The 121,896-nt window shown below is 43.8% G+C and overlaps 2 protein-coding genes across 8 annotated transcripts in view; one reads left to right on the top strand and one right to left on the bottom strand.

The window, feature by feature from the left end:
• Positions 1 to 613: 613 nt before the first annotated feature.
• Rnaseh2b (ribonuclease H2 subunit B) lies at positions 614 to 63,396 on the bottom strand. 7 transcript variants are annotated; one of them, XM_048422220.3, is made up of 11 exons: positions 63,273 to 63,396; positions 47,950 to 48,021; positions 46,000 to 46,107; positions 44,772 to 44,848; positions 41,684 to 41,798; positions 34,991 to 35,055; positions 34,116 to 34,221; positions 32,950 to 33,031; positions 31,254 to 31,296; positions 17,079 to 17,159; positions 14,650 to 15,265 (listed from the first exon to the last, which is right to left on the bottom strand). In XM_048422220.3, the coding sequence occupies exons 1-11, from the start codon at positions 63,331 to 63,333 to the stop codon at positions 15,152 to 15,154; spliced, it is 924 nt and encodes a 307-aa protein (XP_048278177.1). In that variant the 5' UTR covers positions 63,334 to 63,396; the 3' UTR covers positions 14,650 to 15,151. The 7 variants fall into 7 exon arrangements, 6 of the variants coding, with proteins under 6 accessions (XP_048278179.3, XP_048278177.1, XP_048278178.1 ...); XR_007229513.3 differs by lacking the exon at positions 14,650 to 15,265 and adding an exon at positions 25,864 to 29,925 and having other exon boundaries at positions 17,079 to 25,416; XM_087912174.1 differs by lacking the exon at positions 14,650 to 15,265 and adding an exon at positions 29,163 to 29,925 and having other exon boundaries at positions 17,079 to 25,416.
• A 47,764-nt stretch (positions 63,397 to 111,160) lies between these two features.
• Dleu7 (deleted in lymphocytic leukemia 7) overlaps positions 111,161 to 121,896 on the top strand; it is an 11,695-nt gene continuing 959 nt past the window's right edge. The window contains exon 1 of the mRNA XM_085698629.2: positions 111,161 to 112,042. Coding sequence (XP_085554755.1) covers positions 111,620 to 112,042 — 423 coding nt within the window. The 5' untranslated portion in view covers positions 111,161 to 111,619. The remainder of the gene's footprint in view (positions 112,043 to 121,896) is intronic.

The following is a 121,896-nucleotide window of genomic DNA, read 5'->3' as shown; positions in this document are numbered from 1 at the left end:
CTTCCTTATCTTAGTCAGTGTTCTATTGCTGTAAAGAGACACAATGACCACAATAACTCTTACAAAAGAAGCATTTAACTGGGAGCTTGCTTACAGCTTCAGAGGTCTAGCCCATTATCATCATGGTGGGGAGCATGGAGACACACAAGCAGACATGGTGCTGGAGAAGGAGCTGAGAACTACATACAGATCCACAGGCAGGAGAGAGAGAGAGACAGAGAGAGAGAGAGAGAGAGAGAGAGAGAGAGAGAGAGAATGATACTGAGCCTGGCATAGAGTTTTGAAACCTCAAAGTCCAACCCCAGTGATATACTTCCTCCAACAAGACCTTCTAATCCTATCAAAGAGTTCTATTCCCTGGTGACTAAGCATTCAGATACATGAATCTATGCGGGCCATAGTCATTTAAACCACCACACTTATGTTCCCATGTCCATAACCCAACAATGCTGCAACAGTTGAAGTGACCGCCATTGTAAAGCCTAAAAATGCTGTGCAAATCTGTAATTCTGGGCTAGTCTCTCTCCAGGGCACTAGCTCAGTTGAGTTACCTAGTCCATCTTAGTTGGGGTTTCTTAGTTGGGGTGTAAAGAGACACCATGACCATGGCAACTCTTATAAAGGAAAACATTTAATGGGGTGGCTTACAGTTAAGAGGTTTAGTCCATTCTTGTCATGGTAGGGCATGGCAGAGTGCAGGAAGACTTGGTGCTGGAGCTAAGAATCCTACATCTTGATCAGCAGGCAACAGGAAGTGAACTGAGACACTAGGCATGACTTGAGCATATGAGACTGCTTATCTCAACAGTGACACATTTCCTCCAACAAGACCACATCTTCTCTAATAAGGCCACACCTCTGAATAGTACCACTCTCTTTGGTGGGCATTTTCTTTCAAACCACCACATGGTCTAATGAACCAAATTCTTCTCCCAGTGCAGCTTGGTCTCTTAAGGGCCTGATTTCCCATAGCATCAGTGATATCAGAGTTTCATACATTTTCTGTAGTATAACAAATCCTACAAACTATGAGAGCAAGTGCAATATAAATTAGGATTATATAATTTTATTTGCTTTCAGGAGTGGTCCAGATCACTTCAAAACCGCTAATGGTGTAGAGTATGCCTCCTGACTCACCAGCATGGAATTCCTGGAGAAAGTCAGCAGTGGCTCTGGAAGATGAGTTCCTGAGGCAGTTCAGTTGCTGTCTGCTGGGAACTGACTGGCAGCAAAGATGAACGTTATTTCCTGGTCTCTCCTGGGCTGGGTGTGTTTCCCTAGTCTGCTCTGTAGACAGGCGCAGTGGCTCTCAGCATAACTGTGACGTGCCCTGGGATACCCAAGATTCCTTCTAAAGCCCTGAGAACACTTCAGAACAAAATTAACCCCAGTCTCCATCTTCATGTTGGCACAATTTAAGCCAATGCTACATTCTTGACTGAGGAAGAGGGTCAAGGAATCACACCCAGGGCCTCTTGAGACTTTAACAAGTTGCAGGACTAGAAGATCAGCTTTTTGGTTTCTGATAGCATTTTCTGGGTATACACGTGATTGGAAAGCACAAAACAATGAAGTATGTGTCACATGGCCCAAGTAACTTACTAAATGAAACGTGTGAAAATAAAAATTCTGAGAGAGACTTTTCAAGGAACCAAAGCCATGAGCAAACCAACAGAAATTTTGAGCTGTTTTGATATGAGTTATACGTGTTTATGTAGAACATTTCCAAAGAGGGGAGGAGAGGGAGAAATAACACTAGACTTTCACTATAAAATTTAAAATAATTTCTCTCTAAAAATTTTCCTTCCAATTTAGATACCCTCCTCAATTACTTTTATTCTATTAAAAGTCTCACATGGACTGAGAAGTTGGCTTGGTGAGTAAATGGCTTGCCACTCAAGTCCAGGACTTAAATTTGTGTCCCTAGAATCCCTGTAAAAGCTGGGCACATCCGGTAAGTATATGGAAACCAGAAGATAGACAGGAGACTCTCTAGAAGGTTGGAACCAGCCAGTGTGGCCTACACAGCAATTCACAGGTACTAGCATTCATACCTGCAAAAGAGTGTACACACAGACACACTAACATAGATTCACCCCTGCCATGATACAAAGCAAGAAAAGAAGGGGCCAGCCACCCAGCCAGACATGAAATAAGAAGGAAAGAAAAGATACACAGAAACAGAGAAAGGTAGAAGCCCAGAGGCAAAAAGAAGATGGGATAATTTAAGTTAAGAAAAGCTGGAGAGAAACAAGTCAAGCTAAGGACAGGCATTCATAAGTAAGAAAACAGCTCTGTGTGTTTATTTGGGATCTGGGTGGCGGGCCCTCCAAAGAGCCAAAGAACAAAATAAAACAACAGACAACAGAAAGTCTTCATCTGTCCCCTCTCACTCATCCTTTGTTGAACAACAAGTTCACGGCCAACACCATGGGATGTTTCCATCACAAGCCATAGGTTCTCTGCCCTTGGGCAAGTGGACCATGCAACCAAGGCACAGCTTCTCCTGGTGGCAGTGGGCATGGAAGGGAAGAGCTAGCCTGAGGTGTCAAGCTCCAGATCTGTTGTTCCACTTTAGTTTACCCGAGAGATTTTTCTGAAGGATTACAAAATAGGATTTGGTTCTTAGAAAAAGTGCTGATGTGAATTGTCCGAAATTAACTGGGCAAATAGCAACTCTAGAGCTGCTGGCTAGAGGACAACAGCATCTAGATGCTGATTACTAGACAGGGACCTGTATAGAAAGAAGGCTATTGTCATCCAGGTTTCTGGGTAGCACCAGCAGGGGGTGGGGCCTGCTCTTGCTCTAGCTGACCTTTTGTGAGAATGTACATGAATTTCTTGCATAAAAAAAATCAGGTGAAACTGTGACAATTTAGATAGGGTCACCATGAAGTGTTAGGCCTTTAAAGTTCAGAGACCAGTGGGATGTGAATTTGAGGCACAACCAAGAATGGATTCCTAGGGATGTCTTTTACATCATCAGTGTCCAGTGATATGTGAAAAAATAAGAAAGCGAGAGGGGAGGAAGCTACAGAGAAAGAGGGTAACATTTGGCTTGGTAGGTAGAGCTTGTGGTAGAAACAATCATACCAATAGGCTAGTCACCAGTTTGGCCAGCATCACACTTCTCGGACCGTGGGGACTACCTGGAAGGCTCTCATGATAAGTGTTATTCTCCTGGGGAACTGAATTCCCCAGGAGGCCCCTATGCACAGGCGCAGAGTGAAGCGTGGTCCGCCTGACTCAAAAGACTTCATTTCCCAAAAATCACTAGCACCCACAATCCAACAGGGACGCAGAACGCAGTGTCAGATGCACGTGCACGCTGGATTGGTCTTTAAAAAGGCAGAACCGCGGTACCCCCTCCTCTTTTTCCCCCTTCCTGCTCCCAGCCTGCATCGTCCTCATGCCCCTTTCCTATAATAAAGCTACACGTGGGTTTGTTTGTACCTCGTGGTCTATTTCGTATTCCGCAGAAAGAACAACAATAAGTCTTCAGAGGAAAGAGAAGAGTAGTATCCCTGAGCTGGGGTCTTAACAGGAATAATGTAGATGGAACTTTCTGTTCCACCTGATTCTGTAGTCGTTCAGTCCCAAAGAAACACACAGAGGTTTACATTACTTATCAACTTTTTGTCTCATTAGCTCAGGCTTATTATTACTAAACTTTTACAACTTAAATTAACCCATAATTCTTGTTTATATTTAGTCATGTGGCTTGGCACATTTTTCAGTGAGGCATTCTCATCTTGCTTCCTCTGCATCTGGCTGGTGACTGACTCTCTGCCTTTCCTTTTCCCAGAATTCTCTTAGTCTGGTTGCCCCTCCTATACTTCCTGTCTGACTACTGGCCAATTAGTGTTTTATTAAACTAGTACAAGTGACAAATCTTTACAGTGTACAAAAGCACTATCCTACAGCAGAATGATTTGCTCAAGGACACAGAGCTAACTACAATAGTATGTTACTGGTGGCAGGTGCCTTGAGCCGAAATAAGCACTGATCTCCCTCTGCAGTGCTTGGGAATCTAAAAGATAGGAAAGGTTAGATTTTTAAGCCATCACGATGTGTGGAACAAAGTGACACCACAACAACCTGGCTCAAAAGGATCATGTCTGGAGCAGCCCCTCCTACTTCTAGGTTTGCATACTGACTTTTGATTTCTAAAGCAGGATCATATGCATCCCAGGCTGGCCTTTAACTCCGTGTGCAGCTGCAAGTCATCTTGAAATTCCCAATTCTCCTGTCTTCACCTCCCCAGTGGGGGGATTACAGGATTAAGTGATGTGATATTGTGGAATATTAATTTAAGGTATGTTACATTCGTTTATGTTGTGGAATGTTTGTTTAATGATTCAAAGACATGTTACATTTGTTTGATTAAATAAAATGAATCCTTGTCAGTAACTAGCTGACAGGAAGTGGTAGGAGGAACCATGTATAGCTAGGCTTCTTAAGTCGGGGCTGAGCAGAAGGATGGCCATGTTTTGGGGGAGCCACACGCTAGGAGAGAAAGTTAGCTACATGGTGTTTGTGCTCTCTGTGCAAGCAGAATTTCACCTCAACCTTTGAATCCTGAGTTCTATATAGAGATAGGGATCTAGGTAAAGTTCCCTTTAGTGGCCATGATAGAGCTGGTGCCTGAGGGAACAGAATTCCTGCCTGGCTATTTCCAGGGTGGCCCAACAGCTACCGATAGCTATGTAGTTGCAACTGGTGATTAGGACAGCAGTTGCTTAATGGGCAGCTACCGAGTTTAAAGAAACACAACACTGTAGGTATCAAATCCAGAGCCTCCTGCACGCTAGGCAGGCAGTCTTCAGACTGCGCTACATCCCGAGCCTTCCACATTAATTTTTGTAGAGTTGGACTTGGAGAGACATTCACTTCTCAGCCATCAAGGCACTGACAGTCTCTCAAGGTTCAGGGTCGTTTCTATGTTGAGAAGAAGGCAAAGGAAATGAGACTGCTGGCGAATGGGATTCAGCTTGGCTGAGGGAGTCAGCACTCAGGATTATTCCCTGAAGAGGTTGGAGGTGATGTGGGAACACGGGAGGTCAGCTGAGCAGCAGCCAGCTGGCCCTGCTGTGTGCCCAGTGGAAGAGTCACTTGGACTTCAGACAATTCTGCCCCAGACCTCCCGCTGCCTCCTTAGAAGAGCAGGGCTGGGCATTCTCCAGAATTCTCCACGAAATGCCTTTTGGGCATTCATTTCCCTCTCTCTCTCTCTCTCTCTCTCTCTCTCTCTCTCTCTCTCTCTCTCTCTTGGCTCTCACAGTAAATCTTTGGAAAAGAGGTCATGTTTAACTCTAAGAAGGTATAAAATGCACAGATTTGGGCATCATTATTGCATTAGCAGCTGCCAAGTTGGTACGAAATAAAGAAGTATTCAAACAGTTGACACTTGGTTCGCCAGAGTCAGTAGTGGGAACTCCTGTGCTTACGTCAACCACGCAGGCGCTCCCAAAAGAGGGAAGCCAGCAAGGTCAGGTGGGAGGAATGTTCTTGCTTGCTCTTCTGGACATTTTGAAGTCTGAGGCCCTAGCCTGGAAAGATACACGCTCTTCTGCAGACTGGACTGGGGCAGAAGGTGAGATCCACACTCTGGGGTAGCTTGCACTCCGGCGTAGAACAAACAGGCACGGCTGACTGAAGGAACACCATGTTCATCACTGGTCCTTGGACAGACACCTCGTCGCGTGGTTTTCCTGAAGCTGCAGAACGCTCTTCAAAGTGCAGAAAGCATCTTAGCTCTTTGGGGCATCTGAAGTTGCACAGGAAGCAGCTAAGCCTGGCGTGTGGCTGTGTCACTTGTCACTTGCCCCTCTTTCGTCTTTGTGTTGGCATCTAGTGAGGAGAGGAAAAGGTCACTGAGAGCCCATGCACCATCTACAGAATAGAAGAGGTTGGCTGGAGGCTTAGATTCCCTAGAAGTAACGGCGGTGTGTTCTCTTGGACATCCCCCCCAGCTTGGCCATCTCCTTGGGATAGAACCAATTGACTATGAAGATATTCTCCCTCCAATGGCCACTGCAAAAGAATGTTTAAAATACAATACAGTGTTCCTATTGCTAACAGAATGGATATCATCACATGGGAAAAGAAGTGAAAGAAAACACAAGAAATACATGCAAACATGATTCTAAGAAGAATAATTCCTACGTGATTTCAGCTTTGCTTTCCTTCCCCCCTTTCCCTTAAAACAAATGTTTTTCAAGCTGAGCCTTACATAAATCTGGATGTCCAGCCAAATAGAGAGGCACAGACTTGCAGGGAGAAGTAGCGGTCACTGATGTCCCTGGGAATGTAGCTGTCCATCAGTGACAGCTGGAAACTGGCCCCTCACTGAGTGTAAGACTACCAGCGATTTATCACGTAGTTATGTTACAAACGACCTCGCAAAAGCTGATTTCCACGCCCCAGTGTGGATATGACACGAAGGTAGCAAAGCCTTCCTTCACTTCTCCCCTCCCCAGAACTCTGTCCAATCCCCACTTGGCTTTTTCCATAGTCCCCCACCACCTGAGGCTATCTGCCTGCCCACCCTGAAGTGGAAACTTCTCCAGAGCATTTTTTTTTGTCTGCGACATTGTCGGCTTCGTATCTGTTACCTAGAACCATATTTTGACACACAGTACATACTCAGACCATGTTCTTAAGAAATAAGAGAATCTAAGCTTCTTCCTTAGTTTCTTTTGCAAAAACTATCAACATTATTTTCATTTTATATGCACCCTAGGAAGATCACTTTAATGTCTATGAAGAGCTCTGATTCCTCTGTAATCTCATTTAATACCTCCTGCCCTCTCAAATAGCCTTGATTAACAAAATAACATTTATTAACAAAGTACAGTAAATCCTAGGAAGCGGACAGTGAGCATATCTGCTACACAGAAGCTTTATAGTCCTGCTTAGGGCTGCTCAGGGCAAACTGACCTGCAGAACTTATTAAGAACAAAATTAGAAGATGAAGCAGAATAGGTTTAATTTTCCCTTATTTTCTACTATTACACATTTGTAACGTTATTCTAAGAAACTACGTTAGGCTAAATGGCCACCGTGTAGCTATTTCCTCTGAACTGAAACGTCTTTCTGGAGGGCAGTTTATTAAGCCTCAGGAAGTAAACAAAACTCACAAACTCAGGGAGTTCCTAAGCCTTAGAAGATTCACAAGGCAACGGAAAGTTACAGACACTGTAACAACTACTGGGGGGGAGGGGCCGCATTTGTCCAGAATGCAGCTGTTTTGAGTGGTCACTCTTGTTCCGCCTTTGAGTCATCCATGTTCCTGGAAAGGCTCCCCCACTCACAGTTCTGTAAGTAGCCCCCCTCCCCAACTCACTGCTTCACCAGGCTGTACATGAGTGAAATCATCTTTAGCTTGTTGGTAGAGTCCTATCTAGGGTAAGCTGATGTTTGTCCATATCTCAGGAAAGGCCACAAAACAATGGCTGTGCTGGTTTGATCTTATTTATTTATATTCTTCTGCCAATTTGATGCAAGCTAGGGTTATCTGGGAAGAAGAAACCTCAATTGAGAAAATGACTCCGTCAGACTGGTCAGTAGGCAAGCCTGTGGGGGAATTCTCTTGATTAATGATTGATGTGGGAAAACCCAGCCCACCGAAGCTTGTGCAGCCCTTGGGAAAATGGTCCTGGGGTGTATGGGGAAGCAGGCTGAGCAAGCCATGGAGTGCGAGACAGTAACCACTTGTGGTCTTTGATTTTGAATTCCTGCCCTGACTTCTTTTTACGATGGACTGTAAGCTATAGGATGAAAAAACTTTCTTCAAGTTGCTCTTGGTCACGTTGTTCATCACAGCAATAGAGAACCAACTAGTACAATGGCTATAAGCTATGCAGACAGAATGGCATAAGAACCTTGAAGGAACCAAAAGAAAGAGGCCCAAGCTTGCATTTCAAAAAAGGATGCTATCTTGGCCCTGCTACAGACAGTCTGTATCCCCTCACTTCGGGCACCTATAACACAGGGGCAGTCTTAATGATTAATTAAGCAATGATATTTAATTGCTATGGAAACTGTTGAGTCCTACTAAACATAGCTAGGAAACCTTTGGTCCAGTCTGAGAGCTGCAAAGGGAACAGAAACCTGAGGTGTGTGTAAATCTCAGGACATAAGAAGGTATGAAAATGGGATCTTTCCAATTATTCAGACTAATCAGGTCTTCCAAGCGCATAGGGAATGTCCTTCTGCTGTCTCCTGGCCCTGCACTCTGCTTTCAGAAGACTTTGTAACGGGGTGCGCTTGCACTGGAATTTTAGGTTAGTGCTGGGGGAAGAGATGTTTGGGAGAAAAATATATGATATAAGATGTCTAATCAAGCTGGGCCATCTTAACATATAGAGGAAGTTAGTCAATCCTCAAGTTGTAAGAAGGGGCTATTTTTTTTTTTTTTGTACTGGGTGAGCAGGCGGTTTCTGAGATACAGCAGCAGGTGGGGGGAGGGGTGTTGAGTGTGGTAGAGAGTCTGGAGTCCGAGGCCCTGCCCCTTTCAACTGTAAAATGGGAGAAATAACGGTGATTCCCAGACTGCACTGCAGCAAACTGCACAACAGACATGGATGGTAAAGAACAGTTTCCCTGGACACTAGCCTTATACCCATGGAGGAGAATTTCCTGGTGAGTGGATGGCCCCAGGATAAACCTCAAAAGATGAATGTGGTGGCACACACCTACAATCCCAGAATCCAGGAAGTGGAGCCAGGACAATGGGTTCAAGGCTAGTCTTGGCTACAAGGTCAGTTTGAGGACAGCCTGAGCTTATATAAGATCCTGCCTCAAACAACAAAGATAAACAAGAAGATGAAAGAGCTGGAGGAAATTTGATTTGGGATAAGACTTGGTTGCTACCAAGTTCCTGTCCTTTAACACTCTCTCTTTCATGTGCGTAGCATCTTGCTGCTGCATGCGCCCTGCCTAGGACTCTGTAAGACTGAGAACTGAATGGTACACAGCTCCTGCTGCTGAGAGCTGGCCTCCACAGGGCAAGAGAAGTGACTGTCATTGAGGCAAGACAGAAAGACAGGAAACACAACAGCAAAATGAGAAAGGAAAAGAGCCATCCCCCTCTGGATCCTGTTTGAGCCTCTCGTTGGTTGCCAAGTCAAGAATTTTACCACAGTTAGAGGCAACACCAACAAAACCACGGGAAGACTACCTCCATAGGGGCAACATTCCTTTCTCTGAAGGATTTTGCAAACAAGAATGCTCAGGCAGCCACACACCATGGTGAAGGCCTTGGCACTCTGAAGATATTTGTAAAGTTTACGTTCTATCCAAGTGTTAAGTTTTGAAAAAAATCATGAATAAAATTGCGAACCATATTTACTGACAAAAGAGGTACCTGGGCTTCTCTGTGACTCGTATGTAGTAAGAATTCCTCTCATATATATATTTTTTTATTTTCACAGCACTCGTTTCTCTGTAAACCTGCACAATTCACCCTCTAAACTTAGTTTGTGACTTAGATTCCCAGCACCCACATAGAAACCTGGGCATGGTGGCCAATCAACCTTAAAGTCTCCTTCCCCAAAGGAAAAACATTTCTAAATTAAAAATGAACATAGCAAAACACTTTTGTCTAATCTTTTGAAACACAAGGATTGCATCATTTGAGTCCTGCAAGTCAAGACATCACCCACCAACCCCCTATCCGTCCCCCAACACACACTGCTGAGATCCTCACGTCTTTCTTGCTGTCAACACCTACACTTAAATCTAAGTATATTTGTATTTTCCTTAACAACCCTGAAGTTTGTTTCACACTAATTTTTCCTGCAACTCTTTTCATCAGTCCACGTTTGTCCCCTGGCTGCATCTGCATACAGGCTTCTGGAAACAACTCCCCACGCTTCGAGACTGAGCTATTCCTCCTGCTGCAGCGAAGATCATCTACCTAGCTCCTATGGCAACTTGTCCTGCAACTCTAGTTGTTATAGGGATTAAATGAGCTATTACATGCCCAGCACCTAAACCAGCATCAGATACAAAAGCTCTCCAGTGCCTGATATGATTGATGTTCATAGCTCTAGGGATGACCACATGAGAAGATGGAATAGTAGCAGACTCGCGGGGCATCTCAAAAAGTGAAGAGCGTTCTGCAAAACTAACCAAGCGTTATTCTCAACTGGTTCAACGCCAAGGGCCTTGAAAGATAAAAGAAACACTAAGGGAATCCTGAAAATTAGAAAATGCCTATTAGGGAACCTCACACAGTGCAGGATCATGAATAGATTCTGGAACAGAAAATATTAGAAAGGTAAAACTCCCATAAGGTCACTGATTAACAGAGCAATAATGTTATAAATAGCCTGGTTTTGATTACTTCAGTATGGCTATGCAAAGGGTTAGCATTGGGGAACACAGGGATAAGAGTACACATACACTTCCTTACTATTTTTGCATTTTCCCTATGAATCAAAGGGAAAAAAGGCTGAGATATAGCTCAGTGATAGAGCACTTGCCTAGCATGCTCAAGGACCCAGGTTTAATTTCTACCACTGTAAAAAGTTAGGACAAGCATAACAGGTCTGCAAACTAAAGAGAAAACCAGAAGCCAGGCCAGAAATGACAAAGGCAGTGGAGGTAGCAGACAAGGATGTTCAAAGTATTGTGACTATAACATAAGAAACACAGCAGAAATGGGAAGAGACAAAACCCAAAGGATGCCTAGAGATGGCAATTTTCTATTAATGGAAAATAGCATTAATAGAGATTAATGGAGGGCGGAGTGCTACAAACCAGAGTACGGTTAAAGCCACAGCGGAGCTGTCAGAACAGAAAACGAATGAAAAGAAAACAGGGCTCAGTCAGCTGTGGGTGCCATCCCTGGGCAGTGGCCCTGGGTTCTATAAGAAAGCAAACCAAGCAAGCCAGAGGAACAAGGCAGTGAGCAGCACCACTCCAGCCTCTGCTTTAGTTCCTGCATCCAGGTTCCTTCCCTGCCACCCCTGGATGCCTGGAAATGTAAGCTAGATAAAACCTTTCCTCCCCAAGTTGCTTTTTGGTGCGGGAGAATTATCTGTATTCTGTCAATCATGTATTTTAATAAAACACTGATTGGTCAGGCAGGAAGTATAGGTGGGTCAAACAGACAGAAGTAGAGACGGGGCGATGAGAACAGGAGAATGCTGGAAAGGAGGAAGCCCATTCCTCACACTCCTGCCCAGACTCCGAAGAAGCAACATGTGATCTGCCCCACTGTAAAAAGTACTGAGCCACATGGCTAACATAGAACAGAATAATGGGTTAATATGTTACAAGAGCTAATAAGTCGCCTGAGCTAATGGGCCGATCAGTTTATATCTAATGCAGACTCTTTGTGTGATTTCTTTGGGGCTTGCCAGCTGTGGGTACCAGGCGGGACAGAAACCCCAACAAGCCGGCCCCCTCATGTTATAGCTTTTGGTCATGATGTCTTTATTATAGCAATAGAAAGTGAACTAAGACTGGCCAGTTTTATATGATTATATGGAAGGAAAACTACAGGCTGGTATCCCTCATGAACAGGACCATAAAAATCTGTAAAAATAGATTAGAAAGATCCAGTACTGTATTTGTAAGAATAAAATTAAATAATAATAATAAAAAGAGGAGCAGAAGGAGGGAGAACATGAACAAGGAAGTCAGGACCGTGAGGGGTGAGCTCACCCACTGATACAAGGGGACTGATCTAATGAGAGCTCACCAAGGCCAGCTGGACTGGGACTGAACGAGCATGTGATCAAACCAGATTCTCTGAATGTGGCTGACACGGGGACTGTCTGAGAAGCCATTGATAATGGCTCTGGGACTTGTTTCTTCTGCATATACTGGATTTTTGGGATCCAGTCTGTTTGGATACTTACCTTCCTAGACCTGGAGGGAGGGGGGGAGGAACTTGAAATTCCCACAGGGCAGGAAATCCTGAATGCTCTTAGGACTGGAGAGGGAGGAGGAGAGGGAGTGGGGGGAGTGGGAGGGTATTGGGAGGAAGGGCGGAAGTGGAAACTTTTATAAATTAATAAAAAAAAGAAAAATAAATAAAAAAAAGAAAATAAGAAACACAATCAAATCAGGGTTATCTTAGGAATGCAAACAGGCCTTAACCCCTTCAATCACCATAACTCTAATATTTAAATAGTTTTGTTAAAAGAATTTTATGATCCTCCCAATAGATAGAAAAATTATTTGGTAAAATTTAACATTTGTTAGCATTTCAAGATATGTTAAGAACTTGAAGCACTATGAATAGAAAAAAAATGCTTCAGCCTATTGAAGGAATCCAAAGACATCACACATCAATGGGTACTGACTTAGAAAGATTGATACAAGTATGTTTGGAAGTGTGTAAACAAACACTATACAGATTGAATCACTTCCTAGATTTGTACACTGAATAGCAACCTCCCATACACCTAGATGATAGTTTCTAGATTACACTCTCTAGTTCCTGGGGGAAAGCCTGACTCAGATGATGCAGGCAAAGTACAAGAACCTGCCCTACCTAACTGGAGAAAGAAGAAACAACAATAGCAGCACACTTAATAGATACAAAAGTGGAACCAGAGGTTGCCAGTGAGATACCTACGGTGCAAGCATGAGGACCCAAGTTCAGATTGCCGGAGTCCATGGGAAAAGTCAGGTACAGACACACATCTGCAATCCTAGCATTGGAGGTGGGAAGGGGGCATCAGGTGGGCAGTGGAGCTCACTGTTCAGCCAGCTCAACCGTACCGATGAGCTCTAAGTGTAGTGGGAGTCCTGGTTTAAGAGCGTAAGGCACAGATGGACAGAGAAGGATACCTGATGCCACCTTAAGGCATCCACACACCCACAGACATGTGCAGCATGTATGCACACCCACAAACAGATTAAACACACACACACACACATACACACACACAATACTGGAGCAAGCGTTAAGGGTCTCTCCCTAGCCCTTCTGGAACAAATGAGCATCAACTCATAAAAACTCATTGGACAGACAGGAAAATCTACAGATTTTCCCAATATAAATTCTTAGATGAACAAATGGAAAAGGTAAAGTTCTTTAAAGAAAGTAAATACAGAAGATCTGAGTTTAAAAAAAGAAAAACAATAGTAGGTCCTAAAATGAGTATTTGTGACATTATATGGGGAATAGATGCGTATAAAGTCAGGGAATATTTACCTGCAACTTATTAATGACCATGGTAGTTGATAATAATTTACAGTAGACAGCTTTTGGCTATCACCCCAAGTGACCGAGGAAAAAGAACAATTTTCTATATGATGGTAATTAGGTAATAAATGTGAAAGTGTTCAACATCCTTTTTAATCAAGAAAATGTCAGTTAAAACCGTTCCAAGGGCTGCGGTGATGGCTCGGTGAGTCAAGCACTTGAGTTCAGATTCCTAGAACTGCCGTGATGCCAGGAACAGCAGCAGATTCCTATAACCCAGCGCTCTACCAACAAGGTGGGACAGGAGATCCACCCCCACCACTGGAAGCTTGCCAGCCAGCCAGCCTAATGCACACAGAGTGAACGACAAAGATCCTGCCTCAGTACACAGCCCAGGTTTCCTCTGACTGCCATATGTGTGCTGTGGCACATCTGTGCTTGAACTTAAACACACACACACACAAATTAAAAAAACCTATTATTTAACCTAATAAATAAAAAGCCTTTTATTTAACCTAAGAAACCAAATACACTGCTGGTTAACTATTTTGTGAAGTGTTTTCACAAATACATAGACAAACATATACATACAAATATGTGTGTACATATACATTTTTTCATCAGTAAGCCTACATTTCAAAAGCTATTTTAAAGAATAAAAGATGTAGACAAATATTTACATCTACTATGACACTTCAAGTACCAAAGATTTAGAAAATAAAGAGTTTAAAAATATCTTTTGAAATTTAAATTTGAATTGCATAATTTCCCCCTTCTCATTCCTCTCTCCAACCCCTCCCATGTATCCCTCCTTGTTCTCAAATTCACAACCACTTTTTCTTTAATATCTATACCTACTCCTAAATATATAAATACAATCTGCTCAGTCCATATAATGTTCCCTGCGTGCTTGTTTTCAGGGCTGGACACTTAATATTTAATAACCAAGTGGTGTGCTCTTCCTTGGAAACAGTTTCCCCGACTCTCAGTATCCGCAGTTGTCTGTGGTTCGTTCTCTAGGGCTGAGGCCCCTCTCCTCTTCCACAATGGCATGTCTACTGTTGTTGCCCCATGTGGACCTTGTTTAGGCAGCCATGTTGGTAAGACTTCGTGCGTAAAGCGCCTCCGTCAGTTCTAAAACACACTCTCACAGCAGAATCCTGTTCTTCTGGCTCTTAAAATCTTTCTGCTCCCTTTTCCTGGTGACCCCTGAGCCTTACGTGGAATTGTATAGGAAAATGGTTATTAAATGACTAAATATCTAAAGAATTGAAAATTATAGTGTAGTTTAAATTAAGCATCCATGTATCTATTTTTGGCAGTACTGGAGACTGAACCCAGGACCTCCAGCATGACAGGTAAGTGCCCCATCTCCTACCACCACTGAGCTCCTTCCCAGGCCTTAACAAGCCTGTTTAAGAATACCCAGGAAGCTGGGGAAAGGCTCAGAAAATGACAGTGTGTAAAAAGCAACAAAATTACTATTAGAGTTCTTGAAAATATTTTTTATTCTAAGAAAATTATCTAGCTGTGTTTGCATAATAGAAAGGTGAGAGACTGCAATTTTGGTTTATTTCTATACTTTTTAAAACAAAGAACACGAATTCATACAAACTAAAATATGGCTAATCGTAAGATTTACCAAAATGTCCAGTTTTGTCCATCTCATTTCAGTTGAAGCCACACATGAGGGAGTAGAGAATAGCTGGCTATCACTGACACCTTCTTGAGGAAGCCGCGACTCTGAACTCTGTGCACTTGATGACTTTCCATTATGGCAAACATTCCGGGGGCCCCAGGCAGCAGCTCCCACGATTACTTTCCCATAGTCTGTTAGACACAAAGTCAAACCCCAGCGAGGACTGGCAGGACCTGAGAACCGCTTCTGTTTCTCGGCGGATGGACTAAGGATCAGGGCAACAAGAGGGAAGACAGGACAAGCAGAGGCAAGCTCCGTTCCTGCTTCACCAGATTTTATTCAACACTTCAAATCTTTCCAGCTTTTTTAGTTTTTGCTCCAAAAAAAGCATCAAGACTTTTCATCCCGCTCTTGTCGACTTTAGCCAAAGCCTTCTGAGCTGCAGTCATTTTGCCATTTTTCTGTTAATAAAAACAAGAGAGATTTGCAATATTTGAAAGTTATCATACATACAAATCACACCAGCCTGAGTCTTGCGCAGTGGGGACAGGGGCGGTGGAGTGAAAACAAGGCTGCTACTTGCTCAGGATACAGACTTCTAAAGAAAACCGGCTCCACTCTGAGGAGAGAATGCTCCAGATGGTTCCCACTGGGGACCATTTTGAGGGTGTGTTGGACAATGGCGGCAATGACATCAACAGTCGGGGGAGTCCCAGCCTGTATTCTCCACCCGATGATGAGGAGCTCACAATCTGATTTTGTGTGTGCTCTACAGAAAACCCAGGGCAGTGCTGTCATATTCAAAAGATGGCCTGCAAGGCGGTGTATTCCAGGCTGCAGCCTCGCTGTCCCACTGCGGTGGCAAAAGGGAAATGCTTGCCAAGGAGCTGCCTCTACTTCACTCTGCCCTGGAAACTTCTATTGGTCCCGGCCACTAACTCTCTTCAGTGCCGTGGTGGAGTGTAACCACTGGGAAGTGGATGGCTTTTCCATGGAAGACAAGGCAGAAAGGTTTCCACCAGAGAGACTCACAATGTCCCCACATAGAACACTGAAAGACTGAGATATTTGAGCAAAACTCAAAACTGGAATTTTTTCTGCCCAAGAAATTAAAGTTGAAAAAAAAACCTTAAATGATACATTGCTAAAATCTAAATGGGAGATAACATGTCTTGGGATGGGTGAGCATAAAGTAGGGGGGGGAGAGAAAATCATAAAGAGATACAAATTATATACGAAGCCTCAGGAAAAAACTTTCAACTATTTAAATCAAGCGAAAAGGCTAAAAAGGAGAATTTTCTTTGTGCTCTGGGTGTATCATAAAAAGAGTCACTAGCCTTAACTTAGAATAAACCTCACAGATAGTGGAAAAGCAGTATTGTCACAACACAAAAACAGGCAAGGGTCACAGCTCACAGTCTATGCAAATACAAAGTGCCAGCAAGCAAAGCGGAAAACAGGCATTTCTAGTTAAGGAAATGTCTCATTTGACAAACAAAAACTTCAAAAGTACAAGTAATCCTCGGGGCAGCCTGGTGGCAGGCAGGGGCTGGGAGTCACAGCTTCCTGGGAGCGTTTAGCTGTCTATTTCCATCGCCTGAAAAGTCTGGTGTTCTCTGAGCTCGGTCTTCTAAAGTGAGGGCAATGCAGTGGTCAGAGCAAGGACTAAATAAGAACACCTTCGTTTCATCAAAGCAAGCCAGGCAGTCGCTAACCTGAATGTGCAAACACAGCAACTGGTAAACTCACATGACTACGTGCCAGGGCTAGTGTGGTGAGAGAGGTTTAATGGCGCACACTCTCATAAGGCTAAATGAAAGGGCAGAGCGAAACCTAAGTAAAAAATGCAGCATGTTACCCATGATGCATGTGTAAGATAGAAGCCAGCAAGGAACGCTACTGGGCAGACATCTGCAGTGCATGCTGAATAGTGGAACCTGTTGTTTGTTATTTACTATAATTTCTCAGAACCTTCTTGGCAATGGGGCTGAAAACAATTCCTGGAGAGGTTTGGTTCCCTCTCTTCCACAGCTCTACAAACACACAGCAAAATTCAACCCCTTTCTGTACATCCAAGGCTTTCCTTGGATTTGCAAAATGTTTTATTCTAACATGTTCACTATCTGAACAATTGTGAATGAATTATGACATTTGAAATGCAAGTCAATCATTTTTCCTGGTGAAAAGTGTAAGCCTAGTCAATAGTGCAGGCATCATGGGGAACGTGAAGCCACTGGGCCTGTGCAACGCACCAGGACACCCGGACACACATACCTTGCCAGTCTTCAAGTCTTTAGTGTTAAACTTAGTGTAATCTTCTTTGGCTTCTACAGGTTCATCTGATACCTTTAGTTTCTGCAAGGTTAGAGCAGCGAAGCAGGGTCAGACACCATCCTCCTGCCATCCATCAGAAACAAACACATATACCCTTGGGACCCAGCGGATGCCAACAGGTGCACACTCTACACACTCCTTCACATTTCCCAAGAACTTGGGGCAGGAGGCCACATGGCTCTTCCAGGAAGCAGCCTTGGCGATGGCAGGTCACAAGAGAATAGGTACCAGACTTGGTCCCTCAAGCCTTCAATGACATAAACCCACTGCACACATCAGGCACTGTGGGGCTCCTAGGTCATTCCAGAGTGCAAGGGCAGCTGAGGGGCCGAATAAAAGGCATAGAAGTTGGAGAAAACAATCCTCCTTATGGACCCTGCTGCCAGGGGGGCCACTCCGTGCAGCCCCAGTCTGTGCTAATGCCCACCAATGAGATTCCACCACCAACTCCACACAGCGGGAGTCTTGTCTTTTCTGTTCCATTCAGCTTCCCCATTCATCCACACAAAAACCATGCACAGCAAGCAGCCAGAGAAGAGGAGACCTAAACAAACACTCCAGGTGCTGGCAGAGGATGTGGAGCTCGATCTCAAAACAAACAAAAGCTAAATTAAAATACACTTATTTATTTACTTGTGTGTTTGCTTGGGTATGTGCACGCCACGACACACATGGGAAAGAGAAAAGACAACTTGAAGAACTTGGCTGTCTGCTTTTACTACATAGATTTCAGAGAACTCAGGACTGGCTAGCTAGCATCTTTATCCCTTGAGCCATCCTACTGCCCCTGTCTCGTAACTTCTTTATCTTAAAAAAATGACCTATGTACACATATGTGTGTGTGTGCATGCACGCATGTGCATGTGCATGCTAATCTCAGTCTTCATACACATTCTGTGTCCATTAGGTCCAGTGCAGCTAGGTCACACCTTCACATATTTTCACCATTCACAAGATCCCTGTGCTCCTCATACATATCCTGTATGCGAGACTTCTGTGACCTGGGCTGAGAATTCAGGGGATCATAATGTGGAAAGAAAGTCACACCCCTCTTCTCAGAGAAAGCAGAGCTGAGTGGACGGCTTTGTGCTGCGCAGAGGGCAGACTGCAGGGGGATCACGATGTGGGTTTGCACAGAGGGCTGCGCAGAGGGCAGACTGCAGGGGGATCACAATGTGGGTTTGCACAGACCTTTTTAAGCTCTTCGTGGAACTCCTAGATACATACAAGCCAGCACCAGTGCCCTTGAGAAATGCAGTCGCATTCCCGCATCTTCCTTCACACTCTGTGTTTACTGGACAAAGAACCAGAGTCATTGCTCATGGGCTCCAGGACACAAGATAAAGACACAGGGAAATTCTGAAATTCCTTGCCGTAAGAAGGAGGAAGATTTTCTTGGCCACAGAGCAATCTCTAGCAAGGGAATCAACAGCAAAGGTTGGCTTACTATACAATAATGACCTACCAGCACAAAGTGAGCGGCTAACTATACAATAATGACCTACCAGCACAAAGTGGGCGGATGGACGCCAGGTGTGCATGCCTGCATTCCTGGCACTTAGGAGGCTGAGACAAGTGGACTGCCATGTGGGTCAAGGTCAACCTGGGCTACAAAATGAGTTGCAGTCCAGTTTGAATGACTGAATGAGACTCTGTCTCAAAAGATAAAATGAACAAAAGAATCCACCATGGCATCCAGGTACGTTGCAGAGGGGGGGTCATGAACTGGACAGGCCTTCAGCTAGGAAAGCATGGCTGACATCTGGCAATATGAAGATTGAACATGAAGACAGGAAGGTGTTTGTGCCCCTTCTCTATCACAAGTTATTTCCCATTGACTCAGGGTAGGATGTTCAGGTGCTTGGAGACCTAGCAGAGGTTGCAGAAGCTAGGAACAGGTCAGAGAGGACTCAAGGTTAGTACTGTCCTTGACCAAGGATACTTCTCTTTGGAACAATCTAAGTCAGGGTGATGAGAAGAAAAGGCTTATTGAGTGCTCAGCCTTAAATGGGACATTCAAATTCCTGTAAGGCTCACAGGACACCACCGAAAAGAGGGCAAAAGATGCAAGTGCTAGATCCCAGAGAGGAAGGCCAGGAGCACTGTTACAAGCATGGCGTGACTGTGGCGTGCACAGATGCAGAACCGCTGCACTTAGAAAGGGATGAACAAGACACGGGCAAGAAACATTCAGTCACAGACGGAGATGCCTCGTGGGGCCCAGTCCCCCCTAGACAAACTAGAGGCACCTGTGCCCTCTGAGGAGAAAGGAAGCGATTATCTTCGGGTGATAGAGCAACCGGTGAGTTTCTCAGGTTCCAGAGGACAGCTCCACACCCATGCTCACAGGGGAAGCTCTGGTTGAACCCAGTGGGCCATAAAGCAAAACCAAAATAAACAGACATGAGAGAGTGGGGTAGGAATTGGTGTAAGTGAAAGACTTTGGGACACCTCAGCATTACTGCACCCCCCTTCCTGGGAACCAGGACCCTGGTAACCAACCACGCATGCGCTGGAGCTTGAATACTTTCCATCCCCTTTGTAGTCTTTCCTCAATAGACCCAGACCCCGGAACTGGGGTGAGACGACCTGCAGATGACCTGCAAGTGTTCCTCCTTGTTCAGCCAATCCAGCAACCGCAATAGCATTGAGTTAGCTGACATTAAATGAACTAGTCAAAATAGTTGACAAATGATTTCTGGACTCTCCCTTTTGATTCTGTACTACCCCCCTCGATTCTGTGGTTTTCTCCTTTAAAATAGCCTGTAATATTCTTATAGGCATATTTAAACACTATATTGAATATGCTGCTACAATTCTAATTGGAAATGTCTTAAAACTTAGGATAACAGTGGTGGTGGTGCACACCTTTAATTCCAGCACCCGGGAGACAGAGGCAGATTAATCTCTGTGAGTTCGAGACCTGCCTGGTCTACAAGAGCTAGTTCTAGGACAGGCTCCAAAGCTCCAGAGAAGCCCTGTCTCGAAAAACAAAAACAGAAAAATTAGGATGACAAACAAGTTAATGATTTAAATAAAAGTGGCTGTAAGGTAGGGTTACACAATCAAAAAAAAATAGCCTGTAATAGACAAAGCAGGGGTCCTTCTCCTCTTGAGGCTGAGGGAACCTCTGCCACGGCAGCAAAATAAAAATTCCTCTTGCTATTGCATCAACCGCGGTGAGAGTTTTCTTGAAACACTGATGCACTGTGCGCTGTAGCAGCTGTGTTCTCACTAAGTACCAGAACTGAGACGTCTTAGAGCTCATAGACTGCTTAGGAAACCCAGAGTCACTGTCTGTTTCGGTCTGCATACAGTGCCTGCATCACCCTATAGTCACCATCTGCGTCAGTCTACAGCCAATGCCTGCGTCACCCTACAGTCTCTGCGTCAGTCTACAGTCACTTACTGTATCAGTCTACAGCCAGAGTCTGCATCAGCCTACATCCAGAGTCTGCATCAGTCTACAGTCACCATCTGCTTACAGTCACCATCTGCTTACAGTCACTTTCTGCGTCAGTCTATAGCCACCACCTGCATCAGTCTACAATCAGAGTCTGCATCAGCCTACAGTCGGAGTCTGCATCAGTCAACAATCAGAGTCTGCATCAGCCTACAGTCGGAGTCTGTGTCAGTCAACAATCAGAGTCTGCATCAGTCTACAGTCGGAGTCTGCGTCAGCCTACAGAGTCTGCGTCAGCCTACAGTCATCGTCTGCGTCAGCCTACAGTCAGAGTCTGCATCAGTCAACAGTCGCTGTCTATTTCAGTCTTATTGGTTCAAGCAGTGGTTCTCAACCTGTGGGTCATGACCCCATTTTCACAGAGGTCACCTAAAGCCATCAGTAAACACATATTAACATTACAATTTATAACAGCAGCAAAATTACAGTTATTAAGTAGGAATGAAAACAATTTTATGGTGGGGTCACCACAGTATGAGAAACTGTATTAAAGTGTTTTGCAGCACTAGGAAGATTGAAAAATCACTGGTCTAGAGTTACAGTTGGGCTTTTACAGAAAAAGTGCGGACCTTGGATCTAAATCCAAAATGATAAAAGCATAAATTACTTAATGTTGGAAACTCAAATTAAAAAAATAAAATAGAAAACAGGGATAGAGGAGAAACTAAAAAAATATATTACTCGGTATGCTCAAAACACATTAGGTAGATATATGAAATTCTTGAAGACTGAAAAATTATGTATACATATATAAAAATAAAAGACTAGTGATTCAACAGTTAGTGTCCAGTGGGGCAAAGCAGCAGACAGCCAGGTATGACAGGACATGGCTATAATCCTAGTCATTCATGGAGGTGGAGGACTGTGAGCGAGGTCTAGGCCAACCTGAGCTGTATATAGAGATGCTGCCTCAAAAATAAACAAGTGAAAAAATAAAATGGAAATATTTTAAAAAGAAAGGAGGAAGTATCAGGTGTGGTGGTGCACTCCTTTGTTACCAGCACTTGGGAGGAAGAGGCAGGTAGGCCTCTCTGAGCTTCAGGCTAGTCACAGCTACGAGATCCTGTCTCAAAATAACAACAACAACAACAAAGGAAAGAAAAGGAAGAAATACTTTATTCCAGAAGGTCTCAATGGGGAAAACCAGACTGGAAGGATGTGGGATTCCCCTCTGTATGCTGTGAATATGTTCATTCATGGACCATTGTTTAATAAAGAAGCTGCTTTGGCTCTTTCTGTCTACACTGGAAAAATGAATCAGTAGTTAAGAGCACTGATTGCTCTTGGGAGGATCTTCATTCACTACCCAGCACCCATATGGCAGCTCACACCGTTCTGTAACTCTGGGCTCTGCAGGCAATGAACATATGAAGGCTAAATACTGACATACGAAATAAAAATAAATAAATCTTGTTTTAAAAATGTGAAAACTTGCAAACATGAGTTTAGACTAATTCACGGGTATCCCTGAGTTACCAAGGAACACAGATTTGAGGAGATATACACTTCATCTTTTTTTGAAGAAGAGAAATCTACAAACGTTGTCGAGAGCGCCTACAACCTGTTATGGCAGGGCAATTATTTTTCTCTCTGTCCTCTGTAGCTACTGCTAGAGGTTAACCTAGACTGAAAGTACCTGAGCGGAGCAGACATCTATAGATCTCTGCCCAGGGTTATCCTTCACAGATGTGATACCCTAGACTAGCTGTTCTCAACCTGTGAGTCACGATCCTGTTTGGCGGGGGCGGGGGGGGGTTGACTAACATTGTCACAGAGGTCAAATATCATATAGCCTACATATCAGGCACTTACATTATGATTCATAACAGTAGCCAAGTTATAGCTATAAAATAGCAACTAAAATAGTCTTATGGTTTGGGTCACCAAATGAGGAACTGTATTAAAGAGAGGGTTTCAGCATTAGGAAGGTTGAAAACCAGTTTTAGATAATCAAGGTGTGTCCTTGTTCTCATTCTGGAGTAACACGTAGGGACCTAAGACTTGGCCAGAACTGTGAGGTAGGCTACAGCTGTGACCAGGAGCAGCTAACACCTAGCTTCTTCATCTGGACCTGGGAAATTAGCACAAGCTTTGGAGCAATCAGGGTGGCAATTTTGGGACCATCCCGAAGAAGAAAAGGCGTTCCAAAAAAGCTGGGGGAGATGAATGCTTGCCTGCTAATACGAGAACCAGGAGAACAAAGTGATGTATGCCGTGGCATATGCTTGTAATCCCAGCACTTGGGGGACAGAGACAGGCAGGTCAGCCTGGCCCTAACTGGTGAGCTCTAAGCCAGTAAAAGACAGTAAGAAAACAAGGTGGATGGTGTATCTGAAGCTGTCCCTTAGCTTTCACAGGCATGTGTGTACATGTAGTGTGCATCCACATACATGCACATGTGTGTGCACACACACCCTTATATATGCATGAACACAAACATGCAAAGGGCCACTATTAACAGATGACAATCATATAGAAGTAATCTTTCAAACTCAGAAAAGAGTCCAGGTCATCCTTTTTTCAAAGGAGTTTTTGTGTCACAAAAACCATGCTGTGCCCTTTGTGCCAATGATAATTAAAACTTGGCAACATGACTTTCAGTTACATGTAGTCAATGCAAGATTTCAGCCAGTGTGGCTGCAGACACCTGTAATGTCAATCTTGGAAGGCTAAAGCAGAAGGACTAAGTTCAAAGCCAGTCTGAGCCACACAGTGCAACCCTATCTCAGGGGGCAAAATTTTTAAAATTATTTACCTGTAAAGATTTGTTCTGTTTTTATTCATATGTATGTGTGTATATGCAAAGTTGTGTGCAGGTGCCCACTGAGGCTAAAGAGGACATCAAATACTCTGGAGCCCTGGAGCCAGAGTTATGGGTGGTTGTAGGAACCTATCATGGGTGCTTAGAACCAACTCTGGTTCTCTGGGCAAAAGGAGCTGTTATGGCCGTATCTCGGAATCCCAAAAGAAACCACAAAGTCAGTTTTCTGATATAAATGCAAGAGAATCTTTGTTTAGCAAGCTTAAACTCGGACCACAAACCTCCAGCACACCGACGCAGCGGGTGAAAAGAGAATGCAGCCTGAGTTCAGAAAAAGACAAGCTTTTACAAAGGGAAAATGTCACAAGTAAGGGGTACACGTCTTGTTGTCTTGGGATTGGGTAAAGAGGGTACAGAATAAGAGGATTTCTGAAACCATTGGTCAGTTTTGCAGCGTGAAGTCCTAACAGAGAACCATAGATGACTGACAAGGTACCTGTGAGGGCAGGATGTCTTCAGAGACATCTGGACCTTGTTCATTTTTCTGGTCTCACACCTTAATTGGCTGTCTGTTTTAAATTTCTCTATCACAGCACATTTCTGGAACTGAGGTCAATCCTAGGTCACCAGTTGTCTTAAAAGAAGTCCCATCTTTTAAGATGGAGTATGTGAGGTCACGTTGCACTTAAATCTCAGGGTCTCACATTCCACCCTCTGAAAGGTTCCTGAGTTCCAATCACGGGACTCAAGTTCTGTAGCTTTCCTGGGCTCCTGGAGAGGGACTGATATTGGGTCTACATCATCACCAGCTGAACTGCCCCCGTTTTTCTTTTAAAACACCATACCAATTTGTTTAAGGTGCAAGGCCCAAAAGTGAGTAACATGACTAGAATAAGGAGAAGACCCAGTAGGGTAAAATTAAGGTGGTGAACCAGGGTGATGAATTAAACCAGGACTCAAACCATCCTTGGCTGGCTGGCCTTGCAATTCTTTTCCCATCTAGCCAGTCCTCCCCTAACTTTAGCCATGGATTCCTTTTTAACACTCAAGTGGCCTAGCATTCCTCTCCCAGAGCTGCATACAAATCTCCCGGTTGTAGGAAGATGAAGTCTAAATCTCTCCTATTCTGCACAGCTACTTCAGCTAAGGAGGTTAGAGATTCCTGTAAAAGGGAGAGCGAGATCTCTAGTCCCTCTATGTCCAAGTCAATGGATGCTCGAAGACTAGAGTAATGCTGATTTGGGCTGAATCACATGTAGACTCCAGGGTAACCTTTGCAAAAGTTCCGGGTGAGTGCTGGTCAAGAGTGATTTCCTGTCTCCGTGCTGAGGTCCAAAGAGCTAGGTCCCCAATAGTTACCATATGTTTCCCATCCCCAGTTCATACAGAAAGTCAGTCCCCCATCCACATCTGTAGGACTCAGGACAGTCTCTCTCATCTCCATGACATACACAGATGGGGATGTCCCTCGGGTGTCTCCAAAGAGATGGGTGACCGCAGTCTATTTCCTTTTCACCCACTCCCTTATTCCCAAGGTGGGACAGGGCTTGGGGTTGCCCTGGCCCTGGCATACAGGGAAGACCTGCCCCAGGTCTTGGTCCAGAATATCCCAAGTACCAGCTGCTAAGTCACATTAAGTCTACTTCAAGGTCGGGCTACCAGATGCCTTGCAGGGCCTGTTGAGGCTGCATGTGTCTGATCACCATTTTTAGAAGTGATCACCCATGTTAGTCTCCAGGGTACATGCAGACTCTTTTGTGAGCTGGTGGCGCCACTGCAGTTAGGAGGCAGATGATTGCCGCTGCCAGATCACACACAGCTTGAGGGGATGATTCCTTGAGTCCCTTGACGTTTCCCATCCATTACCCTGATAGTCTTCCTTTAAGGTGAAAGGATCTGTTGGTCTGGCGTGTGAGTAGTGGACCCAAGTGGCAATACTGTGGACCTTGAGTGCAGTCAGTGTGGTCAGCAGAATTACATAGGGTCCTGTCCACTTGAGTTCCAAAGGCTTTGTCCGGTGTCTCTTGACATACACCCAATCTCCTGGCCAGAACCTGTGGGATTGGGGTGGGGGAGGGGGCACCAGATTCATAAAGCACTCTTAACTTAGGTCAGACCTCCTTGTAGGCCCATTGGATTCCCCATACAGTGTCAAGGATTTCATGGCCAGCCAAATCTGCTAACAGGTTTGCCTGGAGATTGGGGGTAATGGGAAGTGATGTACCAAACATAATCTCAAACAGGGTTAGTCCCTTCTGGTAGGAGTAATTTCTAACTCTATATAGGGAAAAGGGAAGGAGAACCACCCCGTCTGTGCCAGTCTCTAAGGTCAATTTAGTTAGGGTCTCTTTTAGCATTCTGTTCATCCTTTTTACTTGTCCTGAGCTCAGGGGTCTGTGTGCACAATGCAGTTTCCAATTGCTCCCCAGGATGGTGACTAAATTCTGATTTACCCCAAATGTGGCCCAATATCTGACAATATCATGGTTGAAAAGTCATACCTGAGCAGGATGTCTTCGAGTAGTTTCTTTGCCACTACCTGAGCTGCTTTATATTTGGTTGCAAAGACTTCAATCTATCCGGAAAGAGTGTCTACGAATACTAGCAGATGCCTGTAACCATACTTGCCAGGTTTTATCTCAGTGAACTCTACTTCCCAGTAGGCCCCAGGCTTCTTATCTCAGTCAAGTCCAGGATTTTTAGGGTTGGCTACGGTGTTGGTGAGTTAACAGGCTTTATAGCTAGTAGCGATGTCAGTAATTTTTTGTTGTATGTCTTTGATTTTTTGATTGTCTAACCAAGTCCTGCATTCTCTGGGTTCCCATATGAGAAGATCGATGAATCCTGTTGAGTAGCTTCTTTCCCAGGTGTTCAGGGAGGATGACTTTACTGTCTGCTGCCCTCTACTATCCATCCAGACACTGCATCATAGGGGTCTTGATCCAGGCTAGATCTTCCTTAGTGTATCCAGGATACTCGGGCCTGGATCTACCAGTACATGTGCAAAGACTACATTAGTATGGAGTACCATCTGCCGGGTGCTTTTGTCTGCCAGGTTGTTTCTGCTGGGGATGGGTCTATCTCCTCTGTGGTGCCCCAGGCAATGGATGATGGCCAGTTTCTTGGGCAACCTTTTTAGAAGGGTCAGAATTTCATCTTTATTTTTGATGCTTTCCCTCTTTGGTTAACAACCCCCCCCCCTTTTGCATACTGCCCCATGCACATGCGACATGATCAAAGTGTACCGGATGTCAGTTTAGATGTTAACCTTTCACACTTCCTCAAGGCAATCAGTTCTGCTAGTTGGCATTGACTCTGCTCATATTGCCTACTCTGTAGTGGTGGCCACTGTCCTCGCATACCTTCGGCCGTCCTGCATGAAGCTGCTGCATGCAGTCTTGTACATTAGGTGTCCTGTAGGTCTGTCCTAAGGCTGTGTGCTTGGGCCAGGATCCTGAACGGTAGTGCAGTGGTGCTTCCAGCTCGGAATCCAGAGCTGAGGGTACCTGGCACCCGGCAAGTTATTCTGGCGGGGTTTAGCAAGAGTTTGATAATGAGTCATTCTGTCACTGTCCAGCCATCGACTGGGTGGCGGGGGTGGTTATGGTGAGGTTTTGTCCCAAGATCAGTTTGTCAAGTGTCCTTGACTAGCTGGACCACAGTTGCTATTTTATGGAGGCAGGGTGGCCATCCAGCTGCCACAGGGTCCAACTTCTTGGACAGGTAGGCTACAGGCTGTTGCCAGAAGCCCAATGTTTAAGGACTCCCTTGGCTATTCCTCTGCTTTCATCTACATACAGATGAAATGGTCTGGTCACATCTGACAGACCCAGTGCTGATGCCAAGAGTAGTCTTTGTTTGAGTTTGTCAAAGGCCAATTGGTGGTCCTTAGTCCAAGTAAAATCCCAGCCCTCCTTGGTGGCTTCATAAAGGGTTTAGCCAGTTCTGCAAAGTCTGGGATCCATGGGTAATAGAAATTTGCAGAGCGAAAGAACTCTTTCACTTGCCTGGCAGTAGTAGGCATAGGGATCTTAAGTACTGTCTCTTTCTGTGTGTCTGAAAGCCATTGTTGTTCTTCCTTTAAGATGTACCACAGGAACATTACCTACGGCATGCAGATTTGGGCTTTCCTGGCCAAGGCATGGTACCTAGGTCTCCCAGAGTTTGTAATAGTCGTTCAGTCCCAATTAGGCAGGTCTCTTGATCTATGGCTGCAATAGTAGGTCACCAACATACTGCAACAAACTGATATCTGCATTCCGTTCCCGGTGCTCACACAGGTCCTCCTTTAGAGCTTCATCGAGGATTCTTTTGAATCCCCGTTGTAGCCTCGTCCATGTCAGCTGGCCAATGATCTCAATCTCTGGGTCATGTCATTCAAAGGCAAAGTACTGTTGGCTTTTGGGGGTATCTTTTAGGTCCAGACCAGTATACTATTGCTGGTCTGGGAGCAATGAGTAAGTTGTATGGGTTAGGCACTGTGGGGTGTATGTCAATTACCCTCTTGTTGACCTCCCACAAGTCCTGGATCATTCTATAATCATTAGTGTGAGACTTCTTGACAGGCAGCAGAGTGTTTTCCAGGCTGACTGCACAGGCCTGAGGACCCCCAAGTCCAGCAACCTCTTGATGTGGGGTGTGATGCCCTTATTGGCCTCAAGAGGCATAGAGTACTGGCAGACCTTGACTGGGTTTGCTCCTGGTTTGGTTTCTACATATACAGGGAAGCAATGCTTAGCCAGCCCATATCCCCTGTCTCGGCCCATGAGGATGGAACTTCTGAAGCCATTTCTCTAGTTGGGGGTAAGGCTCCATGGCTACCAGCTGTAGCCTCTACTCTTCTGCCTGACTACTTGTCACCAAATATGCAAATGGCTTTTCCATCTTCATTAGGCAATTTAGCTCCTTTATCAGAGAAATGTATCTAGGCTTTCATTTTGGTCAGTTAATCACGGGCCTATAAGGGGTACAGGCACTCTGGGATCACCAGGTTCCAAGTCTACCATTCTTTGAGCAGTTCATGAATAAAGTCTGGCACCAGAAGCATCCTGGATCCAAGTCTTTTTGTCTGTTATGGGTCCATCAGTCCTCAGTAACACTGAGTTCTGGGCTCTTCTGTCCACCATAAAGTCAACTGGTTTCCCCTCCACTCTTAGGGTTACCCTGGGCTCGGGGAGGGGGACCCAAACCCTATCTCCTCTAATCGCTGTCCAGGTCTGTTTCCAAACTTTGGTATTTCTCCTTGCTGCCTTCCGAGGGCATGCTTTAACCCAGTGCCCTTCCTCTTTACAGTATGCACACTGATTCTTTCCCACACGGGGCCTTCCTTTATTAGATTTTGGTTTTCTGTCTTCCTCTCCAGCAGTCAGGTGTCGTGAGAGGCTCCCACGCCCCTCCAACTCCTCTGTGGCAGTGCATACTCTAGCAGGCTGTTGGATCTTGTGCTGCTCTTTTTGTCTTTCCTTCGCACTAACCCTATTATCATAGACCTTTTCTGCCACTAGCACTAAGTCTCAGACACTCATTTCTCTACAGCAGTCTAGGCTTAGCAATTTTTCTCTAATGTCTGGAGCTGACTGGAAAATAAAAGTCATCATCATTATAGAAACAACTTCAATGTCCTGGGACTGGGGATCGTAGAGCATATACCTCCTAATGGTCTCCTCGAGGCGCTCCATGAATGCTGCTGGTCTTTCATCTGCTCTCTGTGTTACAGCCCAGATTTTACTCCTATTAGCGTGGGTGGCTGCTCTGAGACCAGCCAATAGAACCTGACGGTAGACCAAGAGGTTCCTCTTACCTTCATATGTATTATAATCCCACTCAGGACGATTTAGGGGAAAGGCTGCATCTATAAGTGGCTCAAGTTTTGTGGGCACTCCTGTGGGGCCGGGAACCAATTTCCGGGCCTCGATCTGTACCAGGTCCCTCTCTTCTGCAGTCAGAAAAATTTTTAATAGCTGCTGGCAGTCATCCCACGTGGGTTGATGATTTATAAATAAACTTTCAAGGAGACCAATAACTTTACTAGGATTTTTCAAGAAAGGTGGACATGAGGCTTTCCAACGATAGAAGTCACTAATGGTGAAGGGCCAGTCACGATTTGGTTGATTCCTATCCTTATCTGGGGCCCCTGCTGCTCGAAGGATCTCTGTGCTAGACTCAGGGTAATCTCCCCTCTGGCTGCGAGTCCCATGAGCTGGTCCCTCTCTCACTGGGACCAGCAGAAGAGGGGCAGGCTGAGTGAGTGGTTGGGCAGGTGGGGCTGTTGCACCACCAGGGGAAAGAATATAGGATGGAGGGGGAAAGATTTCTTCCTCTGTGTTGCCGCTTTGGAGAATTTCTGGCTTAGGAGCAGAAGGAGTGTTAGCAGGCAGCTTCCGTTCTCCTGGCCTCCAGCTCCCAGACTGCTCCTCTGAGACAAGGGTGCTGCGAGTCAGCCAGCGAGGCTGGGACACAGCTTGGACTCCCAGTATGGGTGAGGATGGGAACTTGGCGAGTGTGGTCTGGCGGGGCTGAGATGCATCACGTGGTGAACACTCTGCAGCAGTCAGAAACTTAACCTGTCGAGGTAAGAAAGATTTAACCCAGGAAGGAGGGTTTTGTACCAAGTCACACCAGATCACAATGTAAGGGACGTGATCTGGGCATCCTCCCTGGGGTCTGAAGACAATGCCTTCTATTGCTTCTATGAAGATCAGGTTGAAAGATTCCCTCCTGCGGCTATCCAGTGTTAAGAGTTGGCCATTCTGACCATTAAAAAGTTTAGGCTTCTTAATCAGAACTGAAACTATGAGCACATGCATTTACATCCAAGTAGTGGGTGAGAGGTAGATCCAGAAGAGAAGTTGTCTCTCCCATTGTGTTCACCTCAGTCAAATGCACAAATACAGACAAACTTAAACACTACAGAAAACCAAGGGCACAGAGAAAGAACTTGCCCCAAAGAGACCAAAGACACAGAAAGAAACAGAAAGATGGTTTGTCACTCTGCTGCAGGCATGACTCACCCATGGCAGGGCTCCCAAATACTGTCCAGATAGCATAGGGCTCTCCGGCCTACCAGAAATGAGGTTCCCGTGGAATCATGGAACCCAAAAGTTATGCATGTGTCTCAAAATTTCTAACGAAACCACAAAGCCGATTTCGGTATTGCAATGTAAATTCAAGAGGATCTTTGTTTAGCAAGCTTAAGTTAGGACCACAGTCCAACACAGCGGGTGAGAAGAGAATGCAGCCTGAGTTCAGAAAAAGACAAGCTTTTAAAGGGAGAAGTGCAGCAAGTAAGAGGTACACGTCTTGTTGTCTTGGGATTGGGTAAAGAGGGTACAGAGTAAGAGGATTCCTGAAACCATTGGTCAGTTTTGCGGCGTGAAGTCCTAACAGAGAACCATAGATGACTGACAAGGTACCTGTGAGGGCAGGATGTCTTCAGAGACATCTGGACCTTGTTCACTTTTCTGGTCTCACACCTTAACTAGCTGTCTGTTTTAAATTCTCTATCACAACACATTCCTGGAACTGAGGTCAATCCTAGGTCACCAGTTGTCTTAAAAGAAGTCCCATCTTTTAAGATAGTCTGTGAAGTCACACTGCACTTAAATCTCAGCATATCACAGAGTGAGTACTCAGAGCTGTTGGGTCAGTTCTCTAGCCCTCAGCAGTGCATGTTAATAGAAGCATCTTTGCTAAAATCAACAAGGTTTACACCATTCAGGAAAAATCTACAAACTAAAACAGTCATATAGTACAAAGCTCAAGTCATACTATGTCACGCAAGCATTCAAGACAGTTTTTTCCCCTTTAAAATAGAATAGAAAAGGCTCAAGTGACGGTTAAAAGCACAGTAGTTTTCTAAGTCCCTAAAGGTGTCTTGGTCACAGTTTCTTACCTTTGATGGAGGGTTTGGAACTGAAGCTGGAGGTTCTGGAAGCCTAAGGAAGGTAACAGTGAGAATCATGGTCATGGTATGTCTCATAGACAACAGAGAAGCTGTAGTGAGCCTTATCTGCAGAGACCTGACCTTTACATATCATCCTGCTCACCTCAGTGAGGAAGGCAGCCTCACCGAATGAATGACACCTTACCTCTTATGTCCTGACATAAACATAGCCATGTTTATGCTAAAGACACAGTTAGAACCTGTTTTGTTGAAGTCAGTGGCTTACCTTTCAGCTCCATGACTGCATTTTGGCAGAGGAGCATATTTTTCTTCATAAGTGACAATTTATTTAAATAAATGACATTAATTTAAAAGTAAAAAGTACTGTAACTGTTGGGAAAAGTCACATGAACACTGTTGTCTCTCTATCAAAGAGTAGTTTACTTTGCATTATCTTTCACTCAAAATATTTAAGCCAAAATTCAGTGTAACAGAAAAAAAAGTCAGCACAATTAATGGAAAGGAAACAAAGGCCTCTCTGAAGACGAGCAGCTTGGGAATCCAGAGAACATCAAGCAGAGAGACAGTTGGTAACTGGTCAGGAAACCAGCTTCCGCTACAGCTTCTGAAGTTGGTGTGATGAGCAGCTTTTCCTGTCAACTTGACACAACCTAGAATTACTCAGGAAGAGGGAACCTCAACTGAAGAATCGCCCTGAAGAGGCTGATGGGCCTGTGGGTACGTCTGTGAGGTACTGTCTTGATGGATGAAGGAGGACCCTGCCCACTGTGTGCAGCACCATCCCCAGGAAGTGGGCCCACACTGTATAAAAAAGCTACAAAAGCAAGTTAATATGCAGTATCTCTTATTACTCTGGTTTCTGTTCCAGGCTCCTGCCCAGGTTTCCCTTGAAGATGGACTGTAACTTGTAGGTCAAAATAATCCTTCCCTTCCCCAGGTTGTCCTTGGTTAGTGCTATATCTCAGTAACAGAAAGCAAACTAGAACAGCAGGATCTATGGAATTTGTTGGAAGCAGCAACTATATTATCTCCTATTATACAATAAAGAAGAAAAAGGATTTAAACAGGATCAAAAAAAGCTATTAAGTCATCAGGCATATAAAACTTTAATACCAGCTACTAATATCTTGAAAATTAACAAGAAAACGCCTTTAAGACACATTAAAGATCTTTATAAGGGAAGGCTACAAATAAGGTCATCCTAAAGACCAACCACTCTTGCAGCCCTCCAGGGTTCCAGTCTGCAGTGATCTCAGCACTTAGCACCAGGAAGGCACTTGGTGGTGGAGATCTTATAATTCATTGTGCATGGGGCACACTATAGAACTTGTAATTTTAAAAACTATTACTGTCTCTTTTTACTTCCCATCTCTCTTTTAAAATGACCACAAAGAACCAAATTAACTGCCATAAGGGATAAAAATTTAACACATATTATCCTCTAAAACTGCACAGAGCTATAATTTTAACTCTAAACTTATTTTTACTACAGTCAGTTTCTACCAAATCAAATCCTTCTGCTGAATGTCCATTAAGAATCACTTCCTGTTACACAGTGTGGCACGGCACAGCCCAAGGCTAACATCTCATCATAGCCTGACACTCCTCCATGCCACTGAACCACCCCCTTGCCAGAAGGAGCACGAAGGAGCTTGGGGTCAGACTGGAAATGAAGAACACTTACTTCAAGGACTTAGATAAGTCATCACTTAATTCTTTAGGGATGTACTCAGAGATCAGACCATGGGCATAACGAACATAGTCCTCTGAAACAGAAAATGGAATGAAAGAAAATAATTAGTAATAATTGCAATGGTTTGAGTCAAATTGATCCAAGTTCAAATTCTTGTTCTACATGGGTTTGGAATTTCACTTAAACTCTACTTTCAGTTTCTGCATTGGTAAAACAGGGATACTAAGGCCTACCCATCAGGAAGGAAAAGTACAATGGATGAGATGTAAAATGGGATGCTGCCACAGGCCCGACTGCACAGTGGATGGCCCTAAATACCCCTTTACAAACCAAAAACTCAGGCCAGCTTTCTTAGTTAAGACCCAAATACAAATAAAATCACAAACCAGACCTAACAAGAATTGTTAGAATCTCTTTTTTAATGGCCATTTTATTTTTGCAAGCCTGCTTCAATAAAGAAGCCAATTACTGAACAGGAATGAGTATGCTCACAAACATGGTGACAGAACAGGAAAAACTGAATCAACAGAACGTAGAATCATTAAATTTTTAAATTTCCGGTGTTCAGTGCCAACCACACTCCAGCAGGCTGAGGATGTCGTGTAGAGGCAGAGTCTGCCTAGCATGCTTGAGACTATAGCGTCAGTTCTCAGAAAGGATAGAAGGTAGGAAGGAAAGGAATAATAAGACAGAAATGTAAACCAAAACATTTTTTGCAGAGAATTAATTTTCACTGCTAGAACACCGAGAACTCTCTGAGAAGATGTGAAATACTGGGATCTAAAGAGTGACCTCCCCATGGGGCCCTGAGGCAGGATGAAGGTCAGGCCAAAGGCCAAAGGCCATGTAGTCTAGCTGGGAGCCTCCATCAGCAGTCCTCTGGCTTCATTATTTGCTAGGTAGGAATTTGGCACAGGCTTGCTTCTCATGACATGTCTGGTACACCTGTCATATTACAAACACTTCATAGAGTGTAGCAAGAGTGTTCACAGTCACTATCACCATTAGTATACAATACTGTTCACCAAACAAATGATTCAAGCCACAGTTAGTGACCGGCACCACCTAAGGCTGGAAGCCGGCAGTGTCTGAGCTCAGATGAACAGCTGTCTACATAGGGCAGACAGCAGTTAGTTCTGCGGCAACCCTCTGCTTACCTTCCTTGTCCCTGGAAATCTGACCACCAGAGAAATACGCAGATGACTGTACCCGGGCTCCAACACTGATGTCATTGGCTTTCAATGCTACCACAGTTTGGTTGACCTAGGAGGTAAACACAGGAATGTACTTTCAAGATAACTTTGCAATGCCATGACTCCCCAGATGGCTTTTGATCCACCAGATATCCAGGAAATATTTAAGCACCTAGAACTATCTTTGCCAGCTCTGGTGGTTTGAATAAGAATGACTGCCATAGGCTCATATTTTGAATGCTTAGTCACCAAGGAGTAGAACTCTCTGAAAGCATTAGGAGGTAGGGCCTTGTTGGAGTAGGCGTGGTCTTGTTGGAGGAAGTGACGTTTCAAAAGCCCATGCCAGGCCCTCTTTGCTTCTCTGCTTATGGATCAGTATGAATCTCTCAGCTACTGCTCCAGTGTCATGCTCCTTGCTATGATGATAATGAACTAAATTTCTGAAACTGCAAGCAAGACTCCAATTCAAAAATTCTTCTATAAGAAGAGTTGCCTTCATGTTTCTTCACAGCAACAGAACAGTGACTAAGACACCAGCTGTCGGAAAATGAGTTAACAAGAGGTGGAGCCACAGTACTGAATGATCTTAACACATGGGCTTTCTGAGCCCCGTCGTGGGAGGCGCTGTGAGAATGGAGAGGAAAGACTTTAGAATTAACTTGCCCCTCCCCAGCTATCTGAGCAACATCCAACCACAAGAGCTCCTGGCATTCAGGGGCAGGGCCATGCAATCAAAAGAAAACTAGGTTCTGTTTAACCTGGGATCTCTACAGGCATTTTCCTGGCTATTCAGGATGGTCACGGGTCTGGCCTTATGTCTAGTCTGCAAGGCCACACACCTTTTTCACCAGCCACTTCAAGGTCTTCTCGGAGCTATACTTGTAGTACTTCTTGCTGTTTACTTCTGCGTTGAATTAAAAGAGAAAAGTAAGAACTTCAGTATAATGAATTAAACTAACAGCAGCCATAGACTTATAACACAAACTACATAAATCAGTGACTTCAAGCATTTCAAAACCTGAAACTAGAAACCTGAGAACATACTCGAGGTAGCAAGATAGTAAAATAATAATAATAATAATAATAATAATAATAATAATATAAAATCCAAGCAGAGCTGGGCCCTCAGATGTCAACCACTACTAAGAGAGCAGACAATTAAGAATCTCTCGATTTATACAAACAATTCAGAAGAAAACGTTTTTTAATACACAGTCAACTAACAAGCTAAATAATCTTATTTTTTTCTGAACAATTCATTTACACCAATGTTTTCAATAAAACATGTCCTTTTTCAATAAAAATGGAAATTCCAAGGTTTGGAGTTGGAATCAAAGTAAGGCAGGCAGCTGGGAAATTCACTGCATATATTCAGGGAAGAAACATCTTGGTGTCTACTTCCTGGTGGGATTAGTGAAGCCTAAAGGCACAGATATGTCTGTCTCTTGACGTATTACCAATACAATCACAGCTAGTTCAGAAGGACTTAGATTCATGGTGACCTCAGTTCCACCTCTTGTAAATTAAAGCTGGCTTTACACTGAGTCATTAAACCAGGAGCTCCCATGCACCACCTTCATTATCAGCTGTCTTCTCCCTCCTGCTAGGCCTTCTCTACAGCCCACAGGAGTCATCTTTATGAGCACTGATAAGCCTGTGGCCAGTAGAGACTCCACAGAGGTCACACAGAATGAGACCTCCCCTCCCTCTGGGCCTCGGGAATGGAAACTGCTTCTTCTCTAGGGGTAGTCTGAAATCTCCTCCCCTGTGCAGTATGTGGCTGATAACATGCAAGGCCAGGCACAGCAGGATAGGGAGGGGTCGCCCTACAGTGTCACCTCTGAGGATGGTACTGGAAGCATAAGAAGGACATTCTGTCATGTGTCTAAGAACTCTTGTTCTTTAGGACCAGGACAGCCTGGGCACGTGGCCCACTGCAGTACACGGCTATTAGACTGGAATGCACTCCGCTGGAGGCCCTCCCTTGCCCGACACACAAGTCGGACACGGAGTCTCCAGTCACTCAATGAAGAGACACTGTTTAGTCACTCATTAGAAATTCACTTACTACCTAAGAGTGAGGATTGAAAAAGTGTTCAAGTCTCTCCTGAACGATTCATCTCTGCTGCTTGCTTCTTTAGTCCTGACCTCCAAATTTCCCGGAAGAATGCCTCCACTTTCTAAGCACCTTGAGGTAGGCTCTTCTACCCATCTTAGGTGGAGTCAGACTGAGCTGTCTGTCTGGGTTTACAGATCCGCTGCCATGCAATCACCCTGGGATGTGACATTACTCTCTGAACCTGCTTCCTCCAATACAAAGGAGGGAATAACTCAGGAGATGTGCAAGCACAACAGGAAGTAACACACACAAATTACAATACAGTGTCTGCCACATAAAAATATGGAAGAAAAGGTGGCAAAGACATCTGTAAACACTAACAGCAGGAAATAACAAGCTTTTTACATATAATTCTTCCTTGATGGCCAGAAGAAATCTCAGATGATGATGATATTTTAGCAGTCTTATTTCTCCTTCCTGAGACAGGGTTTCTCTGTGTAGACCAGGCTGGCCTCAACTCACAGAACTCTTCCTGTCTTGGACTCTCGAGTGCTGGGATTAAAGGCATGAGCCAACACAACCAGCTAAGAAGGGAATCTCAATAATAGGAGATTCTCTAGATCAACCACAATGATTAGGGTGGGAAGGCCTGCCCACTGTGGGTGGCACTGTTGCTGAGTTGTGTAAGAGCAGACAAGGCTAGCCGAGGAGCAGCATGCACACAGGCATTGAATGTGCTGCTCTGCTCTTAACCGTGGATGTACCACGGTCCTCTTGCCACTCTGGCTGCTCTGGACGGGAACTGTGAACCAAAATCAACCCTGTCTCCACCCAGCTACTTCTCTCAGGGCATCTTATCACAACTGTATGGGGCAAACTAAAACGTGCCCCGCCCACTAAAGTTCCCCTGCACACCTACAGCTCTAGAGTTCTCACAGCACATCTGCAGTGCTCAGGTGGCCACTGAGCACCAGGAGATTCCTTTCTGCTTTATTTCAGAGCAGTGGTTCTCAACCTTCCTGACGCTGCGACCCTGTAATACCGCCCCTCATGTTGTGATGACCCCCAACTATAAGATTCTTTCACTGCTACCTCCGAACTGTGATTCTGCTACTGCTATGAATCCTAATGTAAACGTCTGATGTGCAGGACACCTGACATGCAACCCCCAAAGGGGCTGTGACCCACAGTTTTGAGAGCTGCTGTTCTAGATCTTCATAGAAATGGGTCGTGCGGAGTGTGTTCGACAGTTTCTGAGAGCCGTCTCCATGCTGCTGTCTGTGGTGTGGTCCTGGTTACAGACTACATTTCTGACCCATCTCAGTCAGCCATTTGTTCCACTTTTGGGCCATTTGAGGACGGTTGCTATTTAAAATAAAACAAAAGAGAGGCTACATCCTCACTCAAATTTTTGCACTGACACACATATGCCTAGAAAAAGAACTAGGCATAGAACTCCTGAGTTGCATAAAGCTGTCAAGTGGTCATACTGTGTCTTTAAAAAACCAAGACTATTTACTAGATGAAATATAAGATACACAGTTTTATACAGGTGGTTCTGTGCCTGAGAAATACTGGAGTTCCTCAAGATCATAGAGATTTTGCCCTTTTTCTTCTAAAAGTTCAATCATTTTTAGTTTTGCATTTAATTCAACAAACTGCTTGGAGTTACTTTTTCTAACAATGTCCATTATTTTCATAGGGCAATTTGATAGACACCCTTCCCACACTGAACTTTCACAGCACATGACTGCATACACAAAGCTGCTCTCTGGAAGTGGCTTTGCAGCTCAACACTGTGCTGACTCCAAGTCGTACTTTCTTGTAGGTGCCTCTGGGTTTTTACTGTCTATGAAGACAGACAATTTTACAGAGATTTTCAATTGCCTGCCCTTTCTTTCTTCCTCATATTATAGAACCTTCTAAGACTTCTGTCAAGATGAAAACAGAGACAGTCTTGTCGGAGCTGGCATAAAGGAGAAGGTGTGTCCACTCTCTTATAATGTTTATGCAAGGAGTGTGTCGCAGACATCTTTGTCAGAGTGAGACAGGTCACTTTAAATCTACTTCATGACTGAACTTTGTCAATTGTTTTCTGTATTCACTGACATGATCACAGTTTTTCTCTTATAATGCACAAACTTGTGAATTATTCTAACTTTCTAAAGCTTACAGACTTTGTATGTCTGAATTTATTTTTTTAAAAAATATTTTATTAGACTTTTCTGTCTGTGAAGGCCAAAGATGTTTAATTTTATTTTTATAACAACTTTTTGTATTGGGGTCAATGACCACTGAGATTTTGGTATTGGGGCCATTTTTGATCTCATAAAATTGTAGTCTCATAAGTTTCCTTTCTCATCTATTTACTGAAAATGTCTACATAAATAGTCTTGCTATGAGTATCATTTATTCCTTAAAGCAAAATATAATTTACCATGAAGCCAGCAAGGCTTTCTGTCCATGAAGCTTTTACATCAGAGTTTGAAGTTAAATATTCCCAGAACAAGATGCTCACTGTATTCTAGAATGTTATATAATAATATAATAATAAAAACGGATAAACCAGAACTAATTTTGAAGTTCATAAAATTTGAAGAGCAAGTTCATTTAAAATGTTTACATAGGACACAGACTACCCATAATTGTGAAAGATCCATGCATGGATCCTGTGCTCCAATTTAATGTGCCAAGTGTAGTACCTACCCCTCATCAAAGAAACTTGTTTTACTGAAAACACGAGACTATCATAGAAAGCCACAACTCATGAAAATGTAGAGAATGACTATGGTGTTGCCATCCTCAATGGAAACATCTACAATATAACCCTGTACCAAAGGTTCAGGGGACATTCTGGAAGAGGGCTGGGAGGACTGAAACTGCAAAATATCTTCTATGTATGACTGCACCCATGAAATCTTAGTATAACATAATTAAACATGACCTGAAAACTGACACCACCAGTTGACATCCCAGCGTGGATAGGGAAATCACACAAAGACCCATAAAGATAGAGCTGCAGGCAGTTAGCATCTGTTCAAAGAGAGAGAATCAGTCCTACTCCAATTCCAAGGCACTAGTCCTCAACACATATACATGAGACCCACCAAACGCCCCAACAAGTTATATGCATTTATGTATACACGTGTGTATATACACACGCACACACACACGCACGCACGCTGTGGGCTAATGTTCTTGTACACTATAAAGATTTGTCACTCGCAATAGTTTAATAAAACACTGATTAGCCAGTAGCCAGACAGGAAGTATAGGTGGGGCAACCAGACTAGGAGAATTCTGGGAAGAGGAAAGGAAGAGACTCAGTCACCAGCCAGATACAGAGGAAGCAAAATGAGAATGCCTCACTGATAAAAGGTACCAAGCCACATGCCTAAACAATGATAAGATTATGGGTTAAGTTGTAAGAGCTAGTCAATAATAAGTCTGGGCTACCTAGGCAGTAGTGGCACACGCCTTTAATCCTAGCACTCGGGAGGCAGAGGCAGGTGGATCTCTGTAAATTTGAGGCCAGCCTGGTCTACAAGAGCTAGTTCCAGGACATGCTTCAAAGCTACAGAGTAAACCCTGTCTCGAATAACCAAAATAATAATGATAATAATAATAATAATAATGTCTGAACTAATAGGCTAAACAGTTTATGTAATTAATATAAGCCTCTGTGTGTTATTTGGGACTGAATGGTTGTGGGACCGGGTGGGACAGAAACTTCAGTATGTGTATGTATGTATGTGTATATATTTGTGTGTATGTATGTATGTATATATATATATATATATATATGTAATAATAACTAAGATGACATAAACCTGAGAGGGAGGGAGGGACACAGAAGGAGTTGGGGGTGCAGAGGGTGGGGTGGAGATAATGTAAATACAGTACTCCTGTACAAAATTTCAAAAAAATCAAAAACACAACAACAACAACAAATCCCTCATGCATGTACATCCTAAACTTAACACTTATGAATTGGTGAGTTAGACAATATATGTATATGGTAAAAGGGTTTATTCCCTTTAGGCACCTGGTGCTTCTAAAACAGGTCTCGAGCATCTGGAAAGACTGAGTTTACAAAATAAAGATTTTTTTAAAAAGTAATTTTATGATTAAATAACATGTTCAGTAATTGGGTAATCAGTGTGCAAACCTGAATCTTCCCCAATGACTTATTGAACAAATCACCTAGGGCACATTTTCATTTCCACCTTCTCAAGGTTTTCCATAACCAAGAAGCTTGCAGAACCCCTGTACCTGCCTGTTAATTGCATGCCCAGCACAGAGCAGCTCTGGCTTGTACTACGACAAAGAGTCTCAGTGGAGCCAAAGTTCATGACCTGCTATTATTCCTTTCCTGTGTCTTCTCCACTTCTCCAGCCTCTCTGCCCAGAAACATGCTGAGACCCTGAGTCAGGAAGTAGATCAGAGCATTTCCCCCTTGGTAATGCAGTCAGGGCACAGAGGACGTGTAAAGGGACCGTAGCCTGATTTCTCATCAGGGAGAGAGCAGTGTAGAAGGTTCTCATGGACCTACTGGACTCAACCTGACCTTTAGCACCACATACGCTGTAACCTACTGATACTCATAGAGACGGGGAATCTCAGTAAATAAATATTGAAGAATAGAACCAAACACTAATTTTTAATAGAGGAATCCAAACTTAAATAAGCAGGCATATTTATCAATCACTTAGGATGACCTGGAAGCCATAAAATGGCTAAAAACCTTGGAGAGAAGTATCTGCTCCCGAAGCCACCCTCACTCCCTCTGGCTCCCTCATATAACAAATCATCTAGGGCACATTTTCATTTCTACTTTCTCAAGGTTTGCCACAACCAAGAAGCTTGCAGAATTCCTTCCCCTGCCTCCTGGGTTAGAATCATGAAATATTATATAGCTATAGGAAGGAAGGTAAGAACCATTCATTATCAGATGCGCTCAAATCCCATCTCTACATTCTTTGTAATGTTGGTCACATTCGTTCTTTGAGCCTCAGGTTATAACAGTGGCAAGAATTACTGTAAAGATTTAGAAAATATAAAGTGAATGTCATGCACTTACGTCTGACAAGTTCTCATAGCCAGGTGAAAATGCAGAACTGGACATTTCCTACAGGTCTTTATGGGAACCATGCCCCAATGGATAGCATACACCCTTGCAGGAGTGAGGCCAGCAGGGTGGATCCACTCTGGTGTACTGTTGGAGGGCTTTCTTTCAGAAGACAAGGCACGAGAGGTCTTCAGGCATCTTTTCCCTCTCCAATGTCAAAAATTTTTGTTTTCAACTTTCTAGTATGTCAAATTTACAGACCACTGTTCATTACAGGAAGGCTCCCTCCATGACTGTGTGGCACCTCAGCTTCTGCAGAATAATCTCTGTCCCTCAGATCTCCCTGCTGAAAACCTCACAGAGTCACATGGCCACAGCCTGCTGCCGAAGGCTTGTGCACCGTACCTTTCTCTTCTGTCACATGCCGAAGTGACTTCTCCAGCTCAGGAAATCTCAGTAACAAGACGCAATCTGGAAACATGCCATCCACGACGACCTGATCCAAGGGCTGATACTTTCCCTGAAAGGAACAACTGGGTCACTCAGGCGGCCAACAGTCCAGTCAGTGAGCTTCTACACCAAAGGAGGAAGGAAAACAGGACCACTCCACAGAAAAGCTTTGTGTTAGCATCTGCGCTCGCCCTTCCACTGAGGGTCTCTAAACTGGGAAAGGTTCAAGGGCCAGCCCTAAGCTTCTCTTGTGAGGACGGCCTTCCAAACATCAAGCTAGCTCCCTCAAGGGCACAGCTGCCGTGTGAGACAGAGATGCTGGGGACTGTCTGAAGATGGCCCAGCTATCCCATAGAAAAAAAGTCAGCTGAAATCAGTTCCAACTGTCACACAGGCCTAGAACAAGCCCAGACAGACCAGACCCAGAATAGATTATCTGCTTCCCTGCCTTCACTCCAGGGCTGAAGAAAACCAAACCAAACCAAACCAAACCAAACCAAACAAAAAGGTCCCTACTTCAAAAAGAAAAATTCCCAAAGTGAATCCATTCCTCCGGGAGCCATCAGCTGAGGCTTCCAAATTAGATGGGAATAAAGGAAAAGGCAACTATGACGTAAGTACAGAGAGGCAGGCAGGCTAAGGCATGCCCAGACAGTCAAGCTGACACAGCTGTCAGGAGCAAGCCACGCCGACGTTTGAAGAGGTCGTTTCTCCTAACTTTCTAATGGCAAGGAAAAGCATGCATATCTGATGAAGACATTCTCCTGATTGGGGAGCCAGGCTTAGGAATGGTTGCCCTGTCTCTCCAGGTCCCACCTCTGCTTCTCTGTTTCTGTGACCAAACTTGTAAAGACAGACGTGTGACTGATCCATTTTCTCTGGTTTTCATGGTGAATCCTCTTGTTTCTTTCACAATACACATGATAACTTGTTCTATTTTTCCATTAGGCTAAAAGAGGCAAGAAATGCCAGAGTGAAATGTTCTTCCATCTGACCTAGGCTCCCCAGGGTTACAGTCTTTGGGCTTCTACTTTAAATGTTTGCCTTCCAGGATCAACCAGCATTTTTATACTTAGTTGCTTTAAATAGTACTGACAAGCATGAAGCCACAGCCAGGATGGAAGTTTTATCATTGCTATTGCATTCTTATTTTCTATGCCACATGTACTTAAAAAAGTAAAATAAAAATCTGTTCTAAATAAGGTTAGTAAGACTTAGTGTTAAAGGCTGTGATTTTAAAAGAACAGGTCAAATTCAAAAATGGGGTCAATATGTTAACAACTAAATAGATATGGCCCCATCTAAACTAGGGAAGAAACACTAGACACCCATGTGCTTATACTTCCAGGATTTAAGAGAAAGGACAGTGGCTCTGGTGAGCATCACTCTGCTTCGTTCTGCATCTGTCACCTTGAGTCTACTACACAGCAGAAGGTCAGGCTTCTTGCTCTTAACAGGAGATGGGGAAGCAGTGCTGGGAACTGAAGCTGTGAGTGCCTTTCTCCCTGTTAATTTACCTTAGAAAACACACTTGTGAACCAACTCAAGTTCTCAAATCCACCCCCAAATCCTCCTGTAGCTTCCTGGCAATAACCAGAACCATCTCTACGACTTAGAGACGTGAGTCCCAATAGCCTTACTGCTGTGTACCCCAATATATTGGTTATCATGGCAGCTTTCAGAAAAGAGCAAAGTGAGTCAACTGAGGGGCAGAACTCCACTAATGTACTGTAAAAGGAGAGAAGCAAGTACCAAGAAAAATAGGAATAAAGTTTTGGGTGAGTTTTACAATTTACAACATCCTAAAATCGATCAACCTACAAAATAAAGTTTTGAAAATTTGGTTTGAAGACCAAATAAAATGAGCCATAATCATTTACTCTATGTGCAAATAAGAGTCTGAGAAACAGAGACTGCCTTAAGCATTTCAAATAACTCACTAAAGTGAGCTCAAGGATTTTGAAACTGATTGATGGACCCTTAAGGGTCCCTAATTCCCCTTTAAGAGGTCCCCAAGCTCAAACCTGTATTCATAATGATTCTAAAAGGCTGCTTGCATTTATATCAGGTTGACATGACGTTGGTAATTGAAACGATGCTGAACAAATCTAGGCCCCTTAGCTGGAGTTAAGGCACCGCCACCAAAATACACTGTATTCTTAGTTTTTAAAATGCCAGTTTCACTTAAGATATCCTTGCTCAGTGGGGCTAGAGAGATGGCTCAGAGGTCAAGAACATTTGCTGACTTTTCAGAGAACCCAGGTTCAGTTCCTAGCACCTATGTGGCAGCTCACAGTTGCCTGTGGCTTCACCTCCCAGAACTGTGATGCTCTCTTCTGCCTCCATGAGTACCGGGCATACACACTGTCCATATGTGCAGCCACTCACACAAACACATAAAAGAAATCTATTTAAAATAAGCAACAACAAAAACAAAAACCCAATGAAACAAACAAAAAGACAGTAATATCATTGCTTAAGCAGTAAAAGCAATGAATTTTCCTTAAATCTTGATCCTGAATGCAAAGTCATTACCACTCTGTGTGATGGAAGTGTGCTTATCCAGTTTCTACTGCTGTAGCTCGAGGCACAGACCTCATCGAGGAAAGCCCAAGAGACAGAGTGCTGAGAGACATTAGTGCTTTTGCTCTGGATACTCAAACCCCAACCATACAGAGCTTCCCCATTGGTGTTTACTAGGCTTAGGCACACTTAAGTTTACCTGATTCTCAGACACTCACATAAGAAGGTAAATCTCCTGGCCAAATTCTTAACATTCCCATCTAAGCACTTAGTGGGAAGTTTCCATTGCTAGGCATTGCTACCACCGAGGTACACAAGAGTGGCAAGATAGGCCATTAAGGTCACAGCTACCTAGTAGCAAACCTGATCACCATTAAGGTGCTGCTTCCTGGGGGAGGTCAGGGTGCTCTGACCCACACTGGTACACATGGGGCCCATACTGTAATGACTGAAGTCATTGTGAAAAGGAGAAGCAGTGTATTCTGCCCCTCCCTGCAGTTACCACAAGTGGGAAGCTCACCTCTTTGCCAGCCTTTATGAGGTAGTGAAGGAGCAGAAACAGAGGATCCATGGGTGTCGCAAAGTGGAGAAGCCCCCCTGCAGATGAAAAAGAACCAAGAGAGGGACATGCTTTACAAGAGCCATGGTTATTTGTCTCTCAGGGCGAGCTGTATGTGAAAGCCCACACTCATTCCTGCCCATTTGGCAGCACATGCAACAGCTTGTGCTTTCCATCAGACCTTGGTTTAAACGCTCCCATCTCCTGGAGTTAGATTCCGCGTGTCTGACTGCCTTTAGAACAAAACAAAACTGTTCTTTAAAAGTCTATGAGAAACAGTGATCGATGAGCCAGACTGTCCAGGCTCAATCATTGCTTCCCTACGTTTTCCAGTCTCCACCCGATGTTCTGCAGCTATCGGCCAATACCAGCTGAGAGTGTGCCACACCAGGAGCTGGAGCTCTCGTGGACTCCCTAAGTATTAGGCACAGCTACAATTGAAGGAGACAGTGTACTTTTTACTTCCTGAGTTACACAAACTACACTGAATTTAAAAAAAATCTTTATGTGTGCGTGTGTTTATGTGTACCTGGATACCGATGCCCATGGTGGCCCAACAGGACATCAGATTCCCTGGAGGGGGTGGGACCATGGGGCCTTTTCCTCTTGCTCTCTCTCTCTTTGGTTCTTGGCCAGGAAGTGAGTAGTTTGGCCACATGGTGCCATCATGATGTGCCACCTCAAAACCAACCAGGTCAAGGGACCAAGGACTAAAACCTCCGAACTGAGAACCACAGCACATCTTCTCTCCTGCTGTGCTGACAGCCTAGAGTGTGCACTTATCACAGGACAGGGACAGGAAAACTGGCTAAAAAGCGCACAGTAGGTTACATGAGAAACCACTTCTTTAAAAGTCGTTACCTTCTAGTTTGTTTTAGAAACTGTATCAGTTTGCTCAAGGAAATAATACGTTAAAAATTTCTCTAAAGGAAATAATTCCAATCAACTCAAGCCCCACTCCATGGCACAGGGCACCTAACTCCTACCTCAGGGTGTGCTGGTGTTTCAGGACAGAAACCAGAACTGTAATTTAACATGTGACAAGACAGTCTCACTTGCTCCAAACCCTTTCTGATGCACAGAAAGGCTCCTTACTTACACATACCAAACCAGCAGGATGAACCCATACACACACATAAGATGTGTTAACGGTAGGGGAAAAAAATACATATATATACCTGTCACTTACCTGATTGAACTGACTGATTTATAAACCAAGAACGGTGTTTTTCCTTGAAAACTTTGATTTCAAACAGCTGATGTAGACACATATCCAGTAAGTAAACGGCTCCTTCCCCTGTAACACAGATGTGCTCAGTACTGTCACTATTCACACACACATGTGTACACAGAAGTCTGTCCAGAGTTCTAAGGCATGCTCCTAAGAGGAACCTAAACATATGGAGTCATGCTCTATACTCGCAGACTCCAAGGAAAGTTCATAGGTATTAGGCACAGACATTCAGTTTCCAGCTCCATAATCCTCGCTGAACTTAAACTGCAAAAGTGAAAGGCACAAGTCATTTACCTCGACTATTATACAGCCTCCTAGCTACCAGATCCTAATGGTTCCGACAGATGTGAGCTAGCGCCTGGGTCTGTCACTACGCCAGCATGTAGCTCCCTCTACGCAGGAGCAAAGACAAGGACCAAGCCCTTAGATGGTACTGGCCACTGTGAGAAAGAAAACAACTCTCTTCAAGACTTAGTCAAATGGATGGAACTTTTCTGTTTTATTCTTTTAAAGGGGGAGGAAGGGGGGTTAGAGTCTCAGCTCAGTCAGTGGTAAAGCACTTGTCCAGTATGCGCTAGGTCCAGTGGTCAATCCTCAGCAAAAGGACAGGAGGGGTGAAGACTGTGCATATCTGAGGTTTGACTAACTCAGGTCCAGGGTCAGTCCTCAGCAACATGGGTCTAAGCGGTAGGAGAAATGGGGATAGAAGGGATGCATATCTGATGTTTTACCCCTTGACTCATCCAATCTTTTTCCAACCGCAGAGCCATCTCTGAAATCTCTGGAATCACATGCTGAGTGCGACACTGGGGAAGCTACATAATCTGCTTGCTCATCTGTGTCCATGGCCATACTGATTCCACCTTAGAGGGTTTTTATGAGGACTGAACAAAAGGAAACACCCCTACATTTCCAGAGCACAAGCCAGGACCTGGGAAGTGCTTAGCTTAGTCCTCTGACTGTTCCGGTGTGGGTCAACAACTCTGACTGTTCCGGTGTGGGTCAACAACTCTGACTGTTCTGGTGTAGGTCAAAAGACATATTTAATTTCTCTTGGAGAAAAGACACTAAAAGAATGGGGTTGGGGTGTTTGTTTTTGTTCTGTTTTACTCCCTCATTGTCTGAGTTACACATCTTTTCAACAAAATGCTACCCATGTGCTTTCCCTTATTCCCTATGCAGTGATACAGTCCCCAGGAGAGCCCTGGCATACAGGCATCATGTGTTTACTCAGAGCCTAACAATTCAATACAAGGGAAATCCGGCGTCACCTCAGCTGAATGTATTTTAAAACTTTTACTCCAAAATTAGGAAAAAACCCCACAAAATACGCTAAATATAAAATTAAAGTAAACTTATCTCTCAATAAAACATAAAGCTCTCCAATATACAATGATTTTAATAAAAGAAAAACCATCTACTAACGGGGGGAGTTAGCCTTTTGCCTTTTTGGTCAGATTGAAAGAACAGCTAAAACTGAAACCAACTAAGTCATGACATGTTGAAGACGGATCACGCGTTTTCATTCTGGCTGTTTATTTTTACTGTACAACACAAAATGAATATAAATGTAGGCCAGTGTTGGTAAGCATGCTAGGAAAAGTTGGCATAAGAAAGCCAAAGAAAATCAATCCATTTTCAGAGAGAACTCAAACATACCATTTCTCTATGTCGCCAACATTTCTAATGATTTGACATTCTGTGGATGAAAACTATAAAAACGATCCTCTTTGCAAAGTTTAGTGTGATTTATCCTGGAACATTAATCAGCTTGATTTTCCACTGCAGTTTGCTGTGAACTTTTAAGTTAATTCAAAATGACACACGGGCAAGCAAGCACGCCACACACTGAGCATGGGGCTGGAGACATTCAAGGACGAGAGGACCCGAGGAAGAGAGACACACCTGAGCGTGGGCTGGCCAGTTTTACAAACAGGAGGCCACTCTTCATCTTCGCTGAGGCATCTTTTAAATATTCTGAAAAGAAATAGTGAATCAGAGAAATTTAAAGACAGTCTCTCTACTGTGCCCTCACTTTCCTCCATTTTACTTCTTTCTACTTACGCAATTTTTCTTATAAAATGTTATTTATCATTTATGAGCTATGGTGATAGTCAGTAAACACCTGTTTTCCAGGGAAGCCACGGTGGAATTCGAGGTAGGTTTAGTCTGGCTCTAGAGGAAGGGACAAGGTCTGGCTCTAGAGTCAGATGTAAACGTCCTCACCTAGGCCCAGTCTTCTCTCCCGTCTCAATCTCCTTTCAGAAGATAATGATGACAGTACATGTATTTTTTTAAACTTAAACTAAGTAGTCAAAGGCACTTAGTGTAACTGAACAGAAATACAAAATAAATCATAGCCATTACTATGAAGGACATAAATATTTATTAGACCCCTATCTTTCATTTCTGACACCATTAGTTAAGCATATCCCTTGCTCATTTTCTTGGTGGGGGTTTCATCTTTTTTAAAAATTAAATTATTTTATGAGTAGCCTATATACAATAAAGACAGTAACTGTATTTTAGCTTTATTTGTTTCTAATTATCTTTTTGCCACATTAAAGATATAATCTGTGTAATCTTAATTTTTCTTCATGTTTGCATCCTTTGTATCATACTTTATAAAGCCTTCAAGCTTTCTTCCTTAAAAGTATGTATATTCCTATATTTTTGTGGATACTTTATATTCAGTCAATTCAGAATATATAAATACCCTGAGTATAAAATGGAGGGAAAAAAAATCCAACTTTATTTTTTTTTAATGGGTTGGCCATTTGTATCAAAGCTCATGGAGTGAGCCTGCCATGAAAATCTTTACACTAAACATTTAAACGCATTTGTGGTCTGTCTGTAGACACTCGGCTTTAATCCACTAACCTGTGTCTATTTTAGTGTCAGTACTTCAAGACTTAATCATAACAGATTTACTTTAATCTGTAGAAAGAAAGTTTCTGCAGTGCTTCCTCTACAATATCTGACTGTCAAGTTTTATTTACACAGATTAAAGCATGGAGACCAAGATGACACCTTCAACAGACCAATCAGCAGTCAAAATTCACATAGACTCCAAAAAAACCAGGAGTTCTAGACAGTCAAGGGCACAGGCTGTCTACACAAGAGCACCCCAGGAAGACAGTCAAGGGGCACAGCCCATCTATACAAGAGCACCCCAGGAAGCTGGTTCAGGGGTACAACCCATCTACACAACAGTATCCAGAGAGATCTTGGTGAGGAACTGAGCTTACTCTCTTTGTTCTGTCCATTCTGCCTCAATTCCATATGCACACAGATACTGCAAACAGACTGAGAAATTAGTGTTCCATAAATAGAACACTTTTGCTTCATCCAATAGTAACCATAATAGCAATAGTAATCCATAAACAAGAAAAGCTCATTTTAAGATTTCTACTTTCAATTAAGATAGAGTATGGAGATTCAACAACAGTCACCATGCAAAGCATGAGGCTGCTGCTCTAAAGACACTGACCACCAGTCATGTAGAACAGAGAGGGTTTCCAGGACCTGGTGCAGAGGAGCTGGGCAAAGCCTGGCCGAATTAGGGCAGATGTGATAGAGTGGAGAGCTCCAAAGACAAGAATGACAGAGACCACAGTAAAAAAACTGTGGTAAGAATTCCTGGTAAGAATTGGATTCAGGTGTATGCAGTGGGGCCCATCAGGAAAACGGCTCTGTCCTTCCATATGCACATGAGAGAGTCTCCGTGAGAAGCAAGAGAACAAAACTCACACGCATCTCTCCCGGTGTTTATGACCTCAGGGCATGAGGCAGAACACTCAACAGGTACATTTACCCGACACTGCTAAGATCTCGTCGCACTAATTAAAAAGCAATGGCAAAGGATCAGACTCTTCTTGCCAAGTAATATATTTTTGAGTCCAAAAATACTTAAGAATATAAAAATGTCCATCACCCCAAAAGGTAAATTGATGAGAGGTGAAGAAAAGGTCAATTGTTGCGAGAGAGATTGGTATACATAGAACATTAAAAGTAAAGGAGATGGCACAGAAGCAAACCTCAGGGAGAACACATTAAAGGGACAGAAGACTTTAATGATCTAAACTGAAATGCTAGAGAGGGAAAAAAATGTCAGACAGAACCAATGGCAAAAGATAAGTGAACGCGAAGATTCATTCAGTAACAGAAAACACTCCAAAAGCACAGAAAATTTTTAAAAAGAAATCTGATCTATGGGACAGTGTCAAACCTCCTACTATGTGTGTGATGGAAGCCTTCAAAAGAAGAGAAATGAGAAGACAAACATATCTGAAAAGCACATGTGAAATGTTCCTGGTCTGAGGGACACTGTAAACTCACAAATCCCAGAAGCTCCATGATCCCAAAGCATATAACAAGAAGAAAACAAATAACATAACCAAGAGTTCAAAACCAAGGGTGGGAGCAGTCACAGGATGTACAGAGAAGCAGGCTAACGAAGACAGCTAAGATGTAAAAACAATGCAAGCCAGAAGACAATCCAGAACCATCCATAAAGTAAAACACCACGACCACAGAGAAGCTACCGACCTTTGGAAAGGAGGAGGGAGGAAAACAAAACTTGAGGCACACAGAGCTGAAAGAAATCACTGGTGACACGTGCATCACAAGGAACGCTAAGGGAGAGCTTTGTGCAGTAGATCACGAGCCAGATGCAGGAACCTGAACAGAACACACGCGGGGGTAAAAGGGGAGCTGTTCATATTATTTTAATCTCTTTAAGGACTATTGGCTGCTTAAGTTAAAATAATTCAGAGTAGTGTTCACATCATGTGTACACAGAAAATGTACGAGAACAGCTTAAGTCCAGGAAAGAAGAAATGTAAGAATGCCATCTCATGAGTTTCTTGTGCCATATGTGAAGTGACAAACAGCACTTGGAGGTAGATGGAATCAATTACATACACGTACAAAGAACTCTACAGCAGTCACTAAAATTAAAAAACAAAAACAAAAACCTGTCACTCATAAGACAATAAAGGATATGAAACTGAATTGTGAAAAATGTTCACTTAACCAAAAAGAGGGCAAACTAGACACAAAGAACACAGATAATATACAGGAAACATCAGGACAGCAAGTTCAACCCCAGCTCCATCAATGTCCATATCCACATGTCAAGGGTCTGCACATCCCATCGACAAGCAGCAACTCAGACAGAATTAAAAAGCAAGAGGGAAATACATGCCTCTCACAAGAACCACATAAACATAAAGACACAAGCAGAATGGAAGGAAAGAGAAGCAGATGCTAACAGACTTTACCAAGGGATTTTAAAAGGTCACTTTATAACGACAAGAAGGCATGATGCACCTAAATGCTTCCTCACCAAACACAACTGCAGAACACGCAAAGCACACACAGACAGCACTTTTTTGACTCCTGACCCTGACAGCTCCTCATCTGTCCCCCAGCTCCACGAATCTTTAAGAATGTTACATAAATAGAACAGTGCAGGTTCAACTGTCAGAACCCATTCAGACTCTTTCTGGAATGACACATCTAGACTGAAGTGTAAATTAGAAAGTTCGATCCCGTTAGAATTTTCCCCCCACTTGTGTGTCCCCACCCCTAGCAAGAACTACTCATCTCCCTGTGTCTCAGGACACAGGGCACCTGACAGCCTCCCCCACAGCACTTCCTCATACCTCACCACAACGGCAGATCTTTCAACGTGGACTTGATGAATTATTTTGACCACTTCCTCCTATCACAAGAAAACTGTACTGTTTGTTTTCCAGCTTCCCCATTCCTTGAGAGCCCCAAATAATGAAGAATATGAAATGCCAAGTCAAAAAGACATTTCTAGAGAGAAACTCTCCAAAAGACGCAGTGCTTTTTGTCTTTCCTACAAAGAGTCAGGGAGAAGGTTGTCAACAGCCTAAACGCTATTCTGTAAGGATGTCTGCGGTTACACAGCACAAACAGGTAAATAACCAGTGTGCCCTGCTGAAATGCCAATATTCTCTGAAGCATACAAAGGCAGACAGAATGAAGATGTCCCATTGGTGTGGAAAATCTTATTTCCTCACAAAACCACTTGCTGCTGGACTGGATCAACAAGAAACTAACTGAAACGGGATTAAAATGTTCAAAAACTGCTAGAAGAAAACCCCTGTGCTTTGATCTGATCAAAGACTTTTCTGGGATGTAATTGCAGAAGTACAGACAACAGCGCCAAGATAACAGGTGGGGTTACATCCCTACAAGAGCTTCTTCACAGCAGTCAGAAAACAAGACACAAGAGATCTGTAGAAAAGCTAACTGCTGTGCTCCCTAGAACTTAGACAGATGTGGATATAAACTGAAACATTTTTATATACTGCAGAAGTTTCAAAGATATATTTCCTCTAAATATGAAAAAATAGGCAACTTTTTTTTTGCCTATCAAAAACCCTGACAACAACAAATTCACAGTGACAAATGCCACCAGGATTCAGCCTCCTTGGCTCTCTTTAGCATCCTGAAATACCCTGACGGGACAGTACCAACCGCCAAGTTGATCTTCCCTGACTGCCTTTTCATAGGCAGGTTTCATGCAGGCACAGCTGGATGAAAACAGTAACCCAGTCCTGAGCCACCTTCACCATCAGCTGGTCTTGTTCTAGTCAGTTTTTACTGTGTCATGTGCTGTTTCAGGCTGGGACTATCATACAAATAAAAACCCCACCCCCACAGAAGCTTATTCTCTTGTCTGTTTCCCTATTCCTGTCCATCAATCCCTCTGGACCGTCACCTCTTTATCATCTAGTCCCCACAGGACAAGGTGAAGAACCCCACCTGCTGCAACCTGGCAGCCCTGGTATAGAACTGCTTTATCCAAAGGAAATGACGGATATTACATAAATTCAAGTCCATATGCAATTTAAATTTTCCTAGAAGCCACCCTAAGCATAGGTAAAATAAATTTTAATGATATACATTTACTCTAATTTACTCAAAATACTTTCATTCCACCACACACAGACAAAAATTTCACATGAAATATGCTGCCACAATGCTGTCTGTGGGGTTTTTATCAGATGGAAACAGTTCCGTTCTTAAGCTGCTAAGGACGCTGACCATGAAAGGGTGTTCTGAGTTTCTCAACCTCTCTTCCTGTGGCTGATTCTGTATTTGGTTTTCATTCTCTCAGTACAGTGTATTTCACAGTCTGACTCAAGTCTTTTGTTTCAGAATAAAACCCACTTGCTCGTACATAATCCTTTCTTGTTTGTTTGTTTAAGATTTCTGTATTTATGTGCATAAACTATAAGCTAACTTCTGCAAAGCCTTTGACTGCTTTTTCAGGGCAACACTAACCCCCAGACTGAGTTGTGAATTATGCCTTCTTTCCCCACTTTTTGAAAAGTCTATGCAGGAGCAATCTTATTTTTCAATGTCTTTCAGAACTCTCCAGTTAAGCAACTGGAAGCTGGGCTTTTCCTGGGAAAAGACTATGAATTTAACCTCTTTATTGTGTCTGCTAAGATCTTTTCTGAGCCAACTTTGTAACTTTTCTATCCAGGAATGTGCCCACATTATCCACAATACCTATAAGGTCGGCAGCACTGTTCCCTCTTTCACGCCTGACTTTAGGAATTTAGGGTCCTTTCCCTTGGTCAGCCTGGCTAAAGATGTACTGATTGTTTGGCTTCGCTGACCCTCTCGGGTCTGACCGTGTTTCTTTCGTGCTCCGCGATGGGGTGTGTGCACTAGGTGATGGTGGAAGGTGAGGCTGCAGGTCCCTGGCCTTTCTAGTTTATTAATCTCTCCATGCGCGTCACTGCCGCAGCACTGCCACAGGCTGCCATAGGTCTCTGTGCTTTATTTTCTTGCCTCTCAAAAGTATTTTTTAAGCTTCCCTCATTTTTCTTCTGTGGTTCATTGGTTATTAGGGCTGCTGTTTAATTTCTACGCATTTGTGAATCACTCAAATTCCCTTCTGTAACTGTCTCCCACACTCACTTCACTGTTTTTGTACAATGCATTTGGTATATTCCCAATCATTTTTAAATGCTGATGACCTGTTAGGTCAGACTGATTTACAGTGCTGCTTAGGTCTTGTTTGGAGGAGCTGGGAGATTCTCTTGACTGTCTGATCCCTTATAATAGTGATGTCTGTGTGTTCTTTAAAATTTTGTTCTATCTGATGAGATTTCACAGTTATGCCGTCACTATGCAGACAGTCTGTGTTAGTTCTTAGAATAAATTCCTAAGCTCTGACTAAAGCCTTTGTAGAATAAACTCAACACCTCAGCCTCCTCTAGGGCAGTCGCACCACCTAGCTTCCTCACATTCCCGCCATACTTTCCTGTTAGTTCACACCTTGTACTTTTAAATACATGTTAGATAAAATACAGTAAATGTGGCAATTCTGAAAGTTACTTGCCCTTCCCTAACTCCTAGGAATTGTTGCTGGTTTTCAGTCAGGCCAGTGGCTTTCCTGGGCTAACTGTGAGTCTGTATTCTCTAGACCCAGCTACAATGTATCTATTCAGACACCTTAGGGATCGCACTCAGTCAAGTCTTTGTTGAGGGGCTCTGCACGTGTCATGGCAAACTTCAACACTCAGACATTCAAATTACTGCCTTCACTTTTATTTACGGCTTTCCCAGGCCATTAGTCAGCCAGAGACGACTCCCAGCTTTTCCCTGCACAGACTTCAATGTGTGCATAGCCTTCTTGTTCCCTACGAACAAACCAGAGTTCCCAGAGCAGCACATGGACACCTAGTTCTCATACGTTCCCTTTAAGGTTTGGGCAGGCTACTGTTTACCAGACTGGTATAGCCCTCACAGAAAAATACCCTAAGGAACAGGACTTGTCCCAGAGAACAAGCTCTGAGCACCAAGTCGTGTCAGGTAACAGCACCCTGAAAGGGAGACTTTTCCAGGAAGCCAAAGACAGGTCAACTGGGGACAATGCTCTCGGAGTTGGATTGGTTTTTTTCTTTTTTGGCTTCAAATCAAGTCTGGTCTGTCCCTTCATCAAGGCTGCTGACGGGGGCGGGAAGGGAGATGGGAACAGCTCCAGCTTTCAGGAACACTCAGCTGGAAGAGCCAGAAGCGGCCTCTGCTGTCTCCCCTGGAGACTTCATGGCTTCCAGGAGGCTGGCTCTCGCTGCACCTGGAGACCGGGCATGAAAGAATTGTACTGCTGTTGTGATTTTGTGTCCCTTAGTCTCATGTAGTGGTCCACAGAGAAAACAGCTCCTGCCTGCAGACTAAAGGCTCTACCACACTTAAAGAGTTTCTGCTGAAAGCTGGAGAACCCTGGATCATCTGGTGGGCTGGTTCTTTGCCTATGAGACCTGGAAGATCCTGTTTCCCCTTAAACTTCTTTTTTATTTGTATCTAGAAGGGGTGAAAAACATGTAAACTAATTAAGAAATAATAAAAGTACATGTTTATAGTAAAGTTTTTAGTGTAGCAGGAAATGATGAGAAAAGGAACTTTTGGAAGGTTCCAACTATTTCTTCAATGATGTCAGCACAGGTTCATGGTACCTGGACTCACCAAGGTTCATTGACAGTCTTAGGTCCTCCCACTACCAAGTAGTGTGACCTTAGGCAAGATAGTGAACCTGCCTTGCCTATGTTGTTCAACTATAAAATGGGCATGAGAACTCATTTAGAGGCATCTTTAAGGCTGACATGCATGTGGAAGAGCCCAGAGCACAAAATAATTACTTAGTTTCTAATTAGTTTACTTCCATCAATTCCTGATAAAGTCAGGGATACACAGAAATTTAAAAAAAAAATCAAAATATAATTAAGAGTCACAACTTTCAGAGCGTTAAAAGGCCTTACAAACAGCCTTCCTAGAAAAGGTTCAGTCAGAGCCTGTTGTCTTGGTGATCTGTGTAAACAGAAGACAGTGTAAAGTACTTGGTAGAGTTTCTTGCACACAAAACATTCTCAAAAAATCCAACGTGCATCCTTCAGCTTTAGAAAAAGCTCACTAAGAAAAGGCAAAAGCAAGTCTTGATACTCTAGAAGTATACTTCATATGGAACACTTCCCAACAGGATCAGGCAGAACAGTGCCTGAAGATGCATAGATGGTACATAAACTTATCTATTAGGAATTACATTCTCATCTACAGAAGCTCCAGGTTATCTGAGACACCTGACAGGCACCTGGCAGGTATCAGCGCAGACCCCAAGACTCCGGAATATAGGACATGCAAGACAAACCAGCATGGTGTTCAAGTTCCTTGCAGCTTTCAAGATGCTAACTTCAAAAATAACTACATGCCTTCCCTTCCCAAGGTGTCAGCACTACCATCAAGCAAGACCTAGCTCATGTTCCTGGCTTTGAAGCTCTTGTCTCTTCACAAGCTAATCAAAGGGAAAAAGGGTACACACCAGGAAAATGCATCCCATGATGGGTTTACCTGAATATAACTTTCCTGTGAAGCTGTGGAGACAAAAATAAATCTACCCTCCACCAAGATCATGGCAAATAAAGGCTGTGATTTTTCAGGATTATCCCTACAACAGCCATGTTTCTAGGAATGGCCTGTCAGGAGAGAAGATGTTGGGGGAAAAAAAGTCAGGTCCATGATATTATATTGGATGTCCTTCTGTATGCTGTGAATTTGTGCTGCTTTTACTGGTTGATGAATAAAACTGCTTTGGCTCATGGCAGGGCAGAATATACCTAGGCTGGGAAGCCAAACTGAATACAGGGAGAAAGAAGGTGGGACGGAGAGAGAGACGCCAGCAGCCACTAGGAGTTAAGATGCCATAGTATTACCAGTAAGGCACGAGCCACGTAGTGATACAGATTAATAGAAAGGGACTAATTTATATGTAAGAGCTAGTTAGCAATAAGCCCCGAGCCATCAGCCAAACAATTATAGTTAATATTAAGCCCCCGAGTGATTATTTTATAAGTGGCTGTGGGACTGGGCGGGACACAGAAAAGTTTTCGGCTAAAGGTTCACAGTTGGCACAGAGACTTTATGTAGATAAAGACAGCAACATCTACAGCAGAAGCTTGCACTATCTGGGAAACAGGACAGTTCTGGAAGGGGACATGGGGCAGATCTGACTAAGGTACCTGATGCCAAGAGGGGCTGGCTCCAGCAGAGATGTGCTCTGGTCATCAAACAGAGCAGACAGTCACAGCTGGTCCTCTGGCTTCTCTTAATGATGCTGCATTGTCACCACGTAGGCAGAAGGATAACCTTGGGGCAAAGCATAGGTTCTGGAGAAGAGCTTTATGAAGGTGACAGTCTATGACACCAAAACCCTCCTATTTGTTGGACAGAGTCTTGGTTCCCCGATATGTAAGGTAGTGATGAAAAGGCTTTAGCTGCTGCCCCAGGTCACTCTGAAGATCAAATACAGTAACATATGTAAAGGTGTGCTGTAAGGTATAAGGGCTAGAAGACCCAAAGACAAAAGATTTTCTTAAATGATGTAATCCTTGAGAAGATAAAGGTGAATAAAATTAGCTCTTCAGGTCCACACATTCTTCACAGATTAAGAAAGGTTCAGGTAGGAAAAACAACAGTTGTACTGAGTGTGCGGGTTTTTTTCCTTGTCACTGTTCCCTAAACAGTACAATCTAAAATGAAGTTACAGACCTTTGTAACACTTCATTGTGTGCCACAAATAATCAACAGATAATTTAAAATATATGGGTCGATTATGTATGCAGATACATAAAGGACTAGAGTATTGTTGGAGTCTGGCATCTATAGAGCTTCCGGAACTAACCCTCTCCCACCCGTCCTAGGGGACAACTCTAATTTACTGCCACAATCCTATTCTCCATACAAATAATCCCTGATACCCTTGCACAGACTAAGAAGACCACCCCTAACAGCCACTCCAAAGTTGGACCTGGGGGTATCAGGTCCAGTTGGGGTGGCTGCTTCTCATGCTATCTGCACAACACACTTCCTTCTAGGAGAGCCCCCACACCCTTAAGTCTACCTCTCCCACTGTGTACCACAGGGGAGCCACCTCCTAGCTGCTGCTATGTGTGTGGGAGATTAGATCGCAGGGACCCTCTGGAGGTGACCAGCAGTGTGTCTTAGAAAGAGACAAGATGGCATTCCCGTGCCGCTCCACTTTAGGAAGCAGTCTGTTTCTGACTGGGGGCGGAGTTTGTTTAAGAGGAAGTTACTGATGCTCAGAGAGACAGAAAACCAAGGTTACCCATTGCTACAACACCCTAGTCCTCATGTGCTCCCCTCAGCTGCCCTTCTACAACACAGTTGGCCCTACCTACGAAAACAGGACGCTGCCCAGGGGTCCCGAGAGAAGTTGATATCAAGCTCTGCAACCCACAACCCCAGAGGCTCTGCAGCCACAGTGGAGAGCAGAGGTTTCCATACAAGGTAGCCTTGGACCATTCAAAAAGGATCCTGTTCATGCCAAGAGCACTGAGGAAAGTGTGTAAGAGGCTGACCTAAAAAATTCAACACGTTTTGGTGGCTCTCAAAACATCCCAGCTTGCTCATCCTGCCCACTGTAGTTAGCTCTGTGAACTTTCACCTTTCTTGCTTTGTTTTTCAATCTATCCAGTTTAGAGATAATCCACCCCAAACATGTACTGCCGTCTTCTGTGTGAAATAGCAGTTTGTTAGAACACAAACACCTCCCCCCCCATCACCAAAGTATATATGCTGTAAACGTCCTTGCCAGCTTTGTTCATCTCACAGTACTAACAAATGAAGAGCAAACGCCCCAGTCAGCTCCCAGCTCCTCGGGAAAGCAGCAGGGCTGCCATTCTCAGTTCCGTGCACAGTGAGCTCTCCCACAATCCCAGCACTTCTGAGTCTTCCTGCTACTGTGAAGAAGAAAAATGTAAAAAAGAAAATAAAGACAAATGGAAAAAGAAAGCAGTGGAATTCATTTTGTGATACACACAATAAGAAAGGATTGGAAAAGCCAGATGGTGGTGGTGCACGCCTTTAATCCCAGCACCCAGGAGGCAGAAGCAGGGGGATCTCTGTGAGTTCAAGGCCAACCTGGTCTACAAGAGCAAGTTCCAGGACAGGCTCCCAAGCTACAGAGAAACCTTGTCTCAAAAAAAAAAAAAAGTAGAAGAAGGATAAAATCAGTGAAAAATTATAACTGAAAGGTAATGGATAAAAAGCTGAGACTAAAGAGCAAAAAAACCCAACAAACTAAAGTTTGAAAGTAATGAAGCAGCCAGGCATGGTAGGGCACTAGGGAAAGGAAGACACAAGAATTGCTGTGAGCTCCAGGTCATCTTGGCTACAATGTGTGACTTTGTCTCTATGACTTCCCCACCAAAAAATAAAATGAAAACAATTAAGTGGGCAATCCTATAGAGTCTTAGCAAACCAAGGCCTTCATGAGTGTCTGCTCAAGCAGGAGAGACCTCAAGCGTCACCCAAAAACTTGGGGGGGGGGGGGAGCATGCAGTTGTGACTTCACAGGTCCTTCCACTTTTGACTTCAGCACAAGAAAGGATTCACAAAGGAAGCTTAAAGTACCATGCTTCAGACTCTCAGAGATACCCTCCGAAGCTGCAGCCATCATCACTGCTGACAAGCTAATGGCTACTGAGGAAGAACACACCTGGATTCCCCTCAGCTCCTAACTTGAGTAGGAATTTAATACAAACTTATTTATACAAAAATGATAATCACATATGTCACTGGTAGAAGAGGTCCCACTCATAGGAGGAGCCCGGTAAGAAGGCTTCCGTGTAGAGGTGGCCTTGACGTTGGGTTTCAGGAATTTTCCAAGCGGAGAAAGTGGAGACAGGATTGCAGGCACATAAAACGCCACCAACAGTCAAAGAAAGAGAAGCTGGTTTGGAGCAAATAACTTGGCTTTGTGGGAACTAAAGTCACGCCTTGAAGCCAGGGCAGAATCTGGCACAAGAGCAAAGACGGTGTTAGGGAAAACATTGCAGGAAGAAATGAAAGGAGATATTTTGGGAGTCATAAAAACCCACTCTGGCCCTGGTCCTCCTGAAAGGGGACAGAGAATGGACATAACACTAGTACACTACTAACTAGCCCACAAGACAGGCTCTGCTCTCCCACTGCAGAAATGAGGAACAGAGACTCTGCGGTGAGGCAGCCATTTGTCCAAGGACACAGAACTGATAAAGCAGGGTCCAGGTGTCTTTCATTACAGTCAGGCTTCAGCACTGACTGAGCTGTTGCCTAACTTTCCAGGTAACGCTCTATGGTGTGGCAAACCTTTGCCGTTCCTAGGATGCTAGTCAAGTTTTAAAATTTACTTTCTTCTATGACTTTTTATTCTGCCCTGAGGGATAAAGCTATAGGAGCCATAAGTTGTTACTTGCTCCACATCTTTTGGAACGATCACTAAGAGGACAAGATTACAGCAACAGATTACCAACTGGCAACTGAGCGATTCCATCCATCACCTCAGAACGTGCTCAACAGCCGGGAGCAAATCCAGCAGACATCTGAGAAAGGTCAGCAGGGCCCCACCAATAAACGCTGTATAAAGACAAAGCCAGATTTGTGTGGAAAATATTAACCACACTCCTTGCTGGACAACCCAGAAACTGCCTGCAGGGAATGGGGAGCCTTCCTCCGGCAAGTCCTGCTGAATTATTCAGAGGCTGTCTCAAGGCCACACTTGGATGGGCCAGGCTCTGCACCACCTGCCAAGGGAAGGGCAACTTTCAACACACAGGGCTTGTTTTTAAACACAAGCCTGCATGCACACAAAGGGGGAAGAGCCCACTTCCACTTTTCTCCTGAGGTTAACCCTTAGGTAAGAGGAAAAGGTCAGCTGTTTCCTAGGACCACTGACAGAGTCTAAAGCAGCCCTTCTTTTACCTTGTATTTCACACTTTGCTTTTTTTCTTGCCCCCAAACTCCAATAAAGATATGTTTCTTGGGGGCTGGAGAGATAGCTCAGAGGGTAAGAGCATTGCCTGCTCTTCCAAAGGTCCTGAGTTCAATTCCCAGCAACCACATGGTGCCTCACAACCACCTGTAATGAGATCTAGTGCCCTCTTCTGACCTGCAAGCATACACACAGACAGAATATTGTATACATAATAAATAAATATTTATGTATGATACATAATAAATAAATATTTATTTGGTTTTACAAGGCCATTAATCAGAAATAGTGTTAATATTAAGTCCTTCCATCATTAAAGAGGAAAATTACCTCTCCCTTCTATATCTGATTTTTTAAAAATCTTTTTTAATGAGAATACAGTCCTAAACTGTGAATTCTTACAATGTTTCAATTCTTGTTTTGTTTTGTATTTAGACACACCATTTGTGGTCATCATGACATCCCAGCTAAAAAGCTACAGTACATTAACTCCAGGATGGCAGGCCTGGGATTCCCTAAAATCTACCTGTTCTTTAGCCTCCAGAAGAACAGGCCACCACCTGTGCTACCAGCCTAAGTGACATACAAAGTTGTTTGCTTTGGGAGCAATGCAGTACCTCTTAATACGAACTTTTGTAAGATACAAAGGCATAGCACCCTTAGAGCCTGCAGGTGGCATTAAAAACAGGAAGTTCAAGTTTGAACAGTTTCAGAACCCCCAACCCCTGCCACTGACCACATTACTATCAGTCTAATGCTGAAAAGGTGAGAGGGCACCTCAGCTTTCAACAGACGCCAGGCTGTAATGCTCCTCACCACCACCCCATAGATTTAGTACACCTTCCATGTTGAGGGATGCATTCAATACTTGACTCTCTTCATTTCTGTGTTTGATATGATTATGACACACTTTAAGAATGAAGTCAATACCAACGAACAGCCAACAAAACAAAAAACTCAAATTATGATCAGCTACTTGTGTGCATCTACATAGTATCAACATACTTGATTGCAAAAGAATGAGGCCCCTACCCTGAAAATCGAATTATATTGATGTAACCGTAGTGTGAAAGGAGGCTCTCCTTCCCCCAATTAAAATAAGGGACCCCGCTCGCCCTCTGATGGACCACCAAAACCACGATTGCTTACTAGCCGCTTTACCATCCAAACACTTGTAATGAGGTATGGCTTAACTGGAGCGCTTCATGGGCTGCTGGAGTCAGCAAGAATCAGTAACGAGCACTTCAGAAAACCGTTTTGCAGTACTAAGGCTAAACCCACAAGCACCTAAGAAGAGCTATACCACTCCAGGGTAGAGACACTCTAAAGACATGAATGTCTATGTCCATCGACAGCCTCAAAAATGTAATTCCTAAGAGTTGCAAATCCGAAACACCCAAATGTCATCCATCCTCAATAGGGTAGTACTGATACACATACAAGGAACTAGAAGCAGCAATTACAAACAAACAAACACCAACCAACAAAACCCACGGAACAAACAAGGATGGATCTGGCAGAAGTCATACAGAGGGAAGGAAGACAGGAGTCCAAACAGGCACAACTAACCCGATTAACAGAACACCTGGGGTTCTCTACAAGCGGTATGAGCTGTCAGCTGATCGGCAGCATACGGCGTTCAGCTGGGTGAGTTGCATACTCACAATCCATACATTTAACCGTGTTTAACCCCTTACAAAGAAGAGGAGCTATGTACGCAAAAGATGTACGGGTCTGGTTGTTATGCCAAGATTGTAAACACCTACATCACTGGGTATTCGTACCCTGATGAAGTATATTTGCTGTAAAAATGCTCTGCGTTTGCTGAGCTAAAATTCAAAATTAAAGTGACTAGGGAGTTTCCTCTCCGCCCATGTTGTATCATCAAATTAAAGTGCCTATAAAATGGCGGACCGTTTCTAGCTTGCATTCCCTAGCTCATATTTATTTCATTTGCCATTTACTCGGTCCCTGCTTATGTGGCACCGACTGTCCACTGTCCCAGGACCCCACTTGTCCTGATGGCTGATCCCCATGGGATATCGAAGGGCCTGGTTCTGGGGTTTCGACTGCCACTGTGCCTCGGAACTGCTTTAAACCAAGCTCAGCTTAACCTACGCAGCTTCCCCAACTTAACATCACACTTGGGACAACAGCTTGGAAACACCGCTGCCCTCCGCAGGCCGGGTGGGCTACATCCGCAACAACACACCGGTGAACCCGCACGCTCTCACTAAGCTCCCGCGTTTGGAGCTCCCGCCTGGAGTGACACGTGACCAGGATTGCGCAAAGTGTGGGGCACCGAAGCCCGGCCCGCACTCGCCAGGACTTCGCGGGCCGGTGCTGGCCCGGGCAAAAGCCTCGCGCAGCCGCCACCCTGAGTGCTCCCGTCCCACGCGCCGCCCGCGTTTACCTGGAAGTAGGAACACAAGCTGCCGGGCAGCCAAGTCCCCGCGGTCTCGGCCTGCAGCCATGTCTGGCACCGCCGGAAGTGACTCGGAGGGGCCCGCCAGCCCGAGCCACCAGCGTGCCTCCGTTTCTGGGTCCGCCCGCTGGGCTTCCTCTTTGAATTGTGCGCGGGTGTCACAGGAGCCTTGGAGTTCCGCGGCTCTCACACCTCCAGCCAGCGGGAGCTTTTATATGTTATTGCACACGATGAGGTTTCTAATGCATTCTGTCGTGCCTAAGTCCTGAAAGCCCCCGAGAAGATCACCACGGAGCCACACTTGGGAATGAAAAAGCAAGGTTTTATTTATTATATAACGGGCTAGCACAGGTCCCCTACCTGGTAGTCTGACACAACCGATGGAGGGAAAAGGACCACGTCTATCATTATAAAGGGTTTATAACGACAAAACCCACAAAGCAGTCACAAAGTTTCAAAGTACAAAATTGCTTATCCTATATCCCGATTGACTGAAGGTTAGGTAAAGCTTAGCTGTTATTATTTTTTGATAGGCTGTCGTCTTGGGGGATTCATCTCTCAAAGGGCCAGCTACCTAGCAGGGACAGTAGATTATCCTGAACTGTTCTTTCTGGGCAGAATATGCCCTGTATGTTCTTCCTTATCCAATCTAATAGCGGTGTGTGTGTGTGTGTGTGTGTGTGTGTGTGTGTGTGTGTGTGTGTGTGTGTGTGTTTGTAGAAGGAGCAGTGTGACACACAGGCAACATAAACGTGGAGGTCTGAGTGATAGTATAAATATGGCTGAAGCTTTTGAGAAAGGACATAGAGCAAGCAGCTAGTGATACCAGAAGTCGGTCTGGATCTCAAGACAAACGCTGAGATTCTCCTGTTGTTCGGGTCCTAGAGAAGCCCCTAAGGAAAAACCAACAGCCATGTATGCAATAGCAGGAAATTCTTTATTAATTTCAACATTGAAGTGGCACATGGAGACCCCTGAAGAAGGTCACAAGCTCTTTTTAAGCGAAGTTAAAGGAATTCCAGGGAGGAAGGATTACTCTGTGGCTGATTTGTGGAGGAAATATTAGTCTGGGGGCTATTTGGTGGGAGGTCTTAGTGGTTAGGGACCTTTCAGCAGTGGAGTAGGGAAAGCTGCCTTTAGTTATCAGGAGACTGTGGTCTTCTGCTGTGCCAGCAGAAGGCCAAGGGGGCTTGATTGGTGGCTCCTGAGTATGTGGTTTTCTCCAACAACTGTTTGCCCAGCTCTAACCATCTCCAGTAAACCGAAAACTAAGGCCTTGTCCCTGGCAGGAGCTACTACAAACCTGTCATGGCTCTGGTCTCTACCAGGGTTACTAGGAGAGTCTGTCAATGCTCTGGGTTGGAACACCCTCCCCCTCCCACCATCAGACATGAATCACTTAAAAATACCCACGTCTACCCAGACTACTCCAAGAGAAAAATAAGACTAAGCAGGAACGCTTCATAATTTTGTCAGACAAAAGCAGTCAATGCATTTGTGCAATGCAAAAACCCCAGCAGTTGGCCCCAGGAATACTGCTGCTTTACTCAGTACAGCTCTACTCTTGTACCGGTCTCTCCTAGCTGTGGGTAAGAGTCACAAATATGGGGCAGGATAAAAAGACAGGACACTGGAGGGAAAGGGGGTCCCCCTGGGACCTGCTTTGCTTTTCATGCTGGCTTAGAATAAAGAATTTTGACATAATTGGACCGTCAAGATGGCTGAGTAGGCAAAGGTGTTACAGAATTAATTTGCCTTCCTGGGGAGAAATCACTGCACACAGAAATAGCTGAGAAGTTAATAAAGGAAAAGGTCTTTAATCATGCTGTATGTCTGGCTCTGGCTAACGCTCAAAGAGGAGCCAGCATCGAACAGATGCTGCGAGCTTATACACACTTTAGGCTTATGCGTTTCACATAGGCGGTCATCCACAAGTCTCTTTCAGGACCTGGCCCCAGGTTACACTGACCAGTAGAAACAGAAGACTAAGAGTCTGGCCACTTGGGCAGATGGGAGATTTATACAGCAAAGATACAGCCAGAATTATTTAAGTACAACAGTATTGTCCTTGTCCACCTGGCAGAATTAGGCTTTTCCTGCTGAGAGCACAGAGAACCTCATGGCAGATCAGGACTTAATGATGGTTGTGATCCTGTGCTACTCCCTTAAGTATGTTCAGAGGCATGTTCTTTGATATGGGATAGGTTAATGGCTGGTTGTAAGCCTAAGTTGCCTCCTTTTGTTATGGGAATAGAGCCTAGTTGGAAATGAACCTGATAGGCAAGCATTGGCAGAAACTTCCTCAGTGATCCTAAACTTCAGTTTGCTACAGAATTTTCTTTCCCTCAGTTTCTAATAGTCCTGGTTAGTGCACCACTCATCTCCCGCTCGTACAGGAGGCAGCTCTCCTTCAACCCAATTCTACTTTGTGTAACTGAGTATTTCCTAGGCAAGTTTATTAGCTAATACTTGACACCGTCAATTTTATTACTTCAGGTTTCGCCTGCGTTCAATAACAGAAGCCAAATGATAGACCAAGAGTGGACTGACTCCTGAAAGTTGTCCTCCGACCTCCAGACATGTGTGGTGGTACGTGCTAGCGATCAAGTGTTTCAGTAATGGGAGTGTTTTAGCCCGTGTTTTGCTCAATAGCAAAACGAAGAAATATTTAACGTGTAAACGGTGACACTCTTGTAGGACAGGGGTCAGTCTCTTGTTGAGAGTTCTGTGGTTTATACTGACAACCAAAGAGCCACATCCCTGAAAACTTCATCTTCTTCACTGGTTCACCAAATGCCTCTAACATAATTCAACAAGAGGACTTTTTACACGTGTTTGTGCTGTGTGTACAAGTGTGCATACTTACATGTGTGTTTAGATGTAGAGACTCTATGTTGGCATTAGTTGTACTCCTCAGTTGCTGCGTACTTTATTTACTTGGTAAGGTCTTATGGAACCCAAGACTCAATGAGTCCAGCTAGTCTATCTAGCCTGATTGCTCTGAGGGCCCCCTCTCTTTGCCTTCAAAGTTCTGGCTATACAAGTGCCTGCTACAAAAGCCTGGTTTTCTGCATGGGTTCTGGAGATCAGAACTCTGGTCTTTGTGTTTGTATGATAAACAATTTATCCACTGCACCATCTCCCAGTATAAAGATTATTCCTTTCTTTAAAGATTTATTTATTTATTTATTTAATGTATATGAGTGCTCTATCCGCGTGTACGCCTTTATACAGAAGAGAGCATCAGATCCCACAATAGATGGCTACAAGCCACCATGTGGTTGCTGGGAATTGAACTCAGGACCTCCGGAAGAGCAGCCAGTGCTCTTAATTGCTGAGCCATCTCTCCATCCCCATAGGATTATTCTTTAAATACTTGTAATTTCTCTACTTTAAATATAAACAGGAAGCATGATTTTGAAAATGTCCTTGTCAAATTTCCAGCCAAAGTAAATAAGCCTTGCTTATTTCTTATAGCAAACAGATCAGAGGTGAATAATTTGTTAAAAATGAGACATTGTTTTGGAGTTGGGAAGATTTTTGAAGAATACAGTACTCAAGTTGTGAGGATTGCCCCTGTGTTTATGACCACAATAGTAGTCACTAAACTTTGGCAATGACCGAGCAAGTTGTCTAAAATACAACTAGAGAGGGCTGAAGAGATGGATGAAGTGCTTGCCATGCAAGCTTGGGAGTCGGAATTCAGTCCTCAGCACAAATGGAAAAGCAGACTGCAGTTTTGGCACCTGTAATCACAGTGCTGAGGGTGGAGCCAAGACAGGACAATCTCTGCGACTTGCTCCCAGATAATCTGGCCAAGTTGGTGAGCTCCAGGTTCTTAAGAGACACTGTCTTAAAAACTCTGATAGAGAAGGAGTGAGAAAGACCCCAACATTGACCTTTGGACCCCACATGTGGACATGAACCCTTTCACACACGCCCATGCTAATCTACCACACACACACACACACACACACACACACACACACACACACACACACCAAAAATATGAAACTTATGGGCAGGGACTCTGTGTACATGTTTCTATTTTAAACTGTCCTGAGGTTTCAGAAAGCATGAGCAAGCTTGAGAGTTGAGCATTATGCTAAACCTTACTGTTGAATACATTTCAAAATGCCCAGCCTGTTAAGTATAGGCTTGTAAAAAGGAAGAGAGGCATAAGCTTGGGAATAAAAGAAAAAAAACATTAATTTTAGGTTTCATATAATTCTAACAGTATGTAAAATAATTCACAGGCTAAAGCAAAGGTACAAGAGGGAGTAGATGTCTTCTTTCTGAATTCTTGTGAAAGCTTTGTTCGTGTGTTGTTTATATGACATCACTCTAGGTGAAATTGCTTTTACCATTAGTTGTGTGTTCTATACAACATACAGATGGCATTCGTATAGTAATTATAATAGGTTCCAGACCTTTGTAGACCCTGAGACCTTAGCACAACTGCCTCCTTGATGGGAGTATCATTCAGGCTATAAAAATCAGCCCATAGATAGCATCACCTGCCAAAATGAAAACAAAGACCCAATCTGTCAAAGTCCATACAGTTCTGGGAAGCTCTCTAATACTAACCTTGCTTTTTGACTCTAGCAGTTCTCCTTCTTACTAACTGTTCTTACTAAAAGAGGTGTTTTAAGCCAGGATATGGTTTTGTTCTTAAAAGCACACCCTGAGAAAGGCTCAGTGTTATGAATCCTAAACGCCCAGCACACTGGTTGACTAATAAAGACTTTCGATTGGTTTAAGTGTTAGAGTGGGCGTCTCTGGTGGATACCCCATAATAGTAACCATGCACAATAGGAATACAATTTCTACCATTTTCTCCAGAAATAATTTCTCTACTAATAACCTTGTTCAAAACCAGCCGCTGCCTCATGTGGTGCTGCTGGTTGGTTCCATCCTGCAGGCCATGACTGGTAGCCCCATCTCTGTATGCTGCTGAGCACCAGCCCACCTGAGAGACTGCTACATCTGCCTCAGCAGCAGATGAGAACTTTGCATAGGTTCCTAATTAGTAAATTTGCTAATAGATTTTTCTTCATTACCTTTATATCAATCTTTATGTATATTTAATTCAAAAAAGTAAAAATTTGGAACTTGATTTCTAATGTTTTGAGAGATTTTACAAATGATTTGCATGACTGAATATACATCTGAACACTGATCTTTTGAACTATTAAACTGCCCTTTAAAGGCTCAACATTTTCAATAAATCATAGTTTTAAGTATGTTTCCTTTTTTCTACTGAAAAGAATCTTTAGATTTACCATCAGGTTAATTCACGTGTCAGAACACACCCGAACCTCCCTCTTACTTTTCACACAACAGTGACCATCTTCTTCCAGGCCATCCCCTGAATTCACTGTCGTGACTGAAATGCTGTCTCTTGAAGTCAGCTACTAGCTACGTGTGGCTTCTGGTCACTCGAAATGTTCGTGACGTGAATGGGATACCAAATTGTGATTTCAGGTTATTTTTAATTAGCTCCAAATTAAGCATCCAAGCGGGTCTGGAAGCTGCCCTCTTGGACAGCACAGCTAAAGTGAAGTGGAGCAAGCCACACCTTTGCTTTGGCCACTCCTGTAACTTCCAAGAGTCTAGCAAGCACAGTATAAACCCTGAGCATGGCGTCCTCAGCCATTACCGGTTAACTCGGGCCTGCAGCTGCTTGGCCTCTATTCCAGCTCTAGGATCTTCTTTGCATCTCACCAGCAGGCCATTGTTTCATCCTCCAGGCCTTGAGACAAACTGTTCCCTGCACTGGGAAACCTTTTTCTCTTCCCATTCCACACTTTTTTTTCTGTTCCCTCTCTCTTGACCAAGGCCTGCTCCCTCTAGTTCTTCTCTCGGTCAATTTGCACTTTCATTCAGCAAATCTTGGTTCAGTTCTAGTTACAAGCCAGGCACCTATCGAGGTGCTGAGAGACGATGGGGAGGAGAGAACAGGACAACGCACACAAGTGTCTTGCCTCTATGGAGCTGATAGGCCCCTTGGGATATTCTGAAGTGAATCCATTTTTAAGATATGTTAAATTTCCTCTAGCGATACAAAAGTATGAAAATCGCAGAACAAATCCCGTTATTTTGTAGGCTAAATAGAAATAAACCTAAATTTTAAAAGTTGTGGTGAGTGTCTTGAAATGAAGGACTGTGCTGACTCAGAGAATGGTGACAGGTGGGGAGGGGGTTTTCGGAGGCTCTGATGTGTCAAGTAGGACCTACAAGAAAGGAGGAAATTATACAGGGAGCTTTCAAATATGAAACAAGACTGAAAAGGCAGGCCGCAGAAGGTAAGATTAGTGAATTTGATGCCGTTCATGTCTTTTGAAAATGTTGAAATGGGACCTATAAAAGTTAACCACAGACCAGAAGATATTTTTGAGGTGGGTAGCTTGGAGGAGGAGGGACACTTAGGAACATATAAGACAGGACCTAGTCTTTCTAGTCTGTTACACTGCTTGGCACATAATCAAAGCTAAGTAAAGGTTTTTGTTTGTTTTAAATGAATGTATGCCTAAATTTCTGAATACCTAAAAAATGACTACTGTAAAACACAAAGAGATAAACTCTTACTGATTATAAAGTATGTATGTTAGCTTATCTTGAACCTTTAAAATCCAGTCTTTGATGTACAAATAATGTTAAACTACCAAGAATTTTATCAAGAGTGGTCTAATGGCACAGGCCAATAACCCCAACTCTGTGGGAGAATGAGAAACTTCAGGCCTTGCCTGTCCTGCAGGGTGAGGTCTCCCATAGGTACACATTTAACCTGATGTTTAGGCAAAGAATATGAACACTCAGAAATGGTGTATATTGTAATATACAAATCATGCTAGTTAGTTTCCAGACAACTGGACCCAAGCTGGAGTTATTTAGGAAGAGGGAGTCAATGAAAGAACCTTCTCCATCAGATTTGCATGTGGATAAGTCTGTGGGTCATTTTCTTGAATGATTGGTGTGGGAGGCCCCAGCCCATTGTGGGTGGTGCCATCCCTGGGCAGGTATTCCTGGGTTCTATAGAAAACAGGCTGAGGAAGCCATGAGGTGCAAGCCAGTAAGCAGTGTTCCTCCATGACCTCAGCTTCAGCTCTGCATGCAGGTTCCTGACTTGAGTTCCTGCCCTGACTTCTCTCAGTGATGGACTGTGACCTTGGAGGTGTAAGCTAAATAAATCCTTTCCTTCCTCAGCTGGTTTTGGTCAGCATTTTATCACATCAGTAGGAAGGAAACTAAGACATGGGGCATATATTTGGTAACATATATATACACATATATGTATATTTTCTCCTAACTTGCGAGCATGACCTAGATTCCAAATAGTAGTCATTATTCTTTAAGAGTGGGACAGGGCATATTACAAAGGCAATGATATCTACATTTATAGTATCTTAATTAAAAAATAAAAACAAATAGCATTGCGTTTCTTCATAGTTTCTGTCTGTTGGGAGATTTAGGGTACTAACTTCCTCATAGTCAGCATTACAGATGACCACGTATTTTAAAACCAAGGCCACTTTTAAAACACAGCTAGTCATATCCTTAACTTGTAAAAAAATGACAGGCTGGTAAATACATTTTAAACAACAGTTGTGTGGTGTGGAAACAGCTTTCAGCAGAGAATGCCTGATTCTGGTTTTCATAGAGAAACAAGATAGAGGAAACAGACTTGAGCTGCAGTCAGGGACATTTAGACTAGTATCAGGAATGACTTCGCGTATCTGCAAGACACCAGACTGCCTGGGGGTTTTGAGAACAAGAATGAATGGAAGTAGCTTTGGTCCTATCAATCTTGGAAGTGGAAAGGATCATCCATGTCATTTGTCCTTTGATAGCTGAGATTCTGTCTGTGTACTCTCTAGCTATGAAGGACTGGTCTCAGAACCCAGAGCAAAGCAAAGAGGACAGTGTAGAATAGAGCAAGAAAGCCTAGTGCTCTATCATCAAGAGCCTGCCCTACTGTAAAGAGCAGTTGGTACCCTAGCAGGACCAGCAGAAAGGCTCAGGATGTAGGGCTCATCTGTATTCCTGTGCCTTCTTGTTGGCTCAAAATTATCTCAGGGCCTGTACCTCAAGGCCTGTAGGACAGAGAAAAACCTGACTCGAGTTTGAAGGATAGTCTCAAAACTACTGAGTGAGGATGAGACAGCAAAATCTAGGTAGATGCCCCTCCAGCCAGAGGGAGGACTTGGCTGTCTCTCATTTCCTGGAGGTACCCCCTCATCACATGATGTCACTTAACCTATATAAACTGACGCTCAGGGTAATAAACTGTGTTCCTGCTTTGACTTGACCCCCTATTGTGTCTGATTGTGCTGTGTTGTGGGGCTGTGGATCTGATTGTCCTTCATCGTGGGGCTGCTTAAGGGGCAGAGAGTGCACTCACCTAAGGAAGTCTGGCACCTTCTCTCCATCAATTGATAAGCATCTGCATGTAAGCTTTCAAGACCTATAGTGTCTAAGGTGCTCTGCAGACCGGCTATAAAAAAGATATCATTGTTTATTTTTCCATGTGAGAAGATATATACAAATAAAATTTCTAATTCGCAAAGGACAGCAGAGCACAGTCATGAACCCGCTGTAGAAGTAAAGGACTATGGCTGGGTGTGTCTCAGAAGACGAGGAGTTATAGGAGACTATAGGGTGGAGGATGTGAACAGTATTGGAGAGTTGAGAGGGTCTTTCTGATGTTGGCTGTATGTAGTGAAACCCCACGGACGCAGGTTTATGAACACTGAGAACATGTCAAATGGAGAAACTGACTTCAGTGCGGATGCCTGAGTGAGCAGAGAGGTGATAAAGGAATAACTAATCGTGTGTGGTCTCAGAATTCTTTGAAACTCGGCCAGTGGTGTCTGGATTTGAGGTTGAAGGGAAAAGGAACCATGTGTGCTTTGGGGTAGGGTGGGGTACACTGAAAATCCTCTTAGAGGTTTATTTGGCAGTAGTTCCCATAAGGAAGTTCAGGTATAAGGATTTGGTATATAATAAAAGATCAGCCTGTTCTTCCAGCTTTTATTTATCAAAATGTGAGGTTAATCTTGTGTTCTTAAATCACTACTCGGGTATTTTAGAGAACACTTAAGGAAAGATGGCCAGGTATAACATAACAGGATGGCCTCTTCCTCATCAGACAGCCATGCTGGTCTTGATCTTCATTATCAAACCCTTTCCCAGGCTTTGATCCTCCTTGGTGATTTTACCACAGGACTAACAGTTGCAAGGAGAAATGCCAGTACCCCAGACGTCTTATCTGTGGAATTGTCTATGGCTTTGGTTCACACACCCAGCATAGTGCTTCTAGCTGGCTCATGAGCCATTGGGAAGGAATTTTGTGGAGCACGGGATGCTGTCCCCATGCATCTAGGTAGCAGGCCCAGCAGAACTCGGCTCTGACTTATCTCTGCCTCTAGACCGTTGTGTCCTTAGGTTTCACTCTAGAAGAGGGATTAAGCTGGATAAATGGAAAGCACATTCACATAAAAGGTTCTTTATTTGTACAAAGCTAGAGGCTAGCCTGGCATTCAAAGGTAATTTAAGATCTCCTGTGGCAGTTGAATAGGAAAATTTAGTTGCCTGAAGATATAAAGCGAAGTCCTTCGGGATGAAACCAATTCTACTACAAGTTGAGCTCACTTGGACCAATCACATGTTCTAGTTCTGGAGAAGGGGGGGGCTGTACACACAATAACTCACATAGTGCTTAGTCTTGCTATGCCCGGTGCCTATGGAGCACTGGTGGATTTGAAGAATTCAGTCCCTGGAGTACAAATTGCCCACTTAACTCTGTAGTTTCAACTCTAAAGTAAGTCCTGAGGACACGGACTCACACAAATGGATTCAGAGGTGGAACAGCCTTCATCCCATCCTAAAAGGAGTTCTCATTGTGCTCACTGTGGCTACAGTGGCAGGAGGATGGTGTGCCTCTTAGTGGGAACAGAAACATGAAATACAAGTCTTACTTTTAGTTCTCCCTATGTCATTTCAGATTGTATACCCATCCTTGATCTAATCTCAGTGTACATTGTTATTATTCATGACGTGGGCAATCCTGGCAGGTCCCCTGGCGGGTAAAAGACAGACAGATACACCATGTGGAGAGAGCTTGAGTAGAGAATTTATTTAGTGGGTATTGGGAGCAGTATGTTAGTAAGGGGTTATGGGGGAGGGAGAAGGGGGACAGAGAAAGAAAGTAAGGAGAGAGGGAAGGGAGAGGCAGAGACTGCTTCTTCAGAAAAAGAAGAAGAGGAGAAGAGGAGGAGAAGGAGGAGGAGGAGGAGGAGGAGGAGCAAAGAAAGCCAGCCTACAAACCACAATCCTAGAGAACTTAGACAACAATGCGAACACTAAGAGAGACTTACATAGATATAATCTACATGAGAAGTAGAAAGTAGAAAAAGACAAGATCTCCTGAGTAAATTGGGAGCATGGGGACCTTGGGGGAGGATTGAAGGAGGAAGGGAAGAGGCAGGGAGGGGAGCAGAGAAAAATGTAGAGCTCAATAAATATCAATAAGAGAAAAAGAAGAAGAAGAAGAAGAAGAGGAGGAGGAGGAGGAGGAGGAAGAGGAAGAGGAAGAAAGGGGGAATGGAGAGAAGGTGTGAGATCAACTTGCTTAGGTGGGAAGGTGCAGGGGAGATTGGAGGTGGGAGGAACTTAACTCTTAAAGGGACAGAGTACCCAGGTGACAGGCCAGGCCAGCAGATTTATTTTTTTACAACAGATGGGACTCTCTTTGACTTGAACAAAGCAGATTTTGTTCTGGGGAAGCCAGTAGAGTCAACTATTTCCAATAGTTGGGAAATAGAAGCAGGCTTCTGAAATGTCTTGTTCTTGGAGGTATTGATGAATGATTCTCAGGTGGCAGGCATTGTTTATGGTACTGATCTGACATCTGGGCTAGGGAAAAAAGAAAGTGAATCAAGCATGCTTCCTCAAGAAATCTGGGAGGGAAAGAAAGAAGGGAGGGGAGTGAAGAAAATATATAGCTCAATTAAAAAAAAAAAGAAATCTGGCCATTGGTGACCATCGCAAATGGACAGATCATAAACTTGCTGGCTTGGATTAGAGATGAATGAAAGTTCAAGAAATAGATTTTTGAGTTTAGTTCCCAGCACCCACATGGCAGGTCATAACAACTATAGCTCCAATTCCAGGGATCCAACACCCTCTTCTGGTTTCTAAAAGACCTGAATAAATCCACACACACACACACACACCAGCAGGAAAAAAATAGAGCCAAAAAATCTAAGCAGGGAGAGAAGAATCAGAAATCTAGGATTAGTCGGTTCAGTTTCGGGAACTAGCTGAAGATAAAGTTAGATTATAATCTTGAGAAACAGGGAGTTGCCCCCTTGTGATCATCACTGGTATTTTGGGAATTTTCTGTGACACCCTCCCTACCCCCTTTAAATTACTGGGCTGTGGTTTCTTCCCTTAAAAACCCCTTCTCCTGGTCACTTGGGGTCGAACTCCTCCCCTATGTGGGTTATGAGTCTCGGCCCCAGTGCGCTGGTTCCTGTCCTGTCAATAAACCTCATGTGATTGCAGCAAGGACGGTCTCTGGTGAGTTACTGGGGGGGGGGGGGGAGAGGGGTCGTGTTATCCTAAGACTTGAGTGAGAATCTCCCCACACTGGGGGTCTTTCAGTTTCCAAGGGCACCTGGCATGTATGCAGTACACATACATATATGCACGCAAAACACTCATACACATAAAATACAATTTAAAAGGTTGTTTAAAACTTTATTTGGATAGTCCTCTATCCAAATAGAATAATAGAAACTAAAACGATGGTCAACCATTTTCCAAACTACATTCCTTTGGTTTGTGGTATTCTAATGTGCCCATTTAAATGCAAATGAACCGATTTCTCAAGAGATGAGTTTGAACCATAGAAACTTTCCCTCATTTTTCCCTGCCAGGGCACCTTTTGCATGTTAATGCCAGCTTATTCCTGGCTCTTTTCTTTAGTAATACTTGGGCCTTCTGTGGAGAGCATTCTTCTCTCAAAGTATTCACTTTGCATGTAAACAAGCAGTTTGCCTGCAACTCCCCCCTTCTTCCCCCAAATTTATATGTACATAGAGTGGGTTCCTGGTAAAGACTATGAAAACTCGTCTTCGGGGTTTTTAGGCGGTTCATGTGTATTTTGACCTTGTGTCTTTTAACTGTGACTATGAGTCACAGGAAACACCTTATTTCTACTCCAAAGGGGGAACAGGCCTGAGTCAGCAACCTCTGCCAGAGCAGGCCCAAGCCAGGAACCTCCACAGGAGCAGATATAAGGGAGTGACCACTTGTTTGGAACTCCTCTCTCTACCTAACTACAAAGGGGATAGAGATGACTTCCAAACATGTTTGTATTATGCTGATTAAACCTTGCTTATTACAGTCTGGGCTTCTCTGGTAGTCTCTCTCTGGGGGTCGTAATCTGCGCACAACACACTGAGGGAACAGGCCGATCCAGAGACCTCTGTGGGACCTGCAGGAGGCAGGGACCTCCAAAGGAGTAGATCCTAGCCAGCAACCTCTGCTGTAGCCGGCCCTTGCAGCCGACCTCCACAAAGGCAGCAAGAGAGCGACTTCCAAGGGAGCAGGCCCAAGCTAGAGACCTCTGCGAGACCAGGCCCAAACAAGGGACCTCTGCAGGAACAGGCCGTAGTGACCTCCATTGGAGCAGGCACAAGGGAGCGACCACCTAAGGGCCAGGCCCAAGTAAGAGGCCTCTGCAGTACTGGGCCCAAGACCTCCATGAAAATAGGCCCAAGCCAGCAATGCAATGATTTTCAGCCACATAAGGCCGATACTTCCTGGTTTTAGAGCCATGCACGTGCAGACAAGCCCTCAGGCAGAAGAGCCTGAATATTAAAGGGTCCCACATTACCCATGTGCGCACATGCGTGGTTACATCCAGTATGACTCAGCTAAGCCCTTGTACAGCATGTGTGTGAGCCTGTCTTCTGCGTATGACATAGTCATGCCAACCCCCTGTGCGCATGCGCTAGGCAGCTTTTAAAAAAGCTGGTTGTGGCATCTTTCTTTCTCTCTATGCATACCGATTCCCCAGACCTGTACTTGCCCCCTCTAATAAACTCCTAAACGGGTTTGTTGTGTGTTCCATGTTTCCTTCTCACTGGCCAGGTAATTTCAAGTAACATCCTTTGGAGAAGGCCCAAGACAGTGTCCTCTGCTGGAGCAGGCCTGAGCCAGTAACTTCCACCAGAATAGGCCCAAGACCCTCAGTGGGAGCAGCCCCAACCAAGTGACCTCTGAGGCCCAAACAACCTCCAGTATTGCACAGTGAACCCTGGGAATGCTGAAGGACCTCCTGGGACACCGAGTGACCTCCAGGGTGACTGGAACCATGTCCCTGACTGCACCACAAGGAGCAACCATTTGAGCCTTGGATCCACTGGGACCTGGAAGACTGATCACCAGAGACACAGCCCCAGTCAATGAGATAAAGAGTTGGTTCTTTGAGAAAATCAACAAAATAGACAAACCTTTATTCAAACTAATCAAAAGGCAGAGAGAGAATATCCAAATTAACAAAATCAAAAATGAAAAGAGGGATATAACAACAGACACGGAGGAAATACAGAGAATCGTCAGGTCATATTTTGAAAACCTGTACTCCACAAAACTGGAAAACTTAAAGGAAATGGACAATTTTCTAGATAATTATCACTTACCAAAATTAAATCAAGACCAGATAAACAAATTAAATAGGCAAATAACTGCTAAAAAAAATAGAAACAATCATCAAAAGTCTGCCCACCAAAAATAGTCCAGAACCAGATGGTTTCAGCTTAGAATTCTACAAGGTTATCAAAGAAGAAGTAATACCAATACTTCTCAAATTGTTTCACACAGTAGAAACAGAAGAAACACTGCCAAACTCTTTTTATAAGGCTACAATTACCCTGATATCCAAACTACATAAAGACATTACTAAGAAAAAGAATTACAGACCAATCTCACTCATGAACACTGAAGCAAAAATACTCAATAAAATAGTGGCAAATCGAATCCAAGAACACATCAGAAAAATCATCCATCACAATGAAGTTGGCTTCATACTAGAGATACAGGGATAGTTCAACATACAAAAATCTGTCAATATAATCTACCTTATAAACAAACTGGAAAAAAACCACTGATCATCTCATAAGATGCTGAAAAATCCTTCATCAAAATACAGCATCCCTTCATGATAAAGGTCTAGGAGAGAGCAGGGATACAAGGTAAATAACTAAACATAATACAAGCAATATACAGCAAGCAAACAGCCAACATCAAACTAAATGGAAAGAAATTCAAAGTGATTGCACTGAAATCAGGAACAAGACAAGTTTGTCTACTCTCAATATATCTATTCAATATAGTACTTGAGGTTCTAGCTAGAGCAATAAGCCAGCAAAAGGAGATCAAGGGGATACAAATTGGAAAAGAAAAAGTCAAACTCTTACTATTTGCTGATAATACGATAGTTTACATAAGTGACCCCAAAAATTCTACCAAGAAACTTCTACAACTCATAAACACTTTCAGTAATGTAGCAGAATACAAGATTAACTCAAAAAAAATCAGTAATCCTCTTGTACACAGATGATAAATGGGTTGAGAAAGAAATTAGAGGGGGCTGGAGAGATGGCTCAGTGGTTAAGAGCATTGCCTGCTCTTCCAAAGGTCCTGAGTTCAATTCCCGGCAACCACATGGTGGCTCACAACCATCTCTAATGAGGTCTGGTGCCCTCTTCTGGCCTGCAGACATACACACAGACAGAATATTGTATATGTAATAAATAAATTAAAAAAAAGAAATTAGAGAAACATCGCCCTTCACAATAGCCACAAATAGCATAAAATATCTCAGAGTAACTCTAACCAAACTAGTGAAAGACCTGCATGTCAAGAGCTTTAAATCTTTGAAGAAAGAAATTAAAGATGACAACAAAAATGGAAAGATCTCCCATGCTCTTGGGTATGTAGAATTAATATAGCTAAAATGTCGATCTTACCAAAAGCAATCTACAGATTTAATGCAGTGCCCATTAAAATCCCAGCAAAATTCTTCACAGACCTCCAAAGAACAATACTCAACTTCATATAGAAAAGCAAAAAACTCAGAATATCCAAAACAATCCTGTACAATAAAGGAACTTCTGGAGGCATCACAATCCCTGACTTCAAACTCTACTACAGAGCTACAGTTCTGAAAACTGCCTGGTATTGGCATAAAAACAGAAAGGAGAACCAATGGAACCGAATAGAAGACCCAGATATCAATCCATACACCTACAAACACCTAATTTTTGACAATGAAGCAAAAAATATAAAATGAAAAACAGAAAGCATATTTAACAAATGGCTGGCATAACTGGATAGCAACACGTAGGAGAATGGAAATAGATCCATATCTATCACCATGCACAAAACTCAAATCCAAATGGATCAAAGACCTCAATATAAAACCAACCACAATGAACTTGGAAACAACCTAAATGCCCCTTGACCAAAGAATGGATAAGGCAAATGTGGTACATTTACACAGTGGAGTACTACACAGTGGAAAAAAAATAATGACATCTTGAAATTTGTGAAAACATCATATTGAGTGAGGTAACCCAGACCCAGAAAGACAAATATCTTATGTACTCACTCATAAGTGGCTTTTAGACACAAAACAAAGAAAAATCAAACTACAATCCACAACCCCAGAGAACCTAGACAACAATGAGGACCCTAAGAGAAACATACATGGATCTAATGTACATGGGAAGTAGAAAAAGACAAGATCTCCTGAGTAAATTGGGAGCAGGGTGATCACAGGAGAGGGTAGAAAGGGAGGGGAGAGGAAGGGAGGGGAGCAGAGAAATATATATAACTCAATAAAAACCATTTTTAAAAAGATACATTATGGAATCATAGTAATTAAAACAATACGGCACACACACAAAATGAGACATGTAAACCACTGGGACAAAAATCAAAGACCCAAACATAAGTATGTGACTTCAGTCATTTAATATTTGATAAAGATGCCAAAAGTATAAGCTGAGAAAAGAAAGCATCTTCAACAAGTGATACTAGGAAAAATGAATGTCCACAGAACTCTGCCTGCTTCACAATCCCAGGTACTGGGATTAAAAGGTGCATACCACACCACTGTGTCCAAACTAAAATTTTAAAACATGCAAATTATTTGTATTGTTACTTTTTATTTAAAATTTATGTAAGAATATAACACAACCACATATTTCTTTTATGTCTTTAAGTACACCTGAAATAATAATTAAAGTGGAACTGGAATAATAAGTCCAGGTATATAGATTTCAAGAGATAAAATCAATTAGGGAAATATGCAGTTTAGTGGACTGTTTTTAATATATATCTCTATATGTGTCTTTATAACACACACACACATACATATGTGTGTATGCATATACAAATTGATCTTTATTCTTGTGAATGTGTGTTTTGCCTGTATTTATGTCTGTGTATTCCATGTGTGCCTGGCACCCTCTGAGGCCAGAAGACGACTTTGGATCCCATTAAACTGGAGTTATAGATGGCTCGAAACCACCGTGAGTGTAATGATATTTTGTTTGTAATCTAACAAATAATGCTTGCCTGAAGATCAGAGTGCAGAGCTCAATCACTAGATAGCTATAGAAACCAGGCAGTGGTGGCACACATCTTTAATCCCAGCCAAGGCAGATGGATCTCTGCGAGTTCAAGACCACCTTGGGACACAATAGATTAATCCAATCTCAAAGAGAAACAGAGCCATGTGGGGGTGGCTCACACCTTAAATCCTAGCACTTGGGATCCCAGGCCTTTAACCCCAGCACTAGAGAGGTGGAGGCATGCATGATATGGCTGAGCAGAGAGAGGATTATCAGCAGGGAGGAGACGAGGAGACAGTCTGAGGACAAGATCTCCCCTTTGGTCTGAACATAGATAGAGATAAAATGTCTCTCTAGCGGTTGGCTGCTCTGTTTCTCTGATCTCTCTGCTTTCATCCTCCAATATCCGGGTTTTCTTAGGAATAATTAGACTTCATGTTATACACATGGGTGCTGGAACTCAAACCACAGGCCTCTCTGGAACAGCAGCCAGTGCTCTTAAATGGCCAAGCCATCTCTCCAGCTGCCTCTCAGTGGACTGTCAATGCTTACATCATGATGGCAGCACCTACTTATCAATGGACAAGGGTAACTGTGTCTCTTACTTTGAATATGACGCTGTGATGAGAAGATCTGTTGAAACAGAAATAGTATGAAGCCAGAGGCAGTGGGGAAGGGCCTGTTAGTCCCACTGGGCAAGAAGACCCCTAACACTGAGCCAAAGTTGAAGCAAGCTTAATCTTATTGGTGTTCGCCCAAAAGCTGAGCAAAGACTGCCTCCTAAGTTAGGCTAGAGAGAGCAGCCCAGAGTCCATCTCTCAGGCCCCTTTTAAGGGGTGAAACCACAAGTAGTAGCAAAGCAGGTTTACAGAAGAGAGACAATGAAGCAATAAGAAAATATAGAAAAATCTAGAAAAACAAAACAAAATAAAATACCATGTGGTTGCCACGTGAGTAGGGATAGTCAGGGTATTCTCAAAACAAGTTAAGGTCATGGGTTGGGCAGGTCAGATTTCAGGAAATGAACTTAAAAACAGCAACTCCACTCTTGCAGTAAACAGATACTTACTCTTAACAATACTGCATAATGGCTCTGGTTCCTCAGAACATTTACTGGCTCACACTGGAAATTTACTGGCTGAGGGTCGCCAACACTTGAGTCTAATTGCTTGAATGTAACTGTGGTCTTGTGATTCTGTACTGAGAAAGCCAAGTACAAGGCCTTCTCTGGACTCTCTGGCTCTTGTGATTCTGTTCTGTTGACATTAAGGTTCACAGGTGCAGTGGTCCCTCAACATTTTATGTGGAACTCTAAGTTCTAATATTTCAAAGCACTGCCCAAACCCACAAGACCGAGAATCGCCAACCTAGTAGTTCACAAAGACAGTTATTAATAGGTTTTCAGCCCCCAACTCACACCATAATGTTTCTCTGCCATTTCAGTAAGCCAGATCAAGCCGAATTGAGAAAGTATAACAGGTATATTAATCAAAGCAACTCACGGGTGGGTTCTCTGATCCCAGAGATTGAGGCCTGAGAAATTGCAACCCTCACCCCAACTAAAGTAGAGAAATCTTATAGGAGGTGGTTGAGGGGTGGTGATGTATCTGCCCTAAGTTTTGTCTTTTTTTTTTTTTTGTTCAAGTGTGGTCAAAAGCTGAGCACTTAGGTGGGGACTTGGGCTGCTGGCAACTTGAGGGAAGGAAGCTGTAACAGTCACCATGGATGTAGATCTGGGCTTTGTGGCGCTTTCCCTTTTTCTGGAGATAAAGAGGTGGGGTTTAGAGAAAGAGACAGGAATGGGGCTTTCTGGATTGTGCAGGGGTATTTCCTAAACTTCCAAGCTCATTCTATTTTGAAAATTCTCAAACACCCCTAAAGCCCTGAAAACAGTTCTATGAGCCTTGCCTATTTAATGTTTAGGTAGTGTCACTTTCCTTTTGAGCACGGAGTTTTGTTTCACCACTGTGCTAACACATAGGTTTTATTCCTTAAAAATATAATGCTGGCGAGACCGAAGCCGCTAGTCCAGGCAGAGACGGCTGCCAGAGCGGTGGCTCATCCCGGACAGGCTGGTGCTGCCATGCGGCCGGGAGAGTCACCCAAGCAGGCGGGTGGAGACGGTGGATAAAAGGCTTACAAGACATAGTAAATAGACATAAGGCTGAACATAAAGCTGAACATTTATTACTTAAAAGAGAAAGAAATACAGAAACAGAAAAATGGAGAGAGAAAGACAGAAAACATGTGTGCACATGCCAAGAGAGGGAACAGAAAGAAAGAAAGATGGCGAGGAGAGGTCAGAAGTTGCTGGGAGTGGGCGTGGCTTGCCCCTTAAAGGGCCCAGATAATGGCAAATCAATCCCACACCAGTTAGGCTTTAAAGGGGATATTTATTTTGGGGGGGTAAAACTTACATATACACAAACCGTCAGGGAAGGAGCCTGGTCGCTGGAGCAGGAGCCGGAACCAAGCGCCAGAACCAAGAGGCTGAGCCGAGGCTTGCCGCTCTTCTTTTAAAGAGAAATATACCACGCCCCAGTGGGCTGGTATTTCAGCGGCTATTGGCTGATGGAGCGGAAGGTGCTCCCGCAGCACTGTGGGCTCATGATTCAGTGACTATTGGCCAAAGCAACGGAAGGTACTCCCGCAGCACCCAGAGATCAAAAGAATAACAATAGGAGGAACGAATTTAGGAAGAAAGGTTCATTTCCATCCTGGTTTGATGTTTTCAGGCCTTGACTGACAACTGTCATTACCTTTACACTTGTGGCAAAGTAGGACCCTCAAGGAGGAAGAGTGTGCCAGAGAAAAGCTACAGACCTCAGGCAGGGACCCAGGGACCTGGGCTAGTAACACCCATCAAAGAAATATCCCAATTACTCACTTCGCCAAAGTGGCTTACCATAGCGATACCTATATAGGATATCTCCATATATCCTATATAGGATAACCTATATAGGATAACCTCCAAATATCCTGTTTGCATTTTGAATCCATCAATGAATTTCAGGGCTTGTATTCATGATTCAATCACTTCCCCAAAGAACCAACTCAGGCTGGGCATGGTGGGGGCACACCTTTAAGCCCAACACCCAGAGGAGGAAGAAGGCCAATCATTGAGAGTTCACACCTCCTCTGGTCTACATACAAGTTCCAGGCTAGCCAGGGCTACATAGTGAGATCCTGTCTTAAAACAGACAACCACCTCAGAAGAAAGCACCTCAGAACACTGCTTGAACCAGGACTAAGCCTTCAAAAGTGTGCCTGGGAATACTTAATTCAGTTCCAAACCATGAGCCACATCCTGGGTTTGAATAGACATGTCACATAACTGACTCGAATACGTTTTATTTAGGTGTAATATAGCCACCCTGTTGCAGAAACCGTTATGAACACTTATGCACTTGCAGCAGGATTTTCAGGCAGTCAGTGGGGCCTCAGCTGGGCTTCTCTGTCTTCTTTAGTCTCCTGTGCATCACTGCTGTCTCAGCCACACTCACTTCAACAATACAGAAATCTAAAAGATAAAGATGCGCTGGTTGTCTGCAGTCGGACTTTCCTTTGGGCTGCAAGCTCACAAATAATGACATGGAGACTTATTATCAATTATGAAAGTTCAACCGGTAGCTTAGGTGTATTCCTAACAAGCTCTTACAACTTAAACTAACCCATTTTTATTCATTTACTTTCTGCCTCATGGCTTTATTACCTCATATCTGGATTGCCTATCCCACTTGCTCTGCATCTCCTGGCGTCTCCACCTTCTTCCCAGCACCCTCTTTGCCTCCCAAATCCTGCTTAGCTATTGGTTGTCTGTCTAGCTTTTTATTATTTGTTATCAGAGTAACACATATTCACAACGTACATGAAGATTATTCTACAAGAGTTGTCTTTTCTCCTACATACTTCGTGTGTATGTGTATGTACACACATGTGGGTACAAGTGCATGTACCATAGCATGTGACAGTTAGAGGAAGCTTTGGAGGTTTGGTTCTCCTTCCATCTTGTTTGAGTCAGGGCCTCCTGTCACTTCTCCATTGCATCTGTCTGGCGATTACAGATGTACACTACTGTATCCAGCTTCAGTGTGGATTGAAGCGGTCCAAACCCAGGTGTCAGGCTCATACAACCATAGCTTTACCCACTGAATCAATTTCCCAGCCCAAGATAAAGCCCACAATTCTGTTGTCACATTGAACACAATTAATACGAATTCTATAATTGTATCTACTACTCAGTCTATGCTCACTTACTCTGATTTTCTCACATACAGGTATTTTGTAATGCTGCCGAGTCCACAGGATAGGATCAGGAAGCTGTGTTTGATGCATAAAATTTCCCCTTCCTATCTCTTTCTTATCCCTTGTTGATTGCGTCTTTATCAGCTCCGTTAGTCCAATCGCTCATGGCTCTTTACTAGGAACCCCCACTGATGGCTGGCTGGGGAAGAGCAGCCAGAGGAAGACCTGGCCTTTACCCAGTTGGGCAACTCTAAGGGGAGCTCGCAGCTTCAGAGCTGACCAGGACTAACTTGGGCCCCTGGACTGAGGCTCTCTGTAAACTGTGCTGTGGTCCAGTGCCCTCCTCTGGCCATCACGCTGCCATCTTTCCTCGAAGGCATCGATCCTCAGGCCTTTTCCCCAGCACACTTTCCATGTGCTATCCGGGTGATGGCATTCTATAAAGTGCTTTTGACATTAGCCACATAAAAAGCTATTCCTCTTGATAACATACACCAGGAGCATTTTAATCATTTGTTGAATTTAATTAATTTGTGAGGTGGGGGTTTCACAATAGCCCTGGCTGGTTTTGAAACTGCAGCACTTCCTCCTCAGGCCTCCAGATGTTGGAATGATGTGCTTGTACTACCAGGCCCGGCAGATGCCCTCATTCTTAGAGCTGTAAAGTCTCCCAGACTCTTGGAGAATCACACTTGATGAAATGGTCAGAGCATCTCCCAGGTGTGTGTGCAGTTACTAACGTGATGCCCCGAGTCCTGCTTCCTGTATCTCTTCACATACAATGGAAGCTTCCCCTAGAATTTGGAATAGCTCAGGGAAAGGTCATGGGGTCAACTGGATTCTGCACTAAATTGTTTTCCAGTAGTTATAGAAGCTGGCTCTCCAGTGATTTAAAAAAAAACTATTGTGTTATTAATTTTACTTTTGTGTGTATGTGTGTGAAACAGATACCAGAGAAGACATCAGATCCCTGGATCTGGGAAGCAGCCTGGTGGGAGTGCTGGGCACCAGCTGCAATCTTCTGTCAGAGTAGCAAGAGCTTGTAGCCAAGCTGTGTGCCCTGCACCACAACCAGCCAGTCTCAAATGCTTTCTCCCCACCTTGTCAGCTGGTCTGGACAGAGGATGAGTTAGTGTTTAGTGTTGTTTGGGGGAGAAGAGTGAAGGTGTGAAGAGAAAGATAAATCTTGAGTAGAAAGTGAGGACAACACACTGCCATTGTCCCTTTCCGGAGAAGCATCAACTCCATCCCAACTCCCTTTTCCCTGTGCATGTGGTGGAGAAGGGGCTAGCAAGCAGTCTTTAAAGATCAAGGCAATGAGAACTTCACCAAGTCTTCCTTGATGACTTCCTCAAAGTTGGGAGCTCCCCTCCCCCATTACAGGTGCTTGGCTTAGGGCAAAACTATAGAATCCATGAATTCCTCTAATTATTTGTTTTCCATCTCTTCAGTCACTAAACTGTACGCCCTTTGAGAATAGACACACTTCATCTTCGTCTGTGTACACCTAAGCCCAAACGTGGCATGAGCAACATCTGTGCTGATTGAACGAATATTGTTGAAGACATTTATGCATTTAAAGTTATCTCTGTCTAATACTTCCTCCCAGAGAAGGCCAACCCACTACAGCAATTTATGGGGAATTTTCCCCCTAACCACAGCCAGGCACAAGGTTTTGATTAGTTGATATGACGCCCATTCATAAATTCCATAATCTCTGTCTGGAAATGCTTGCATGTAGGGTTGTATTTTGCACATAACAAGTAGGTAGAAAGAGTTACACCTGCAGCCAGCTGAAGGTCAAATCATTGCGGTCAAGTCATTACACCTATAATGTCTTCTGGAGCATCTAATTACATCTTCAGGCTCCCCTCAGGTTAAATGTAGCCAGCTGCCTGTTTTGTAACTAAATCTCTTGGAACACAGCTGGCCAGTCTGTTTCCCTAGTTCTATGGATGCTTTCATTCTGCTATAGCAGAGTCAAGTAATTGCCACAGAGCAGATTGTGGAGCGAGCAAAACTTACACTATCTAAACCCTCTAGAATGTTTGCTAATTTCTGCTGAGGTTGATAAGCTAAAATCATATCAGTAAAAATGATTTTATGCCTTATGTTAGATGAATACCATAGTCATTTGGTTTAAACTATTGATACTCTTATCAAATCCTTTTTACCACAAAAACGCATTTTTCACCTTGCCTATCTTCAGTTGGTAAAATAAAAGAAGTAAAAACTACAATTGTTCGGTCCGCATGGCTTTCAGGTTAGCTCCTGGATCAGTTTGTCCCTGTCGGATGCATGACTCCCTCAAAATTAAAGATGAAGACTCATTTCTGCTAAATTCTATTAGATTGCTTATTAAATGAGAGTTAATATCTACATAAAATCTGTGGTCAATGGAAAAATTACACGCAGAGAAGCGTGCAATCCCCTTACGAGATGGAAGGACGTGGTATAGCTATGTGATTAAATACTATCAAGCAAGGAAGAAAAGAAAAGTATACTAATTATTTCTATACACAACCAAAGGCACAAGTCTCAGAATATTCATGGAATGAAAGAAGCTACATACAAAGGCCCGTTTGCTCTACGACTCCCTTTGTGTGGCATTAGAGCGAAAGCAATTACTCTGTCGTAACAAAATGCTGACTAGCCAGGGAAACACTGGGACTGCCTGAACTGCCACATAAAGAACCTTGTGGTTAGGGAAATGATAAGGTAAATGATAAACCCTTGGAGGTTTAATGGGGTTGGAGGCTTAATGGGGTTGTAATCTATCAAGATATGGTGCACACTTTAAATGCAGACTGTCATAGCCTTTGTCGGTCAAGCTTCAATGAGAAAATAGATAAGGCTCCCTACGTGTGCAAATGTATAATGCATATGCAAATACACAGAGAAAACAGCTGGTTCTGTACTGGGAAGTGGACTTGGGAGTTTACTCTTTTATTGCATACAGTTTCAGAACTTAGAAAAGATTTTATTTTTAATTGTGTGTGCATATGTGTCTGTGGGTGTGTGTGTGCATGTGAGGAGGCCAGGGGAGGGTATCAGGTCCCCCTGGAGCTAGAGTCCAGGCAGCAGTGAACTTCCTGACCTGGCTGCTAGCAGCTGGACTCAGGCTCTCTGGAGGAGCAGTAAACACTTCAAAGACTGGGCCATCTCTCCATCCTCGTTTCAGATTATTAAAGTGTGCTCTAAAGTACACTAAGTATTTCTTTCTGCACATGTGTGCAGTAGACACATGGGAAGGTCAGGATGTTTGCAATGACGTCTCCACTTAATTTTTTGAGCCCTTCGTGAGGCCCAATCTATGTCTAATGTTTGATCACCTTGGCCAGTTTGCATTAAGATTCCTATTGTGTCTGCTTAGTCATCAACTAGCTGTTGACAGAACCCCTTTCTAGCCTACAATTTCCAGCTGGACCATTCCCGCCTCAGGCTAGTCTGAGTCCTTCCAAAACCTTGAATTCCTGGGACGTCCCCTGTAGCCTCTGATTTAAGAGCTCCCATGATTAATGAGGTCTATAATTAATCCAGAATTATTAACTTATGGCTAACCTTAATGACGGTTATGAAGGCCCTCCAGCAGGTTCGCAGGTGTTACTGCAGAGCAACTGTCTCGGAGCCAGTTTAGAAACGTACAATGTTTCTTGTTCATTTGCTGCAATCAGACGGATGTCTGCAAGGTTTGAGTTTATGTCTGCAATTGTTTGTAGCTTTAAACGTTCTTCTTTCTGGAGAAGTATCCCACTCCATGAACATATCACAGTCTGTTTATCCACTTTTCCACTGGACTGACAGGTTTTTTTTAAATTTATTTATTTATTTGTTTATAAAAATTACCACTTCCTCCCCTCCTCCCCATACCCTCCCATTCCATCCACTCCCTCTCCTCCTCCCCTCCACTTCCTCTCCTCCTCCCCTCCACTCCCTCTCCTCCTCCCCTCCACTCCCTCTCCTCCTCCCTCTCCAGTCCTAAGAGCAGTCAGGGTTTCCTGCCCTGTGGGAAGTTTAAGTTCCTCCCCTCTCCCTCCAGGTCTAGGAAGGTGAGCATCCAAACAGACTAGGATCCCAAAAAGCCAGTACATGCAGACAAAACAAGACCCAGTGCCATTGTCAATGGCTTCTCAGTCAGCCCCCATGTCAGCCACATTCAGAGACTCCGGTTTGATCACATGCTCGTTCAGTTCCAGTCCAGCTGGCCTTGGTGAGCTCTCATTCGATCAGTCCCCTTGTATCAGAGGGTGAATGCACCCCTCGCGGTCCTGATTTCCTTTTTCATGGTCTCCCTCCTTCTGCTCCTCATTTGGACCTTGGGGACTCAGTCCAGTGCTCCAATGTGGGTCTCCGTCTCTATCTCCTTCTATCATCAGATGAAGGTTCCCTCTGGTCCTGCCTTTCTTGCTCACATTCTCCCTCCTTCTGCTTCTCATTTGGACCTAGGGAGTTAAGTCCAGTGTTCCAATGTGTGTCTCTGTCTCTATCTCCATCCGTCGCCAGATGAAGGTTCTATGGTGATATGCAAAATATTCATCAGTATGGTTATGGGCCAAGGCCAGTTCAGGCACCCTCTTCTCTGCTGCCCAGGGAACAATCTGGGAACCTCTCCTTGGGCCTGGGAACCCCTCCAGAATCAAGTCTCTTGCAAACCCTAAAATGGCTCCCTTAGTTGAGATATAATCTTCCTTGCTCCCATATCCATCCTTCCTCCCTCCCCCCATCCCATTCCCCCAAGCCATCCCCAAACCTTCCCCTCTCCCTTCTCTCTAACCATCTCCCCTTACTTCCACCCCCCACCCCCCGTGCACCCAAGTTTGCCTGGCAATCTTGTCTACTTCCAAGATCCAGGAGGATAACTATATGATTTTCTTCAGGTTCACCTTCTTATTTAGCTTCTCTAGGATCACGAATTATAGGCTCAAAGACCTTTAACTATGGCTAGAATCCACTTATGAGTGAGTACATACCATATTCCTCTTTTTGGGTCTGGGTTACCTCACTCAGTAAAGCGTTTTCTATTTCCATCCATTTGCATGCAAAATTCAAGATGTCATTGTTTTTTACCGCTGAGTAATACTCTAATGTGTATATGTTCCACACCTTTTTTAACCATTCTTCTATTGAGGGGCACCTAGGTTGTTTCCAGGTTCTGGCTATTACAAATAGTGCTGCTATGAACATAGTTGAACAAATGCTTTTGTAGTATGATAGGGCATCTCTTGGGTATATTCCCAAGAGTGGAATTGCTGGGTCCTAAGGGAGGTTGACTCCCAGTTTCCTGAGAAACCGCCACACTGATTTCCACAGTGCCTGCACAAGTTTGCATTCCCACCAACAATGGATGAGTGTTCCCCTCACTCCACATCCTCTCCAGCATAGGCTATCATTGGTGTTTTTGAGTTTGGCTATTCTGACAGGTGTAAGATGGTATCTCAAAGTGGTTTTGATTTGCATTTCCCTGATCACTAAGGAGGTTGAACATGACCTTAAGTGCCTTTTGGCCATTCGAAGTTCATCTGTTGTGAATTCTCTGTTCAGATCAGTACCCCATTTTTTAATTGGGTTAGTTAGAGTTTTAGTGTCTAGTTTCTTGAGTTCTTTGTATATTTTGGAGATCAGACCTTTGTCTGTTGAGGGGTTGGTGAAGATCTTCTCCCAGTCAGAAGGTAGTCTTTTTGTCTTACTGACAGTGTCCTTTGCTTTACAGAAGCTTCTCAGTTTCAGGAGGTCCCATTTATTCATTGATTCTCTTATTGTCTGTGCTACTGGGGTTCTACTTAGGAAGTGGTCTCCTGTGCCTATATCTTGTAGACTACTTCCAACTTTCTCTTCTATCAGGTTCAAAGTGGTCGGATTAATGTTGATGTCTTTAATCCATTTGGACCTGAGTTTTGTGCATGGTGATAGATATGGATCTACTTTCATTCTTCTACAGGTTGACATCCAGTTATGCCAGCACCATTTGTTAAAGATGCTTTCCTTCTTCCATTGTATACCTTTAGCTCCCTTGTCAAAAATCAGGTGTTCATAGGTTTGTGGGTTAATATCCGGGTCTTCTATCCGATTCCATAGGTCGACTTCTCTGTTGTTCTGCCAATACCAAGCTGTTTTCAATACTGTCGCTCTGTAATAGAGTTTGAAGTCAGGTATGGTAATGCCTCCAGAAGTTCCTTTATTGTATAAGATTGTTTTGGCTATCCTGGGCTTTTTGTTTTGCCATATAAACTTGATTATTGTTCTCTCAAGGTCTGTGAAGAAGTTTGATGGGATTTTGATGGGGATTGCATTGAATCTATAGATGAACATGAACATATCACAGTCTGTTTATCCACTTTTCCACTGGACTGACAGGTTTTTTTTCCTCTACTTTTTGGCCACTGTGAATAAGAATCCTGAGAATACACTTTATACACTTTTTTTTTTGTAAATCTTTTGATCACAAGTATTTACATTTCTCTTGGTAAGTACCTAGGAATGCCACTGCTCAGTCAGAGGGAATGTATATGTTTAAATATAAGAAACTTCCAAATACTCTTCCAAATGATCTGTTCTTTTCTGCCTCTTTATCTCCTAACAATGTATAGGTGATGTTTCCCCACACTTGTTGCTTGTTCCCGTACTTCTTCCTCCCCTTCCTTATTCCTCTTCTTCTTCCCTTTCCTCACTAGTCCAGATAATGAGACTTTATATATCACACTGTGTTTTCCATTCACACTTTCCATGTGACTAGTGATATTCAATTAACCTTTTTGTTGGCTCTCCATGTATCTTCTTGTATAAATTTTCCAAGTACATTTTTTTAGTTCACTTTAAAACCCAGAAATTTTCACTGTTAATTTGTATATATCAGGAATGTTTGCATTCAGGCCTTAAACTCACCTGCCCCCTGTCACCTGGCAAGACGCACCTGTCAGTATTTAGACAGATGCCTAGCCAGCCCCAGGGTCCCATGGTCCAACATGCTTTTGTCAGTATTCAGGCAAAGGCCCAGCCAGTCTAGTGCTGTGATGTTGCTATGTTATGTGTCGCATGGCTGCTGTAAGGCTCTGTACACTTGAGGCAAGGCCCCTTTAAAAGCAAGCTCCGCCTGTCCCTTGCTCTCTCCTGCCTCACTTCCCTTTCCGGGTGGACTGGCTTGACTTTCTCTTTTAGCCCACACCCCTCTCCCCCCAGTCAATAAACTCCCGCATGGGTTTGTTGTATACTGTGGTGCATTCTCACCAAACGTTAAACTACAAGGATACACATTTCTTTGTCAAACATATATTGCAAAATATTTTCTCCAACTTGTGACTTCTCAGTTTCTCTTGGATGGGACATTAGCTTTTCTTGGAGTATAGTTTTTTTCTTGTCTTATATTTAGTGGTTTTGGTGTCCTAAAATAATTTTAATTATTTATGTAGGGTCTGTATCACTTATCTTTGAAGATAAGGTACATCTCAAATGAATTTCTCTGCAGATTTCTATGGAGGTTGAAGTTCATCTTTAAGAGGGAGAGCTGTTTTTCTAGCATCACTTATTACATTTTCTGAAAGAGCTGCAACACCTCAGACATCATTTATTAAAAATTTATTTTCCACTTAAAATAGATTTGATTCATTTTTAGAAATTGTCTATGTGTGTGTGTTTGTGTATGTGTGTAATATATATTACATATATACATGCATATTACAGACTCTGTAGCTTTATTCTTACACTTCAGAATTATTCTAGCTATTGCCAAATATTTTTGCAGTGTTTACAACTGGTTTTGCAAGGATTTCCTTTTCCCATTTAGGCTTGGGCATTATGCGTGGGGTGGCTTCTGGACTTTGTGTTTCATTGATCCGTCTGTCCAGCTTATCCAAGCTCAGCTGTCTGTCTTACTGGGGTGGAGAGTAGCATCGTTCTTCTATAAAGCTATTAACAGTACAAAGTTTCTTCCATTTCCATGTAAAGTTTATTGTCAGTTTGCAAGTTTATAGAGAAAGTGTACTGCTCCTAGGAATGTGACTGCATTGAACCCATGTCTCCATCCAGGAAGAATGGCCAACCCTAACAAACTTGTTTCTTTTGAACAATAAATAGTTATTTCTCCACTTACTTGGCTCCTACTTACTTTCCACATTGTTTTGTAGTTTTCAGTGTGTAGGTTTTGTACATCTTTTGATAACTCTATTTCCTACTTTTTGATAGATTATAAATGGAGCTCTTTAAAAATTCTATGTCAGATTGTTTGTTGTTAGTAAGTGTAGTTGACCCTCTGCATCTACAGCTTGCAAACATGCTAAACTAATGGGTGAGCTTCTGCTAGGTTTTAGGTGGATTTTCCATGTGGATAATCCTACTTTTTGTGCACTAAGATAGCTTTCTTTTTTCCTTTCAAATTTAAACATCTTCCATTTGCTTTTCTTAACCTCTAAAATTTCCTAGAACAATGTAGTGCAGAAATAGTGTTGGTGGACATTGGTGTCTCATGCCTGAGCTTTGGTGACAATCTGTGTCATTAGTGTGGTATCTCTACACCTTTTCATTACAGCACCTTCCCAGACACACTGATGAAGTTCCTTTCTGCTCCTAGTCTGCACTGATTTTTTTTCCATTGAGAATAGAGGTAGATTTTTAATCAAATATCCTTTCTTTATCTGTAGCTGTGATGATACAGGTTTTCCTTTTTAGATTACTAATTTGCTGTTTTTCAGTTAAAAATCAAATATTAAATTCAGCTTGCATTCCTGTGGTGGTTTCGTGAACTTGGACCACACAGGCCCATAGGGAATGGCACTGTTAGGAGGTGTGGCCTTGTTGAAGGAAGTGTGTCACTGGGGGGTTGACGTTGAGGTTTGAGACGCTCAAGTCAGACCTAGTGGCTCGCTGTCTCTTCCTGCTGCCTGTGGATCCAGATGTAGAACTCTCAGCTCCTTCTCCAGCATCATGTCTGCTTGTATACTGCCATGTTTTCTACCACAACAATAATGGACTAAACCTCTGAAACTGTAATCCAGCCCCAAATTAAATGTTTTTCTTTATAAGAGTTGTCATCTCTTCATGGCAGTTGAAACCCCAACTCAGACAACTTTCTGTCACTCACGCTTGCGTGTATATATTCCTATTAGACAGTTCGTAGCCTTTCCACTTTTCTCACCTAGTTATTCATTTCAGGTAAAATACTAGACTCTTCCAGCACTGTATTTACCATTCATATTTGGATTATTTTTTTTTTGTCAGACAGGTGACATGTTTGTATGCCTTTTAAATCACCCACACGTTGTCATTTTAATTTTAAATAGCTTTGTAAGGGTCCAAAAATCACTGGAGAAAGCTCTCAGACTCAAATAATAAGCAGAAACAAAGTGTTTATTCCCCAGAAACAGCCAGTCCACAGAATCAGTCAACCACTTGTTCAAAATAGCAGCCATGAGAGGAGCACACAGGCTTCTTTGAAGCCCAGCAAGGAACAGTTTGTCATCTCAAGCATGATTGGTTAAGCAAGCAGCAGTTACATTAGAACATTTTTGATTGGTTGAGGTTTCAGGTTTACCATCTTTGGACATACTCAGGCATGTTTCGGGAGGGTTACAGGAACTGTCTGTCCACTTTGGGTTAATGCCTTGAGACACTGTGATTTAAACATCCCCCAAATAACTCAGTGGAGAATGCCGCTCAGGAGTTCTTATATCATAAATGCTCTAAGGGAGGGAGGGGGCTAGTGAGTATAGTCAGTTTCAGAGACTTCCTGAAGCTTTTGAGTTGTTTTCTCTCTGCAGGCTGGAATGTTTTATCTTGGAGAACTGCTACACAACAGGCTCTTAAGGAATTTGAACTATGTATGCAATATTTATTTACTGACTTATTTCCTGTCTGGCATAAATTATTTCTTCAACCAGAGTGGAGGTGTGGGAATAAAGACACAACTCACATGACTTTATTAGGAGGGAGTTTTCAGGGATCCTTCATGAAATCCTGAATTCACATCCTGAAAATCAACCACATTTATTCTCCAAACAGCTTTTATACTAAAACATAAACTGAGGGGGAAGTTTATTAGCGTTCTGTTTCCTAGGTAGCAGGAAAAATGACTGTGGTCACGTCCACACCTTTCTATGCCCATTTTGTCATGTCTTCCTATATATGCCTGCTCTGTCACATAGACTGAAAAACATCTCTTCTCCAGGTAATCTTCTAAATCACAAAGAAGAAGCAGAACATTAGCATATCCTGACCACTTACTTTGAATGGTGTCAGTTTGTCTCACTATCAAAGGGCTAGGCGACCACCTGTGTGACAGGTGTAAATTGTGTCTTGCCAGGTCGCTCAGCATTTTGACTGCCATACAATGTAGAAATATGGGCCTGTATAATCCAGTCACTACAATTTCTACTTCTGATGCATTTTAATTGCTTTGTAATATTATTTCCTTCAATATAAATTTCCTTCCTTGTAGTTGTTTTTAATATAGTACAGGTCTACTTGCCAAAAAAAAAAAATCTGTTTTTACTTGCTAAAAATATCTTTGTCTAGGAGTTGGCGAGACTGCCCATTCACTGAAAAGCTTGCTGTACTTGAATGAGAACCATTTGGTCTTCCAGGACTCACACAAAACACTGCAGGTGGCTGTGACCCTTACTTCAGTTCTGGGGAGGTGGAAACGTTAGTCCTGAAACTTAGTGGCCAGCAGATAAGAGTAAATCAGTGAGCTCCAGGTTTAGTAGGAAGCCCTGTCTCAGAAGTGTAAGGTGGACAGTGATAGAGAAAGACATCTACTGTTGACATATGGCCTCCACGCATACATGCACCTTCCCCTGCATGCAGAACTGCTTGCACATGTACACATACACACATGCACACATGTATACACATATGCACACTGTTGTTTGACACAACATTTCCTGGGGAAACACACCACATACATTTACTCATCCCAGATTGGGAGCCCTTAACATTGAAGTCCAACTTGAACCAAAATTTTATTGAGGTTACTTACAGGTAGGGGTGAACGGTTTTGCGCAGAATTAGATGCAACCCCAAGACAGCTGCATCAGCAACACCCAGCATGGTGGGCAGCTCACAAAGCTGGGAACCTGGAGCACACTGCACAACCTGCAGACAGCTCAACTGGTTGGAGAGTGCCCTTCCTTTCTAAGTGATTCAGTTGATCTAAACCAAGGGTTCACAACCTTCCGAATGCTGTGACCCTTTAACTCAGTTCCTCACATTGTGGTCACCCCCAACTGTAAAATTATTTTCATTGTTACTTCATAACTGCAATTTTGATACTATTATAAATGATGATGTAAATGCCTGTGTTTTATTCTGGTCTTAGATGACTCTTGAGAAAGGGTCATTCAACCCCCAAAGAAGTTGAGGCCCCAAGGTTGGCAGCTGCTGGCCTAAACCCTTTACAGGCATCTGGGCTGGTTTCTGCTTCTTCCAGGTAGCTGACCTGAACTCAGAGTCTCCTTTGCAGCTTGTCTGGGAGTGACTCTCGGTAGTCTTCATTATTTATCCTGGGAGGGAGGGGCCTAGTGAATCTGATCAGTTTTATGGCCTTCCTGAACCTATTTGAACTGTTTTCCTGCTGGCTTAAGAAGCTTCCCTGTGAGATAGAATGTTTTAATCTCAGAGGAAATTATTGCACCACACACACACACACACACACACACACACACACACACACACATGCAATCTTAGTCTTGTTTCTTCTATTTTGAATAATTGTTGGGTAAAAAGGTTAAGCTCCATTTGTAGGTTTTGAAAACCAACTAGGAAGTCCACCAATCCCTGAATTTGCTGTAAGCTACAACATTTAATAATCAAAACACAAAATGCACAGAACAAATAAGGACTATTAAAAGCTACAAGGGAAAAACTTCAAGCCACAAATAAGAGTGGATCCATTAGAATACCCCCTGACCTTTTAATGGAGACTCTGAAAGCCAGAAAGGCCTGAAAGGATGTTCTACAAACTCTAAGGAGACACAGGTGCCAGCTGAGACTACTGTAACCAGTAAAACCATCGATAACGATTGTTGGAGAAAGAAAAATGTTCCACAACAAAAACAAATTTAAGCAATGTTTGTCCACCAATTGAGCTCTACAGAGGCCACAAGAAGGAAAGGTCAGTCTGAAGATAAGATCAACTACACCCAAGAGGACACAAGGAATACATAATCCCAGAATAATAAATAAATGGAGGGGGCTATATTATAATAACAAAATAATAAGAATCAATAAGCACTGCTCATTGATGATTCTCAATATTAATGATTTTGATCCATCAGGAAAAAGACTCAGACAAATAGATTGGATTAGAAGACAAGACTCATCTTTCTGCTTCAGCTAATAAATATACCTCACTGTTGGAGACAGACATCACCTTAGGTAAAGGGTTGGACAAAGATATTCCAAGCAAATCAATCCAAGAAACAAAAGAGTATAGCTATTTTAATATCTGGCAAAATAGACTTCGAACCAAAACTAATCAGAAGAGATATGAAAACATACTACACACTCAAAACAAAACAAAACACTAAAAAACAAAAGACACCAAGATGGTAATACAATTCTAAACATTTCATACCAAACACAAGAGCACCCAAGTTCACAACAGAAACACTGCTATATTTCAAGTCACATACTGACCCTCAGAGTGATAGTGGGTGATATCAATACCTACTTTTACCAGTAGACAGATCGTCCAGACAAAAATCTAAAAAGATAAATGTTGGAGGTGAACAACGTGATAAACCAATGGACCCAGTAGGAGAAAAATCAAGTCTCAACAGATATTTAAAATTTAAAATAACACCCTGCATTTTTTCTGAGTATCATATATTAAAGCAGGATATTAACAAAAAAGACAACGGAAAGTATATACACACGGAAACTGGATAACTCACTTCTGGATGAATAATGGAGCAAAACAGAAAGTAAGAAGAAAAAAATTTTAGAACTGAACGATGAAGCACAATTAAAAAACTCAGACACAGAAATTGGAGTTCAACCTAAAGGTCAGAAAAGCAAAGCAGTCAGCCACCGACTCTTACCTCTACCTCAGTCCAAAATGGTGATCCTGCCTCCAGGAATCTCAGAATGAGACGGAGACTGAGACTGAGAGCTGTCTCCTCCTGTTTTATATTCTCTCTAGGGCTGAGATCAAAGGCATGCATCACTGGGATTAAAGGTAAGCACTGCCCAGTTTTTGTAGCAAACTAATGTAGCTACTGGGATTAAAAGTATGTATTACCATTGCCTGGTCTGTAAGGTTGACCAGTGGGGCTGTTTTACTCTCTGATCTTCAGGCAAGTTTTATTTATTAAAATACAAATGAAATGCCATTACAAAATGAAAATGAAAATATAACACACCCAAACCTATGGGACTCAATAAAGACATTTAGTTCATAGCACTAAATGCCTAAGGAGAGATCTCATTTTAGTAACTTAATGGCACAACCTTAAAACTCTATAACAATGAGAATAAAAAACATATAAAAAGAGTAGATGGGAGAAAATAACCAAACTCAGGGCTGAAATAAATGAGAGAAAAATAAATCAAACAAAAATACCAAGAATCAATGAAATGAAAAGTTGGTTCTTTGAAAAAAACTCAACAAGATTGACAGATCCTTATCCAAATTAACCAAAAGATGGTTAAAGATTCAAATTAGTAAAATTAGAGGTGAAAGGGAAGGGGTATAACAGACACCAAGGAAATTCAGAAAATAACAATATACTTCAGAAAATCTGTACACACACATGCACAAATACACAAATACATAGGCATATATTAATGCCAAAAATAAGTCTTTAAAAAAGCAATGCATGCTGAGCTCCCAAAGTCCAGATGAAGAGTAGGGGGAGTGAGAATATGAGCAAAGAGGTCAAGACAGTTTAACTGAGCTAATGGAGCTCACCAACTCCAGCCTGACAGGGAAGGAGCAAGCACAGGACCAAACTAGTGCCTCTGAATATGGTTGGCAGTTGTATGGCTGGGGCAGACTGAGGGACCACTGGCAGCAGCCACAGGATTTATCCCTACTGCTTGTCCTGGCTTTTTGGGAACTTATTCTTTTTGGATGGATACCTTGCTCAGCCTAGATAGAGTAGGGAGGGACTTGGACTTTCCCCAAAACAATGTGCCTTATCCTCTCTAGAAGTGGATGGGGAGTTGGGGGGGTGGTAAATGGAGGGAATGGGAGGAGGGGGGAAGTGGGAAATAGGATTGGTATGTAAAATGAAAAAAGTTTGTTTTCTTTTTTTTAAAAAAAGAAATTTTTAAAAAATGCAATGCATAAAATTTGGCACCAAGTGGGCCCAGATGCTGAAGTTAGTAAAGACTACAAACAATAAATATAACATTTTCTTTGATTGAACTATTCATTTTTTCTACATTGTCTTTCAGATCTCAAATCCTCTCTTCCATGTCTGTACTCTGGTGGTGAGGGTTATGTTTATGTTTTTTGTCTGACTTCTTAAATTTTCATTTCCCGTTTTATTTTTGTTTGGATTTTCTTTAGTAATTCTATTTTTTTGCTATCTATTTTCATGTCTTATATTGTTTTCAGTATTTCTTTTAACTGTGCTTGTATTTTTATGGTCTTCTTAAAGGCATTTAGTCATATCCTTTTATAAGTTCTTGAACATATTCATATTGCTATTTTGAAAAACTTGTCTTGTGCATCAGTTAAATTGTTTTTCTCAGGGCAAGCATGGTTGTTGGCTTCTATAAAAGATATGCTTTCTTGGTTGTTCATGTTTCTGTTTTTGCTCTAGGATCTTGGTATCTGTAACTATTGTAATGATCTGTTCTGTCTCTTTAAGAGACAAGCCACACCCACTCTCCCCACCCCCTGTCTTCTGAGACAGGCTGATCTTCAGCTTCCAGCCTGAGTTCTTTCCCTTTTCTATCTCCCTCTGGAAGAGGCAGCTTCTGCCTCTCTCCCTTCTCCTCTTCCCCCTTCTGTCTCTCTCTCTCTTCTCTCTCCCTCCCCTTCTCTCTCTTCTCTCTCTCTCTGCTCTTCTCCCCTTCTCCCTTCCTCCTCCATAACCCACTGAATAAATATCCAACCTCACTCTGCATGGCATGCCTATCCATGTCTCTGTCTCTTGTCCACTGCCACATGTCTCCCTGTCCTGGACCAGTCCCTACCTGGAACTGGGGGCTCTTAGGGCCCACTGCCTGCCACCGCATGGGGACCTGCAGTGTTTCTACTGCCTGCCACTGCTGGGGATCTGCAGAATTTTTGATAATCCATTTCAGCTATGACATTTGCAGTGTTTCTTTGTCTTGATATCTGGTCTCGTGTTTGCTTGATAAATGCTGTATTCTTTAGTTGTTGTTGGCCTCTTTCAGTCCTAGCCAAGGGTGGTACCTGGCAGAAAGTGTTTCTACTGGTTGGGGGTTGTGTTTATCACAAAGGACTGGAGATAGGCTAGAACGAAAGAATGAAAAGAGTGGCAGCAAAGATGTAGGAGGACCCTGTATAATTAATTACCTGGCATGAGTGAGAAGGAACATGCTACAAACCCATTTAGGAGTTTATTAGAGGGGGCATGTACAGGCCTGGGGAAGTCAGTGTGCAGAAAGAGAGAGAGAGAGAGAGAGAGAGAGAGAGAGAGAGAGAGAGAGAGAGAGAGAGAGAAATGGCATGTCCAGCTTTTAAAAGCTGCCTAGGGCATGCACGCAGGGATTGATGTGGCTATATCATACACATATGACAGGGCTCATGCATGTGCACAAGGGCTTAGCTGAGTCACATGTGGATGATGCAACCACACATGCATGCAAGGAGTTAGCTGAGTCGTAGTGGATGATGCAACCAGGCATGCACGTGGTTCACATGGAGCCCTTTAACATCCCTGGGGCCATTAGGTTCTTCTGCCTGAGGGCTTACTGGCATATGCATGGTCCCAGAACCTAGAAGTGTCAGTCTTATTGTGGCTTAAATCATAACACCCTGATTCTACACCAAGGGCTGAAATCCCTAGTGGGTAGAGGTGAGCTGGCAGGAGGGTCTCATGCAGACTGCAACAGGACTAGGAGTATGGTTACCATCTCGGCTTTACCGCAACAGTAGGGTCTGTCCCAAGCTCCACCCACACACTTCTGAAGTCAGCTGGCACCTCGTCTGTCTCCCCTGCTCCAAGCCTGGAGCACTCTCCTGTCCATGCTTCTGTCATGCTTGTTTGCAGTTTTCTCCTGTTTTTCTGCCTAGTCTTCCCTTGTGTGTGCAGAAGGCATGCGCGCTCACAGACAAGCATTAGAGAAACCAGGAATGTTAATCACACAGAGTAATCTTCTCAATAGAGAAACTGAATACCTGTTTTCTACCCAGAATGCTGGGAGTGGATGTTGACCTGGTGACCTTTGCTATCTGTAATGACAGGCCTCACCCAAATTCCCCAGAATGTTTATCCCAGATCCTTCCTCCCTAGACCTTTATCTTCAGCCTTGTTTCTCAGTCAAAAGAACCTAAGCCTAGGAGAGCTGTCACACCTCGGGGTAGATGTCACAGTGATATGTTTTTTTTTTTTCTATCCCTAATAGTAGACTTCTTTACTGATACTGTAATAGAGCCAAATTAAAAAGTAAAGGACCAGGTTTTATCTGAGCAAAGTACTCCCAGGTGACTCTTGGGAAAGGGAGTAGTAGAGAAATCACATGACCGCTCTAAAGAGGTGGTTTAAACACCTTGTAGGGGTGCAGGGTGCTGATGTGGCCATGGTGGACCTGGGCCTTTGGCCCTTTCTCTGAGAGGGCAGGGTTTGGAGGAAGAGGAGTCCAGGGAGCTGTAGGTTAGGGCAAAGATACACACTCCACAAACTGGGTGGAACTTGACTTTTGGCAGGTTTTTTTTGTTTTGTTTTGTTTTTGTTTATTCGAGACAGGGCTTCTCTGTAGCTTTGGAGCCTGTCCTGGAACTAGCTCTTGTAGACCAGGCTGGCCTTGAACTCGTAGAGATCCTCCTGCCTCTGCCTCCTGAGGGCTAGGATTAAAGGTGTGCGCCACCACAGCCCAGCCTGACTTTTGACAGTGTTTGTGAGAGGACTGGGTTTGGGGGAGGCAGAAACGGGACTTTCTCAGCTGGGGCGAACTGTTTCAGGCAAACAAGTGTTTTGTCTTAAGCTTAATTGTGTCATAAGTTTGTTGTGGACATGGGATTGGGATAATCATTCCCAGGAAACTTCCCCCCCAAATTATACTGTGCTTAAATATGTTTAAATAAACTGGCCTGGTGTCAGAATCCAGAAGTTTACTCCATCCTGACTAAGTAGAGCTAAAATGTATTTTCTTTCTTGCTTCTCGATGGATTGTTTGGTTGCCAGCCATGACACTTGTAGGGACCCCACATATAGAATCCCTTTTCTCTCTAACCCTTCAATGTCAGTCTCCCTCAGGGCCCAAGGTGCTCTAGAAAAGCTGCAGTTAAGAACCAAGAAGGAGCCCTTAGAGCCTCTCCTGTCAACTCATCTCTTTTCATTTGTGATACCTGGCAATCCACAGAATTTCTCTCTACCAGGGACCCACAGTGGTCTTGTTATGCCCAGTCCATGGGGACCCCAAAAGACCATCAGGGAGATCGACTCACTGAAATGCAAAAGTAACGTTTATTGGGTGCATATTACAAGCAAGCAGGGATCTCGTCAGTGCAGCCTCATCAAGAAATGGAACCCTACCCTTCTAGAGGGCACTGCTTAAAGGCCAAAACCAGAAAAGTTGCATTAGCAGGGTGTGTTGTGATGGGTTCAGTTCTGGCTGACGTTTGTCTAGGGGTGTCCTGGTGAAAAGCGATGGGTGTGTGCTAGCAGGTAATTTATCTACAACGATTGGAATATTAGGAATTTCCTCTGGATGGTCTGTTCCTGGGTGGTGCCTGGGTAGTCTCAGCTTGTGGTCTTTCTCAGAATCGGGGTAAACTACTGAGACTCAGGCCTCTATTGAGCTTGTCGTGGTTGGGTCCCCAGTCCCACTCTCTGAACAGTGGCCCCAGAGGCTGGGTCCCATGTAGGCAACCTTTATTATCGTTATCACCCGACCTTCAAGTGACCCTTCATGATGCCTGAGACTCACCACGTATGTGATGTTACTGTCACAAATGACAGGATTTTAATCATGAGGGAGGCTTTATCTGAGTTCACAAGGTGGGAAGATCAACCCATACACCACAAAAAGACAGAAACCTCACAGCCAAAGCTTACCTGCAGTCCTAGAAACTATTAATGCCCACGAAAAGTGAAAAAAGGCCAAGGAGCAGTTTCTGCTTGAGGCCCCCTGGAAGCATGTGACAGTCAAATGCAGTGTCTGATGGAGACTTAGCTCCTGGGTCTGAGAGGTACAGGGCGGGAAACTCTGAAGAACATTATTAGGGCAACCGATAAAGCTGAATATGTCAGGCAGTATTTTATTACCGTGTGGTGATCAGAGTCTGTTGGGCAGTGTTTTATCACTGTGTGGTGATTACATCATGGTTGTATCAGAATCTGTTAGTGTGGAAGTTGCTGTGGCTGTGACAAAATGCCCAAGAAAGACAGAGAGCAGGGGGTATTTTGACTTGTGACTTTAAGAACCTTAGTTCATGTTTGATTGACTTTGTTGTTTGTGGGTCTGTGGTGGGAGACATCACAGTGGGGAAGGGGTAACAAACCCAAGCTGGACACCTCAGGATGGCTGTTCTGGGGACTAGAAGAGGGGAAGATGCAAGGAGGGAACACAATTCCAGTTGTGCCTGTTATGGTAAAAACAAAATGGTGCTATTCCCTGAGTCACAACATCAACGTTATAGTAAAACTAAAACACCACAGGTCCCTGAGTGGCAGCAATGGGCAGTGGGTTCTGAAACCACGGCAGACCACGAAGGCAGCCAGTCCCACGAGGAGCCGCAGCTGTGGCAGGTGAGAGACAGACAGATAGGCACACCATGCAGAGAACGTGGGTATTTATTTAGTGGGTTATGGAAGGAAAAGGGGAGAAGGGGAGAAGAGGGAAGAGCAGAGTGAGAGGCAGAGAGGGAGAGAGAGAGAGAGAGAGAGAGAGAGAGAGAGAGAGAGAGAGAAGTGGGAAGCAAAGTTTATTATCATGCACGTAATTACAAGTCACCAGGCCATCAGGGACTTCCTCACACAGCAGTGAGAAGAGGTACCCCACCCTTCTAGAGAGCATTAATTAAAGACAAAACCAAGAAAAGTTAAATTAGCAGAGTCTGGAGTGATGGGTTCAATCCTGATTGGCTCGTGTCTAGGAACTTTTCAGAAATTTTATTTTTGAACCTCACCTGTTGCTTGTCAAGTTTTCTTATTGGCTGACCCTCGGGTGGGGATATTCTACAGTTCTCTGTACTTTCTAGGTGGCTACCCTGTTACTTTTGACCCTAGCCATTTCTGAGGACTGAAATGTTTTACAGGAAATAGCTCACACAAGACACAAGATGGAGGCAGAGGACAAAAATGGAGGAACTTTGGTTCTTCACAGTGACCCCACTTTCTTCCACTGAGCTGCTTCTCTTGAAGCTTACACTGTTTCCCAACATCACTGATTACCTGGGAACAAAGCCTTTTGCTCACGAGCCTGTGAGGAAGCTGTACTTAGAAGTCAGAAGAAGTCCTGAGGAGGCAAGGGTCATGTTGCACTTTCTTAGGTTGAAGTGAATGGGAGACTGAGGGAGAGAGGAAGTAGGCCTGGCACATCCTAATCATGGAGCAAGGTTCCCGAAGGAGGAGCACACGGGAGTCCTTTGCAATATTTTCAACTGCCTGATTTTCTTTGTCCTTCAATCTTGGATGTGAAGAACAACCCCCTTTATCCTCATACCCTGTATGTGATCTGGCTCCTGTCCTGTGGTGAGCATTCCCCTCCTCTAACACCAGCAGCGTGCTCCTGTCTTCTCTGGCTGTCACCTGTTCAAATGCTACCTGACTGCTTCCCAGAATGTGTTATGTCTCTTCTCAAGGGTCGTTGGCTGACAACAATTGGAACAAGCAATGTAGGGCAATGGCTGCTGTCACATGCCCTACAGTGTTGTCACAATGTCACATGAACCAATGAGGATGATTGCATGTGCCTGATTTCTCTCATTACTAGTAAGGTTAAGCATCTTTTCACATTTTTGCTGAACATTTAAACTTTTTTTTTCTGGATTTTTTTTCTTTTGCATTCAATCAAAATACTTGTCATTAAAAAAACTGTGTTTGCTTTTATATTTGTGGTTTTGAAATGTGTTCCTTTCCCCCGCCCCCAAGCTGTTCTTTTTTAAAATGTGTGTTTGTGTGTGTGTAGCTTGAGAGAGAGGGATTGTATGTCACATGTGTGAGAGTACGCATGAAGGCCACAAGAGGGCATCGAATCCCTAAGCTGGGGTTGCAGGGGGTTCTGAGCTGCTGGACCTGGGTACTGGGAGCTGAACTGGAGTCTCTCCATGAGAGCACCAAGTGCTTCTAACTGCAGACCCATCTCTCCAGGCCCCATCATGTGCCTTTTGAATGTTATTTAAGCTGTCATTCATCACCACATATTTCAATATTGTACATGATGGAATCTGTCCAGTTTTCAATGTGTGGTGTCTTATCGCATCGGAAATGCTTCCCTGTTTGATGCCTACAATGTACTCACTGCTGTTTTCTTCTGATACACAGTCTTGCTTGACAGTTTACATTCGGCTCCTAATCCATCTGTTATTTGTTCTCACATGGGAAGTGAGGATTCTTCTAGTTTTATTTTTAACCCCAGTGATAGCTGCTGAGTTTTGAATGGTTTTGCTCTCATCAAAATTCATGTTGAAACTGAAGCATAGAGTATTGGGAGGTGTGGCATTGAGGCAGTGAGTCAAGAGGATCCATGAGAGTCGTGCATCTACAGACATTAATCACGGGGGAGGGATAGTTCCGTGGTTAAGAGTATTTGGTCATCTTGCAGAGGATCCAGGCCAAGATTCTCAGCACCATCTGTAGCTTCAGCACCAGGGATCCCAATAAACTCTTCTGATCTCTGAAGGTACCTGTCACACATGTGATACACATACATACATGCAAGCAAATCACTCAGACATATCAAATAAAAGAAATAAATCCAAAAATAGTTTTAGTTTAGTGGAAAGTTCATCCCTTTTTTCTCTCTCTTTCTGCCACATGAAGGGGTGACATTAATCCTCCTGAAAGATAGAGCAATAAGGTACCAAATTGGAAAGAGAAAGAAGAGTCCTCACCAGACATCATCTCACACCTTAGCCTTGGGATCCTTTTCCTCTAGAATTGTGAGGAACAAAACTGAATAAGGTAATAGTAATCATACAATAGTTATTTTCATTAGGTGAAATAACATTATGCACATATGCACCTCTAGCCAACTATTTGCTCATTTTATATAAATTCATACATGTACATGTAAAAATTACTTGCAGTTGCAAATCATATACTTAAATATTTCTCCTCTTCCTCCTCTTTTAATAAATAGGGTCTCCCTACATAATCCTGACTGGTATGGAACTTGTTATATAAACTAGGTTGTTCTCATACTCAGAGACCCACCTGCCTCTGGCTCCTGAGTGCTGGGATTACAGGGATGAGCCACTATTTGCCCAGCTTAGTTCTTTCTATTGAACTCAAATGGAAGTTACTAGAATATGAAACACACAGTGATCCTAAACTGACAAGGTGGTAACATTCTATTTCCACTAAGGGTAGAGACCTTAGAATCCAGTTGACAAAGTCATCAGCTCCCATTATTTCTTTTTGAGGTAGGTTATACATATATAGCCTAGGCTGGCCATACTCTCTCAACCTTGTTTTGATGTGGGAGTTCCCTCTGTGTGCTGTGATTACCGTTAATGAACAAAGAAACTGCCTTGGCCTGTTGATAGGGCAGAATTTAGGTAGGCATGGAAAGTTAGGCTGTATGCTGGGAGGAAGAAGGGTGGAGTCAGAGAGACACTATGGAGCCACCAAAGACAGACATGCTGTAACTTTGCTGGTAGGTCACGACCTCGTGGTGATGAAGAGCTGAATAGAAATGGGTTAAATTAAGATATAAGAGTTAGCCAATAAGAAGCTAGAGCTAATGGGCCAAGCAGTGATTTAAATAATACAGTTTCTGTGTGGTTACTCTGGGGCTAAGTTAGCTGGGCAGTCAGGAAGAACAAGCAGATCCTCCTCCCACCTTTAGGATTTTGGGGTTGTAGCATGTGCCACTACGACAGACCCTTTGCCCATTTTTATCTTTATTTTTTCCCCATTTCAACACATAAACTGTATCTATAGACATAACCAAAATGATTTAGGATACACAGTAGCCCTTTATCTTTCCCACAGAGGGAAGAGATTTCCTCTGGGGGTAACACTGGCCAGCCTGCTCTGTTGAAGTCTCCTGGAGGTGGCAAGCAAATTCTTATTCTTAAAAACTTTCTCACTGGAAAAGCTGCAACAATTCAAAAAGTTGAATGTATTCTTAAAGTTTTCTTCTTTTCTCTTCCAACATCAAAAATTTTTCCTAGGGTAAACTGTGGGAACACAGTGAGAGCACCGTGGTGCCCGTCTGCAGTCCAAGCACTCAGAGGCTAGGGCCGGAGGATCGTGAGTGCAAGTCCGTCCTGGCCACACAGAAATACTTTTCCTCCATAAATCTAGGATTGGGTTAATTAAACAAAGTGAACCAAGTCAAATATCTTCTATAGTTGGAAAGACTTGCATTTTGGGTTGAAAAGGCAAAGCATGGCAGAGCATATCATATCCGGATTTTTCAGGAGGCCCGGGTGGTACTCATCATTTCCAAACTTTCCGTTCCCTCTCTGTTTTGTTATGATAAAAGGACACAGCCATATCTGGGGCCTGTGATGAGGTCAAACATCACAGTACAAGATGTAGAGCAAAGCTGCTTGCCTCAGAGTGGATAGGAAGCAAAGAGGAGGGGGTTAAGGCAGTGACGGGTCAGGGACTCTCTATTACCCCTAGAATGTGCCCTCAGTGACTTCGTCTTCAACAGTACCCTCTATCTTCCAATACTTCATTATGAACTGGCCAATGATCCCTGAGTAGGGCAAAATGGTCTGCAGCTAAAGCCCTCTCAATGATTGGCTGCACCAGCTGGGGACCACACCTCTGACACATGAGCCTTTTGGGAGACACTTCATAACAAGTTATGATGCTTTCTTCACCCACTCGTGCCTTTTTCTTAACTCAGATTCACCAAGTGATTAACCTAAAAGAATCTGAGAAGGCAGTGTTCTGAAAAAGAATCTGAAAAAGAATCTGAGAAGGCATGATGTTCTGAAAGCACACTGCTCTGTGTAAAGACTGTTCTTCGTATTTTAGCAGTTTTGTGCTAACATATGTGCATCCCTCTCTCTGTCTTTACTGAAAAATGTTTAGGCTAAGTCAGAATTTCTTGTGCATGAAGTCTTCATACACCATGGTTACATGTTTGCAAAGGGAATTCAATCTTTCTTGCTTTGTCTTCTTCCGCCTGTACCTTTTCCCTGTTTGGTTGTTCCTCTGTACCTTTTCATATCTTGATTTGTCTCTTCAGCATCTGCTTCTCGGATGTGGCCCTTTTCTGTGGTTTTTATTCAAGAACAACAACACTTTGGCCTCTAAGGACATGTCTTGTTTTGCCCCACTCTGCGAACTTCTCCAGAGTGCATTGAAGGTTAGTGGCTGGCTCTGGAATTCCTTTGGATCCCCTTTGAAGAAAAGTGACAAAGAATATAAGCAGGGCTCACATGTATCTGGGCTCTGCTGAGTCCTTTGAGGGTGATGGCACACCTGTTCCCTTTGGCCCTTCCAGAGCCCAGCTTCTCAAACATTTTGCTTGAGACTGGCATGGTTGGCTCATGGGAAAACCACTCCTTTCTCATGAGTGGGAAAGGAGTCTGGGAACCCCTGTCCTTGTAGTAATAACCTCCTTGTCCATTGACAGGTGGAGCAGGGTTTCTCACTCCCTGAGCTTTCTCGCCCCTTTTATTCTCATCGCTCATCCACAAGAGTCTTAGTGATTCTGGTGATCAGTTAAAAGGTCCTCGTGGGTTATGGGGAAGATGGGAGTTGCCTCGAGATCTTTAACCTGCAAAGGTCAGGGGATGGCTAAACTCTTGTGGAGGTGGTTGATTGGACCGATTCAGCAGTGTTTAGTTACAGGGATGCTGGCTCACAGGGTCAGTGAAACTGGCTTGGTACTTTTTCAGTGATATGTTATGTTCTTTGTTTGCATCATGATTCCTTCTGTTCTAAGAAATTAAACACCAAACGGGTCAAATAAAAAAGATACTTTATTGTCTTCTGTAACCCAACTTCTCAGGGGTGGGGCTGTCTTCATGAGCTGCTCTGTGCAGTATGCAAATATGAAAAATACTCTGGTATTTTCTCTCCAGACATTTTGACTTTTCTCTCTTTGGTGCTGAGTTATTCATAGGCAGGCTGGCCCCTCAAACTCACAGGGTTGCTGCAGAGGCTCTACAACATGTATCTCCTCAGTTTCTCTTGCACAAGGCACATCATAGTCAACCACTCTGTAGTGGAAAGATAGGCCTTGTGATACTTGGCTTCCTGTGTACCTGGAGATGGGATGTGTCTTTTCCTCAGGGCCATTGCAAAAGCTTCCTGGTGTTTGGTTGCCACTGCTGTTGCTTGGTAACAGAACCCGGATTCCTACTGAATATTCGCCATTCACGTTATGAGTGTATGCTTCAGGACTGAATTTTGGTTCATTCTTATCTTGGTTCCTTTCCTCTCAATTATGATTGTCTTGACAAAAATATGTTCTACAATTTCAGCCAAGACATAGATGAAGGACATCTGCAGCTTTTTATGAGGCAACTCCCTGAACTTGAGAAGGGCTACTGAAGAAGAGATAACTTCTTGGTTTAGAGATTGTTGTCCAGAGGCAAGGGCAGGAGCCATAGTCACTATTTGGTGGCTATAGGAGAAGTAACCCAAGGACCAAGCACAAAAGATAAAGCAGACGTGCTGAGGGTTGTCTCTCAAAAAGATGGAACCAAGGGCTTTGATGACATCTCAGAACTCTAGTATTGAGCAAAATGAAATCCACCTTTAGAATTCTTATTATGTGGGACAATAAATTCTTGTCAATTAAATTCTTGTGTGTTATACTTATTGAAAGAGGAAGTGCTCTTTGTGCTTGTGTGATCTCCTGGCCTATACTATAAAGTTCTGTGGTTTTATCTTTTACAGTACACCCAACGGAAAGCATTCTAAGTGGTTCCTGACCACTGACCTTGTAATTGACTGCAGCCTGGATGACCCAAATCTCTTTCTTCGGCAACGTGGATCAGTTTACCTTATCAAACCCATGGGCTGAACATGAAAGATGAAGCGTGTCCACTGAGCAATGAGAACATAGGCTCCATAAAATACTCAGATAGGTACTGAAGCAAAAATACTGAATATACAGCATTATTTGACTGAGCACTTCTTCCAGTGTTTCAGACTGGGTACATGATGGGTGTGGGAGTGTGCTTGGTCTGGTGGCCCAGCAAAATCAACTCTTGCAGATGCTTTAGACCAAGGAGAGACCTGCTAATACTCTTAGTTCTTGTCAATGCTCCATGAAGACTTTTCCTTATGGTCTTTGATCTCCAGCTTCGGACCATAAGCCATGTTGAGATCATACCAAACACAAATGTGACTCACGGATGGATAGATAGGAGTTTTGCTGGAAGAGCCACCAGGCCATCTTTCGTTTGGCAGTTTCACCCCTCATACCCTGTGATTTTCTGGCCCTCACCTCATGTCCTTCCTGAAGGTCAGTTGTCTCATGGCTTTCCGAATCAATGAGGTGTGTAGAAGAGGAGGGCTTAGGCCCTGCTCTGCTTGGGAATCACTGTCTTGTTGACTGGAATGCCATTTTTCAGGAGAAGTTTGCAGAGGGCTTAGTTCATGAAATCCTGGAGACCTGGCATGTTTTCTGCAAACAGGGGGTGGTTTGTGCCCTGTTTCATCTTTGCCGAATGTGCTTCACATCTGAAGTTTTAAACAGTAAATACACAATTCGGGAGAATTTCTGTATTTCCGTGTATGAACTTAAGTAACTTTATGGTGAGGTAAACTAATCAATAACAAACTGTTTCTCTCCAAAGTCATTTGCAGATTAGTGTTTTTACCTAGATATAATTAACCTTAACATGATTGTTTTTGCTTTTTAAAATCACTTTATTCAGATTGTTTTTTCAGGGGAAGGAAGCTAAGATTTCCAAGAACCTTTGCTGGAGGGCGGGGAGCATTGCACAGGGTCACCTACCCCGGAGTCCATGAAATCTTAATGGACTCCGTATCTCTTAATACTCACTCATAGGTGCCTACAGGACAGCCCCAGCTCGACGGCTTTTCCATTCAGAGAGCTTCCAGAACTGACTCCACAGGACATGCCCTTCATCTGCCTGGGCCTCTAGTTTGCCCCTGACTTTTCACTCCTCCTCTGTGTCCCTGCTTCTGCTGGGCTGGATTACTGGATTCTCCTTTCAAGGAGAAAGCAAAAAAAAAAAAAAAAAAAAATGCTCTCTGGGATAGTTCTCCCTGCTATTCCCTCCAAATGCCTTTAAAAACAACAACAACCAAGCACACACACACACACACACTCACTCACTCACTCACTCAGACACACGAACCAAAACCACCTATGACTGAATCCTTTCACATTACTTAAAGGAGACAGCCGTGTTTGGTGTGATTAAAAATGAGTATTTATACAGCTGTCCTGAGGTTCATGCTTCCCCACCCCACAAGAGGATTGACCTTTGACCTTGCTGCCTGAGTCCTTCCACACAAAACAGTCAAGCTCCAAATTTGGGCAGAGCCAGGTTTGGGTTCAGGAGCAAGTTGTGCCACCTCTTCCTTGATGCCATTTATGCATCTGGGATGTCAGTACCTGCAGGGAATCAAGCAATAAGGAATGAACTTTGAGACTCGCTGTCCACACCTTTTGTTTGGACGTCTGCAAGGCTATTTTACAGAGTTTCCGAAAACGCCTCCAGAGAAGGTAGGGGAATCCACCAATGTCCTTTGTGAGTTTGGCGGGAGCTCTGGGCACTTTGGCTCCCGATGACACCCCAGACCTGGGGCCTCCCCTGCCTTAAGCGGTCCTTGACTGGCGTCCTTCAGGGAAGAAGGGGCGGGGTATCTGGGGATAGATACATCCGCACAAAGCCGCGCGTTTCCCCACCAAAGCCCCGAGAGGCGGAAGAACCAGAGATCAGCATTTGGCTGATGTTCAAGCGCTCACGGAGGAACAGGCTTCAGGCAGCTTTGGGTCATTTTGAGCCCATTCTGCCTGGAACTGAATGCAGGGGCAAGTTCGGGTCACCACCTGCGGGCCGGGGGCGGGGCGGGCCACACACGCTGAGGGACGCGGAGGCCGGGGGAGAGCCGGGAGTTGGGAAAATGTGACCCTACGACCCCATACGCCGCCAGGCTCCCTCTCCTGCGCTCCACCTGCTTGTCTGCGCCCAGCTGCCAGCCGGCCATGGCCAGCCCCGCGCCCTTAGTGGCTTCCATCAGTCACCAAATGGTGGCTCTGCAGACCCTACAGCTACTCCAGCAGGAGTGGGGCTGGGGCGACGGTCCTAGCGCCCCCGGAAGCCCACGCGGCCCGGACCACGTGCCCGTCGCCCAAGCTCGTCGCTCAGGCCAGATGCGGACTCGGCGGGGGCTGGGACGCGGGGTCGCGGGAGCGCGGAGCTCCCCCGAGGCAGGCGGGCTGCGGGGCGCAGAGGGGGGCGCCGAGCTTCTGCCCTTCCCTCGGGACCGCGGCCCCTGCACCCTGGCGCGGATGGCGATGCGCAGCGCGCTGGCCCGCGTGGTGGACTCGACCTCGGAGCTGGTCAGCGTAGAGCAGACTCTGCTTGGGCCTCTCCAGCAGGAGCGGCCCTTCCCCATCCACCTGAAGGTGAGTTTGTCCTGCTGTCCTCTTGGCCTGCAGTTGCTGCTGGGTGGAGTGGAGCAGGGTGTGGTCAACCTGCCGGGGACGACGGGGAAGAGGGGGCAAAAGGAGATAAGCATTGAGGACTGGAATGTGGGACAGAGCTTAAGAACCAACCACCTGGGGTCTGCCTGACTGAGAAACTAGACCTAGACCTGGACCAGGACTTGTGTGTGTGTGTGTGTGTGTGGGGGGGGGGGGGGGGGGGGGTGTACATGTGTGTAGGGGGTGGAGTGCGGGATGAAGAGGAAGAAGTCTTGTCAAGATCTACTTGTCACATAAATCATTTTTTCTACCTGTGAAAGTCAGCCGCCCCTACTTCCTTCTCCAAGCTTATAACCTTAAGTACACTTTACGTCCCTAGCTGCATAGATTATGACGGCATCACCCGCGTTTATTTAAAGTTCCTGCACGCTGGTGAGTCACAGTTATTTTACATAAATCCAGTTCCTGATGGAGTGCAGAGACCTGATGGAGAACCTAAATCCTCATAAAGTGTGCTGAGGGCAGGGGGTCCCAGAAGTTGACAGGCTTGCTAATAGTAACAGGAACTCCTGCTGAATATGTATGGGGCAGAACTGGGAAGAGATCTGAGGTAGATTGGGGTCTAGGGTTTTGGGGTTCAGTCCTGGCCTTGCCATTACCTAACCTAATTGTGCTTGTTAGATTTTTATTAACTTGACACAAGCTAGGGTCACCAGAGAAGAGCAGGCTTCAACAGAGAAAACGGCTCGGTCAGACTGACTGTAGGCAAATCGGGGCGGGGGGGCATTTTCTGAACTAATGATTGATGTGAGATAGGAGTGGGGGAAGAGCTCACAACTCACGGGGCAGTGCCACCCTTGGGCAGCTCATCCTGGGTTGTATAACAAGCCATAGGGAGCAAGCCAGTAACTATGGTTCCTCCATGTCCTCTGCTTCAGTTCCTGCCTCAAGTTCCTGCCCTGACTCCCTTGTGAAGGGCTATAAACTGTAAACTGAAATAAACCCTTTCCTTTTCAGGCTGCTTTTGGTCCTGGTGTTTATCACAGCAATAGGAAGCAAACTAGGTCTTAAGGTCTTAAGGTCACACCTTTTTGGGACCTGCTGGCTCTCAAGTTGTGGCCAGGAGCATCATTTTGTCTGTCACTTAGGAGTCCAGAGGAGACCGGGTGCTGAAGAGAGCTTGGTGCATTCCTTAAGGGTTGATGCTGTTCTTCCTCTATGAGCCAAAGTTTGGAAAACACGCACTATATTAAGTTGCATCAGCATCATAGTTTGTAAGACATTCAAATCAAACCTCACCAAGCAGTGTCTGATGCAGGGGTGTCTCTCTCTTCCTTCCCCCCTCAAGAAAAAGTTTAAATTCTGCCAGTGTGTGACTAGTATTGGTAGTGAATTACATACTGATTTCATTGAGTTTAAAATGTGAAAGAATGTGTATCTCAGAACTGATGAAATTTCAAGTGTCATGTAATATTAAAAACATGTTAGAAATACATATGGGTATTAGTAGCTTTTTGTCACTGTGACCAAAATATTTGGTCATATTGGTATTGGTGGAAATACTTTGAAAGAGGAGAAGTTTATTTTGGTTTAGCCTTTACTTCTTTAATTCTTTGATGACACTGGGGAGTGAACCCAGGACCCCACACATGCCAGGCAGTAATTCACCCACTGAATTATTTCCCCAGGGACAGATTTATTTTTGGCTTACTGTTGCAAAGAGATGTTGGTCCATCCTCTGGGGAAAAGCATGGTGGAACTGCTTCTTGGTGGTTGGACATCATGGGGACTTGAAAACAAGGAACAGGATGTGTAGGTGAGGGTTAGGGATGGTCTTTATTCTTCAAAAGCCTACCTCCACCACAAAGGTCCCACCCTCTTAAAGCTGTACGGCACTAACTCAAGTTGAGCCATTCACGGTAGAACAATCTAAACAGGAGCCGGGGGTGTTTTTCATATTCAAGCCCATAGCAGTGTGTTGTGGAATATTAGTTTAAGATGTGTTATATTTGTTTATGTTGTACAATATTTGTTTTAATGATGCAAAGATGTGTTGCATTCTTCTATGTTGCTTTTGTTTAGCTCTGTAAAGCTGTGTTACTTTGCCTGTCTAAAACACCTACCTGATTGACCAATTAAAGAACTGAATGGAATGGCCAATAGTTAGGCTGGAGAGAGAAATAGGCAGGACTGGCTGGCAAAGAGACTAAATAAATAGGAGAAATCTAGGGAAGAGAGAGAGAAGGAGGAACGAGAAAAAGAGGAGAGGAGGATGCCAGGGGCCAGCCACCCAGCAACCCAGCCAGCCATGGACTAAGAAGGAAAGAAAGATATATAGAATAAAGAAAGTTAAAAAAGCTCAGAAGCAAGAGGTAGTTAAAGAGAAACGGGATAATTTAAGTCAGAAAAGCTGACTAGGGACAAGCCAAGCTAAGGTCAGGCATTTGTAAGTAAGAATGAGTCTCAGCTACAGTGTGATGTCAGATACGCAGAACACAGACAGGACAGCAGCTAGAGAAGCTGAATGAAGGATACGTGTTGCCCAAGGTAATCTATGAAGGCTGCTTGGGGGAAGCAACTTCTGTCTGTCTGTCTGTCTGTCTGTCTGTCTCTCTCTCTCTCTCTCTCTCTCTCTCAATGACTGTGTGCTTTCCACATTGGGAGATGCAGGGAGGTTATGTGATTTAAACCACGAGCATCTATGGGGCTGGCAGCAGCGAGGGGTTCGGTTTGGAAGAAGGACAAAAGTGATTCTGAACACTTGGGACCGAGCAGGGAAAAGGACTGCTTGGCACCCTAGAACACTAGAGAGATCAGCCACAGATGGCTGGGTTTCGGTGTGAGTCAGGTCAGGGCTGATGTTCTGAGGAACAAGAACCCAAATATCTTCCTTTCCTGCTGAACTGTTGCATGTGCATGTGGTGTATGTTGTGTGTGTGTGTGTGTGTGTGTGTGTGGTGTGTCTGTCTGTGTGTGTTGTATGTGGGGTGTGTGTATTGTATGTGTGTCTGTGGTATGTGTGCGGTGTGTGTGTGTGTGCTCTTCTATGTACATACATGTACATGTGGAGACCACAGATCAATGTCAGGGATCTTCCTCAGTCACTTGCTACCTTTTTTGGAGACAGGGTCTCTCACTGCACCTGAAGCTCACTAGTTTGGCCAGAGAGGCTGACTAGTAAGCCCCAGGCGTCTTCTTGTCCCTGCTTCCTTGGCCCTGGAATTAGGTGGTATTACTGCTCACCTGGTGTTTTGCTTGCTGTGTTTTAACGTGGGCGCTGAGGATATGAGCTCAAGCTCTCCTGCTTACCCAGAAAGCACTGCGCCGACTGAGCCAGCTCCCGGTTCTCCCGCCCACCTTTCTTATCATCTCAAACATATCATTTCCCTCCCATGTGTTCTTTCTTGTTCCACTGAGGTGAGTCCTTTGCTTGCCCCTATGTGTGCTTTCAACAGAGCAAAATACCCAGCTCTGTTGTATAAACCCTGTAGTTTAACCTATAAATTAGGTAAGTAAGGGATTAACTACAATAACTGAAAGTAAGCTAGAACACTCAGCAACAGTGCACACTGGCAAGTCATGTGAACCCTCTCTCTCTCTCTCTAATCTCATGGCACTGACCTCACCCCTGTGATGATGGCCCGGGACAATGCAATGTCTGCGTGTGGTAAGGTGAATGCTTAGAACTTAGCATTAGGTGTTTACATAAGAAGTCATGAACACAAGCTCAATCAATGTAGTATCAGCGTTGGCTAAAAAGGAACTAATATACAACTTGGAGCCTGGGCAAAGGATTGATGAATATCCTGGGCAAGGTGCAAAGAGCCATTGCAAGACTACACCACACTACAATACTGCTGAAGAAATACAAGTTCACGGTCGTCAGTAGCCACAGCTAGGGAACTGCTTGTTACTTGAGACAAAACCATGCTTTTATGATCCTATGGCTAGTTTATTTGCAATCTTGTAATGGTTTATAACAGAGAGAACACGAAAGCATTCTGACATGAAATTTTGGGGAAAGAGACCAGAAGCCTCTAAGATAGAGTTTTGCTTGACTGCTGGGCAGGAACTCCACAGGGTTTGAGCGTCTGAGTCTTGTTGGGACTCATCACGAAAGCGCTTTTCACCGGACTCTCCCCCTGGTAAACTGTGTCATACCCAATGCGAAAGCATGAAGAGGCTTCAACATGACCCTCCACAAGTAAAAACCGTGAATTTCCTGTGGACGACAGAGTCTATGGTGGTGGTATGCACTCAGGTTTCCCACTGCATGTTTCGTTGATGCACAGTTATGTATCTGTTTGAGTGTGGCCTTGGGCTCAGGGCCTTGTGCACTTGGAGGTACACAGCTGCTGATGAGTCAGGTGAGGTTGGGGAGTTCCCAGCTGTCCACAGTCGTCCTCTCCGGCAGAAAGCATTGTTCCCATCCCACTGATGCATGTCCTGTGGAGAATCCTGATGGGTCTGGAGTCATGTTTGTGGCTAGCACTGCCCTGGGTTGCAGAAGAGGAGCTGGTGTGCTAGCTAGACAGATGGTTAAGGGTAAGGTGTTCCCCCAAGAGACCCAGGAAAGGTTTGCTGTTTTCTTCTCCCTCTGCCTCTGCCCCTGCCCCTGTGTTTATCTCTGTCTCTGAGTTACCCCCTCACCATTTTCTTTGCCTTCCTGTCTGCCTCTCTTCCTGTTCTTCCGGCTCTCTGTGGATAGTGTTAGGATGAGATTTAGGGGGAAAACAAGAAGAAAGGTGCTCATGAGGCCATTGGAACTCCAGCTCGGGATGTGGCCATCTTGAGTGAACTTAACTCTGACATCAATAGGCTGCCAGCCTAAGTTATGCAGATCTCTAAGTGACTTTGGAGGTGACATGGCAGGTGAAAACATCACCTTTGGGACTTGAGGCGATGGGTCAGTGGTACAGTGCTTACCCGGTACATCTAGGATCTTTCTTTCCTCCCATGTAAAAATGGTAGTGTGTGTCTGCAATTCCATATGGGGAGGCAGAAACAGGAGCATCCCTGAAGTTTTACAGCCAACTAGTCCAGCTGAATCAATGAGCTCCAGGATCAGTGGGAAACGGCGTCTCAAATAAGAATGGGGTGGGACTGGAGAGATGACTCAGAAGTTAAGAGCACTGCCTACTGTTCCAGAGGATTTGAGTCCTATTCCCATCACCCACAGGGCAGCTCACAACCATCTATCACTCCAGTTTCAGGGTATCTGGACAATCTCTTCTGACCTGTATGCATGTAGTACACAGACATACGTGCAGACAGAACATCAGCACATGCAAAAATATAAATGTATATTTTCAAAAGGTGGAGGGATAGGGAGACAGTTCAGTCAGGAAAGTGCTGTATAGGCATAGGAAAGACCTGAGTTCAGATCTCCAGAACCCAAGTAGAAGCCAGACAGCATGGCATGTGCCTGTAAGCCCAGTGCTTGGCTGGGTAGAGACAAGCAGATGCCTGAAGTCCATTGGCTGCCCGTCTAGCCAACTGATGAGTTCAGGTTCACACACACACACACACACACACACACACACACACACACACACACACACACACGGGGAGTGATTGAGGAAGATACCTGACATCAATCTCTACCCTCCACACACATTTTCACACACACACACACACGAACACATACGCACATCCACTTGTAGGTTGTTTAAGCATCATCTGCCTTTGAGAGCCCGTGACATCACACGTACTTCTGGATTTATTCACCATCAGTGCTGCTTTCAGAAAGCAAGCCCCGAAGCTCCTGCTGACAGATGCCTCCTGTCTTCAAGACTCAGTTCCGCAGGGAGTGTTTATTTTCTGCAAGATTCTTGAAAGGGCTCGACTTCTCCCTTTTATGGGCATTGCAAGTGCAAAGAACCTGAAGCCATACTTCCTTTCAGGTTTAAAAAAATACTGTTCAAACATTCCAGACATATACATTATTAATAGATGCAATATCCAATGCAAGAAATCCCCAAGAGATCTCCTTCATACTGAATGGGAGCGCAGAGCTGAGGAAGGGAGAATGCCCCTGGGCAGGCCACTGATTAGTAGGGTGGCAGAACCATCGTGTTGGTGGCTATTGCTTTACTCTTGAGAGAATGGGCTTTGCCTGCTCAGAGGGAGGCCCATCTTGATACCCACGACGCCCTGAGTGACATAGTCACAGGTGCTGGGAAATAATGTTACCTTTGGAGAAGGCTACTGTTTTACCATTACAGGAAAGAGTTTTGATAATAATAATAATAATAATAATAATAATAATAATAATAATAAATAACAGTTGTTTTAAAAATTGTCTTAGACTGGAGAGTTGGTTAGTGGGCATGCAAGCCTTGGGATCTGAGTTCAATCCCCAAACCTGTGATGGAAGGAGAGAATGGACTGCCAAAAGTTGCCCACCCACCCCCAACCTCCACATGTACACATCAGTGTGTGCACATGTGGGTTACCATGTGTGTGTACACAAACATATATACACATCATAATACACTTACAATAATGATAAATAAATGAAACTGTGCTCTTCTTGAAGTAATTTCATTGTATGAACATGGGTTTCTCTAATGTATCTGCATGGACTTTTGACAGTAACATGGGGCACACAGTAGAAAGGACTCATCCAGCTTTGTAGGGACCTTGGACTGGGCACTAGTTCTAAGTGTGTCAGAGTCTGTTCTTCAAGAGGATAGAATCTCTGCAGTTTTCCCATGGACCTCTGCCATGTCCCATGTGGCTTGGACCCAGGAACCATGGTTAAAAACAGGGAGAGAATAAGCAAAAGTTAAACAGATACATTTCGAGCAAATCTGTTGGTTACCTTGACCTGGAACTGCAGTATGTTTGTATGTTTGTTAGGTACAGTGCAGGGAGAGGAGTGAGCTAGTCCCGTCTCTATAGGCAGATAGTCTCAGGCTATGAACATCTGGAGGAAGAAGTCACAGTTGATAGTCTTTACATACACTGACCCATGGTCCATAAAGCCTCATATATATGTGTGTGTGTGTGTGTGTGTGTGTGTGTGTGTGTATGTATATGCATATGTATATATGTATGTACACACATATACATATATATACATATATTTATGCATGCATACATGCATGCATACACAAACACACACACACATATATAGAATCTCCGGAGAGAGTTTTTCTACCCATCTTGAGCTTGGTCCTTGTGGTTAGTGGCTTTGCCAATTGTCCCATACATCCAAGGCCTTGGGGTGCCCCACAGACCATGCCCATGTCAAAATACACACTCACCCAGGGCTTCCACCTCACACTACGGAGCTTCTCAGTTTTCATTGTATGTTTGGACGGATGCTCGTGTGCCCGTTCTCCTCGCTGCTTTGTCGGTTCTTTAGAGACAGGGAAACATGTCTCCGTGACTTTCTCCAGTGTAGTCACGTCACATAGCTTGATGCACATTTAAAATAAATTTGCTACTTTATTAGCTGAGTTAAACAGGGTTAGATTTAGTTAAGTCGTGGGAGGAGAATCTTTACCATGGTGCCTTCAGTTTGGACCGCTGTAGCTGTCAATGCATTTCATAGGCAGAGTCTGAATTACAAAATACTTTAGATGCTCCCCAAACTGTTTTTGGTGGCTCGGGTATCTGGTTCTAACTCTGGCAAAGTGCTCAAAGCGCTGCTGGATATTGCATCATTTTCTGGGAGCACCTGGGACTTCCCATATAACAGTCACAGGAGACTATGGTTTGTCACTGAATGGAAGGCACCGAGAGTGAGATCATGGCCAGTATTGATCTTGTGTGTTTCTACTGAAAGCCACAAAGCATTTAATGAGCCTGGACCTTGTGTCTTGGGATTCCAGTCTTCCCCAGCAGAAGCAGCGCTGAGCTGATTGAAGACAGTGATTAGTGTATTCAGAGTTGGCACTTAGTCCTAGAAAGGAAGATATCTTCTTCCTTCCTCCATCTCAACCATCCCACTCCCCCAAGCTCTCCCAATCCTCCCCTTCTCCCTTCTCTTTCCCCCTCTCCCCTTCCCCCACCTCCATCCCCACCCCTCTGCTCCCAACTTTTGCCCGGTGATCTTGTCTACTTCTAATTTCCAGGAGGTTAAATATATGTCTTTCTTTGGGTTCACCTTATTATTTAGCTTCTCTAGGATTACGAACTATAGGCTCAATGTCCTTTGTTCATGGCTAGAATCCACTAATGAGTAACTACATACCATATTCATCTTTTTGGGTCTGGGTTATCTCACTCAGTAAAGTGTTTTCTATTTCCATCCATTTGCATGGTGGTGACTTTCTTTATGATTCTGCAGTGTGGGTTGCCCCATCAACTATAGGAAGATGATTCTGGAAGACCCTGGCACCTTCTGAGCAGACACAAGAAACACATGAAGGTAGAAAGGCGAAAGTACTTAGCAGATAATTAAGACAAGTGCTGTGTTTGTGCGTACTGGCATCCAGGGACAACAGTACACTCTCCTGCCTCAGCTCCAGGCTCTCACACTGGCCCTCTGCACTGCAGTAAATTCTACTTGTTTTGTTTCTTAGGAAATGCTGAAAAATAAGCAGAAACCCAAATCCTTCTTTCTTAAGTGACAGTGCTTTCTTTGGAAGAAAATAGTTTCCTCTTCTACACAGCATTAGGAAGAAACGTTGGCCCCTTATTCTCTTAGTGACTAAGCAGAGTCACCATGACTAAGTAAACTTCTAAAAGAAAGAATTTTTTGGGGCTTACAGTTAGAGGTGAGTCCATGACCACCACAGTAGTGAGCATGGCAGCAGGCAAGCAGGCATGGTGCTGGAGCAGTAACTGAGAGCTTACATGTTGAGGCACTGATGAGGCAGAGAGAAGAAGACCTAACTGGAAATGGTGTGGCCTTTTGAAACCTCAAAGCCCGCCTCCGGTGACACACTTCCAACAAAGCCACACCTTCTCATCCTTCCCAAACAGTTCCACCAACTGGGGACCAGGTTTTCCATTATATGATCTTAGGGGCCATTCTCATTCAAATCACCCACTCCCTAATCTTGCCATTGAGAAGATGAGCTGCCCCACTTATTTCTCTTAACTTGAACTGTGATTTTTGTATGACACAGACTTCCAGATGTGTGATGATATGCTCCATGATAACATGCTGGCATCCGATTCCACAAAACATTCCCTATGTGTTTCAGACAGTGTCTGTTTTACTATTTCCATTGATTCAAACCAGTCTTTTCCAATCTGTATAGTTTATGCTGCATGATTTATTTTGTTGCATGATCTACCAGTTTGGACTCTTAGGTTTTTTTGAGATAGCCCAGACTGGCCATTTCTGGAGGCCATGTCCATTGCTTTGTAAACCCTACAGTAGAATCTTGAGCATGGTAAACACTGAACAGTAAGAAGACAGGCTGTTTGTGTATTTGTCACAGCTCTTTTAGGAACAATAACAAAAATTTGGCTTCACCTAGCTCCAGTATAAATGGTCATTCATTAACTCAGCTAGATGAGCAATCCTGAAGTTCCCTGTTCGAGTGTACCTGGATCCATATAGTCAAGAAAGTTGATTAGAGTCAATCGCTTTTAATCTCTTTCATCTACCTCTTGGCTTTGGAGACATCTCCCTTAGTACTTTGTCCTAAAGGTTACAAAATGTTCCCAAGTAATCCCAATGAAAGAGTTTCTCTCTTCTGGTCCAGTAGCAGTGGGACCAGTGACATTCATTGGTCACCTGTACCTGACCAAGTCACTTGACTGGGTGTTGGCACTCTGCCCATCGCTGATCTGTTCATTTGACTGGGCGCGGTGCCGTCTCATGGACCCAGAGATGGGATTGGATCCGTTTTGGTAAAACCACCCTCCTATAACTA

The sequence above is a fragment of the Myodes glareolus genome, chromosome 12 (genome assembly GCF_982192425.1).
Source record: "Myodes glareolus chromosome 12, mMyoGla1.1, whole genome shotgun sequence".
NCBI classification, from domain to species: domain Eukaryota; kingdom Metazoa; phylum Chordata; class Mammalia; order Rodentia; family Cricetidae; genus Myodes; species Myodes glareolus.
This window is presented reverse-complemented; position numbering and strand designations above follow the sequence as displayed.

Excerpts from the sequence above, each read along its gene's own strand:
- Rnaseh2b (XM_048422218.3), bottom strand. The coding sequence starts at position 63,333 with ATGGCTGCAGGCCGAGACCGCGGGGACTTGGCTGCCCGGCAGCTTGTG. Across the intron at positions 46,108-47,949 it reads ACTGGCCAGCCCACGCTCAG|GGGAAGGAGCCGTTTACTTA; the intron begins GTGTGTCTCTCT and ends TCTGTGTTACAG. Across the intron at positions 41,799-44,771 it reads TCATAAAGGCTGGCAAAGAG|GGAAAGTATCAGCCCTTGGA; the intron begins GTGAGCTTCCCA and ends TGTTCCTTTCAG.